The following is a 121,896-nucleotide window of genomic DNA, read 5'->3' on the forward strand; positions in this document are numbered from 1 at the left end:
CAGGGACCCTAATAATAGCAGCTATGGTAGCTGACCTTTTAGAAACAAGACACATACAATTCCCTGGGCTACTTCCCCACAGCAGCCCCCACTTCCTCAAGCTCCACTTCCCCCTTACCTCAGGGCCTCCTTCCTTGTGCCTGATATGGTGTGTACTGCTCAGTCTCTCCAACAGCGCAACTTCCTCCCACAGCTCCTGACATGCACACCTCCCTGACTAACTGGGAGGCTTTTAACTAGTTTCAGCCAGCCCCTGATTGGCTTCAGGTGTCCCAATCAACCTAGCTGTCTCCACTGCTTTCTGGAAGGATCTTAATTGGCCCCAGCTGTCTTGATTAACCTGGAGCAACTGCCATTTGGTTACCATGGTACCAGGGATTTGTTTAGCCTGGGGCTAACATACCTGTTCCTCACTACTTTACTATAGCCATCTGGCCTGGCCCCATCACAGCAGTTATCTAGGGGACAGATTCGATTTGATTCAATTCGATTCGATTCGGCTCGGCTCGGCTCGGCTCGGCTCTGCTCTCTTCCCTGGTCTGCCCTAAGTGAGCTGCTCCCCTGCCTTTTAACTCCTCTTCCAGTTGGTGCATTTCCTACAGGTGTGGCAGGGTGGGGCTGGCTGGGCCCAGAGCAGTTCCTTAACCCCTTGTTACCCAGTGTGGGGATTGTACACCCCATCACACCATGGCAGAAGGGGATACGTGAGGTCCCCTAGAACAGTGGTTCTCAACCAGCGGTATGCGTAACCCAGGGGTACTCAGAGGTCTTCCAGCATCAACTCATCTAGATATTTGCCTAGTTTTACAACAGGCTACATAAAAAGCACTAGTTACGTCAGTACAAACTAAAATTCCATACAGACAATGACTTGTTTATGCTGCTGTATAAAATGTAAGTACAATATTTATATTCCAATTGCTTTATTTATTAATTATATGGTAAAAATGAGAAAGTAAGCATTTTTTCAGTAACAGTGTGCTGTGACACTTTTTGTATTTTTATGTCTGACTTGTAAGTAAGTAGTTTTTAAGTGAGGTGAAACTTGGGGGTACGCAAGACAAATCCGACTCCTGAAGGGGTACAGTAGTCTGGAAAGGTTGAGAGTCACTGCCCTAGAATAACTGTGGAGACAGATTCCATTTGTAACACTGTCATCAAGAGGCAGTAAGGTCCCTGCTTGTTCATGGAGGTGAAGTTCTGATCTTTGAAAAAAACCTGACATAAGAACATAACATAAGAACATAAGAATGGCCCTACTGGGTCAGACCAAAGGTCCATCCAGCCTAGTATCCTGTCTACCGACAGTGGCCAGTGCCAGGTGCCCCAGAGGAAATTAACAGAACAGGTAATCATTCCCAATCGCTCATTCCCAGCTTCTGGCAAACAGAGGCTAGGGACACCATTCCTGCCCATCCTGGCTAATAGCCATTGATGGACCTATCCTCCATGAATTTATCTAGTTCTTTTTTGAACCCTGTTATGGTCTTGGCCTTCACAACATCCTCTGGCAAGGAGTTCCACAGGTTGACTGTGCGTTGTGTGAAGAAATACTTCCTTTTATTTGTTTTAAACCTGCTGCCTATTAATTTCATTTGATGACCCCTAGTTCTTGTGTTATGAGAAGTAGTAAACAACACTTCCTTATCTACTTTCTCTACACCAGTCATGATTTTATAGACTTCAATCATATCTCTCCTTAGTCGTCTCTTTTCCAAGCTGGAAAGTCCCAGTCTTATTAATCTCTCCTCATACGGAAGCTGTTCCATCCCCCTAATCATTTTTGTTGCCCTTTTCTGAACCTTTTCCAATTCCAATTTTTTGAAATGGGGTGACCACATCTGCACACAGTATTCAAGATGTGGGCGTACCATGGATTTATATAGAGGCAACATGATATTTTCTGTTCACCATGCACCTTGCCAGTACATCCCACATTGGTGCCCCTGTACCCGCCTCTGTGGTTGACCAAAGCCTGCATAATGATGGAGTATTAGCCTTTATAGTTTGTACTCATTTGCTCCTTTTGGAGAAAAAGTTATGGGTACGTAAGTCCCATCAATAACCCCAGTGCAGTTTTGAAAGCCCAGTCTCTCAAAGCTGGCACTTATTTCAGTAGCATTGTTTATGCCCACCACTTTCGGGTAAACCACAGTCCTGACCTCCTTGCAAACTTCCAATACCTGAACCCCCACAGTTGACTTGCCAACAACATACTGGTTTGCCATGGACTGGTAGCAGTCTGGAATAGCCAGCTTCCAGATGGCTATAGCAACCTGCTTATGGACTGGTATGGCTTCCCTCATGTGTGTCCTGGTGCTGAAAGGTCAGTGCATAGTGCTCACACAGGTCCAGGAACATCTGCTTCTTCAGGCAAAAGTTCTGGAGCATCTGTTGGTCATCCCAGGTCCACAGAACAATGTGATCCCACCAGTCTGTGCTTGTGGCCCTGCTCCAGGAGCTGCTACCTATGGAGAGTCTGCAGCACTGGCAGCAGGCATCCGCTGCATCAACTGGGCTGTGGATGCCATGGCTGTACTCTCCTCTCAGAGCTGCCTTCAACAGGACAAATACCGAAATCTCCACCAGCACCTCGCAGATGCTCTGTCTGAATCCTGAAATAGCAAGGAACCTGTGACCAGTGCTGGAGCCACGGTGCTGACTCCTGTTGCAGGGAATATGCAAAATGGCTCAGCTGGATGTGTTGGTGGGCTAAGAGCACTTCAGGCAAGTGCCATGGGAGGGACAGACAAGTTCTCCCACAATACATCACAAATCAAGCTCTGGAGCTAGTAAGGGTGCTAAGAATCCTGGGATACGCTCCCCAGAAGCCAAAGCTTCTGACACGTCTGCATACTACAGTATGGATGTGCTAGCACAGGTATGAGGCGTCCATAGCAATACATTGTGCGTACTCACAGGTGAACCTTACAAAGAACAGGTTTGGAAGTGTGGGTCACATGGACTCAGGTTTACTACACAGTGTAGACAGACCCTGGGGGCAAGGTTAGAGGGCTGGTTCCACCACAGGCTATGCTGAATTCCTGAGAGGCGAGCACATTTCTGGGATTGCTCAGGAGCTGTGATCAGCTGGTAGGGCTGCTTGGAAGCTCTTTGGGGCAGGGTCTGTCTCTTTGTTCTGTGTGCATCTAATGCTCAGCACAATGGGGCCCTGAGCCTGTCTGGGCCTCCTTGGCTTACCACATGATTAATAATTGCAAGTTGCTTCACCAGCTCCCAAAGGGGCTGGGTGTGTGAGTGAAATGCTAGCAGTGGAGTGAGAGGGGTGATGTAAGAATCCAGCCAGGAAGCCAAGAGGGCAGTTGTTGTGGGATTAATGGTTAGGATAATGCAGAGACCCTCATTTTTATTCTATATTGTGAGGGGCCAGTTGTGGGTCTGTTTGTCCCTGTGGTCTGGCTAAGCTCCCTTGCCAAGCAAAGGCGCTTTGCACAGAAAATTTCTGCTGTTGGTCTGTCCCTGTCCTGCCGGGTGGCTGCTGGCACAGAGGGTGTGCCTGGCACACTAGTCAGAGCAAGTTAATATGAGAGCACCAACAGGGCCGGCTTTAAGGCGATTCAGCCGATTCCCCGGAATCGGGCCCTGCGCCCCTAAGAGGGCTCCGCAACGTCCCGAAGGAGCTGCCGCCGGAGTCCTGCCACTGTCGGCGGCGGCAACTCAATCGTTGCCGCTGTCTTTGGCGGCATTTTGGCGGCGGGTCCTTCCTCCTCGGCAGCGATTGAGCTGCTGCCGAAGACAGCGGTGGGACTTCGGCAGCATCTCCTTTGAATCGGGCCCCGCGGTGCCTAAAGCCGGCCCTGAGCACCAACAGCAGCAAAACAGCAGGAGTACTGGCCAAGCTCAGAGCCCCTATTCCCACTGAAGCCTATTCATGTGAGTACCTACGCACTGATGTGTGTCAGAAAATCTACAGCTGACCCTAAATGGACTGATTGGCTCCGAACTAAACCACGGGTGGAATTAGTGGAATGGAACTAGCCAAATCCCCAAATGAAATGAGCAGAGGCTAAACCTGCTGCCAGGTAGCCACTGGTGCAGAGTCCCAGAACGTGATTTGCACCTTTTCTGACCACCCCTCTGCCTCGCTCTCGGAGCAAGCAATGGCCACCATTCAGGACGGCAGGAGCAGAGATGTGGCCGATGGGCCCATCCCCCGTCCCAGGCAGAGCCTATGATTTTCTTTTAGAAGCAGGTTTTCCCACAGAGCTCAGCATGTCGGGGTCGAGTGGACGGTGGGTCTCCGACACTTCTGAAAATCTGGTCCTTATAATCTTGAGTGAGACAAAAACTGGGCAGAACCAGTTCTTGGCTAGTGAGCCCCAGAATCCACTCGCCGGGGAAAAGCTTGGACCCATGCTCAGGACCTCGCACCATCTCAGTGAAAGCTCAGCCAGGGAACTTTCTAGGCTGGGCCTGGGTATGTCCCCTGGCTGCGGCCAGAGAAGGCTTTGGCAGGTACCATGGCTTAACTGGCTAAAGCACTTGTCTAGTAAACAGAAAATCATGGGTTCAACTCCCAGTGGTGCCTTGTTGTGGCTTCTGTCTCCTCTGCTCACATTTTTGGGGGGAGGGATAGCTCAGTGGTTTGAGCATTGGCCTGCTAAACCCAGGGTTGTGAGTTCAATCCTTGAGAGGGCCACTTAGGGATCTGGGGTAAAAATCTGTCTGGGGATTGGTCCTGCTTTGAGCAGGGGGTTGGACTAGATGACCTCCTGAGGTCCCTTCCAACCCTAATCTTCTATGATTCTATGAAGGCTTAGGGACACCGCCTTTGGATAGGGAAATATAATGGGATACAAGCAGTTTCTCCTCACTTATTCCAGCTTCAGACATGGCTAACGCTCTTGTAATGTACGTGCCCTATCTGGAAACTATTTCAATACGAAATAGGGACTCAGGAAGCTGCCGTGTGGCCAGCCAGAACTCCTCCGTCCGCATGCAGTGGGGAAAGCAGAGCTGGAGGCAGCATCACCCGGAACAGCAGGAGATTTCCACAGAGCTTTGGAAGGGAGATTTGTATTTGATCAGGAGCAGAGGGCTGGCTCAGTGTGTGCAGCCAGGGACTATTTACATTGTCAGATACAGAGCTGGGGCAATCTCCTGTCACTGTCCCCAGTAACTCCTGTCTCTCTGGTCTTCCTGCTGTGATGCCAGAACACCTGGTGGTTTCTTTTCAGAGTGATCAAAGTGGCAGCACCCAAGGATTACAGACCTGCCCAGATCATAGCACTGCAGCTTTCAGGTATTCTAAACACAGCTTTATAATTCCCTTGTGTAACTTACATGTTCGTATAAAGCATTGGTTGCACTCAGGTTCTGCACCAATTTAATTGCATAGTAGCAAAAGCATGCCAGTGAAATAGGGGCAAAACGTCTGTGCAGACAAGGCCTAAGCGAGTTCCTGGCAGCTGTCTAAGGCAGTAGTAATAATCATGGCCGTGTCCTCTTAAAGCAAAGCAAGTTGAGAGGGGCAGAATGGAGAGAGGACCCAGGATCTCCTCAAAAGCAAAGTCCAGTTTCAAGGCAGAAAGGATGCTGGAGTCAAGGTGAATTTGGCAGAACTGGAAATAAGGAGGTGGAACCCTGTGGGAGCCCTCTCCTCACTGCTGGGCTGAGTGCCAACCCCAGCGCCAGCCTTAGCTGAAGGAATTAGAACCCCAATGATTGACGCGTGTCTCTCTAAGGCTAGGTCTACACTACAGCGGGAGGTCGACCTAAGATACGCAACTTCAGCTACGTGAATAACGTAGCTGAAGTGGTGTATTTTAGGTCGACTTACCTGGCTGTGAGGACGGCGGCAAGTCGACCGCTGCCGCGCCGTCGTCGACTCCGCTGCCGCCTCTTGCTGCAGTGGATTTCCGGAGTCGACGGCAGAGTGATCAGGGATCGATTTTATCGCGTCGTCACTAGACGTGATAAGTCGATCCCCGATAGACCGATTGCTACCCACCGATCCGGCGGGTAGTGAAGACGTGCCCTTAGTTACTCTTCTGCTTACACCACCTGAAGAAACACTGCAGCAGGTCCAGCTTAGGACTGGTTGTCTCCTCAATACGTTTCTCCCTGCTGTGTCCACGGGAACTCGCTTCCTCAGACTTCCCCAGTTCTCTGAGCTGTGGCCACAATTGCAGTCTGCCCCAGGAGACATGTGCAAAGCACCTAGGTCAGTGCCTAACTCTCACTAAGCACTTCTCTGCATCTTTAGGTGCCTAAATACCTTAAGGAGTCAACCGTGTGTCATTCAGGCCCTCTGTTGGGTTTTGCCTCAGCCTTCAATAAGGATGATGACATAGCCCATGCAGGCAAAAGTAGGCTGGATGATTGGAATGAGTGTATAGAAATGGAAATTACCACATCAAAGGTGGAAGCAAAGCTCAAAGAGATGTATGCACTCAAGTCAGGGTCACCGGATAATCTCCATCCCAGAACACTGAAAGAACTGGCACATGAGATTGATTAAAATTCCTTGCTACAGGATTTACAATCTATCAAATTAGGAATGGTAATGTGGGCAGAGAATAGCAAAGGTAGTACCTATATATAAGACAGGGGGAAAATGTGATCCAGGCAACTACAGTCTGATCTCAGTAGTATGCAAGGATTTTGAGCAAATTGTGGATGAAAGACCAATTAAAGACATGGAGGTACATGGAAAATGGGAGAAAATGCAACATGGCTTTATCAAAGGTAGATTGTGCCAGACTAACATGAGCTCTTGCTTTGATAAGATAACTGATTCTCTAGATAATGGAAGTACAGTAGATCTAATATAGCTGGACTTCATTAAAACGTTCAACAAGGTACCAAATGGGAAATTATTAATTACACTGAAGAAAATGGGAATTGGGACAGGAACTGTATGGAGGGTAAGGAGCAGGCTGAGAAAGAGAGGGCACTGAGATGTGCTGAAAGGTAAATTACCAGGCCAGAAGGAGGTTGCCAGTGGAGTTCCTCAGGGGCTGGTCTTGGGATCAAGCTTACTTAATCTTTTCAGTAATGGCACAAAAGTAGGAATGTGCCTTGATGCTCTAGCTGGGGATTTCCTGTCTGAACACTCTGAACCTCACCCAGATTTGTCTCCAGGCAGGTGACCTCTCTGGCTCCCCAGCCAGGCAGCGCCTCAAGGAGCTCTTCCTTGGCACCCTCATACGGGGAGTGTTGTGAGACTCAAGCAGTGTGGCTGATTGGTTCTGTGTATAGTGTGGGCAAAGCCCAGTCCCTCACAGCCTTCCTGCCAGCATTTCCCTTCCCACTCTCACGCTGCTCCGTGTGGAGACGCACAGGTAGGCCCAGATTCTCCAAAGGGCTCCGGGGCATCCAGAGACTTTGGACAATACCTGACACCTTCTAGTCCAAAAACTAAGCCTGTTCACCAAGGTGAAACACACCCTCCACCCGCACCAAAGCCATGCCCCCTGCATTTCAGAAGACCGAACCAGCTGTGTCCTGCCAATTTCGTATAACGTAGCCCCCCAATCTCTCCCTCCTACTAATCCCCCCCATCTCATCAAACTAATGCAATCACCCAGTGGGTGTTGGAATTTAACTGCCAGAAGGCTGTACCTACAGAGACTGATGTGAACCAGGAGGCCCCAGTGTCCAGGCCAATGCCCAAGAGAGAGGCCAAACTCAGCTGAAGGGGAGGGTGTTGGGATTCCTGCAAGGGTGCTCTTCCTCAGCCCTGCCTGGGGGCTCCATCTATCATGCCAGTCTCCACCTGGTCGATATGAGATGTCTGATAAATGTGTCCCCCGCCTCATCATCCCATTCCCTTTCTGGCTGCTGGGAGGGAGAAGGAGCATTTCCTCTCTGCTCCAGCTCTCGCCCCACAGTCTCCTGGCCTCTGAGGCTGGGTGGAGGGTCTTTGCTAAGGTACTCCTCCCTCAGTATCGGTTTTTGAGCTTGGCTCCTCAGAGACTAGCTCCACTGCCTCCACTGCTGCTCAGAGCCCTCCACACCAGCACCTGAGTCCTGTCTGCTTGCTCTGAACAGCAGCAGTGAAACCAGACATGACTCTGGTCAATGTCCAGTCTGCTGCAGTGTGGAAAGCTGAGTCCCCGAGGAGGCACTAGGTGAGCTGTTGGCAAGCTCAGGCAGACGTCTCTGTGCCACTCACACTCAGTTGCCATTTGCTGGCTTTCTTCACAGCACAAAGGGCTACAAAGGAAAGACTGTAGCCAAGAATGTAACAAAGCTGAGTGCCTCCAGATGCGGACGCCATTCAGATAGAAGAGCTTCCTTCCCCTCACGCAGCCCCAAGGGCAGCGGATGCTGTATGCTCCGTGCTCTGCCTTCGTCAGTTTAGCTGAAGCTGCTGCAGAATTTCCACCAGAGGTCACAGAAATGAGGAACCTCGTCCTAGAGTCTGGGCCCAGTTTACTGACCAGGGCTTCCCCCGCGATCCCTTCCTCATGGACATGCCAGCACTCAGCTATCCCTCCCCTTTATTCCAGCCCATGTCCAAGGCATTGCAGCAATTCTGCACACCCAGGTGGGCTGCACCCACAGGCTGGGCCTGGGAGCCTCTCCTGTGCCAGCAGTTACAGCCGCTTAGTGCGAATGGCATTGTCTGCTGCCCCCTGCCAAGGCTCTGGCTGATAGGGGATCTGCCTGTGTGCTCAGTGGCAGTAGGGGACAGCTATTGAAAATGCCAGGCTGGGGCAGAGGAGTCGCTGGGGCAGGGGAACCTTGGGACAACAAACACAGAAAGCATCCTGCCAACCCCAGAGGGCCCGAAGCAGAAAGTCCAGGCAGCCTGCCAGAGGTGCACTGAGGAGCTAAGCTTCAGGGCTGAGACACCGCTGTGTCAGGCACTTTAGAAATACCTCAGCCCCACCTGACTCATTTATTTCCACCACCTGTTGTGTCTTGTCACTAACCCAGATTGTGAGATCCTTGGAGCCGACAGAGAGAGAACGTCCCTGCTTATGTGCATGCAGCACCAGGGCAGTGAGGCCTGAGCCCTGGCAGAGGTCTCTCACTTGGCTGTGCTGTAAATGTGACTATCACTCAGATTTCCAAAGGGCAGGTGAATGCATTCCCTGCTCCCCAGGCTCCCTTCCAGCAGGGAGCTCACACTGGCCATCTCTGGCTGGGCAAGCCCACCACAAGTCCATGGCAGGAAATGTACAGCAGAACTACATGGCCACAGAGCCATGCTGCTGGTCTACAAGACAACTGGGTGCCTAACTGGCGACACAATTGCATTGTGCACCTGCATGTTGATGTGCCAGACCAGTAAAGCTATTGTGAATACTGACTCGGGCCATGGGCCTGGGGAGAAGGGGGTAGACATCCCTCCAGTCTGTGGGACCTCTCAGGGTAAGTCTACAACCCTGCGGCTGGCCTTGGTCAGCTGACTCAGGTTTGTGGGGTGTGGGTGCTGGGGCTGAAAAATTGCCGTGTGGACATTTGGGCTCAGGCTAATGGGCAGTTTAATTGTGCTGGAGGCATTTGGGCTCGGGTTAGAGCCCGGGCTCTAGGACCCTTTGAGGGGGGAGGGCCCCAGACCTACACAGCAATTTCTAGCGCCATAGTACGCGCCCGACTCAGCTAATCCAGGCTAGTTGCGGCTGTGCTGTGACTTTTATAGCCATGTAGACAAATCCTGAGTGGCACAAGTGGCAAAACTGCAGCCTTTTTCTTTTTGCTGGGTTGGGGTGTTTGATTTAGTGCATGTGCAGAGGTGTGTGTGTGTTTCAGGGCAGGGGTAGGGTTGCCATGCACCCGGTTTTCGACGGGAACGCCTGGTTGAAAAGGGACCCTGGCGTGACAGCGCAGCAGGACTAAGGCAGGCTCCCTGCCTGCCCTGGCTCCGCATGGCTCCCGGAAGCGGCTGGCATGTCCCCTCTCCAACTGATAGGCTCAGGGGCAGCCAGCGAGCTTCGCGCACTGCCCCCGCCCCGAGCGCCGGCTCCCCAGCTCCCATTGGCCGGGAACTGCGGACACCTCTGCCTAGGAGCCGGAGGGGGGACATGCCACCGCTTCCGGAAGCCACCTGAGGTAAGTGCTCCCTGGAACCCATGCCCCACACCCTTTCCCACGCCCCAACCCCCTGCCCCAGCCCTGAGCTCCCTCCTGCACCCAAACTCCCTCCCAGAGCCCGTGCCCTGTACCCCAAACTCCTGCCCCAGCCCTGAGCCCCCTCCTGCACGCCAAACTCCTCATCGCTGGCCCTGCCCCAGAGCCTGCACTCATAGCCGGAGTCCTCATCCCCTCCCGTACCCCAACCCTCTGCCCCAGCCTGAAGCTCCCACACTCCAAACCCCTCATTTCTGGTCCCACCCCAGAGCCCACACCCCCAGCCAGAGCCCTCACCCCCTCCCACACCCTAACCTCCTGCCCCACCCCAGAGCCCCCTTCCACACTGCAAACCCCTCAGTCCCAGACCATAGCCCCCTCCTACACCCCAAACCTCTCATCCCCGGCCCCACCCCAGAGCCCGCACCCCCAGCCCTCACCCCCTCCGGCACCCCAACCCCCTGCCCCAGCCAGGTGAAAATGAGCGAGTGAGCGAGGGTGGGGGATAGTAAGCAATGGAGGGAGGGGGATGGAGTGAGCAGGGGTGGGGCCTCGGGAAAGGAGCGAGACAGGGGGCGGAGTAAGGGTGTTTGGGCAATCAAGAAGTTGGCAACCCTAGGCAGTGGTTGTCCACTGTCCAGTCTCTACCTCAGGTGTTTGTACAGCTCCTGCTCCCATGTAGCTGAGTGTCCCACAGTATTTCTGGGGTTAGGCCTCACCCCACCTGCAAGGCAAGGCAGGGCAGGGCAGGGCTGTTAGCCACACTTTACAGATGGGAGCTCAGGCCCAGAAAGCCATAAGTCTTGTCTCTAGGGAACCTTTGCCCAGTAATACTGATCTAATTATACAGGCCTGGCTATCCCAGAGACACCCCCCCACCATGAGGGCAGGCTAAGTCTGATGTCAGAGTGTCTTCTTTCGGTGTGGGTACCCCCTTCCTCAGTGACATAAACTAAGGCCTCTTATACCAGCGTAAGCATGACCACACAGGAGTTATAACAGCATGGCCTAATTGGCTTAAAGTCACCCAGTAAAGTCTCGCCCCTAGCCAGGATCTGAGTGACTGGTGGCGTCTGGGTCAGGGCAGGGAAAGAAACCCAAAGGAGGCGTGCAGCCTCATCAATGGGCCATTTTCCCCCCTCTGCCCACTGTCAGTAACTGTCGTGTGTCACTCTGCCCTGAAGGACAGCTATAGAAGAAGGGGGCAGGGGTGAGGGACTATTCCAGAAGAGGGGGGCAGAAGAGAGCCCAGGGGAAGAGGTGTGGGACTAGCAGGCTAGTGGCAGTGTTGCTACGAGGTGCTGTGGGATGCGGCCAAAGCACGGGGGCCAGGGAAGCTAGGGCAGGGATAGATGAGCAGGAACAGAGTGAGCAATGGGTCAGCACTAACTGTAAAAAAGAAGAGAAAGGCATGAATTGGGAAGAGGTTTGAGCTGCCTGTCAGTTTTGGAAAGAACGGGAGTTGACATGGCAGAGTTTTAGTCTGAAACTGAAGACAAATTGCTGCTTCCTGCTACTGTTGGGCATGGAGCTCAGCTCACAGGGCATGGGGGTTTGTAAGTTACATGCATCAGGTTTCAAGGCCTGATGTAATAACAAACACACCTTACTCACATCTGAGTCACTGACAAACATGCACTCAGATAACAGGGACATTATTCTTAGAGAGAAACGCTGGAGTTCTACCTCCCAGGGCAAGTGAGAGAGAAAGACTGAAACATCTGCCTCCAGACATCCCCGGCACCTGGGGGGTGGCTTCGGGTGTGAAAACGTTCCACTCTGCTGCTGTGACAGCCCAGGGATGCGTGCACGCACACACACACACACACACACACGCACACATACACTTTGGTGCTTCCAAGGGGGCAGGAGTTGCAGAGGGTTTCATTTGACAATCAACCCCCACGCTGATAAATGCTGCTCCTTTTCTCTTTGTTGGCAAAGGCCTGTGAACAATAGGGAGGAGGAGCTCTTCGCACAGAGGTGGGCAAACTACAGCCCACGGACCATATCCGGCCCACGGGACCATCCTGCCCAGCCCTTGAGCTCCCAGCCAGGGAGGCTAGCCCCCAGCCCCTCCCCTGCTGTCCCCCCTCCCCATGCCCCGGCCTAGCCACCCCGGAGGACCCAGCAAGGCTGTGAGGGGAGGGAGTCATTTCAGGCAGCATGTGGAAAAATACAGGGAATGGCACAGAGGAGCCTCCAGGGGTCACCAGAGAAACATGGGTGGCTGGGAGGGGCCGGCACCTTGGCTTGCTGCAGGCGGGAGTCTGGGCCTGGGGTAACCTCTGCTGAAGCTGCCAGGTGGTGGCTGTGGCGGGGGAGGGGGAACGCATTGTCTGACTCCAGAATCACATCCACCCCCACCACCCAGGCCTGCTTTCCTCGGCCTAAGCCAGGTGCAGAACAAAAGGAAACGGATGATTTAGTTATTGCTCCCGCACAGAAGGTTTGAAGGTCAGTTGTTCAGAGCAGGCTCCATTGTACAGCCAAGCACTGCAGCAGAGCTGGAGCTGCAATCTGCACAGCAGGGGCCATTACAGTCCGGCTGCCTTCGTGCGGAGAGATGAAAGGCTTTTTCTAATGTAATAACTGACGGCCTCTTCAGTGCCGTTTGAACTGTTTACAGACCGAGTTAACGATTACAGGCAATGTGTATCTTGGCTGGCTGCCCAAAATTCCTACCCACCCGTCAGATACTATCAAAGAGCCCTTCACTGCCTGCTTGGAGCCCTTCCAAAGCACCGCACAGAGATGCCGACACAAAAGGAGGAGTGTTCAGTGGGCACTCGGAGGCCCAAGCTAAAAAGTTACAGTGTCAGCTCTGGCCGGGGCCGGGGGTCTGAGCCTGGCTGCCTGAATCACTGGCTCAGGACAGATGGAAACACCTGTGAGGTCACCTCCCCAAGTCAGCCAGCAGGGCCTCGTCCGACAGGCCATTACCTAGAGCTGCCCACCCTGGGCTCCGACCACTTACTGGAGGAGAAGCTCTCAGTGACAGGGTTTCCCGCGCATTCAGCCTAAGCTTCCCCTTTCTCAGTGTAAACTCACTGCTCCCACGCCTACCCTCTGTTACCAGCCTCAGGAATTCCTCTCCCCTCTGGAGCTGACCCATTCGCAAGCAGTGTCCTGCCCCTGCAATTGGACTGCTGTGCATTGTCCAGCTACACTGGCAAGGCTGCTGCATTAGCAGAAGTGGTTACACAGCTTAAAGCCATTCCTGCCTAACACGTTTTCATCACCCTTACGCCTGGTTGTGTGGCCAGGCCTATGGGTAGGGCCCTATCAAATTCACAGTCCATTTTGGTCAATTTCACTGTCAATCTGAAATTTCACAATGTTGTAATTGTAGAGGTCCAGGTCCCAAAAAGAGTTGTGTGAGGGTTGAAAGGTTATGGGGGGGGGGAGGTTTGTGATACTGCTACCCTTACTTCTTCACTGCTGCTGGAGGCGGTGCTGACTTCAAAATTGGGTGGCCAGAGAGCAGCAGCTGCTGGCCGGGAGCCCAGCTCTGAAGGCAGAGCCACTGCCAGCAATAGTGCAGAAGCAAGGGTGGCATGGTATTGTATTGACACTTTTACTTCTGCGCTGCTGCTGGCGGGGCGCTGCCTACGGAGCTGGGCGCCCACCCCCAACAGCTGCCACTCTCTGGCCACCCAGCTCTGAAGGCCGAGCCAAAGTAAGGGTGGCAATACTGTGACCCCCCCTGCAACTCTCTTTTGGGTCAGGACCCCCAATTTGAGAAACTCTGGTCTCCCCCAGGAAAGTGGTATAGTATAGGGTAAAAGCACACAAAAGACCAGATTTCACGGCGGGAGACCAGATTTCACAGTCTGTGACGCGTTTTTCATGGCCGTGAATTTGGTAGGGCCCTACCTATGGGAGATTAGGCAAAACTGTCTCCATCATTACTTGCATCTACAAACTAGTTTAGTCTGGGTTAAAAACCAGGCCCTCGGTCTCTGGGGCAAACTCTGGAAATATTCTGCTGAATTGCAGGGATGGAAGCAAGGACCTGACACAGCTGAATAACACAAAGCCACATTTAGGCAATGCTGAGGCCACACAGTGAACAGCACAGGAAACACCAATGCCAAACCTAAGATTGAACGTTTAAACATAGGGCCCATTCCTTCACCCACTGAAAACCGTGGGAGTTTTGCCACTTACTCTGATGAGAGGTATCAGCCCCTTGTGCTTAGGCATTACTGCACACAGCCAGGAGCACTGACAAGTACTCATATACGAATGTTGGATACAATGCTTCTCCAACTTAGATACAAACATGTAGCATCTTGTAATGCCATTGTGTCACTCCCTGTACTCCAGCTAAACTCACAGAAGACACAATGCAAACCCCTAGAGTCCTCGTGCTACCCCAGTGCAACCCCCTAGAGTCTTCATGCCACCCGGGTGCAAACCCCTAGAGTCTTCGTGCCACCCTGGTACAAAGCCCTAGAGTCTTCGTGCCACCCCGGTGCAAACCCCTAGAGTGCCTCCCTGATGCAATAAAGTCCTTGTGCCGCCCCAGTGCAACCCCTTAGAGTCTTCGTGCCACCCTGGTGCAAATGAGCCCTTGTGCTGCCCCAGTGCAAACCCCTACAGTCAGTTGTGCCACCCTGGTGCAAACCCCTAGAGTGCTCATGCTGCTCCAGTGCAAATGCCTAGAGTTGGCCATGCTCCCCTGGTGCAAACCTCTAGTGTAGACACACGGCTCCAGTGTAAATGGCGCTTGCAATGGTGTGGTTTACTCTGGTCAATTATTTATGTAATTTGTACAGCGCATGGTCTCCACTGGGGTCTACACCAGTGGAACTACATCAGTGCAGCTACACTGGCGGGAATTCCTCTGATCTAGACAAGCCCTCACTCCAGTGCACTTGACTCTGGCATGAAACTTGGGCAAGCCGCAGAGTACGAGTTAGAGTTCATGCTGGGGCAGCATGTCTCCACTAGGGATTTGTACTAGTGCAGCTATGTCTCTACCTAAAACTCCGATGCAGCTATGCCTTTAGGGATGCAAGTATCCAGATCTGAACCCACAGTTCATCCCTAGGAACAGAAAATGTGGGTGCATATTTTACCTGCACAAACTAAGTGTGACAGATATGTCAATTTCCTGCAATATCAATGAAAAACCTTATTGAATTAGGTTTAAGTATCCTTGGAATCCATTGTATTAAATGCAAAAGTTCTGTATTATTGAGGGCCGGGATTGTATGTAACCTCTCTAGAGGGGAGATAGGATATAAATCCTGGGACATATTATAAACCTCAAATGACTACACTGAACAATGTGCCAGACACAATGGACTTTTGGGATAAACAGTGTCAAGCGGTTTGCCCCTAGGGTGAAGTGAATGCAAATTCTCCACATCTGGTTATGCAAAAACCCAGCCTTTTGAAATTACATCATGAGGGGAGAACCACTGTCTGCTGATCAACTGTTCATGGAGTCTCAACACTAAAGGCTTGAGCAATATCAAGGAAAGACTAACCTATGCATGGGATGTTGTTCTAAGCGAAGGATGTTATGAATTTGCAACCACAGAACTAACCCCTAGGTGGGGTTAGAAGGGCTAACTCCTACAAGAGCCCTGATTGGAGTTGGGGAATGATCTCTGGTGAGCTTATCAACATGCAGGTAAGTTCTTTTATTCTTTTCTCTGTAATGCTGTCACTATAAGAATAAATGTGCTTGCTAAGATAGAGCTGTATGGTAACTTGTGACTGCTGCCAATTACAGCTGTTCTTAGTCTTCCGAGAGAGAACAAAGTGCAGATGCTGGCCTGAATAGGCAGTCTGGCTTGCTGGGAATATCACAGTGTAGGCAGGTAACTGCATCCTGGGAAAAAACCCAGTCAGAAGAGAGTGAGAAACATAGGTCCCTACCCAAGAGCGGTGACAGCTGAGGAGCCAGAAGCCTAGTGGGATTCCCTTGGCCGACCACCAAGGGGAAATACAGGTGCAGTTGCCTTGAGCTGTGAGACTGAGCAAAAGGTGTTGGTTCCCAGGACACAGGCATTGCAGATTGCAAGAAATGCATTCTGGGATAAGGGCTGTCGGGCACATGCTGCCCTTGCTGTCCAGGTACCATGGCCCATACCGGCTGGAGTCAGGCTCCGACGGCTGAGATTTCTGAGCAGGCACAGGAACAAGTCAATCGAACATTGTTTGGCTTTTCTGATGCATTTGTTTTTCCTGGGAAGGGAATGAGAGGGGAGATGGCTGAAATGGCCCATAGGAAGGAGTGGATGTCTTGCTGGATATAGGGAGATAGAAATGTGGATGCAAAGGGCATTTCACTGTCATTTGACTCAATACAACTATTTGAGATATAAAATCAGTTCCTCCTATACTAACCAGCCAAGCCCTGAGTTCAGGCCCTCGGGGTTCTGCGTTTCCCTCACTGCGGTGGATGACATCATTGACACCTAAGAAGCTGAAGGAATGAAGGGAATGCAGGTCCTGGCTCCCTTAGGTGTTGAGCTCATCAGCTACAGCAGGAGACACAAAGAACCAGGGGCCTGGGCTCCAGTCCGGCTCAGCAGCCGCCTTTCACGCCCGTCACTGCTTTGAAGGCCGTGTCCTCACACAAAGTTGCACCAATTTAAATAAAAGTGTTTTTGTTACCGGCTGCAACTCCTGTGACGGTGGACAGGGTGGGTAAGGGAGTCTCTTTTACTGGACCAACTTTCTGTTAGTGAAAGAGACGAGCTTTCAAGCTACACAGAGCTCTTCTTCGGGGCTGGGAAAGGTACTCTGAGTGTCACAGCTAAATACCAGGTGGAACAGATTGTTCAGCATAGGTAATTAACACATATTCTAAGAGACCATTCAAGATGAATATCCCGTTAACATCGCTCCAGTCATGGGACCAAAAAGGGGGTTTAGTGGGTTACAGATTGTTGTAATAAACCATAATCTAGTGTCTTTATTCTGACCATGATTTTTAGTGTCTAGCCAAATTATGAATTTAAGCTCATCTTTTGAAGGTGTTGTGCAGGTTTTCTTTGAGAATGAGGACTGAGAAGTCAGATATAGAGTGGTAATTTTGTGGGAAAGTGTTTGCCCATGGGTGATAGGGTGTTTTTGTCTTTTATCATTTTTCTGAGAGTTCATTCAAGAGTGTAGTGATTGTCTGGTTTCACCCACGTAATTGTTTTTGGAGCATTTAGTGCACTGGATGTTTAGTGCACATGCTGTGATGTGTAGGACCCACGGATCTTGAAAGATGTGTCGGACTGGGTATTGATCCTCACAGCAGTGGAGATATGTCTGCAGGTTTGCATCTGTTGCATCTGGTGCCACTTTGAGTGGTGGATCAGGGTCTGTGGGGAGCTTGCTTCTCATGAGTTCGGTGAGGTTGGGGGGGGGCATTTGAAGGCCAGGAGAGGGGGGTTGGGGAGATTACTTTCAGGATGTGGTCCCCAATGAGTATGGTTTGTAATTGTTTAATGATACCCCGTATGGGTCCCAGGGTGGGGTAGTAGGTCACAAATAGGGGCGTGCAGTTTTTTTCCTGTATTGAAGCAATTATCTCAGAGTATTTGGGTGGCCTGTTCCATGATGCAGTTTACTTCTCTGGTGGAGTGTCCTTATTCGTTGAATGAGATTTTAAGTGTGTTAAGGTGTATATACCAGACTTTCTCCTCAGAGCATATTCTATGGTATCTGAGTGCCTGGCTGTAGATAATAGATGTCTCGGTGTGTTTGGGGTGGTTACTGGATCTGTGAAGGTAAGTGTGACGATCTGTGGGTTTCTTGTATATAGTTGTCTGTAGGGTTCCATTGTTGAAGCTGATTGTGGTGTCCATGAAGTTGATGCTGGTACAGGAATTTTTGTAGAATGAGTTTGACGGATGAGTGGTGATTGTTGAAGTTGTGGTGGAAATCTAGGAGGGAGTTATGGTTGTCTATCCAGAAGATGAAAATATCATCAATGTATCTCAGGTATATCATTGGTTTCCTGGTTCATTTGCCCAGAAATTCTTCTTCAAGGTGGCCCATGAAGAGGATGGAGTATTGGGAGGCATTCTATTATCTATGGCTGTTCTTATGGCTTGGATAAAATGTTTATTATTAAATGTAAAATTGTTGTGGGTTAGGAGGAAATGGATGAATTTGGTGATATATTTGGGGTGGATATCTGAGTGTTGTCCACTGTCTGGTAGATATTTCATGCAGGCAGCAATTCCATCATTGTGAGGGATGTTGGAATATAGGGAAGTGACATCCATGGTGGCAAGGATGGTGTTCTGAGGGAGGTTGTTTTTGCAGCAGAGTTACTGGAAGAAGCCGCTTGTGTGGTGGCAGAAGCTGGCCCTTTGTGTGGTGAGTGGTTTGAAAATGGTTTCTATGAGTTCCGATATTCCTTCAGTAAGAGTGCCATGACTAGATACGATGGGTTTACCTGGGTTCCCTTGTTTGTATATCTCAGGAAGCATGTAGAAGATCCCTGGGGAGGGTTCATGGAGGATGAGGATGTAGAGTTTCTCTTGCAGTCATTTGGGGAAGGATTTGACAATATCCTTAAACTCCTGGGTGAATTGCGGTGTGGGGTGTTCTTTGAGTTCTTTATAGTAGGTGACGTTGGATAGTTATCAGTTGGCCTAATTGACATAGTTATCACAGTTGAGAACTACGATGGCATCCCCTTTGTCTGCTGTTTTGATCACTATCTGGTGGTTGGATTTCAGAGACTGTATAACTGTGCTCTCGGCGGTGGAGAGATTGTGCTGGATGTGATGTTTGTTAAGGATTTAGAACATAAGAACGGCCATACTGGGTCAGACCAAAGGTCCATCCAGCCCAGTATCCTGTCTACCGCTGGTGGCCAAAGCCAGGAGCCCCAGAGGGAGTGAACCTAACAGGTAATGATCAAGTGATCTCTCTCCTGCTATCCATCTCCACCCTCTGACAAACAGAGGCTAGGGACACCATTCCTTACCCATCCTGGCTAATAGCCATTAATGGACTTAGCCTCCATGAATTTATCTAGTTCTCTTTTAAACCCTGTTATAGTCCTAGCCTTCACAATCTCCTCAGGCAAGGAGTTCCATAGGTTGACTGTGCGCTGTGTGAAGAAGAACTTCCTTTTATTTATTTTAAACCTGCTGCCCATTAATTTCATTTGGTGGCCCCTAGTTCTTATATTATGGGAACAAGTAAATAACCTTTCCTTATTCACTTTCTCCACACCACTCATGATTTATATACCTCTATCATATCCCCCCTTAGTCTCCTCTTTTCCAAGCTGAAAAATCCTAGCCTCTTTAATCTCTCCTCATATGGGACCCGTTCCAAACCCCTAATCATTTTAGTTGCCCTTCTCTGAACTTTTTCTAATGCCAGTATATCTTTTTTGAGATGAGGAGACCACATCTGAACGCAGTATTCAAGATGTGGGCGTACCATGGATTTATATAAGGGCAATAATATATTCTCCATCTTATTCTCTATCCCTTTTTTAATGATTCCTAACATCCTGTTTGCTTTTTTGACCGCCGCTGCACACTGCGTGGACGTCTTCAGAGAACTATCCACGATGACTCCAAGATCTCTTTCCTGATTAGTTGTAGCTAAATTAGCCCCCATCATATTGTATGTTAGTTGTGGTTATTTTTTTTCCAATGTGCATTACTTTACATTTATCCACATAAAATTTTATTTGCCATTTTGTTGCCCAATCACTTAATTTTGTGAGATCTTTTTGAAGTTCTTCACAGTCTGCTTTGGTCTTAACTATCTTGAGCAGTTTAGTATCGTCTGCAAACTTTGCCACCTCACTGTTTACCCCTTTCTCCAGATCATTTATGAACAAGTTGAATAGGATTGGTCCTAGGACTGACCCTTGGGGAACACCACTAGTTACCCCTCTCCATTCTGAAAATTTACCATTTATTCCTATCCTTTGTTCCCTGTCTTTTAACCAGTTCTCAATCCATGAAAGGATCTTCCCTCTTATCCCATGACAACTTAATTTACATAAGAGCCTTTGGTGAGGGACCTTGTCAAAGGCTTTCTGGAAATCTAAGTACACTATGTCCACTGGAACCCCTTGTCCACATGTTTGTTGACCCCTTCAAAGAACTCTAATAGATTAGTAAGACATGATTTCCCTTTACAGAAACCATGTTGACTTTTGCCCAACAAGTTATGTTCTTCTATGTGTCTGACAATTTTATTCTTTACTATTGTTTCAACTAATTTGCCTGGTACTGACGTTAGATTTACCAGTCTGTAATTGCCGGGATCACCTCTAGAGCCCTTTTTAAATAGTGGTGTTACATTAGCTATCTTCCAGTCAATAGGTACAGAAGCCAATTTAAAGGACAGGTTACAAACCATAGTTAATAGTTCCGCAATTTCACATTTGAGTTCTTTCAGAACTCTTGGGTGAATGCCATCTGGTCCCGGTGACTTGTTACTGTTAAGTTTATCAATTAATTCCAAAACCTCCTCTAGTGACACTTCAGTCTGTGACAATTCCTCAGATTTGTCACCTACAAAGGATGGCTTAGGTTGGGGAATCTCCCTAACATCCTCAGCCGTGAAGACTGAAGCAAAGAATTCATTTAGTTTCTCTGCAATGACTTTATTGTCTTTAAGTGCTCCTTTTGTATCCTGATCGTCCAGGGGCCCCACTGGTTGTTTAATCTATCACTATAAGGCAGGTTTTCTAATCCTTTCATCATTCTTGTGGCTCTCCTCTGAACCCTTTTCAATTTATCAACATCCTTCATGAATTATGGACACCAGAACTGGACACCATATTCCAGAAGCAGTCATGTCAGTGCCAAATACAGAGGTAAAATAACCTCTCTACTACTGCTTGACATTCCTCTATGCATCCAAGGGTCGCATTAGCTCTTTTGGCCACATTGTTGCACTGGGAGCTCATGTTCAGCTTATTATCCACCATGACCTCCAAATATTTTTCAGTCGCTGCTTCCCAGGATAGAGTCCCCCATCCTGTAAATATGGCGGACATTCTTTGTTTCAGGATGTATACATTTATATTTAGCCATATTAAAATGCACATTGTTTGCTTGCACCCAGCTTACCAAGCGATCCAGATTGCTTTGAATCAATTACCTGTCCTCTTCATTACTTACCACTCTCCCAGTGTTTGTCATCTGCAAACCTTACTAGTGAAGATTTTGTTTTCTTCCAGGTGATTAATAAAAATGTTAAAAAGCACAGGGCCAAGAACCAATCTCTGTGGGGCCCATTAGAAACATACTGGTTCAATGATGATTCTCAATTTATAATTACATTTTTAGATCTATCAGCACAACATCTGCACAATCCACTGTGAGCAGCGTCCCATTTTGGCTTCTCCAGTGGGTGAAGCTTGGCTTGTGGGTGGTGCTTGGAAGAGCATCATCACTTTTTCTTATTCCATTTGAGCCCTGTCTAGAGTACATGGCTGAGTCTCCCCAGGGAACGGATGCTGCAGCTGTAAGAGGCCCCACTGCTGGTTGCTATCTTCATCTGAAATTCTTTCTTGTGGCCCAGTTCAGCAGCTTGTGATGCTCCACAGAGGGTCTCCTGCTGAACAGGAAACATTGCTGAGCTTGTTTGTGTTGTACCTAGGCCCTTCCAACATCATCAGAGTCTATGGTTGTGCCTAGGAGCCTGTGCTGGTTAGAGATTCCCACCCATCCCCAATCCTATGGAAAGGTGCAGAGCTCAGTTCACACGCAAGGGACATCTGCGATGTCTGACTTTCCAGCCATTTCCTGGAAAATGGTATCAAAAGCAACATCCAGTCAATGAAATACCTACGGAAAAGTCTGTTGTCACCTGTTTGATACTGTTATCCACAAACACTAGGAAGGGAACGTTTTCATCCCAATTCAGCTGGCTTACCCTATCAACCGTTCCCCAAAAGGAGCCTCATCTAATGTGCATTTACTCCGCTCAGCACACCATGCTCTGGGTTTACCCCACGCAGTCAAGACCAGCTTAGCTGTGTAGCTAAGGCCTGGTGCCTCAGAGCACTGCTGCCAGTTTCCATTCTGTTGTCAGAAATTGGTGCAGCACTTGGGAATGCAGGGATAAATCATTAACAACCACTTATTGTTCACAGGTATTTCTGGCAATAGACCATTGAGGTCAACTTGGACAAACTGTTACGGTTTAGTGGGGGTGGCTTTTTCCCCAGAGGAGCATTCAGATTCTTGTCTGGTACCTTAAAAATAACAGTCTGGAAGCATGCTGCCCTACCCAGTCCAATATACGTGAACTGGTGTCACAGCCAGTTCTCCCCTCCCCAGGCTCTGTATACTTTCTTCCCTAGACTGTGATCTCTCTGGGGAAAGGACTGTTTTCTTATAGGTCTGTAAAGTGCCCAGCAAACTTTGGGCACCAACTACACATTAAACAATCATAATAAAGTGCACCCCCAGCAGTGGAAGTAAAGTGAAAGCACAAATATCTTCCTCCCTGTCTACCCAGAAAAACATTCATTTGCCAACTGCATCATTACATGGATCACTTAAATCACCGACAGCACTAGCGGGCTGGCTGTACTGTCCAGAGTGATTGTTTCTCAGGATGTGGGCCCCTGCAGAGTCACCAGCGCTCATTTGTTCCATCCATTCATCCCAAACACACAGCCCATTTCCTAGTGGTACAGCTGCAATGCAACGCAATGTGCCTGCATCTGTGTGTGCCGTGCTGGATTTATGAATTCATATTCTGATAGGTTAAGCAGCCATCTCTACAGGCACCCAGTTGGTGACTCTCTGAGAGCCAGAGCAATGCTTGGTACTCTCTGTATACCAATAAATAGCATTGATAGTGTTTTAAGAGTTTCTGCACTGCCAGACATTCTAGTGCTGTGGCTGAGTATTTATTCTTGTTGGCATTTAATTTCCTGCTTCTACATTCAATTGTCCACCTACCTCTGATGGGTTTCAGAGTAGCAGCCGTGTTAGTCTGTATCCGCAAAAATAACAGGAGTACTTGTGGCACCTTAGAGACTAACAAATTTATTAGAGCATAAGCTTTCGTGGGCTACAACCCACTTCTTCGGATGCTGTCTCATTGTTATAAATCGAACACCAAATGGCACTTCCAGAACATCACATGTGGCGACCCCTTGGATTTATGAATGGGGTCATTTTACAACTACACGAGTACGCAATTCTGACTTGACACCTCAAAGGCGTATTCTGCTCATTGTACAGAAAGTCCCCAAGTAGAAGGACAAACACGGAGACCGGTCTTTCTGCAAAATTCAGCTGCTTACAAATCATCCAAGTGTCTCAGATGGCAGCATTATCAGCCAGCTCACCAATTTCCTCTGTTTGGGATTCTGGGTCCAGCTTTCTGCTAGAAAAAATGTCATTTACTGCCGCTTGGCTTTTGAAGCCAGCTTTCCTGAGAAGAGTAAGGTCCTTTTCAAACTTGCCTGCTGCTTGGGACACTTATGGAAGCCAACAAAATCAGCCACGTAAATCCAACTCTTAAATAAAAGAACCCACTCATCTCGCACAAGTGCTGGCTGCATCATCAGAGAGCTAATGGAAGCCATTTGTAGCCCAAACGCAAGTGAAAGCTGCCTTGCAACAGTCCGACTGTGGGATCTGGAGCTGTCATGGCACCACATCCCAATGGTGATAGGAGGCACTACTGGCTAGATCCAGCCAGCACTGAAGTCAATGGAGAGACTCCACTGGATCAGGCCCACAGTGTTCCAGTTCTGCTGGGGAAGCAGGAAAGTCTCTTAGTAGTGATTTAGTTTAGTCAGTGCCTAGGTGCCATCACCTGGCACTATAACTGAGGGGTGAGGGGGCTTCCACATTGTCCTCCATCATCTCGAGCACTTTCTGTATCAGGGTGTTTGTATGACTGGTACTTTGTACTGTCCAATTTGTCTCGCTGGAGTGGCTCTGGCTTCATGCTAAGGCGATGTTGGACTCTAGTTGACTTATGGCCAAAAAATTCTGAATTTGAGGAGCAAAGTCTTGTGTTGCCACCTACCGTTCCCTCAGCTGCACCTGGAGAAACATACCTTCCAGAGGCAGCGAGAGCGTTTGGGTGAGCACCACTTACAGCCACAATCACAGCTCCAATCTGTAGCAACAACTGCACTCTCTGTCCGAGTCCCAAATTCTCCTCTGGGACCTGGCATATTGTTGTTTAAAGGGCCCTGGGATGCTGGAAGTTATATTTAACTGCCTCCTAGAAATGCAAACAAGTGGATGGCAGCTGCCTGCCTTAAGGGAGGGGGCTGAGGCCTTGGCTAATAATAATGGCTGTAAAGTGCATGAAAATAGTAATAGCTGGGATTAGAACTCAGTCTCCTAGCCTGAGGCTATGGTGTGTAGAACAAGGCTGTTACACACACACACACACACACACACACACACACACACACACTATAGCCCTGGTCTCCATTTCTGACGCAGGTGGAGCCCGCTGTACAGACCAGAGCATGTCCCACCCCTGTGAGAGGCTGGGCAGGGCTTACATCCATGGCTGCCAGGCCACAAAAGGCAAACCCTGCCTTAAAACTCTGCCAGAATCCCTTAGTCATGGCTGCGGGTGGAAGATTGCTGTAATGTCTCCATTTAAGAAGGCAGCCAGGAGTCCTGTGATCACTCACATCCACGTACTGCAGCGATGCAAGTACTGCCTGTGTTGCACAGCAAGGCCCACAGCAGTTTCTCCAGAGCGTGTTCTTCCAGCCCTCTGATCTCAGGCAGCTATGCTCCTTCCTGCAGATCAGAGTTCATGTGCTGCTCAGGATATGCTGCTTCCGCACCTTTGTCTGTGGGTAGCAGCCAATCCTCTGGGGCAAGCTCCCTCCATTGGATTCAGCTTGCTGAGCTTTTGCCCCAGGAGCACTAACCCGTGCTGCTCTAATGAGGAGCTGTGTGCTTGACATCGCCCGAGTGACATTGGGGGCTAGTCCAAGGACATTCCATACTAATAAAACTGTCAGCCTGCAGCAGGATTACCAGCATCACCATGCAATGGGATGGCCCATACAAAGGAATGTCCAGCAGAGACACCCCCCAGCCTACTGAGAACAGATGGAACAAGGGGTATATACCCAGTCCAGGAAGGTGAGGGCTCCCGCCTCCTGTCTCCATAGGGACCTTCCCTTTCTTGCCTCCTTGTCTGGTTGTTGCTGTTTTCTGTGTTGACGGTGATGGGTTTGCAGGGCTTTGAGGGCCCTAGTGATGGAGCCCTGCACAGATGCCATCCATGCCGGAGTGTTAGTGCTTTGCCTTTCATGCCTTCTCCACATTCCATTCTAGGACCCACATATTTCTCCAGTCCCTTTAAACTCCGTTTATACCCCAGGACTGGGGATGAACAGCAGTTGGTTAGAAAACAATTTCTTGTATTAATAAAAAATTCCTTGCAGGGCGTGAACAGCAGGAGAAAGAAAGGACTTTTCTGAGCGGCAAGCTAGTTGGAAACCCCCTGGGGGAAAGAATCTGATCCCTTGTCTTTGAAAGGAGCAGGCCTGTCCGTACAGGCTGCTGGAGCAGCAGGCCTGGGAGAGCTGTGTGTGTGCATGGCTGACGGCAACAGCACATCAGCCTCTTGCCTTTTCCTTGCCAATGGAGACCTCGCAGGATGTACAGGATTTATTAACATGCCGTTTCGAATCCAAGCACATCAAATGGCCCCATTTCCATAGCCCACAGAGAACTATCCCCACCCCCAAGCTCTCAGGCGTGCTCCTGACAAACCCCGCCCCCCCACTGCACACACCTGTCCCACACAGCTTTTCCTGCCAGCCCCCAAGAGCACTGCAGCCCTGAGCATGACCCCAAGGAGAAACCTGCCCCCTGCAGCACCACACTTGTCCAGCCAATATCTTGCCCTACATCCTCCCATAGCTGCCTGGCATGCCTGCTCCTCAGCCTGTTGGGTTCAACTTGGCACAACTATGCTGACCAGGGAACCCCTCAGACCAGCTAAAGAGAGGGAAGCAGGATACCACATCGCATGGCCACTCTGGGAGACCTCACAAGCTAAACAGTGATGGGCAAGGTCAACGCTTTTATAGCCCTTCGAGCAACCTACAGGCAGTGATGCTGGTGATCCACTAGTTAACACATTTCTCTTTGAGCCAGTCTTGAACCTAGGCCCCAGAAACATGATAGGGGCACTAAGCTGTATGAGCCATCACCAGAAACATTCCAACTCCCCAGACCTACCTATTCCTCACCTAGATCTTCCATCTCCCTCACATACTCCTAAAATTGAGAACTGAAAAATCAAAATCAGTTGATAAGACTTTATTTGCAACTTTATCACTTGCAACCTTCTTCCCATGGAAGATCCTTCCAAATGAATGCCAAACCACACAGAACAAGAACATTAGAATGATGTTTCTGCTCAAATAATCAGCAATGAAAAAAATGTTTTCATTAGGCTTCAGAATCAACACACCGAGAACAGTGCTGTTCACACACCTTTCAGAGCTCGTTTCAGTTTGCAGATTCAGACTGCACTAATTCAGCTCACATTCAGAAGGTTTTCATCACAACCAGAAAGGCTAGAAACAAGTGTTTTAAATGAAAGCATACGTCACAGAAAATATTAGACTAAAAAAAATAATCCAACAGCAAAACAAATCTTTTGAGTGCATGGAAATTCTGCATGTGAGGATTGAGTGTCCTGAGTTATGGATAACTGTAGCATGACATGCATTCCAGACCCTGTATGCCCCCTTCAGTCTTATGCACTAAATGGAAGTCCCCAAAATGGGCTCCCTTTAAATCAGCCCCCGCCCTTCACCGATAAGTTCTGCGATCTCCTGCCTCGCTGTGCCATAATAGCACATACTCCCTGGGCCCAACCTTCCCCATTGTTCTGCTAGTCTCAGTTCCTACCTGCCAGTAAGAAGCAAATGCAGATCCAGGGGGCTGCTTTCTTAGGTTAGATGCTGTTTCTGGATCATAGCAGTGGGTGCAAGCATGTGCTATGCCTCTTGGAGGTGCAGCCCAGGGGCTTTAAGCCATCTTTGTCCCCCCCGCCCCCGATTCTGGGTTATTCCAGAAGTTGGTGTGGCCCCCAGTGGAAACTGGGGAGCTCTGCAGGGGTTTCTAAGTGACAGCAGATGATCCCTGGCTGTCTGTTGTTACAGCACTGCCTGAAATCTCCGTAGTGCCATGTACCGTGTCTCCACCCACCCCTATACAGCTCTCCCTACGCCAAAGCATGTTATGCAGTTCCTGCACCGGGGCATTCTCCCCCACCAACTAAGGGGATTTTATGGTCCCTTTATGGTGCCACTGCACAGCATACAGGGCCAGGCCAGGGGGAGGGAACCCCTTCCCTTGCCATCTGTGTACCTGAGCAACCTCTTTGGTGAGGCATGCTTGGCTGTATTCATCAGCCCACAGTTCTCCAAGTAATTATTGAATTCTCCCTATATCCCAGTTTCAAGCATGCCGAGACCTGGCCCAGGAGTTCTTTGCTTTTGCCCACAGCCCAGGGGGCTGAAGCAGATTGCACTGGAACATCTTTGTTTTCCACCCCTTACATCCTAACCCAGAGCGCCACCCCCAGACTCTTTGTTTTAATGGTATCTCACTGGCACTGCAGATACGGCCGGCACACAGTACAAGTCCTGCACCTCTTCATCACGTTTTCTATCCATGCTGTGTAGCTCATCCTCATCTGACTGAGAATCCTCTTGCCATGTGTCTGTTTTGTCCACTAGACCATAATTTTTGTCACTCATTATGACTTCATCATGGGCCCAGTTCTCTCTGGCAGCACAAAGCAGCCATAGAGGCACCATATCCAGTTTTATCAGGTGATACAGATGCTTCTATGCCAATCCTCTCCTGGCCAAGGAAAAATCAGGGTGTCACAGTGCCCCTGCACTCAAGTGATCATTACCACAACAGCCCCTTTCACCTTTGGTCGCTGGTGTATACAGCAAATCAGGGCAGCTTCAAGCTATTCTACTTCCTGCCAGGAACCAGCACAGCAGCCGGATGGCCCAGGATTGGGGCAGGATGCAAAGGACATCGTTATGCTCCTCCTCCCAAACTATACGGAATGCTTTGCAGTTGCAGCTGAGGAGCAGTCCCCAGTTCTTGCTTGTTCCCTTCACTCCTGGAATTTAGGTTCAGACCCTTCAGTACATTAATACTTTTCAGCTTCTCTTTCAGAACTCCAGCTGCTGCCTTGCTTTGTAGGTTGGACCTACACAACAGCCTATTTGTGTCTGTGTCTGTGTGTGTAGATTGGAGGCAGGTGGGTTCAGCTGAAGCAGTTCAGGACTTTGAGGGAGCGAAGCAGGATATGTAAGGGATTGGCTCAGCACTGTTAAGGACTGTAGAGAGGAAGGGGACATGCAAAGAGAGCACAGAAAAGGCCTGATTAGAGCATGACAGAAACTGGGACTAAAGTGCAGGGCCTGGAGAAGCATGGAGGAGAAGCGATGTTTTGGAGAATAGGCGCAAGACTCCGGAGAGTTTCCCTGAGGAAGGATTGAGTAAGAGTCAGAGCTCATGGTATCTAGGGCTCAGGAACGTGGTTGCTGGTGTGAAAGGACAGCAAGGGGAAACTGGGTAGATGGCATGCTGTTTGCATGTGAAATTCAACCATAACAAAAACAAGAGGAAACATGTTGCTGCTTAATACTTTTATTAACATTTGCAGAGATTAAGAGCTAGAGACATCTGATCAGCATCTTATTCTATACCAGCATACCTGATTCTAACCCTGCCTCTATGCCTGGCCCTGGGCTAGTCACTGACGTCAACATTTTTCAATCCACATTAGATAGTCAAAGGCAATGCAGAACACCCACAGCTCCCACTGCTTGCTCAGCACTTCTGAAAATCAAACCACTCTTTTAGATTCCAAATGTAGATCTAAGTGCTTGACTTTACGCTGTAAATTTTTTGTGCTTCAAATTCTGCACCTGTAAAATGGGCATAACACCTACAAGCCTATCACACAGACATGCTGTGAAAATTAATCAGCCAGCTTGCTCACTTGACTTTGCCAATGTTGGGCAGGATTAGGGCTTATATAAAAGCTAGCTGGTTGAAGTCTGTTCAGATAAGAGTGAGATGATACTGCTGGGTATGGGGAAACAATGGGAGGAAAGAGCAGAGGTGTTATCTACCCTGTTCACTGAGGCTCAGCCTCCCTTTTGTTACTCAAATTTGCAATTTACGGTATGTCTACATTGCATTTAAAAATCCACGGCTGGCCTGTGCCAGCTGACTTGGAAAAGGGACTTAAGCTAATGGGCTGTTTAATTGGGGTGTAGACATTCAGGCTCTGGCTGGACCCCGGGCTCTGGGACCCTGTGAGGATGGAGGGTCCCCCCACGCCTTAGCCTAAGCCCAGTGAGCCTAAGTCAGCTGGCACAGGGCAGCTGCAGGTGTCTAACTGCAGTGTAGACATACTCCTAGAGGTCTCATCTGATCCTAGGCTGCTTCTGAATTGCAGCAGTGGCCAAAAGTATTTGTATGTGTTGAGCTACAAGCTTTCCTGACATCCGCAGATCCCACCATGGTTAGCCAAGCATTTGCTGGATCACTGCAAAGTGTTCTACTTAGACTTACAACTGAAATCTTTAAGTTGATGGAGAATGTGATCATGTACTTGCTTAGCAGTGCTTATCACAGACAGCACATTACAGCTTAGCTCCAGGGATAGCACTGGCTTTCAATTTGTTTCAATGTATTATTCAAGGTGTTGGGCTTTACCTGTAAATCCCTTTATGGTTTGAGCCCTGCCTATTCTCAAGACCTACCCCTCTTTTCATGTTGTTCCTCAATAGTTGAGATGAGGCAGGAGCACTCAGAAGACAATGCCTAGATTTAATCTTCTGGCGCCTGGGTTTTTCTAGGAGAGGGGCTTTTAGAATTCACTCAGTTCCCACCGCTGAGTCTGATCTTGATGACCTTCCAGACACACTGCAAGGTCTATGTTAGAGGGCTGAGTTGGGAGACCCTGAGGGTACGTCTACACTACCCGCCGGATCGGTGGGTAGCAATCGATCTATCGGGGATCGATTTATCGCGTGTAGTGTAGACGCGATAAATCGATCCCCGATCGCTCTCCCGTCGACTGCTGAACTCCAGCAGTGCGAGAGGCGGAAGCAAAGTCGACGGGGGAGCGGCGGCCATCGATCCAGCGCCGTGAGGACTCGAAGTAAGTAATTTTAATTCGATCTAAGATACGTCGACTTCAGCTACGCTATTCTCGTACCTGAAGTTGCGTATCTTAGATCGATCCCACTCCCTAGTGTAGACCAGGCCTGAGTCTTTTTTCCATTTGGTGGATTGTGAAGTTTTTCATGTCTTGCTTGTAGTATTAATTTGATTAGCATTTTTTGTTGTTTTTTTTTAACACCACTTTTTGGTGTGGATGTACAAAATAAATGAAAAAAACAAACACGCTGGGAATCAGTTACTAGGGAAGACAATCTTTGCAAAGGATCAAGAAACATACAGCTTTATTTCTAGCAAAGGACTGAAGGGAATGGTGGAAGAAACTGTGAAATAGGAAGATAAACCAAAACAGGTCAGTCTGCAGACAAAGCCTATGGTTACAAATGAAGGATCTCTCTTGTTGGGCTTCTCTACAAATTTACTTGAAATTCTGTTGAACAATTTTCTGAACTCAGTGCGTCTTGGCATAAGCAACACTATTAAATACCAAAATCTAAAAATGAAGGCAAGAATCATTCCCATGAGGAAGAAGTGTTCAAGGAGACTCTCCAGGCAGAAATCAGGGTTAGACTGCAGCAGCTAAATGAATGGGCCTCTTTTTTTCCTGGTGGCTGGCATCTTGTGCTCCACAATCTAAGATTTCTTTGTTTTAAATTAGGGACTGGTCTACACTAAAGCTGTAAGTTGACCTAAGTTACACTACTTCAGTTACATAAGTTCTGTAACTGAAGTCAACATAATTTAGGTCAATTTACAGCAGTGTCTACACTGCGTTATGTCGATGGGAGACGCTCTCCCGCCGACTTACCTTCCGCCTCTTAGGGTACGTCTATACTTACCCGTTGGTTCGGCGGCAAGCAATCGATCTTCTGGGATCGATTTATCGCGTCTTGTCTAGACGCGATAAATCGATCATGGAAGTGCTCGCCGTCGACGCCGGTAATCGTGCTCCGCGAGAGGAGTAGGCAGAGTCGACGGGGGAGCCTGCCTGCTGCGTGTGGACCCACGGTAAGTACCTTTAAGTTCGAACTAAGATACTTCGACTTCAGCTACATTATTCACGTAGCTGAAGTTGCGTATCTTAGTTCAAACTGGGGGCTTAGTGTGGACCAGCCCTTAGGGAGGTGGAGTACAGACATCGACAGTAGAGCGCTCTGCCATCGACTTAGCTTGTCTTCACCAGACCTGCTAAATCAACACGGCTGCATCGATCACAGCAGTGCCGATTTAGCCAGAAAATAGACAAACCCTAAGTCTCCTTAGGGATTGCCATCAAAACACTGCACATGTGCTATGAATGTAACCAATATAGTGATATCTCCTGCAGTCTTCAGACAGCCTGAAATAATAGCTCTGACACCTATCAAGTGTCCCTATTCATTTCAAGGGATGATAATGCTAAAGTCTAATGATGATAATTCAGAAGGACAGTACTGTTAACTCTTCCATTCCTGATCAAAGCAAGAAAGAAAGGACAAGGAAGATGATATGATGAGGCTCTCTCAGGAGCTGAATCTCACTCTGACATTTCAAGTAGGAGTTTGTTTTATGGGCAGTACTCTAGGAAAGTCTACTTCTTTTCTCCCCAGTTTGAACACAGCAGAAATGGACAGGCTTCTCTAGAGCTGGGTGAACCATTCATAAGAACGGCCATACTGGGTCAGAGCAAAGGTCCATCTAGCCCAATATCCTGTCTTCCTACAGTGGCCAATGCCAGGTGCCCCAGAGGGAATGAACAGAACAAGTAAGCCTCAAGTGATCCATCCCTTGTCACCCATTCCCAGCTTCTGGCAAACTGAGACGAGGGACACCATCCCTGCCCATCCTGACTAATAGCCATTGATGGACCTATCCTCCATGAACTTATCTAGTTCTTTTTTGAACCCTGTTATAATCTTGGCCTTCACAACATCCTCTCGCACAGAGTTCCACAGGTTGACATTGTGCATTGTGTGAAAAAATACTTCCTTTTGTTTGCTTTAAACCTGCTGCCTATTAATTTCATTTGGTGACCCCTAGTTCTTGTGTTATGAGAAGGAGTAAATAACACTTCCTTATTGACTTTCTCCACAGCAGTCATGATTTTAGAAACCTCTATCATATCCCCCCCCCTTAGTCGTCTCTTTTCCAAGCTGAAAAGTCCCAGTCTTATTAATCTCTCCCCATATGGCAGCTGTTCCATACCCCTAATCATTTCTGTTGCCCTTTTCTGAACCTTTTCCAGTTCCAATGTATCTTTTTTGAGATGGAGTGGCCACATCTGCATGCAGTATTCAAAATGTGGGTGTACCACAGATTTATATAGAGGCAATATGATATTTTATGTCTTATTATCTATCCCCTTTCTTAATGATTCCCAAGATTCTGTTTGTTTTTTTGACGGCCGCTGCACCTTGAGTGGATGTTTTCAGAGAACTATCCACAATGAATCCAAGATCTTTCTTGAGTGGTAACAGCTAATTTAGACCCCATCGTTTTATATGTATAGTTGGGATTATGTTTTCCAGTGTGCATTACTTTGCATTTATCAACACTGAAGTTCATCTGCCATTTTGTTGCCCAGTCACCTTGTTTTGAGAGATCCTTTTGTAGCTCTTCGCAGTCTTCCTGGGACTTAACTATCTTGAGTAGTTTTGTATCATCTGCAAATTTTGCCACCTCACTGTCCCTTTTTCCAGATCATTTATGAATATGTTAAATAGGACTGAACCCAGTACAGACCCCTGGTCAACACCACTATTTCTCTCTCTCCATTCTGCAAACTGACCATTTATTCCTACCCTTTGTTTCCTATCTTTTAACCAGTTACCAATCCATGAGGGGACCTTCCCTCTTATCCCATGACAGCTTACTTTGCTTAAGAGCCTTTAGCGAGGGAACTTGTCAAAGGCTTTCTGAAAATCTAAGTACATTGTATCCACTGGATCCCCCTTGTCCACATGCTTGTTGACCCCCTCAAAGAATTCTAGTAGATTGGTGAGGCATGATTTCCCTTTACAAAAAACATAGAATCATAGAATATCAGGGTTAGAAGGGACCTCAGGAGGTCATCTAGTCCAACCCCCTGCTCAAAGCAGGACCAATCCCCAACTAAATCATCCCAGACAGGGCTTTGTCAAGCCTGACCTTAAAAACCTCTAAGGAACGAGATTCCACCACCTCCCTAGGTAACCCATTCCAGTGCTTCACCACCCTCCTAGTGAAAAAGTTTTTCCTAATATCCAACCTAAACCTCTCCCACTGCAACTTGAGACCATTACTCCTTGTTCTGTTGACTCTTCCCCAACAAATTATGTTCATCTGTGTGTCTCACAATTTTGTTTTTTACTATAGTTTCAACCAGTTTGCCAGGTGCTTAAGTCAGGTTTACCGGCCTATAATTGCCGGGATCACCTCTGGAGCCTTTTTTAAAAATTGGCATTACATTAGCTATCCTCCAGTTATTTGGTACAGAAAGTGATTTAAATGATTGGTTACAGACTACAGTCCGTAGTTCTGCAATTTCACATTTGGGTTCCTTCAGAACTCTTGGGTGAATACCATCTGGTCCTTGTGACTTATTACTGTTTAGTTTATCAATTTTTTCCAAAACCTCCTCTAATGACACCTCAATCTGGGACAGTTCCTCAGATTTATCGTCCTTGAGTGCTCCTTTAGTATCTCGATCGTCCAGAGGCCCCACTGGTTGTTTACGTCCTGCTTCTGATGTACTTAAAAAAATTTTGCTATTACTTTTTGAGACTTTGGCTAGCTGTTCTTCAAATTCTTTTTTGGTACACTTCATTTGCTAGAGTTGATGCTCCTTTCTATTTTCCTCACCAGGCTTTAACTTCCACTTTTTAAAGGATGCCTTTTTGCCTCTCACTGCTTCTTTTACTTTGCTGTTTAGTCATGGTGGCACTTCTCTGGTTCTCTTACTATGTTTTTAAATTTGGGGTATACATTTAAGTTGAGCTTCTATTATGGTGTCTTGAAAAAGTTTCCATGCAGCTTTCAGGGATTTCACTTTTTGCGCCGTACCTTTTAATTTCTGTTTAACTAAATTCCTCATTTTTGTGTAGTCCCCCTTTCTGAAATTAAATGCTACAGTGTTGGGCTGCTGTGGTGTTTTCCCCACCACAGGGATGTTAAATTTAATTATATTATGGTCACTATTACCAAGCGGTCCAGCTATATTCACCTCTTGGACCAGATCCTGTGCTGCACTTAGGACTAAATCAAGAATTGCCTCTCCTCCTGTTGGTTCCAGGCCTAGCTGCTCCAAGAAGCAGTAATTTAAGGTGTCAAGAAATCATGGTATCATGAAATTTAAGAGATCATGGATCTCAATGTGTCAGATGGGTATTTGCACAATGTACTGCAAAATGTGAATATACCACGTCCTCCACATCACAGCATACATGGTAGAAGGACAAGGACGATTCTGCTGACACAGCCATTGTTTCCTACGAGCAACTAGGGAGCAATTGCTCTCAAGGGATGGCCCAGGTGCTTCAGGCACAACAAGATGAACAGCTGTTCAGAATCTGATTGTGAATATTCACAGACCAGCTTCGGTCTTCTCAGCAGAATATAATCATTAAAATGGAAAACGGAGATGCTGTAGTCTACAATCACCAAACTAAATGTAGAAGCCAATGAAATGGGGATGTTTAGATCTGTAGATCTACCACTACCAGAGAAAAACTCCCTAAAAATTTAATATAACCATTATTATCAGTTCTCAAAGAAAGTAAATCACTGCTGATACAGTCAGCAGATAACACGGATGGGTGAAGTGATAAAAATTGATGACAGGGCACAGATCCTTAGCAATCTCTGGTAAACTGGATGTGACGGGTTGAATCACAGAAACCCTCTGGGAGCTGCCACCCAATGTGCCCAGACTACTTCCACCCCTGCTTTCCCTGCCAGCTCAGCACTCCAGCACCCTGTCTTGCTGAGCCAGACACTCCCGTCTGCTCCAACAAAGACCCAGGGTCTGAATTACTTGCCCCAAAGCTGCAGGTTTACCTGAAAGCAGCTAACAGAAGTGTTCCTGTCTTTAACACTCAGATGCCCAACTCCCAATGGGGTCTAAACCCAAATAAATCAGTTTTACTCTGTATAAAGCTTATACAGGGTAAACTCATAAATTGTTTGCCCTCTATAACACTGATAGATATGCACAGTTGTTTGTTCCCCCAGGTATTAATACATACTCTGAGTTAATTAATAAGTAAAAAGTGATTTTATTAAATACAGAAAGCAGGATTTAAGTGGCTCCAAGTAGTAACAGACAGAACAAAGTAAGTCACCAAGCAAAATAAAATAAAATGCGCAAATCTATGTCTAATCAAACTGAATACAGATAATCTCACCCTCAGAGATGCTTCAGTAATTTTTTCCCTCAGACTGGACACCTTCCAAGCCTGGGCACAATTCTTTCCCCTGGTACAGATCTTGTTCCAGCTCAGGTGGTAGCTAGGGGATTCTTTATGATGGCTCCTCCACTCTGTTTTGTTCCACTCATTTATATATCTTTTGCATAAGGTGGGAATCCTTTGTCCCTCTGGGTTTCCACCCCCCTCACTGGAAAAGCACCAGGTTAAAGATGGATTCCAGTTCATGTGACATGATCACATGTCACTGTAAGACCCTCCCCCCCCCAAGCCTTCATTCCTCCCAGCCTGACTCACAAGAAGGCTTGCCTGTAAACAGAGCCATCCAGTCAATTGTCCTGGTTGATGGGAGCCATTAAGACTTCAAACCACCATTAATGGCCCACACTTTGCATAATTACAATAGGCCCTCAGAGTTATATTTCATATTTCTAGTTTCAGATACAAGAGTGATACCTTTATACAAATAGGATGACCACACTCAGTAGACAATAAGCTTTGTAATGATACCTTACAAGAGACCTTTTGCATGAAGCATATTCCAGTTACATTATATTCACTCATTATCAAATTTTTATAAAATCATATAGACTGCAACGTCACTCCCTTCCCCTGTGTTTACTGCCAGAGACTTGGACACTGACCATGGCGGAGGCAGTATACCTAAAATTCAGTTTTGGGCTCCCCTATGGGGAAGACACTCCTGTGTCCCCCAAAAAGGAAAGAGACCCTGATCCAGCTGTAGGCTTACAGCTACCAGCTATGACAGACCTTTCACTGGCCAGCAAAATCTCCCCCCTTTCACTCAGGTTGGGTTTGCTTCCAGCTAGAGTCCTTGGGGTTTGTTCCCACCGCAGTAGTCACCAGGACCCCAACTTCCAGCTCCAGGATACATGTCTCTGTGCACTCTTCCACTCCATTACAGCCAGTTCATGCATCTGGGTCTTAATTGCTTTGTCTCTTAAGTCCAGGCTGGTGGGCAGCCTTTTCTTTTTCCAGGGCAGCCTTTTCCTGGGTAAATTGTACATCAATTTCCATTGGTCTTCCCTTGAGACCATCACTTGATGAGCTGGGATACCACAGAGAACCCCCTTCTGCCAGAACAGGCACCCTTCCACTCATTATCAAATTTTTATAAAATCATATAGACTGCAACGTCACATTGGACACAAACAAACATGCATTTTAGTATGGCCAAATGGAAAGTCATATATATAGGAACAAAGAATGTAGGCCACACATTTGTATAACTGTAGTGCAGGGGTCGGCAACGTTTGGCACGCGGCTCGCCAGGGCAAGCATCCTGGCGGGCCGAGCCAGTTTATTTACCTGCTGACGTGGCAGGTTTGGCCGATCACGGCCCCCACTGGCCACGGTTTGCTGTCCCGGGCCAGTAGGGGCAGCGGGAAGCGGCGCGGGTGAGGGATGTGCTGGCCATGGCTTCCCACCGCCCCCATTGGCCCGGGACGGCGAACCGCGGCCAGTGGGGGCCGCGATCGGCTGAACCTGCTGCGTCAGCAGGTAAATAAACTGGCCTGGCCCGCCAGGGTGCTTACCCTGGCGAGCCGCGTGCCAAACATTGCCGACCCCTGCTGTAGTGCATAGTAGGACCTCCAGTCATGGACCACGACCTCATTGTGCTAGGCACTATACAAACATGGAACAAAACCAGTATCTGCCCCAAAGAACTTCCAATCCAATATAAAGCAAGAGATAACAGAGGGATACAGACAGACCAATTGGGGAGTACAAGGAAACAGTGAGACTCTATTGGTCAGCATGACAGGTCAGTGCTTTCTCTACAATGGGGAATTTTTTTCTTGGAAAGAAGTGAATATGAAAAGGATTTGGGGTCATGGTGGATAAACAACTGAATATGCACTCCCAGTGTGATACAATGGCCAAAAGGACTAATGTGACCCTTTGATGTAACAACGGGAGACTATCAAGTAGGATGAGAATATAGGACATATGAACTCTACATGGCACCATTATTAGAATATTGTGTTCAATGCTTGTGTCCACACTTCAGAAAGGATGTGGAAAAACAGAGAGAATTCAGAGAAAAGCCACAAGAACTGAGGACTGGATTGTATTAATTGTAAATCAGGAATGTCAGAATAATCTCTTGGCCTACAGTAGACTCTAAATCTTTACCAAATGATAAATGAATGAAGCTTTTTCATTTAAACAAGTCTGTAGCCATTTCCCTTGTGAAAAGTCTTCAAAACAGAAAATGATTGTTTGTATGATTAGTCATGCCATTTTTCCTTTAAAAAAAATCCTTTCAGGAGCTGGCATTTGCCAAGGTGACGACTGACTTTATGGTCCACAGATGATCAGAGAATTTTTTAAAATTTGCCTTAAGGTCTGGTAGACTTTTATAATGGGACAGAATGGGGCAAGGATTGGACCTTCCCACCTTGATACACACACACTACCACCAAATTCATGCATGATCCCTCTTGATTCCCTCTCAAATCTGGGTTAATGCACTCATGTCTGCAGAATTCATAAACCACACAAGGACTCCTGTGGCAGTTCTATGTTCCACATTGGCTCTACTGGACTTTCTAAGCCCTGCATAGACTTTGCAATCTCTCTGCCCCCAATTCACAAAAACTCCATTACCAAACATACATACACAACTTCACTGATCACACAACTGCATGTCCCATCCACCCAAATCCATGGTAATACACTTACTCCTGCACGGTTTATAAATTTGGAAATGCACAATTCAAATTCCCCAAAGTGTAACTCTGCTTCTGACAGACATTAATCTGCTTTCCCTTGTGGGTGCACTGGGTGGCATGGTCACACATACAGAGTAAAAATTGCTTCAGGGACTTTCTCACATTTTCTAGCCTTGGATTTCTTTTCGCTTAACTGAATATTTCCAGAGTTGCCAATGTTTGTTTCTTTAGAATGCCACTTTTCTTTTATGTTTTGTTCATAGATACAAAGTTTTTAAGGCCCAAAGAGCCATTATGATAATCTATTCTAAACTCCTGTGTAACACAGAGAATTTTACCATTTGATTTTTGCGTTAAGCCTGCAACGTCTGGTTGAAGTACAACACATCTTTTAGAAAGACAGCCAAATTTGATTTAAAGATTTCAAATGATGGAGAATCCACCACATCCAGAACTAAATTGTTCCAATGGTTAATCATCCTCGTTGTTTAAAACGTGCACTTTATTTCTAATCTGAATTTGTCTAGCTTCAGCTTCCTGCCATCATTCTGCCTTTGTTTGCTAGATTAAAGAGCCCTCTCCTATCAGAAATCTTTTCCTTGTGTAAATTCTTGCAGATCAAGTCACTTAACCATCTCTTTCTTAAACTAAATAGATTGTGCTTCTTTAGTCTCACTATTGCAGATTTTCCAGACTGGAAATGGTTCAGAAAAGAGCTACAATGATTCAGTTTTTCAACATTCTTTTTAAAGTGTTGATATCAGAACCGGACACAGTATCCAGTAACGGCCTCATTTAATGCCATTTATAGTGGTAATAACACCTCCCTACTTTTTGCCTGATATTCCCCTGCTTATACATGCAAAGATCATGATGGTTCTTTGAGCTACCATACTGCATTAGGAATTCACAGTCACTTGATTATCCACCAGGATACCTAAGTGTTTTTAAGTCACTACTTTCCAAAATACATATCCATCATGTGTTTCCTGCATGCTATTGACATACATTTATAATTTTAATTACCTTAAACTCATAGACTTTAAGGTCAGAAGGGACCATTATGATCATCTAGTCTGACCTCCCGCATGATGCAGGCCACAAAAGCTGACCCACCCACTCCTGGAATAATTCTTTCCCTTGACTCAGTTGTTGAAGTCCCCAGATCGTGATTAAGCACAATTCTGTCTGGAAATTAAAGTCACTCATTTGTGCATGGACATGGAAATGCAGCTCTTTTGTGGTTTCCTAAACTCTACATAGTTCTCAAACAGCAAATTATACATTTTGGATGTGGGATTGGTTTTGGTTGGCTGATAAAAGTGAGACCACAGAATACAGCCACAGATGAAGAATTTAAACATAATACTGGGCTAATCTGGGTACAGAAAATGCAAAGTAGAATTTTAAATGAATGAGAAAATTCTGGACACTTACACAGTAGGGAATATTTGGTGTTTTTTCTGGAAAGGCTGACAAGTAATTCAAGGCCAACCTGCCAGAGCATTCAGAAAGTTACATTCTGTCTTCCGTCACTCTCCCCCCATTTCCTGTTTCCCTAAGATTTGTGACTCATGTTAAGTTCTACAGGGGCAGAGAAAGTCCAAGTTCACTCTACTCCGATAAGATTGAGGGGTTCAGTAGTACTGTATAGATCAGTGGTTCTCAACCTATTTACCATCGTGGCCCACATATGCAGCTCTCTATGTGTTATGTGGGCCGCATCCATATATACTACCTGTACATTACAAAAAAAATAAGGTTTAGTATTTGTTATACGATAGCAATGTGATTCAAATCGACATAGTACCTTTCATTTCAACACTGGCAAATGTCTACCAAAAGCATTTTAAATTAGCAAAATAAGTAAAAACATTAACTGTTAAAATGAATTAATTTACAGTAAGGGTGGCATGGCATGGTGTATTGCCACCTTCACGTCCATGCTGCTGCTGGTGGCACAGCTGAGCTAAGCACCCAGAGAGCGCAGCTATGGAGCCTGCCTGCAAAGATGGGGTTCCCCCCCCAGCCAGGCGCTGTTCCGCATGCACCCAGGCCCTCCCACCCCGGGACTGCCCCCCAGCCTCTCCCTAGACTGCCACCCAGCCAGGGAATACCCCCCATCACCCAACCCCCCCAGGACAGTCCCCCAGCATCCAGACCACCCCCCAACATTGGGCTGGCACACAGGATGCCCTGCAGAGACAGGATGACAGAACAAGAAGCAATGGTCTCAAGTTGCAGCAGGGGAGGTCTAGGTTGGATATTAGGAAACACTATTTCACTAGGAGGGTGGTAAAACACTGGAATGGGTTCCCTAGGGGCAGGGATAGCTCAGTGGTTTGAGCATTGGCCTGCTAAACCCAGGGTTGTGAGTTCAATCCTTGAAGGCGCCATTTAGGGATCTGTGGGAAAAAATTCATCTGGGGATTGGTCCTGCTTTGAGCAAAGGGTTGGACTAGATGATCTTCTGAGGTCCCTTCCAACCCTATGATTCTATGATGTCCTGTCCAGGGCAGAAAGCCCCTCCCCCAGGACTGCCCTCTCCATCACTCAACAGGGTGGTGGTGATGGTGATTCAGTACCCTGGCTTCCTGCCAAGGCCACTGGGCCCGATCCTGCGGGGGGTGGGGAGGGTGCTGGGTCTGGGTCCAATCCTGCACCTCCCCGCCAACTCTGCACCCACGACAGGTGTCCACCCCACCCTAGTTATGGCCCTGAGGATCTCACATGAGTTGCAGCTGTGTGTTGATTAGGCCACAAGTGGCCCGCGGGCTGAGAACCAATGGTGTAGATCAGTGGTCCCCAACCTTTTTCATCTGGCGGTGGCCAGACGAGCCACGGAGGACTGTGGCGGCGGACGAGCATCCACCGAAATGCCGCCGACAAGCGGCGACGTCAATAGGCGTCGCCACTGAAATACCGCCAAGCAGCGTCATCCAGAGGCATCGCTGCCGAAATGCCCCCAAAAATCAGCAGCATTTAGGCGGCGACATCTCTGGATGACGCTGCTTGTTGGCGGCATTTCGGCGGATGCTCGTCCGCCAGCCAGTACGCGGGCGCACCTAGGCGCCCCGGCGGGCGCCATGACACCCACAGGCACTGCGTTGGGGACCCCTGGTGTAGATATTACCAACAATGTTTAGTATTATTACTTCCATAGAATTACTATTATTTGCTGAGCATGGTGTGTTCAGTGCTGCACTGTACCACAGAGAGAACATGGTTCCTACTTCCTGAAGCTTAAAATCTATTTTAAAAACTCCAAAATATATACAATGATGCACACACAAAATGCCAGGTGACTGGACAATGGATTTACAGGTGTGCATTTTAAGGAAGAGTTTAAAAGAGGAGAGCATAGAAGCCTGAAATATACATATAAGCAAGTTTCAGGGTATTTTTTGCTGTCTTGGTCAAATGTAAGCCGAATGATAAGTGAGATGTGAGATCACTTAATAAAGATTATTTAATATTGCCTTGACATTTGATGTAGTATTAGTTTATTTGCTTTTCCTCCCTCTTCTCTTCTCCAGACTTAGACAAATAGGCAGACTGAAGCAATAAGGTATATACATACACTTCATCATTTCCATCTTCAGCAAATGACTGATAAAAGGTTAGTTATCTCTTATTTCTTTGAGTGATTTCCCAAAGAGATCTTACGATTAATTTTTAGGCATGAATTTCTGATTCAGGTTTAGTCCAAGAATTATAGGGATCACCTTAAATGATGGTTATTTGGTTTTCTTCCAGATCCTTAAGATATCTGATAAGAATAGGGCTGGCCTGTTGGGATCAACATCTGTCCCTATTCCTAGTTCAAACCCCCATAAAGCAATGTAAGTGAGCTACAGATGGTTGTGCACAACACCACGCTAAGTAAAGGACCGATGCTATCTACTCACCATACTATTAACAGATTTCCTTCTCTATCTTACCATATAGCAGTCTTCCAAAATCCTTATTCAGTCCCAGTACTCATCATCCCTACACTGCTCCATTATTTGGTTATTTTGCTCTTTATAGGAAAAGATGAAGCACAGACTGTAGCAGTAACACAGTCCTAAGAACAATTTGCAACTTGTAGCACAAACAGCCAAAGCTCTTTCTACAAGTGTCAGACTGCCCTGCCTCTTGCCCCAGTGACTGAAGGCTGTAAATTTCGATTCCAGTATCTAAGGGGATATGTTTACTTCATACATCTGATCTCTTACTTGCCTATCATTATTCTTCTTCTTCCTTTACAGAAAATGGATAGCCTGAGAAAGGCCAGATCCCAGATGAGAAAGGTCCCTCCCCTACCTTTGATGCCTCAATGGATTTCAATTGGGACAAGAGAATTCTAAAACTTGAATTTTAATGTTCATGTATAGCTCCCAATTTCTTGGGAAGCATTGTTATGCTCTAACAGACAAAAAATTCTTTGTGTTAAAGATTTTACGTGAACAAAAGTTATTTAATGGGTTTCTGCCATGCTTATGTCTATCTTCCCAAACCAGAATACAAGACTGGTGTGATTTTGCACGGGCCCTTAGTCTATTTTTCCACATGTGGATTTGATTGGATAGTGGAGGATTGAGGTAAATAGGAGGGGACTCGAACACTTGGAATGAAGGAATTCACTCTCATATCTGGGGGAACAGAAGACCCCAAATTGCCTTCTCTATCACTGATTACTTCACATACTTCTCTTATCCAAACTAAATAATACTACAGTTAACTCGAAGTCTGTCTCTGTCTAAATATTTAAGTTGTTCCCTCCAGTGTACAATTTCGTACACTTTTCAACACTGATTGATCTGTCTTTGTATTGGCTTCGTAACCAACCTACCTAGGTCCTCCTAGATTTTCTCATGTGTTAGCTCTCCCTCCCCTTCTTTCCCTCCCACAGTAATGCCCATGAAGCAGCTAGTTTATATGCGTGACTAAAGATCTTGTGAGACTGCAGTTATCAAGCTATTTCAGAAGCAGAGCATCTCTGCTACATGGTGGTTTCATGTTATTTTGAAGCAGGAAGTAACATATTTTGTGAGACCTACAGAAAACTTAAAACCCAAAACATTTTATTTTAGATCTAGTGATGAAAAGTGCTTTATGAGTTCAATGAGTAATGAGAATAGCAGGACAAACTCTGCTCTCACTTATATTGGTGCTACTTCATGGAAGTCAATGTGAATTACATAGGTGACCCAAAGAGGAGAAAATGGCTCAACATAAGCAGTTACAGTACATTGGGGTGATAATTAAAAGAGCTATGAATTGTTATGCTTCAGAGCAAAAGCAGATTAAAACCTCAGATCACCTCGGTGAAATGAGTATGAAATTTCCCATCCTAATATTCATTACACTAGCAATACATTGGCAAGTTCATTATGTTTATTCAAGATTCAATGTTTTTCTAAAATATATGCTCTAGGAATTATTTTGGGAAAGTTCTATGGCCTGATGTACAGGAGGCCAGGTTCTCTGGCTGGTGTTATACATGAGATAAGACTAGATGATCACAGTGGTCCCTTCTGGCCTTGGAATTGATGAATCTTATGGTGGTTTTTGCCTTTACTTGCAGCCTACTGCTGCAGCCAGAAATACTAGACTGGGAGGACTATTGGTCCATTGTGGTATCATGATTACTTTTACTAATTAGACTGTAAGCAATGATGTGTTCAGTGCTTAGAGCACAATGTGGCCCCAATCCTGACTGAGCCCTGTAGGTACTACCCTAATATAAATGATGTTTCTTCCCCCTTCTCATCTCACAAATCCAGCTCCTTCCTATCCTTTCTTCGCAGCTTCATAGTCACACTTAGCTCCTTCCCTTCAACACTCATCACTTTTGCTCAGCCCTGTTCAGTTATTTACCTGCAACACTTTCTTGTTCCTTCGAACGTTGTTCATGAATGGCTGTAAAAGCATCAATATCACTATTTGCACACAAGCACCTCACACTGAAAACATCCCCCCACTTCAATCCTCTTGTTCAGAGATAATCCTGACTTCCATGAACTAAGTTTGGAGTCTGAGAGTAAAAGTGGTTTTTTTATCCAAGTCCATAATGACATGAATGGGCTCATTCCTTTCCAACAATTTTAGGACAGGAATTCCTACTGCCATCCCAGCTGCCTATTTTCTGATAGCTCACTTCCTTATCACCTTTCCAGGACTAGAACAGGCTTTAGTTCACATACAATTCATCAAAAGTACTTGGAGCAGTAAGAATTTTGTAATGAATTTAGCCATTACAAAATCCTCACTTCTCACCCCTGTATGGCGCCCTTCTGAGCCCACCAGGAAAGTGATGTTTGGGGCATGACCTCGAAGAAGAGTTTAAGACAAAACAAACATGTCAGTTTGGTAAAAAAACCTCATTAAAATATGTACTTTGGTGCTCAGAATTCTTGACTCGGACCAATGCACAAAGGAAAGTGTGGGATCCTTAACATCGCCTCTTGAGACAAACTTGCATTTTTACTGCGTGATTTGTTTCTCATGTAACTGGAGACAGTGTGTGGTCTACACCCTTGCTGTATCTACAGTCCGATACTTACATTCTGGGTTGCAGACGCAAAAATATCAGATGATTCCTGACTTGCACTTAATTTGTGACTCACAAATGCATTAGAGTCTATCTGAAGTTGACTTCCAATCTGCTGCTGATACACACACCTTGGGACTTTTCGCATCAATCCCTGCTGGAAATAATTTCACACCCCTCTCTAGGGATTAGGACTTTGTTACAGATCAACTACCAGAAAAAGTAATCTATTAGGACATTTGGGATTGTGATGCTATCTAAACCCTTACAGTCTGGGGGATTCCTTAAAATGCAATGCTAGTCTATCTACTGTTTTGCTTTTAAAAATCTCAATTGATTCTAGGCTATTGTATAGTTATACCAAGTTTCATGGTAGTGAATACTACAGTTAAGGCTGCAACATAATTAATTATACATCTCTACTTTCATTCACACATCACTTTCTCCTTTTTGGGTTGATATTTTTTGTTTCAACCCAAAGGAAAGGGATTTTTCAGGAAAGTTTGAAGAAAATCTTATAGACACTTTTGAGTCATAAAAGTGGGTAAACTAAATATATATTATTTATTTATAAACAGCACACTTACAAATAATTTTGTATAAAAGTATACTCAGCTGACTTTACAACTTCAAACTTTGCAGGTGGCTGGATCTTAAATAGTTTCTTTGCTACTTTGGAAAACTTGAATAACTAAAAATTATAACTGATAAATTATACTTAATTCAAAATTGGCTTTGGTACATACTGTTTATGAAATTTCTACCAAATTTTCAGTAACAGTCATCAGCACATAGGAATTGCCACAATGGATCAGACCCATGGTCCATCTAGTCCAATATCCTGTCTCTGACAGTGGCCAGCCTCAGATGTTTCAGAGGAAGGTGCAAGAAACCCCACAAGAGGCAGATGAAAGATAATCTGTCCCCTTGCAGGGCTCATCCCAATTCCTAATAGAGATTGGCTGAAACCCTGAAGCAGGAGGTTTTATATAATTTCCAATCTTTTTTAGCATTATCATAACAACTCTGGAAATTATTGTTATCCAGATAAATATCCCAACCCATTTTGAAGCTTGTTAAATTACTGGCTTCAGTGACATCATGTGGCAAAGAGTTCCACAGCTTAATTACATGTTGCGAGAAAAAGTATTTCCTTTAATCAGTTTTGAATTTATAACCTTTCAGTTTCATTGAATGTCTCCTTGTTCATGTTATAGGACAGAAAGAACAAAGACTCCTGATTTATCTTTGTGATACATATGGCAATTTCTTGTTATATCCTTGGGAGATGTTATTGAATTAAGTTTTAGTATTGTTGGGGTCCATTGTATTAAATAAATGTATTATTGTGGGCACACAATAAGGGACCTGCACAGTCTGACAACCTCTGGTTAGGAAAGAGAGAGATGTGGGTCTTTGCCCAAGAGAGATGATGGCTGAGGAGCTGGGAGCCTGGAGTGGATGCCCTGAGGGACCATGGTAGGAGAAATACAAGTGCAGTTCCTCTGAACTATAACAATCTTCTCTAAACTATTCATTATTTTACATACTTTTATCACGGCCCCTTTCTCTCCTTTCTAAAGATGATCCAATCATATCGCAGTTTTTAAAAGTCTCTTATAGGAGGTTCAGGAAAAGGCAATTATTCTGCAATGTCCTTTCTGAGAGTGCTGCATATAGTATTTTAGGTGTGACCACATCATTATTTATATAATGGCATTATACTGTCTTTTGTATTTTCCATCCCATTCCTTGTTTGCTTTTTTGACCATAATTGCATATTGAGTAAAAATTTTCATTGAGTTGGTCACAGTGATACTCAGATCCTTTTCCTGAGATGATAACTAATTTAGAACCCTGTAAGGTGTAGGAATAGTTCAAATTTTCCCCCTGCAATGTGCATTACTTTGCATTTATCAAAATAGAATTTTTGGGTGCTTAAAATGTTTCAGTGGCATTGCTGTTGTGCTTCAGTGTAGAGAATACCTATGCCAACAGGAGGGGTTCTCCCACTGGCATAGGTAATCCACCTCCCCAAGAGGCAATAGGCTAGGTTGACCTAGCACTGTCTACATTGGGACTTAGGTCAATTTAACAATGCCGCTCCGGTGTGTGGATTTTTCACACTCCTGATCCACATAGTGAAACTGACCTAATTTTCTAATGTAGACCAGGACTAATCTACCATTATTTTGTCCATTCACCTACCTTGGTTAGGGCTAGGTCTACACTTACAAGTTATACTGGGATAGCTACGTCAATCAGGGATGTGAAAAACCACACCCTTGACTGACACAGCTATGGTGACAAAACCCCCAGTGTAGACACAACTATTGATGGAAGTGCCTCTGTTGACGTAGCTAATGTCATTCAGGGAGGTGTTGTCCCTACACTGACAGAAAAACATCTGTTGGTGTTGGCTGCATTTACACTAGGGGGCTATGCTGGTGTAGATTCCACAATATAGACATAGCCTAGGTCTCTCTAAAGTGCCTCACAGTCCTTTCTAGTTTTGACTAACCTAAATAAGCTTATGTCATCCTGCATAGTTCACTCCTGTTTTCAGATTAATATATCAAACACCCGATCTAGTGCAGAACCTGGAAGCACACCACTTTAGCCATGATGAAAATTAACTATTTAATTCTACTCTTTGCTTTTTGTCCCATTGCCATTTTTTTTTATCTACCCCATGACTACTTAGTTTCTTTAGTAGCCTCTTGTTAAAAACTTTTGACAAAGGGCTTTGGAAGTCTAAATAAATGTCAACCAGTTCTCCTTTATCCACTACTTTATCAACACATTCAAAGAATTCTAATAGATTAGTGGGATATCATTTTCCTTTGCAGAAACCATAATGATTAGTCCCTATCATACCATAATCTTCCAGGCGTTTTATTATTATTATTTATTATTCTATTTTTAAATTATCATTTCAACCAATTTACCATGTGCAGATGTAATGCTTATTGGTCAGTAATTCTCCCAATCAGCCTTAAAGTCTTTTTAAAATACAGGTAAAGCATTTTTCATCCTGCAATAGTCCAGTACAATAGCTGTTTTTAACAAGTTCTTATTTTTGCTAAAAGCTCAACCACTTCATACTCTTTCATAACTCTTGGATCCATCATCTGGGCTTTGTTCAATCATCATTTCGTTCCAGCACCTCTCTCAATCTCTGGTAGTACCTCTTTTTAATACCAAAAAAAGAGCAGGTATCTCCCCCAAATCTTCTGCAGTGAAGACTGATGCAAAGAAATCATTTAGTTTCTGAGCAATTTTGTTATCATTAATTGCTCCCTTCAACTTCTGATGATCCAGCAGACAGAAATTCTTTTGCAGTTTTCCTGTTTCTGATATAGTTAAAAAATGTCTTGTTGCATTTTTTATCTAGTGCTTTGAGCAATTTGTTCTTTGAAATTCATCTCAGTCCTCTGAACTTCCCTCTTACATATTGCTTACTGTAATTTATGTTCCTGCATATTGGCATAACTAGGGTTACTGTTATAAATTTTGAAAAATCTCTTTGGCTCAGGTAACCTCTTGAACCTTGTCAACAGAAGGTGAGACTACACAGGAAAAAAAGCCCCGCAGCAGTGAGTCTCAGAGCCCAGGTCAATGGACTCAGGCTCGCAGGGCTAAACATAGCAGTGTAGATGTTCAGGCTCAGGATGGAGCCTGGGTTCTAAAACTCAAACCTCTACACTGCTATTTTAGGCCCCACAGCACAAGACCCATGAGCTAAGACCCAGGCTCTAAGACGACTCACTGCTGTGGATTTTTTTTTTCTGCATAGATGTACCCACCGTCTTATTTACTTCCTGGTTCTCCTTTTTGTTCAGCCTTCTGTGATTCTACTTTTAGTTTAAGTAGCATCCATGTCACATCCAAGGACTTTTTTCTTTACCTTTTTCCTTCAAGGTCTTTTTGACTAGACTTTATTGAAGTCTCTCTTTCTAAAGTTTAGTGTCACCGTGTCCTTTTTTGATACTTTGCTTAGGATGTTGAACCTATAACTATTAGTGGCTCAACTACTGTTAATTCTTGAATTAGATCTTGTATGTTACTTACTTTAGACTATGGCCATGTCTACAATAGCGAGTTTACAGAGGCACAGCTGTACCAATGCAGCTGTGCCGCTGTAAGATCACTTGTAGCCATTCTATGCCGATGGAAGAGAGCTCTCCTGTCGACATAATTAAACCACCTACATCGAGTGGCATTGGCAGGAGAGGGTCTCCTGCCAACATAGCGCTGTCCACACTGGTGCATCAGCTGGTGTAAGTTATGTTGCTCAGAGGGGTGTTTTTTTCACATCCCTGAATGATGTAAATTATACTGACAAAAGTGCTCGTGTAGACATAGCCTAAGCTCCTCTTGTGTGCTCTAGATAGACCTAGTTGTTCCAAGAAGCAATCAACATTTAAAAGTGTCAAGAAATTGTTTCTTTGAACTTCATTCCATTGTACCATTTGACCTCTTTATACGTGGGTAGTTGAAGTCACCCATTATTATCATTTTGTTAGACTTTGCTGCCTCTTTGATTTCTCTCAACATTGTGCACTCCATATCCTTTTGTTGATCCAGAGATCAACCATATAGTCCTACTAATATATTTACATTTTTAGCGCTTGGGATTTGTATCCATATACATTTAACTGAGTTCACTCAGACCTATCATCTCCCAAATGCACTATGAACTCCAATACTGGGAACCCTCTCCATTTCTAAATTTTGTAATCTGGGGGTAATGTTGGATTCTGTTAATCTGTGGGTAACTTGTTACACTGGTTAATTAATCTCACTGTTAAATTTGACCTTACTTGTAATCTGAATTGATCTAGTTTCAGCTTCCAGCCATTGGATCTTATTTAGTATCGCTAACCCTAGGTGTTCAAAAATCATGAGTCAGACCCCAAATCATGTCATTGACTTAAAATTAAGTTTTTTTAATAAAAAGTTTTGAGTTTTTTTCTTTGCCTTCTGAGCCTTTAGGATGTTTTGCTTTATGTTTTCAGGTTTTTCTCTGCAACCATCAGAACTAGAAGCATATTTTACTTCTTTTTTTAAAGAACTGAGTTTCTCATGTTATCTCCTGATTCTAGCAACTGTGATTTTAAGAAAAACACCAAATATTGTGAGACTTGTAGTCAAATCACAAGAGTTGCCAACACTGACGTCTTTGTCTGCTAAATTACAAGAGCTCTCAACTATCAGAAATCTTCCCATGTTGGTTTCTACAGATTATGATCAATCACCTCTTAACTGTCTCTTGGATAAAGTTATAGATATAATTTGAGTTTCTTAAAGGTCTCTCTATCTGACAGTTTTTCAGACCTTGAATCACTCTCTCTCTCTCTCTCTTTTTTTTTTTTACCCTTTCTAATCTATCAACATTCTTTTTAAAATGTGGACACCAGAACTGGATACAGAATTCTTAATACTGATCTCATTAATATCATATACAAAGGCAATACCATGTTTCTACTTCTACATGAGTTTGAACAATTATACATCCCAAAAAGAAATTATAATGAATGTTTAATTTTTAATTCTGAACCCCATGCACATATGCTTTTCAATACAGTCTTTAATTACGTGATCACATATTTCTCAAATAAGTTTCATTATCCCTAAATCTCTAATGGAAGAAGGCAGAGTCAATCTGGAGTATGGCTCTATCCCCTTTTTTCTGGGAAATCTGATATTTCTATCTTTTCAAACCCTACAAGTGAAAATAAATGATTTACCCAACATGTAATGGAGATTGGGGCATGGATGAAAAAGCTAACTGGCTGAGACTCAAGTCAGCACAGAGACAGATAATAATTACAAAATAGAGAAAAAGAGAAGTAGTGATAGAAACATTATTAGTAACCACAACTGAGGCAGTTCATCTGCCAAACATTTCTAAGGTTTGAAATTGGGGGCCATTTTGGATCTCAGATGCTTCTGGATCTCCAATTAGCAGCAAAGGTCAAAAGTGCTTTTTATAATGTGCTTATCTAGAAGGTTGTGTCCTTTCCTTTTTAATGTAGGGTTACTTCCTGCAATTATCCAAACTTGTTCATGTCAAAGATAGATTACAGCAACGTGCTTTACATGGGGCTGCACCTTCACACTGTTTGAAAATTGCAGCTAGTGCAGAATGCTGCTGCCCACTTACTAAGCAATGTTTCATGCTGAGAGCATATTATTTCCATTTGAAGTATAAGGTGTTGGTTTTCACCTATAATGTCTTAAGTGGTCCTGTGTATTTGAGAGATTATTCTCTCTTTGTGACATATTACCTCTGGAGTGCCAGAGCTAACTGGCCCCTGGTTTAGACTGGAGGGGGCTGATGGCAGGGACTTCTCAGTGAGGGATCCTTTGCTTTGGAATTATCTCCATACCCTATACTCTCCCTAGTCACAGGAGCCTGGATTTGGTGACCTTTGGGACATGCTGCAAAATTCAGTGTTTTCCCAGGCTTTTTCTGGTATAAACAGAAAGGATGATGGAGGGTGGGGGGGAAATAGGACTGAGTTTGGTCTGGATTTGGGAGGGTTTTATTTATGAAGCCATATTTATAAAGTCTGTTTGCTGCATTAGAATTAATGTTGATTTTTAAACATTTTTAATGCACCTAAAGAATATGATATATACATTGAAAATAAAAAATATATTCTGATAGTGATATTTACATGTTTGGTGACACTAAATTCTTTTATATAATAAACTGGCTCTGTAATAGTAATTATTTTGGTCAATCTAAGTGTACCCTAGATAAAGAATTTTCTTTTAACGTATGAGGCCTAATTTTGCAGCCCTTGGCCCCTTATACATGAATAATCCTACAGAAGTGAAAGGCAATACCCATGGAAGAAAGGGCTGTAGGATATGCCCATAAGTGATTAACATTTTACTACATTAATTTTGAAGCTGATTCTTGTATCATTGTATTAACAATTTATATTTTCCAATTTTTTAATTTTCAGCATGTAGCTCTCTAGTTAACTTCATTTATCCACAAAAGGCTGTTATATAGCCTTTAGCTTTATTAGTAGAACTAAAAATCTTCACAAAGGACTGTTCAGACATTTTTCTCTTCAGTGGTAACACTGATAGTTTATGTACAGTTGTGTTTAGGACGACTGACTGGTTGTACATTACTGATTTTGAAATGTAACCATGTCATCACAACTTTAGATCTAAACTTGGAGGTTAAAAAAAAAAAAAAAGCTTTTCTCATTAGCTGATGGAAATATAATGTTGTGTTTTGTATCTAAATCATATACAAGGACTTGAACCTGTAGATACTTGCACACATGCTTAACTTTATTCACGAGTAGTCCCACTGATGCCAAGGTTAAGCACATGCAGGACAGGGATGTTATTAATACAAGGACAGTAAGATATTCCAGTATACCATAATTAAGATGTATTATTTCCCTGTTTAAATGTAAACCCATATATAGGCCATCCTATTAGTTGCTCTTACAACAAGCTACAACTGTGTATCTAGATTTCAACTCTTCCAATGGGATCCACGTGCACACAGGGGCCTTACACATGGAACCTACAGCAGGATCTGACCTAATTTTTTTTAAATGGCACTGTATTGTATTACCTGAGTATCAGTAGGTTATAACATAAATAAAGATGATATTATACATACACACAAGGGGTCAGTATGTATAATATCTAAGCTTTTCTGGCCATTGTGCCTGGCGTGGTATAAACATCCTTTAAACGAAGATAGTCTCTGACCCCATAAATTTAATCGTAGGCCCTAATCCTGAAACCAGTTACACGTGCATGGACCTTTGCAAACAGGTGGAATACCACTGACTTCAGTGGGACTCTGAGATTGGGAAATGTCCACCTGTACAAAGCTAGTTACAGAATCAGGGCCTAAAATCAGATACTGAACTGTATTGTGTGTATGTTTACATACATTAGATACATTAAATAAGATTAGTGAGAGTTTCTCCAACCTTTTTATTTTGTGGACATTTTTATTCTCTCATTGATTTAACACTCCAATCTACCAATGTTTAGTTCTCAAAATAGTTCCTTCTATGGTGTCTTAGAATGGGTTCAGCTTCCTTCTTATAGTAAAAGGATAACAATTTGAAAAACTGTATTAGGTTAAAATGTTCAAACTTCCATGCACTACGGGATATCCTCTTTTTTTTAAAAAACCCTATCAATATTCTATATTTTGTGGGTGAACATCTGAAGACCTGTATGCTCAAATGCAGCACTTACATACTGCACTGCTGTAGATTTTGGTATGGCATGAATATTGACTTCATGGGTGTTGCTTGAGGACAGAACTGGTCCTCAAGTATATTTGTCGAGGATACTTTTCATAATGGGAATATGGTTTAATATAATAATACTTTGCTCTGCTCTAGCACTTTCATTCCGAGTTCAAATTGCTTTACAAACCTGAATTAAGCTTCAAAATGCCTCAGTGCCTCTATCTTGTATTACTGTCCATTTCCGATTTGTTAGCAGAGGACCATATATTGCAAGACTGGCTCAAAGATCTTTCTGTTCTCCTATTGTTATATACAATTTACGGTTTTAGTTACTGAAGAGTCAGTGTCACATTTGGAAAGTCACCACAGGGAACTGCTTTTCAGAATTAAATACGACTTCAGAATTGAAATTAATAAAAACTATCTGTCTTCATGAGCTTTGTAGTATCTGGTTCTTGAACAGGGAGCTCAGTTGTGTGTGAGAAAGGCACACAAGGCAAGTCACTGACAGACAAGATGGCACATGAAGGTACTCCAGTAGCGCACTATGCTCTGCTACAATTAACCGAACTCTACAGATACATTATGTGAGCAATCGGCCTGCTCACTGACCAGCACACCTGTGCTTCTGTCACAGCCTCTGCTGCTATAATCTGTTCAGAGGCTCTCCTCTCTCTTTGGATCAAGATGTTAGAAACAGATATTGATTACACTTACAACAGGTACTGACGCTGTGGGAACCTGTGAATTGAGGATAATTTGCCTCCTTAGCTGAGCCAACACTCAGATCCTGGATCAATAATTATGGAGGGCAGAATCCACCTGTATCCCTCGGCTCCATTAGAAATATAGAAGTAAGGGGAGAAGTAGGGGAATCTCTCAGGATTTCAACAGAAAGCCCATCCTCTTTGAGTGGTGTTTGCCCAATATGGAAAGTGGCTCACCAGACTTTGCATTGTATCACCAACTATGATAGAAAGTAATAAACCCCATAGGAGCAACTGAACATGTCCATACATTCAGCATTAGTACACTAGCAGCTTTAGTATACAACTGCAGTTGATGACAGGACGAAAAAACAGTTATAAAAGAAATTATCTTAAGAGACACAGTGTGAAAGGTTAAAGAGCAGTAGGATACTATACTATACTACAAAGCAAACAGGTGGGCAGCTCAGAGAGAAAAAACACATAGTTCCTCTGGTTACAAATGTACACTTGGGAAATAAAAACAATTCCACTGCACTAGGAGCAGTAAGGGGGTGGGGATGGGGGTGGGGGGAGGATACGGCACTAGGAGCATAAGGCCAATGGAATGGGGTAGAATAAAGTTTCTCTTACCTGCAGCAATTTTCCTTCTGCTGGAGTAACCTCAGCAACATTAGCAAACACCCCTTCCAATGTGATTGGCTCCACTTTTAAGGGGATCACCCTAATAATAGCCTTCTGTGCTGCTGACCTCTCTGACTCCGCTGCCAGTGCCAGCCCAGTATGGCCAAGTCCGACCTGCAGTGTAGCCATTAGCAGCCAAGGCCAGAGGACAGCCAGCTGCAGCTGGGGGCCAGCACTCATGCTACCAGCTGCAGCAGTGCACTTCGGCCACACATATCGCTCAGGAATGCGTCCTCACCCCACCAGCAGGTTCCAACAGTTGACAGAGCTGGTTAAGTATAGAGCTTTTGTGTGTTTCCAGTCAGTGGGGCAGATGGGAAGGAGAGGAGAGGGGCTCAGGAACCTACAGCCCCTTCCTCCTGGCACTCCTTATAGGGTTCCTCTTCTGTTTCTCACCATAATGGTTTCTCTTCCTTGGTGCCACGTGCCCAAAGGCCTGTGGGGCCTTAACAAAATTAAAAACAAAACACCAACAATCTAAATCAGACGTTTCTCCTTCTCCTCCAATGGATAAATCCAGAAAGATCAATATAAACTGAACAAACGGGCATTAAAAAAACCCAGCCAGGACATACAACAACACTATGTAGCATTTCAGTCCTGCCTGAGCTAATCACAGAGCGAGTCTCTGCCATGCAAGAAGTGTCTCTATAGCTCCTGCCCTTTCAGGATTACATTTCAGGATGATCAGCAGGTCGAACACATCAATCTTAGATGCACTTGGCCTTTTCTCCAGCTAGTTATCTTCTCCACATATCTCATTCCCAAGAGCATAAGCTCTTCCGATTTAATGTTAATTTCAAGTATCAGTGTCTTCCATCAACTCCACATATTAAAGAATAATGTTGGAGGAGAGCGGATATTCCCCTTCGATAATTACAGCAGTATTTTTAAAGTTCAGTATAAATAATAAGTGTTTGCTATTGGGCTGTCCTCCAAATTTATTTGATCCCTGACATCCCTGTTCTGTTAGAAATGCCTCGCTCACTTGGGCTCAGGGATCAAGATTTATTCTCCTGGTTCAGCACAAGGATAGGAAATCACTAGTAATCTGTGTTTGGAGTCTGTTTTAAAGCACATATCTTCTGATCTTCAGTTCCCAAAATTCATTAGATGAACAAGAGGCTTCTCAACCTATTTTCAAATTCCCAGGAGGTAAAAACGCCCCCAAAACATTTTAAAAGTTTAGGCACAGGCTTTGAGCAAAAAGTTACCAACATGTCCTTGTTTTATGCTATTCCTGTGCACGCTCAGGAACTGCTGTAATTGCTTTCAAGCACATGTTAATACAATGGTAAATAAAAGCAACACACACACAAAAAATCCATATGGGCTACCCAAAGGTCACACAAAAAGTACTGAAGAGTCTTCATAATTGTAGAGAGGGGATAGAGAAATTCAGCAACTAAAATGACTTGGGACACTGATCATTCTCCTGAGAAGGGAGATATGGATTTTTAAGAGAGATCTGCAAACCTGCTGAGTAGTCTGCCTGCAGGAATCTCCAGGGGCTGAAACAGATGGAAATGTTTCTATAAATCCTGGACAAAACCAACTTTTAACAGCTTAGAAAAAACTGTCTGTTATTTTACTAACCTGTAACTTAGAAAAAAATAATTCTCTCTCCCTCTCTCACACACACACACACACACACGCACGCATGCACAAAATGCAGGTAGATAGGAATGGAATTCCACAGCCCGAAAGACAATCCAACAAGATCAAAGGTAGAAATTTACTCCAGGCTGAAAGTTCCTGGGCCAGGCATGGCTGAAAGTTAAGTGTCCAAATGCAATCGAAAAAGCTTAGAATGAATCCAAAAGCATTTCTGAATACTCCATTCAAATAAAAGAGTCTCTCTTCTCGTTACAGCACATACAATGATCAGCTCGAAATGTGCGGCGCGAGAAAGAAAACAAAGTTTGGAAATATCAGCAACAATCCAGCAGCAAACCTAGGCAGACTGCTATCAGTATTAAAGTAGGCAACAAATCCCAGAAGCAAGGACTCTGAATCCTGAGGTGGACTTGGAAAGTTATGTAGATGTCGTGGAAGAGCTTTCCTTCCAGAAAAGCACTTCTGGATCGACTCCCTGGAGGAGGAAGCCTGTGGTTTGCAGTTTGTGTTCCTCAGCTCTCTGCCTCCCTCCCCTGGGACTGCAAGCTTTCTCTCTACCTGCTGACACAAAGTGAGGGTGGAGCAGCCATAGGCAACAACCCCACCCCCTTGATGTCTGGTTCTCAATGCTCCTGGACTCCCTCTCCTGATCCACAGCTAAATTGCATTCAACACATCCCTTACTAACTTACTAACCGATTAAGCTATCACATATAAATCAGGGTCATTGACTGGTCCTTCAAACTGACATTAAAGCAAAGTCTGTGCCCAACATAGCAAAGATAAAAATAAATAATAAAATAAATTAAAATGCTAAGTCAGATCAATAAACAAATGAAGTAGGGAATTTATCAGTGTGATGGCAGGCTCTTTCCCAGCCTTCCCGTGACACTCTGAATGGCATCAAGCCAGTATCTGAAGCAACTCCCCTCAGTAGAATGTACTGATTTATTGCAGCCTTATGTCTTCGGCCCTGGGAAGGACTCCGTCCATTTCACGCACAGCTTTTCTTCAGCTCTTGCTAATTTAGATTCAGTAGCCCTTTTCTAGTTGCTACTGCAAGAACGTTTCAGGTCAGGCTGATGTCAGAGGTCTGGAATTCAACTGTTATTCTCCTCTGACATCACTGGGAGGTGAATAATACTATAGGTCAGACCTATAACCTCAAAGTTAGGTTGCAAGTGGAAGTTTGTAACTAGGCATGTGATGGATCTGTGTTGACAAGGAATCTCAAAGACATATAAAAAAACCCCCAAGTATATGCCATACAGAAAATATGCTATCCTATCCATCCAGCCTCTCATTAAGCTAGTTAGGAGAGAATCACTATAAAACATGGTGCTTATGAAAAAGGAATTGCATTCAAAAACATGACCGATTAATGACCCTTTGGGTACACATGGAGCCAAATTCATCCCTGGTGAACTCCACAGAAGTCAATGGAGTTACACAAGGGGGAGATCTGGTAGACTATACTTTTAAGAAGCCTATCAGTGTGGCAATGATGTTTTTAATTTATAAAGGCGCTATCAGGAACTATTGGTTAAAATATTTATTTTAAAATATCCACATTTTAAAGTTTAACACACATATTGAGAATATAAATGCAACATCTATTTCACTTTAACAACTTTGGTTGCAGATTACTGCAACCATGATCTGTATGTGCTGCTGTAATTTTACATCTCAGTGAGATCACACTCCACACTGTTCCCATTAACAAGAAAATAGTAAAACAATGTGCCTGGTTGGAGCAGTCACACTTTATTATTTACTGACTGAAATACATCCATGCTAAAAGTGCCGAAATAATGAGATGTCCAGTCTGCCCAGTTACCTGAGACTTGTTTGTTTTGTGCAATATTATACGGATTTCTTTACACAGTGAGTGTCCTTTCTCTTCTGCCCTCTCACAATGTGCCTGGGAGTTAATTAAGGATAAGGAAAGCTACAGCTGATAATACTGTGTATGTAAAGTATGGCAGGAGATCCAGCTCCATGGCCTTTTTTAATTCAGAAAGGTAATAAATACTAGGATTTCGTAATTAATCATTAAAACAATAGAACCTTAAACCATGCCAAGACTCCTTGACTCATCTCTCCAAAAGAACATCACATCTTTTGGTGTAGACAGGACTGAGAAAGTTAAGACAGGAAGCTTCCTTACTTCATATGTAATAGCTCCAGTCTGGCAATGCAGAATTCCAGTGATCCCTATGACTTCATACTCACTTAGTAGTCAGGGCAGCTGAACTAGACAGGACTCTCCTCCAAACCTGTCATCATTCCCTTAATGGCAGAAACTGCTAGAGGGTAATGAGGCTCTCCTCTATTCCAACAGCATCCTCTGCATTAGTCCCAAGCCCTGCCAGCCTGGGGTGCAACAAACCAAACTCAGATTTCAGTGTTCCTGCTGTATTGCTGAACTCCTTTTCCCTTTAACTATTTGAATGCACAAAGTCCATTTTTTTACTATTGGGTTTCCACATATTCTAATTTGACCGTATGGCCTGAGAAGATGCAACCCCCTAAAATATTCAAGGCCTCTGAAAACGTACTGTATGCATACGACGAAAGATGTAAAATGGCAGCTCTGAGGAAGGTCAGTATAGTAGTGTTCCTGCTAGTGTGCCATGACCCAAGAGCATCCCCCAGCTTCCAACTTTCTAGTCTGGAGCCTTGGTAGGGATTTAAAAGGTCTGAACTTGGTTCATCCTACCATCCAGAGTTTTTCTGCGAGGTACTGAACATAGCTGTAAGCTGTAGAAAGGCCATAATTCGGTTTCTGACAAATAGCAGGCCTATTCGCTCTGTTTCTTCCTTGTCCATTTTCCCAATTATATTGGACTGAGTCTCACTGACTATAAAGATACATGAACAGGCAGGAAACAATTAGAGTTACATTTTTCAATGCTGCCTCATTCACATATATTATCCTAACACAACAAATATTGCACATGCATCCTTTATCCCTCTGTCAGTATTTCAACATTAATAAATATTAATACAAATACATAGCTGTTAAAAACCTTAACTCTACTGTCAATATAAATACAATTATATTAAACAAGTGTCTTGTGAAGACCTACTTAAAATAAGCAATACAGTAAACAAAGAGATGACTTACCATTATAGATATCACTAGAATCAAATGAAATTATTAAAACAGAAGAATGTTTCATTTATGTAAAAGATCCAGCGGCTGTTGTGTGTGGTGGATGCTCAGTGGTCGGACACACTTGCTGATGAAACAGAGCACTGTGCTTGGAAGGAAGAGCATTTCCTGAGTAATCACTTAGAAAATTAGCTCACTTTTCCCAGAGATGCTCTCCTGGAATCCCTGACTCACTCAGACCTGGAATCTTGTGACCTCCCAATGTTTTTGTTTCTCATACAATTCCCTTTAAAGGGCCGGCGTAACTCCAAGGAGATGCACTGGGGCTGTGCTGACTATACTCCCCAACAAAGTGAAGTAGAGAGATTCCAAATACAACACGAGAAACAGCTTGCTCCCCAGTAAGAAAGTCTTGCAGAGGCTTTTAAGGTTTCCTGTTTACGGAGAGTCCAAGCTTTTTGTTTCTAAGCAATTTTAGGCAGGTAAACAATTATTGCATATTGAACACTCTGGCCGCTAGATGTTTTACAACCTGTCAAAGTAGAAAATGTAACAAAAGAGATGCAGTAAACAATGAAGTGACTAGTTCCCCATACAACTCACAACAAAAGCAAAAGGAAAGAGATTTTTTTTAACAGTTGAAAAGTTCCAAAGTGCATATTGTGTGCAAATCACTGCCTCTGCGGTCTGATATGGAGAACCCAGTTGGCAGTTACTGCACATTTTCACATGCTTGTCACCCACTTCTCACTCTCTTAATTCTTCTTTTGGAAAGTGCTCCTGTTTGCAAGCTACATCCACCAGTAGATGGAGATCTAGGAGGAAAAAAAGGAGCGGTTATACAGTACACATGAGTGCTTCTCACCTAACTACATCTAGGGCAGGGTTCTCAAGTCTCTTCTCATCTACTTTCTGGGAGCTGGTATAAAATGTAGCCCACAGCCAGCCTAAACCTCAAGAGTTTGCTGGCCATTGTCTAGGAATGCCAAGTGCTCAGACTTTGGGCACCTGCACCTTTCTAAACAATTTTTATCTGACATATACCTATCTAGACTGAGGTGAAATATTTCACTGCTGATTGTTAGTTTATTTGTGCTGCTGCTTGCCAGAATATTAGCCCTTAGGCATCTGCTGTTTCCTGCTCTCTCCTACAATACAAATGAAGTGTCCACAACCATCCTGTACACAGAGGTCAGTTAGGAAAAGCATAAGCAGTGTTCAAAATCAACCATTTACTGTCCTCAAATGAAGATAACTTTGGAAAAACATGGACCAATGTTCCTCTCTGAAACTTACATTGCTTAAGCAGAGTGAAGATATTCTGGATGTATCCACAGGGCGAGATTAAGGCATAGGCTCTGTAAATGCCTAGGGCCCCAGCTCCTGGAGTCATGTGATTAAAAAATGAAAGATGAATTTCTGATGTAAAGAGTTTCCTAGCCCTCAAAGTAGGGAAAAAAAACTTGAAACTATGATTCAAGTGTATTGATGCAGTGAAGTCAACAGATAAGACAGTTACTTACCTGTACTGTAATTGTTGTTCTTTAAGATGAGGGTGCAGAAATGTTTTCCACTCAGGTGTGCATGCGAAAGGGCATTAAAGTCAAAGAACATCCTTAGCAGTATCTGTAGGGGTGGCACGCATGCTCTGGTCCTGAGCTACTCCCCAGGCTATTTAAGGGCAGCGCCACGCTGACCCCCCCTCGGTTCCTCCACACCATACATCAAGAATGTAGACTCCAATGCTGAGGGGCCGGAGAGTGGGTCATGGAATACCCATTGCCATGGATCCACAGGATCAGTGCTATGCCCTCAACTTTGGCACAGTCATTTGGAGGAACCCCTTTGATGTGCCCAACTCACAAGGGGTCCCAAGCTTCCTTCAGGGTAGGCCACGCAGCCTCACCACCTCCTGAGACTGAACCTCTGAGCTTTAGCACTCCTGCTTCACACAGTGAGCTCTGCTCAGCAAGTCCAACTCAGATAGATTCCTGGTAGAAACTTGTACTCTCTCAGGAATTAATGCACCTCACCAAGCATTTACAGTGACACTCAAGCAGTATTTTCCAAACAGTAGGGCTTATTAAGTCAACTGGAATACAGCATAGAAAACCCTTAGGTCAACACAGAGAAATAAAGGTTAAAGCATTCTGGTTAGCCCAGAGTCCTAGCCAAGCTGTAGTAAAACTCAATTTTCAGATTCTGTCTGTCTTTCTCAGGAAATGTCTATATGTACAGCGCATCTGGTGAAGACACTCTCCAGCATAGAGCATCTTCACCAGGTGCGCTGCAGCTGTATCGGTACAGCTGTGCCCACTCGAGCGCTGTACAGAGCACTATGCACACAAGCGCTTATGTGAGTGTAATGTATGTTGCTCAGGACTCGGGAGGGTGGTTTATTCACAACCCCGAGCAACATAAATTATGCTAACACAGGCTGTAGATATAGCCTCAGTCTGACCTCCTTAATCAGTTCTCAGATGCCAACACTTTATCCTCCACTTCACACCTTCCAGTTCTTTGTCCTCGAGCTGGGGTCTTTCCTCAGCATCCCTGTTTAGAGGCAGAGAAATCCCTCTTTCTCTGGGTCATTGGTTGCTATGGATCAATGGCCTGGTGATTGGGTTTTCCACTGTCTCCTCAGCCAGTCCTTTTTAATAACCTATTCAGGCTCAGAAAGCTAGATCACTGACACTCACACACACAACACACACACACCCCCCTATGTCTCTTAGCCTGCCCTCAGAGCAAATGTGGTCCTTTTTCCCCCACTGGGTCACGTAAAATATAAGGGAAACTGACGCACACACAGAGGATTCATAAAAATATTACAGAAAATTCCCACTCTATCACACACAGCTGCTCCCACATCTCGAAGAACAATTGTTACAATACAATTGTAAGTAACCGTTTTTTCTTTTTCAAGTGGTTGCAGATGTATTCCACTGAGGTGGCTCACAAACAGTATCAGAAGGAGATGGGCTCGGAGTCTACTTAAGAAGTGCCTGCAACACTGTCTTCCCAAAATTCATATCTGATCTGGATGCAGTCGTAATAGCATAATGTTTGGTAAAAGTATGTATGGAAGACCAAGTAGCAGCCCTGCATATGTCCAATATTGTAATATCGCTGAGAAATGTGATTGATGCTATTTCGGACCTCTACAAATGAGTTCTTAACCTGTGCAGAGGTGAAATCCAAGCTACCACATAAGCCGTTGTAATACAGGATGTTATCCACCAGGAAATCATCTGCACCGAGAACACTTGACCCTTCATACAATCCACAAAAGAAACAAAAAGATGAATGGAATGGCTTACTTCTTTCCAAGTAAAATGCATTGTCTCACATCCAAGGAATGAAGACATTGTTCGTCAGCACTCGAATGAGGTTTGGGAAAAATACAGGTAAGTGACTAGTCTGGTTAAGATGAAATTGTGATGCCACCTTACACAAAAACTCAGGATGAAGTCTCAAAGCAATCTTGTCCATGAAAAACTGGGTATATGGAGGATTTGCCATTAGGGCCTGCAGCTCACTAACTTTTCTCACAGAAGTTATGGCCACATGAAACGCTTTATTTTGGCATAGTAGAGACATAGAACAAGTTGCCAAGGGCTCCAATGGAGGTACCATGAGTAGGGTCCTTCCATATTAACAGCTGTGAAAAACGTATCACAGACTGTGAAATCTGGTCTTTTGTGTACTTTTACCCTATATTATACAGATTTCACAAGGGAGACCAGTGTTTCTTAAACTGGGGGTCCCAACCCAAAAGAGGGTTGTGGGGAGGGGTCAAGGTTACTGAAGGGGGGAGCGTGGTATTGCTACCTTTACTTCTGTGGTGCCTTCAGAGCTGGGTGGCTGGAGAGCACCAGTTGCTGGCCAGCTGCCCAGCTCTGAAGGTAGTGATGTAGCCTGCAGCAGCGCAGAAGTAAAGGTGGCAATATCCTGCCATGACACCCTTATTTCTACACTGCTGCTGGCAGTTGCGCTGCCTTTAGAACTGGGCTCCCAGCCAGCAGCCACAGAGCTTCCTGCAGCTGGGGGAGGTTCCTGGAGGTGGATCTGACCCAGCCCGGAGTACAGTAGGAGCTTTCAGCCACTGTGCCCTGAGCCATGCCCCTCCCCGAGCCCAGTGCCCAGGGGTTAAAGAGGCCTTGGGCTAGCTGTGTGGGTGGGGGAGATGACCATGGAAAAACCCCCCTTCCTCCCCCACAACATCACCCACCTGTAAGGCCAGCCCTGTCCCCCCCCAAAAGTGAAGCTCCCTCCATACTATGCCACCCTCACTTCTGTGCTGCTGCTGGAGGCGGCGAGAGAGCAGTGGCTGCTGGCCGGGCACCTAGCTCTGAAGGCAGCTCCGCCACCAGCAACAGCGCAAAAGTAAGGGAGGCAATATCGCAAACTCCCCTCCCCATTACACCCTTTTGGGTTGGGACCCCCATGATTACAACACTATAAAATTTCAGATTTAAGTATCTGAAATCATGACATTTATGATTTTTAAAATCCTATGACTATGAACTTGACCAAAATGGACCATGAATTTGGTAGGGCCCTGGCCAACACAGAGTTACGGTCCCACTGAGAATCACTTCCTTCACTGGTGGAAAGAGACAAGTGAGCCTTTTCAGAAATCTGACTACCAAAGAGTTCAAGAAGATTGATTTCCCCTTGAACTGGAGGATGTAAGACCAAAACTGAGTGACAAACCAGATGACTGGAGGTATAACAATGTTCTGAACACATGACTGCATTGCTGAGTCCCCCAGACGAGGGACCAGATGGAAAAACGATTCCATTTTGCCACATAGGGAGTCCTAATAGAGGGCTTTCTACTGCTCAGCAGAACTTGTCAAACAGCTTTGGAACAGGGCTTCTCTTCCTTGTCTAACCACACAGCATCCATGCTGGGAAGTGTAGACTGTTCAGCGCAGGGTGTGAAATCTGACCATGGTATGAAATCAATAGATCGGGACAAGGAAGAGGAATGGATGGAAGAACAGAAAGACTGAGGAGATTGGAAAACCAACACTGTCTCAGCCAAACTGATGCAATGAGAATCAGTCTGGCATGATCCATCCTTAGCCTGAGGACTACCTAAGGAACGAGCAGGACTGGGAGTAAAGTATACATCTGAGCTGATCCTCAACTCAGATGAAATGCGTCTGTCATGGAATCCAGACTGAGATCCATTTGAGAGCAAAACTGACGGCACTTTTTGTTGTCCTTCGTTGCAAACAGGTTAACAGCAGGAATACACCATTCTCCGAATATGCACCTCAGCACACTGCTCTTCAGAGATCACTCGTGATTCTGAGAGAAATTCCTGCTGAGATGATCAGCCACGTGATTCTGGGCACTTGGTAAATGAACAGCTGTGAGAATGAAGTTCTCTTCAGTGCAGAATTGGCAGAACTTTACTGCCTCCTGGCAAAGCTGATAGGACTGGTCTCCCCTGTTTGTTCACATAATACATTGCTGTAGTGTTGTCGGTGAGTATGTGAACCACTATGCCCCTGATCTGTGCTCAACATTCCTTGTGTGCATTGTAAACAGCCCGAAGCTCCAGAATGCTTATATGAAGAGATGCTTCCTGCTCCAACCACAAACCTTGTAACTTCAATTCCCTCAAATGTGTTCCCCAACTTATTGTGGAAACATCTGTGACTATGGTTCTGTCTGGAAGAGGTTCAGCAAAGGGAACACCCTAGCATACATTGCTCTGAATTGTCCAGCACTGGAGGGAGTCCAGAATTGCTGGAGGCACTCGGACCAGCCCGTCGAATACCTGACAGACCAACCGACAAGGCTTGAAGAGGGTGAAGGTACAATCTTGCATGCTGGAGCATGTAACTGCATGTGGCCATATGACCTAACAACGTCAAGAACACTTGAATTATAATAGAAGGATGAGAGTGGAGAGCCAGACATGGATGGTGAATTGTCTAGAATCGCTCATTCGGTAGGAATGTCCTTGAACTCATAGAATCTAGTAGAATGAATGAAGATTGCACCAAGAATCATGGCAGATGAACACCAATATAGAAGGGGAGAAGTAATTGAAGCCCCAACTATTGTGGACCAAACGATCTGGTTGGAAGGAATGCAAATAAACGTAAATGCACAACAACTGGAGTGTGTGCCATATGCCTTACCTCTATTACAAGTGTGGCGACAACAATGGGACTATACGAAATAAAAGAGGTATAGGGGAATATATTGTAGGTGGCATTGGTGCTGGAGCTGGAGTTTTAAAATCATTTGATATTGAGATGTTACAAGGGAAAATGGCAGCCTTGGGTAAGATTTTGGGGGTTATACAGACACATGTAACACAAAATGTTGGTGAATTATCAAAGCAAGGAATAAGAAGTGTGGAGCTCCAATTGAAACAAGCCCAAGCCTTGGAAACGTCTCTAAATGTAAATCTGTTTGGTGTGTCTGAAATTAACAATAAAACTGTACTAGCAATATGATGTGTAGAGATGCAAACTTATGGGATACAATATATAGAGAGAATGGTAAATCTGTTAAGTAATGGGCAATGGCCTTTTGAATCGAATCAACAAATTGCAGGATGAAAGGAACATATGGAGTTTAATTGGAATCAAGCCACTCTGAGGGGAGAGTGGAAAGGCAGAATGCTGTTACACAACACAGGGAATCAGAGAAAAGCACCAATGGCCTGGGTGTTGCCAAAAATTATTAATGGAGAATTATGGCAAATAGAAATAAGTGGGACCCACCTGGTTCAAGAAGAAGGGGGTTATAAATTAGTAGAATTAACAAAACATTGTGAGGAGTGGGAGAGAAATAAATGGGTGTGCCCACAGCTAACTTGGTCCCTAGAGGGATGTCATCTGAACCATTCAAGCGGACACTGTACCATGCAAAATGTAGCCTCTAATGGCACAAGAGTGTTTGATTTAGGCAATGGGTGTATTTGTGTGGCAACCACTGAAAAACGTGTATTTTGGAGAAGTATGAGGAAAAAAAGGCCAATTGAGTCATGTAAATGTAATGTAACAATGTCATTATTGATGGAATTATTTACCAAGGTCCTCTATTTTTAAAAAAGGAAATTGTTTGGATACCAAAAGATGCGGACTGGTCCTTTGATTTGGGGATACACTGGGAACAATGGGAAAATTTGATTGATGAAAATGAAAAAAATCAGGCAATATGCAAAAGATGTATCTAAATCTGCTCAGCTGGGAAAATAAACATTCTGGTCCACAATGGTCAAATATTAAAATTGGGGAAAGAAGGAGAACAATTGACAGTCCATCACTGGTATGATGTTTTTAAAGGATGGTCTCCCAGTGCTACAGCTCTTCTAAATTGAATGCTACATCCTCTTATCATATTATTTGCATTGATGAGTTTGTTAACCTTCATTATGCTATGTCTATACTGCCGAATAAGAAAGTGACAAGAAGTTCTGGAGCAAATAATATATAAAATTGAATTGCTTGCAAAATTATAAAGTGATACAATAATTAATGGTATTAATCATGTATCAAAGGGAGGAAATGTTGGGATATGTACATATATATATAGATATATATATCCATGTAATATGTTATAGGCCATGGAGGCCTAGTGTGGATGACATGAACTAGTGTGTTTTGACATGAGTACATATGTTGCATGTTGGCAACATATGTACTCACAAAGCAAAAAGCTTAAGGTTTCAAGCGGTCAAGGACTATTGTACAAAACAACTGTTATGTCCTGGGAAATATATGGAGAATCAGCAGATAAGGAAACACCACCAGCTGGACTGCTATAAAAAATGTATAAGAATTGGAGGAAATAGCATGCCTCGGATCCTGGCGGCCTGCCTGGAACTGAGTTGTGGGTGAAAGGCCCAAACAACAGAGACAAAAAACTAATGATGTCATGAAGTAGATTATAAACGGAGGCTTCCTACATTTGCAGTTTGGAATCTATCAACAACCAGAGCCCTGTTTGGATATAGATGTGGTCTTTCTGCCGGCTTCCCACATCTTGTGATCTGATCTGGTTGAACCTCGACTGGCCATCAGGACTTCATTCTCATCTGCGGACTCTGGTGTAATATATTTGGGGTAAGAATGTGGATTGAATGAGGTTTATTTTGTAAGCAATAAAGAGTACTTAGAGTATTATATACCAACACTGTGTCCGGTATCTGCCTCCCCATCCCGTAAGGAGGCCCCTATTGTGGGTCTAACAGTTTCTTCTGCTATGCCTTCAGCACCATCTGGCTTGGCTGCAGAATCAGAGAACCACAGGGTTAGAAGGGACAATGAGGGTTATCTAGTCTAACCCCCTGCCAAGATGCAGGATTTGTTGAGTCTCAAAGACTTTAAGGTCAGAAGAGACCATCATGATCATCCGAACAACCTCACCCACCCACTCCTATAATAAACCCCTAGTCATCTGGATTAGTTACTAAGGTCCTCAAATCATGATTTAAAGACTTCAAGTTACAGAGAAGCCACCATTTACACTAGTTCAAACCTGCAAGTGACCCATACCCCATGCTGCAGAGGAAGGCCAAAAAACCCCAGGGTCTCTGCCAATCTGATCTGGAGGAAAAACTATCCAAGACAGATGGCTCTCCAGCATCTTTTGGAAAACTTCCATTGAAGGAGCTTCTACAAGTTTGTTCCATCGTCCTACTGTTCTTACAGTTAGGAAGTTATTCCTGAGATTTAATCTAAATTTGCTATGCTGTAGTTAGAATCCATTGCCTCTTGTCCTGCCCTCTGTGGCAAGAGAGAATTTTTCTCCATCTTTTTTATGGCAGCCTTTCAAGTATTTGAAGATCGCTATCATATTCCCCCACTCCTTTAATCTCCTCTTTTCCAAACTAAACATACCCAGTTCCTTTAGCCTTTGTTTATATGGCTTGCATTCCATTCCTTTGATTATCTTTGTTGCTTGCCTCTGGATCCTTTCCAGTTTCTCTACAGCCTTTCTATACATTGGTGAACAAAACTGGACACAGTACTCCAGCTGAGGCCTAACCAGCACAGAGTAGAGCGGTACCTCCCGTGACTTGCATGCTATGACTCCCTAAAAGTCTCAGTCAATGGCACATTATTGAGGGAGGTGATGAAAACTATGTGGGTTCAAGTCAAATGTTCAGGAGGATCTCTGTTAGCACATAGCAGGCATGTATACAGTCCAAAACCCACTTAGCCACTGTGAAGGCATTGGTTGTCCCGTTATCTATTTCACAAATAGAGCCTCACCAAGACTATTAGCTGTAAGTGATGTAGTCCTGTCCATGTAAACAGACACTGCTCTAAGCACACCTAGTGTTTGGAGTTTTATTTTGGCTATGGAAGAAAGGGGTTTGGGGGGAAAAAACAGGAGGATGAATAGACTGGCTAATGTGAAAGTCTGAGACAACCCTGAGAAGGAACTCTATGTGGGTATGTCTACCCTGCAATTATACACCCGTGGCTGGCTCAGGCTTGTGGGGTTCGGGCTAAGGGGCTGTTTAATTGTGGTGTAGACCTTTGGGCGTGAGCTGCAGCCTTAACTCTGGGACCCTCCAACCTCCCATGGTCCTAGAGCCCAAGAGTCAGCCTGAGCCCAAATATCTACAACGCAATTAAACAGCCCGCTAGCCTGAGCCCTGAGAGCTCACGTCAGCTGGCATGGGCCAGCCGCAGCTTTTTAACTGCAGTGTAGACATACCCAGAGAGGCCAGAGGGTGACCTTGACCTTGTGAAAAATAATATAAGGGGGGCACCAACGGAGAGAGGGGGAGTCTATCTTTGTGGAGACATAACAGAGGCTATGTCTACATGGCAATGTAAGCCCATACTTAAGCTTGGGCTCAAGCCTAACCCCCCTTGCATCTACACTGCTATTGCGCTAACCCAGGGTTCAGACCCAGGGTCCCAGGGCCTGAGCACAAGTCAAGCTGGAACCAATGGTTAAAGCCCTACTGCTTTGCAGTGTAGATGCAGCCCCACTTAAAACATGTCCTGGGAGTCCGCCAGAAGTATCCTACAATTCCATGGGACAACTTCCTTAGTTCTCTCTATCCCAACAATCTCTAATCAACTGTATTGAAAAGAGAAGCCATCCCCCCTTAGCATATGGCAGCAGCTCAAGTCAGCGTTAACCTGTTTTCTGATCCCTGAGCTGCAAGTGCACTATTCAGAGAGCCTCCTGGATTTGTAATGGAGACTGATCAGAGCAAGCCCTTTTTAAAGCCTGTTGCTTCCTGGTCATGGGAACACAGCCAAATTTTGGTGAATCTCTGGTGCGAGGCCAGTACAACTGAAGGCTTCGGCAAACACACCAGGAATGACTATACATACCAGCAGATAGCTAAAAAGCTGGCAGCTTTGCAAATTTTCTGGAAAGGTGATCAATGAAGGGAGCATACTAAGAGGCTGAAGAACAAGCAACAGAAGACCAGGGAAAAGAACTACACCTCAGGCAACGACATGCCCATTTTATCAGGAGTTTGACCAGGAGCTGGCCATTGTGCTCAGCACAGAGCCAACTGTCCTTCATGACAATCTGATCAGCCAGGATGGTGCCCTGCTGCCCCCTGAATCCAGCATGGAGACTGATGGGAGCCAGCAGCAGGCCCTGAATGAGGTGCATGAAATGACTATTTATGAAACCAGTCCCAGAGCAGGCTGTGGATCAGGATAAACAGCAAATTTAGGTCCCTACTTGGAAGAGCTGTTTGAGCCCCTTCCCCTCCTCTTACCCTCCTTCTTCCCCCTCCCCTCCTAGGAGGAACAGTCTGCTGCTGAGCCTGAGGCAAACCCAGTGGAGTCAGAAGTCGCCCCAGAGCCGGGTAAGTTTATGACTCCAATTTACAGTTTATTATTACAGTAATGGGAGGGATTTCTGCTCTAAGAAGCAACGCTAAAGTTATGATAAGCCCTGGCTACTAGCATGTGTCTGCTAATGGTGGACTGTATCAGAGCACCTTGATGTCCCCCCCACAAACCACATCTCCTGACCACATGGAGTTCAAAATGGCAACTGGAAATTTCAAACATTCATAACAGCTGTAAAAGGTCTTTTCACTGTGAAGTCACAGATGTTTGCTAGTCACTCATGTTTTCCTTTCAATAGTAAGGACTTGAAATGTGCCGTTCTGTAACCATTCTTGTTTGGTCTATGGAGCTGCCTGGAAATGGTGAATTCAGTGTGTATGTTTGGGGAACGGTTTTCTATTTCCAAATCTAGTCCATTTCAGTTTCAGGTAGTCCATGCCATCTGTGGTTCACAAAATCATTTCTCTCAAGAATAAGTAGAGTGTCAGTTTTTGCCCAGAATTGATTATTTTAATCTGCCAAAAGCACATTAAACCATTCTAAACCTACCGAGAATGTAATTAAACCTTCTTTTGCCAGGGCCTCTGAAATCAGGGTATGATTTCATAAGCCAAGGCAAAAGGGAATACTCGGGGTCCCTCAGAATAATGGAGAAAGTAACTCCATTTATGTCAATGTCATTTAGTGGGAATAGTGTCCCAGCCTGTCCATGAATGTAGACTCCTGAGAAGCAAAAAACTCTGGCATTGTGAACTTTTCCAGTACAGCCCACGTTGACGCTCGTAAATTGGCCTCTGTGGTCTAAAAGGGCCCACATAACAATGAAGTAGTAGCCTTTGTGGTTTATGTACTCATGTTCTCCTTGAGGAGGGCAAATTATGGGTCCATGAGTCCCATCAATTGCCCCGGAGCAGTAAGGAAACCCTATTCTCTCAGCCAGCAATTACCTCTGGAATATCTTTACTGCCCGCCACACACAGGGTAAACCACACACCTGATTGCCTCAGATACCTCCACCACCACTTTACCCACAGTTGACTTTCCAACTCTAAACTGGTTGACAAAGAATCTGTAGCAGTTCGGGGTAGCCAGCTTCCAGATGGTTACGGCAACACACTTCCGGACCAGCAACGGTGACCTCAGTTGTCTCTCTACACTAGAGGGTGGGAGCAAGCTGTTCACAAAGCTCCAGAAATGTAGCTTTCTTCATGCAAAAGTTCTGGACCCACTGTTGGTCAACCCAGATCTACAGGACAATGTGACCCACCAGTCTGTGCTTCTACATAGGAGGCATCAGCGGCTATGCCAATTGTACTGAGCAGCATCTGCCAGTGCGAGTCTGCCATGCCAGGGTACTCCTCCTCCTTCTCCATCAGGAAATCCATCAGATATCTTGGGTGGGACAGAAAACACCACTGAAATGTCCACCAGCACCTCACAGATGCTCTGCCAGTTTCCTGACACGAGTGAAAGCACAAGCAAGAGAAGTTCTTCAAAAGGTGCCTCCATGTTTGCTGGCTCCAGTAGCTGGGAGCGCACCGACCAAAATGACTGCTCGACAGACTGTATTGGCAGACTGTTCAAACTTCCTGTAGTCTGCAGGGTAGGCAGTACAGTTTTCTCACAGTGCATCATGATCACAGGGGTAGAGTGGCCACATTTTGGGAAGGAGCTAAGGACTTTGGGATATGGTTGATTTGTCTCAGGTCTGTGCGCTGCAGTATGGATGCCAGAGCCCCCAAGTTTGAGCACGAGTTAGAAAAGTCTTAATGTAGGATTAAAAAACAGTGTAGGCGCTCAAGCCCATGGTTCCCTAACACGGGTCAGCTGACTCAAATCCCACTAACCCTGGGTTTACACTGCAGCACAAGAGAGAGAGCTGGTGGCCACGGGCTCAAAGGGAGGGCCCATCAATCAGTTAGCACTACATTGAGATCCAAAGAGGAGGTGTTCTTTGATTGGAAGAAAGGCATGGGCAAGTTCTTTGAGAAATATTGTCACAGTAGGGTAAGAAAATATGTGGGCCTGTACCAGAGGCTATTCACTGCTTGAGAGAGAATGAGTGATCCAAAATACTGTGGATTGTCGCTTGCAGAGGAGCGTAATTTTGTCATGCAAAAACAAATAAAGAATATTTTCCATTTGGCTCGATAATTCCTTGTTTGCCTATTAATCATCCCATGTAAGTGAAACATTGCCCTAAAGTGCAGATTGAGTGGGGAGCCTCTGGGTGGAGACTGTGGATCCCCATGAACTGTCCGCACTTGAAACAAACAGCCTAGTAGACTTTCAGAAAGTTTTGGTTCTGTTCAGATAAAAGGCTAATGCCCATCTGACAACTAACATATGGAAGGTAGCATCCTGCCAAGTCTGATGTAGTTTTGAGGGAAACAATTGGGATATGGATGGTCTTGTTTATATGAAATTGAGAAGACACCTTGGGTCAGAACTTGGTATGTAGTCACAATAATACTTTGTCCTTTAAAACACTGTAAAAGGCGGCGGCGGGGGAGAATCTGCTACTAAAGCCTCCAATTCTCCAACCCTCCAAGCAGAAGTTATGGCTACCAAGAAAACTGTTTCAATAGCTAGAAGCAGCAGCAAACATGTAGCTAATGGTTCAAAGGAGTGTTTCATAAGGCAATTAAGAATGAGGTTCAAGTCCCATAGTGGATCAGGTTCTCTAATCCGTGGAAAGAGGTTCATCGGCCCTTTCAGAAACCTTACGGTCTCGGGGGTAAGAAAAAACTGAAAAACCTTCTACCAGTGAATGAAAGGTACAGCGCCACCAAGAGGACCTTGAGAGAACTCTTAAGGAGACCAGATCTTTTCAATTCCAACAGGTAAACTAAAACTGGGGGAAGAGGAGAGTGAACAGGAGAAACTTGATGGGAATACCAGTGGTGAAGTCTCTTCCATTTCTGAAGTATTTCATGTAAATGTCTTTCTACTATGTAACAATATTTGTTGCACCTCTGTTGAACAGAAAATCTCTATCCCCAAGAAGCATCAAGGAGTCACACCTGAAGTCGCAGAATTTCTAATCCGGGATAAAGTAACAAACCAGTCTCCTGAGACAACAGGTAACGTCTCAGCAGTGGACAAGAAGTGAATCAAATCAGGTCAGGATACCAAACTTGTCTTGGCCATGTGCAATCAAAATGACTATGGATTTATGCTTCTTTATCTTGTTCAAAACTTTGAAGAGCAATGGTGTTGGTGGATACTTGTAAAGTAGGCTCTTTGCCCAGGAAATAAGGAAAACATCTCCTAGTGAGTGAGGGATCTAAACCCCTTCTGGAAATCCTCAAGGTAAGAATATGGTGTTGAGGACTCATAAGTCCCCATTTGTAATTATAGGAGATGTACCTGCTGAGGTCATCGCTGTGGTATTCTGTATAACAGGGAGGTAAGAAACTGAGATCACTATTTGGTTGGCCATGCACCAATTCCAGCAGTTTACTGCTCCATCACAAGTGAGAGGGAACACACCCTGCCCGATGATTGATGTAAAACATGCAGGCCACATGGCCTGTCACGATCTTGATGGATTTGACTTTGATCAGAGAAAGAAGGTGAATACAAGCACTTCTCACTGCTCTCAACTCTAGAAGGTTGATATGAAGAAGCCTCTCTTGGGATGACTATTTGTCCTGGATTGTGTTTGACCTCAGATACACCCCCTATCCCAAGAAGGATGGGTCTGATGGTATGACAATGGTGGGAGGATCTTAAATTGCAGGAGTCCTGAAAAGATCTGCTGTATTGGTGTCAAAGTGGATTTCTCAAGATTGAGTTGGAGGTCTAAACTGTGGAATAGTGACCTTGTCACTTGTACTGCTGACAATACCTCTTGATAAGAGGGACTTCTGAGCAACCAATTGTTGAGATAAGGGATGACGATTATCCCCATAAGACATAGGTGGGCAGCTACAATTACCATGATCTTTAAGAATACCCTTAGGGCAGAGGTGAGGCCAAAAGAGACGGTGCAATACTGGTAGTGGTCGTGGTTGACTATAAAAGTGAAGAAATCTCTTGTGAGAGGGATGAATCATGACATGAAAATAAACATCTTGAAGGTTGAGAGTCAGAAACTAATCCCCAGAATCAATGGAGGGAATTATAGCTGCAAGAGTCCCCATATTTGTTACATCTGAGATCTAATATTGGCCTCCATCCCCTGTTCTTTTTGGAAACCAGAAAGTAGTTGGACTAAATCCCCTTTTCCCCTGAGCTATACTGGAATGGGTTCTGTAGCTCCTAAGCATAGAAGAGAGGCAACCTCCTGTCTAAGCAATTGATCATGAGATGGGTCCCCGAAAAGGGATGGAGAAGCAGTGGTAGGAGGAAGGGATGGAAGAGAAGGGGATGGAGTAACTGGACCTTATGACCTCCAAAACCCACTTGTTGGATGCTATAGCCTGACATGCAGGTTGAAATTGGGAGAGATGGTATCCAAATGGGGGGTGAGAGAGGATGGAATAGTGCAGTCATCCCTGTGGAGTGGGTGGGTCAGACTCTCAACCAAGTCATCAAAATTGGATGGCTGGGATGAAGTAGCTGTGGCAGTAGCTGGCTTCTTGGAATATTTTGGTCTCTTGGCTGGAGGTTCAGGAGGTCTACAGAAAGTAGAAAAGTGAGCTGGGAGAGCTCTCTGGGCTGTATGACACCTGCTATTTTTTTTTTTATTCACAGGTGTATAGATCCCAAGTGTTGCCCTCAAATCCTTCAAACTGTGATGGGAATTGTCAGTAGAATTCAAAAATAAAACTTGTGACTGTCAAAAGGAAAGTCCTCTACAATAGGGGGAGGGATAGCTCAGTGGTTTGAGCATTGGCCTGCTAAACCCAGGGTTGTGAGTTCAATCCTTGAGGGGGCCACTTAGGGATCTGGGGCAAAAACAGTACTTGGTCCTGCTAGTGAAGGCAGGGGGCTGGAGTCGATGATCTTTCGAGGTCCCTTCCAGTTCTATGAGATAGGTATAGCTCCTTATATTTTTTCAATAGATTGTACCTCCTAAGGTATCTGGACAGCTGGAGCCAAGATGGTCATCACATCATGATTGCAGTAGAAATGGACTGGGATGCAGTCTTAGCTGAGTCTAAGGAGGCCTGTAAATGTGTCTTGGCCAAGAGCAGACCTTGATGGCCTTCACAGTGCTCCTTTTGTGCACAATGTACCTTTTGTGACCAAAAAGATCAAGACGCTTCTGGTCCTTGGTATACAGTGTCTTTGGTGTTGTACTGCCTCCCATGTTTATTAACTGCAGAACCAAGGAATTCTATTTAAGATGTGAGAATAAAAATTCGGACTCCTTGACCAGGACATAGTATTTCTGTTGGCACACTTGCATGTAGGGAGTGCTGTTGTAGTAGTTCACTAGATCATCTTGGCTGGCTCTAAAAGTGCCTCATTAATTGGAAGTGCCATAAGTCTTGAAGCTGAGGCATGTAAAATCTCCATGAGTTTATGATGGGAGTCCTGGATTTCCTCAAGAGGAATATGAAGTGTATCCAGGACTCGCTTCATCAGCTCATGGAACTATCACCATAGAAGGTGGTGGAGGCATTACAGCCTCATCTGGTGATGATGATGAAATATTTGTGTGAGGTGTTACTTTCCTTGTCAGTACTTGCCTTCTGTTCTTTAAAGGTCTACTACAGCAGTTCTGATTAGTGAGGAGGGAGCGAGAGCACAGGAGAATGAGACTGCCTATGCTCCCTATGAGAGGGACTCAGAGCCCTTAAAAATTGTTGGTGGTATAGGGCCCATGGATTGCAGTAAGACCATTGAGGAGGACCATAGGGCATAGGAGGAGATAGCTACCATTGGTCATCTCAGCTGTTTGAAGGTGGAGGTCGCCTAGCCTCCCTTCTCTCCATGTGCGAAGGAGAGTAATGTGTCTTAGAATAAATAAAACTCTTGAACAGAAAGCTGAGTCCGAATCAGAGTCCTCTTCCACATAGATGATACCTATTCTCCCTGGACGGCGGAAGTCAGAAAAGTAGAGGGTCTCAATGAAAAATGAGTAATTGTTGACCCAGAAGACCTTGGTACCGAGAAGTGTACAGTACGAGTAGTCAGTAGAGACTCTGGTTCACTGGAGACAAAGAAGTCCATTGAGTATCTGAATTCCTGTGGTACTGGGGGTATGTTGGAGGTCAGTATTGGTACTGAGGTAGGTACCTGTCTAGTCTGAATTGAAGGATGAACATGCCCAGGCACCAACTCAGATGTAATAGTCCCAAGAGTACCAAAGAGTCTGATGGCACTGATCTCCTGTTTGCATGGACATGACCAATGGAAGCAGGAGGATGACTTTGGGGTCAGGTCCTCCTTGGTAGAAGCATGACTTTTAGAAGCCGCCTTAGACATATTCACAGTACCAGAAACACTCAGAGCCTCAATAGCACTCCTCTTGGGGTTTCTGGTGACCAAGGTTTCTTTGAAGGAGATCTAACGCTCCTGCTCCCCTTGGTTGGTTATCCATCAATCTATAATGTGAGGCTCTCGGTACCGTTAGCATGGATGAAGATGCCTCAGCCCCCAGGGCTTTCAGTGACTGGTATCTTGAGGTGGCCAGAGTAGCAGCTGTCTTCTCCCTTGCAGGTCTCAGTGACTGAGATCCTAAGGTAGAAGGAATAGCAGAAAACTCCTTGAAGCTCTCAGTGACCAGGATCCTGAGGTAGACAGGGCATACAGGGGTGTCCTCAAAGCACTGGTTTTAAGGATTTCTCTAATCTCCCTGTTCTTACGAGATCTGATTTTAAATGAAGTACAGATCTTCCACTTTGAGAGAATATGGGTATCCCGCAAACACTTCAGACTCTGAGAGCATCTGTCAATAACTGGGATCGCCTTCCATCAGGAAAGACAATATTTAAAGACTCGAGATCTTGGCATAACCCAGAAAATAAAAGTCCAAAATGACTAACTGGAGAAACACAAGTACAAGAAAACAGACAAACACCCAAAGAAACTATCTACAACTATATACTAACTAACCTAACACTTTATAGGTACGGCTTGCCTGAGTCATTAAACACACAGGAAAGGCCTCATTCTTTGGAAGATAGGATAGGGAGGTAAATGAATCTTCAGGCTGAAAACAGGACGTTTGTGCTAAATAAAGTAAGTAAATAGGTCTGTAGGCTAAACAGACAGAATATCTGAGCCATCTAAAATAAGAGGGAGAACACCAAGGGAATCATTTACTACCAACAAGATAACAATGGACAAGATTGGTTAGAAATCTAGAGATGAGGTAAAGAGTACATTGAGTGTGGACAATACGTGGACAGAGCATGTTGCACAGGGATTGGTTCCTGCAAAATAACCAATCCAATCCAAAAATGTGTGATTCAATTCATAGTAAATGCAAAGAGATGTGTCATGTATATAAAGGGAGAGGGTTTCTGTGTAACTTTAGAGCAGTGATGTATCACAGAATCATAGACTATCAGGGTTGGAAGAGACCTCAGGAGGTCATCTAGTCCAACCCCCTGCTCAAAGCAGGACCAATCCCCAACTAAATCATCCCAGCCAGGGCTTTGTCAAGCCTGACCTTAAAAACCTCCAAGGAAGAAGATTCCACCACCTCCCTAGGTAACTCATTCCAGTGCTTCACTACACTCCTAGTGAAAAAGTTTTTCCTAATATCCAAACTAAACCACCACTGCAGCTTGAGACTATTACTCCTTGTTCTATCATCTGGTACCACTGAGAACAGTCTAGATCCATCCTGTTTGGAACCCCCTTTCAGGTACATGAAAACAGTTATCAAATCCCCCCTCATTCTTCTCTTCTGCAGACTAAATAATCCCAGTTCCCTCAGCCTCTCCTCATAAGTCATGTGCTCCAGCCCCCTAATCATTTTTGTTGCCCTCTGCTGGACTCTTTCCAATTTTTCCACATCCTTCTTGTAGTGAGGGGCCCAAAACTGGACACAGTACTCCAGATGAGGCCTCACCAATGCCGAATAGAGGGGAATGATCACGTCCCTCGATCTGCTGGCAATGCTCCTACTTATACAGCCCAAAATGCCATTAGCCTTCTTGGCAACAAGGGCACACTGTCGACTCACATCCAGCTTCTCATCCACCATAACCCCTAGGTCCTTTTCGCAGAACTGCTGCCTAGCCACTCAGTCCCTAGTCTGTAGCGGTGCATGGGATTCTTCCTTCCTAAGTGCAGGAATCTGCACTTGTCCTTGTTGAACCTCATCAGATTTTTTGGCCCAATCGTCTAATTTGTCTAGGTCTCTCTGTATCCTATCCCTACCCTCCAGCGTATCTACCCCTTCTCCCAGTTTAGTGTCATCTGCATCCACACCGCCTACATTTGAGTCTAATCAACTAAGCGTAGCATTGCTGTATGCCAAATAAAGATATGTGAGTGTCAAAGTCTGGAGTAAACTGATTTCTTGGGAAACAGAGTGGAAAGAAGTCTCAGGGGGAATCCCAACACACTAAAGCACTCTGTAAAAGCAGGTACGTTTGACGCTCTGTCTCAGGCCGAAGAGAAGGAACTGAGAGCTGTTCACCTCTGCAGTCCTATACATCCTTGCTATTGGGCACGAGATGTTTAGAGCACATGTATGGGCCGAATGGGCGCTATTACCGAAAAATTTCTGATCACAGGCGCAAAACAGTGGGACAGGGGTGCATGCACACCTGAAGAGGAGCACCCATAGGGAAGAAGAATCAGAAATTAAAGGCAAATGTTTGAGTCCCAATTGCAAGGACATTTGACCTTCTCCGACTGTCTTTGGACCGTGGGTTCATCGAACTAGTGCAAAAGCTGATTAATGCAGATGATACCTACAGCTGAGTATCAGACAGTAGTGTGTTACCACTCCCAAGTACAGTTTCAAGGAGATGCCATGATCTAGCTGAATAGGAAAGAACAAATTTATCAGATGACATACCGAAAAATGTGATTGTGGTGGGTATGACAACTGATATGTGAGAGGTAAGTGGGTGAGATAATATCTGTTATTGGATCAACTTTTGTTGGTGGAAGAGACAACCTTTCGAGCTTCACAGAGCTCTTCTTCAGGTCTGGAAAAAGTAACCATAGTATCACAGGAGGGGTAGGAGGGCGGGACATGAGCAACACATCTTGAAGAACAACAGTTACAAAAAGTTAGCTCATGTCGATTCCATTCTAGGTGACTCACAAGCAGTATCCTTGCAGGTGGGCTAGGAGTTCACAGCCTAGCGGCTTGTAGTATTGCTGTACCAAAACCAGCATCATCCTGGTCTGCTGGGTAAGTGCGTAATGGGATGTGAATGTGTGGACAGACAACCAGGTGACCGCCCTACAGATGTCCTGGATAGGCAAATGGGCTAGGAAAGCTGTCGAAGAGGCTTGCGCCCTGGTTGAATAGGTGGTTACAATTGCTGGAGATGGCACCTTTGCCTGACTGTAGCAGGGTGTAGCCCGAAGATATTATGTCGAGCACCCAATGCTCCGAGGTCAACCACAATCAGTCTGACCGGAAGGGGTGCAGGCGGTTGAGGAAAGAGCGGGGTGGTGGGGAGGGGTGGATCCTGGGAAGTAACTGGGGTGCCATCCTCGGGAGCATCTTCAAAATGCCTGCTTCTGGAAGAACCAGGCTGAGCAGAGGAACAGGAAGATGAAGGTTGACACCATTTAAATCCTTTAATCTCTGTCCTTCTTCCTGTAGGAGCTGGACAGGGGGACACCCCAGGACCTCGACAGAGGGGGAGACATACATGCCTGAGTCTGCCGACTGATCCTCATCAGTGACCGGTAAGGAGAGGGCAAGGACCAGTGCCTGCCCAAAGAGTGGTAACGGGGAGCCGGAGACCGGTGCTGTGACCGGGAACGATCCTGCACCAGAGGGATCAACTCCTGGGAGAACGCCTAGGTGATGGTGATCTGCACCGTGGCGAACTCTGGCGGAAGGCCCGATGGTACCATGGGTATAGGGATCTGCCATGGGACTCAAGTGTCACTGGCCTTGAAGGTGGAGACCTGGGCATCAGGGACCTGTGTCTTCTAACTGGGGACTGAGGCAGCAGTGCCAAGGTAACCGAGGCCATGGTGACGGGGACTGACAGCTGTGGTCCGGGGGTTGGGAATGCTCCACTGCTTTAGGGGGCGGTCCGATAACCAGCTTGCCCAGAGATGCCGGGGCCTTGGGCGGGTCCGTTGCCTGACTTGGGGTCTGCGGTGCCAGTTGCCCTACTTGCTCTTTGGCCGTTAGGCCCACTTCAGGCACAGATGACACTACGAGGGGCCAGGACTCCCTGCCACTCCCAGGATTAGGAGACGGGTCCCTGGCTGGGCTAGGGGGTCCGACTGCAGAGGTACCCCCAAGCAGCTCTGGCGTGGGCACGTGGCCTGACACAGGTCCTTTGCCCGAAGCCCCCTTCTTCTGCGATGCTGGCAGGCCTGTCAACTTTGACCGCTTCTTAGGCACCGGTGAAGGGGAATGGTGACGGGTGTATTCCGATGCTGGTGGTGCGCTGCGTGCCGATGCTGAGGTGCCGGGCGTGGAGTGCAATTGAGAAGGCTCCGAGGTAGGATAAAGTACAGTATCCATGAGGAGGGCCCTCAAGGGGATATCACGCTCCTTCTGAGTTCGAGGGTGAAAGGTATTGCAGATCCTGCACTTATCCTTTCTGTGGGACTCCCCCAAACACTTTAAAAATGGTTACTTTTTGTAACTGTTGTTCTTCGAGATGTGTTGTTCATGTCCATTCCAAGCAGGTGTGTGCACGCCTCGCGTGCACGCCAGCCGGAAGATTTTCCCTTAGCAGCGTCCGTAGGGTTGGCCTTGGCGCCCCCTGGAGTGGTGCCTCCATGGTGCCCTATATAGGGGCCAGCCAACCCTCCATCCCCTCAGTTCCTTCTTGCCGGCACTCCGACAGAGGGGTAGGAGGGTGGGTATTGGAAAGGACATGAACACCACATCTCGAAGAACAAGTTACAAAAAGGTAAGTAACTGTTTTTCCTTCTTCGAGTGATTGTTCATGTCCATTCCAAGGAGGTGACTCACAAGCCTTAGTTTAGGCGGTGGGGTCGGAGTTCACTGCGGATTGGAGCACTGTGCGGCCGAAGGCTGCATCGTCTCTGGCCTGGTGCATGATGGCATAGAGCGACGTGAAGGTGCGGATTGAAGACCACGTGGCAGCTCTGCATATTTCCTATGTCGGGACCTGAGCCAGGAACGCCGCGGAGGAGGCCTGTGCCCTTGTGGAGTGGGCCGTGATCGGCAGGGCACGCACCTTAGCCCAACCGTAGCATTCTCGGATGCAGGCCGTGATCCATGAGGAGATACACTGTGATGAGACAGGGAGTCCCTTCATCCTGTTGGCCACAGCAACAAAGAGTTGGGTTGATTTCCTGAACAGTTTGGTTCTTTCAATATAGAATGCCAGGGCCCTGCGAACGTCCAGGGAATGCAGCCTACGCTCCGTGCCGGAGGAGTGTGGCTTAGGATAGAACACAGGGAGAAAAATGTCTTGACCCATGTGGAATTGGGAGACCACCTTCGGAAGGAACGCCGGGTGTGGCCTGAGTTGGACTTTGTCTTTGTGGAAGACAGCGTATGGAGGCTCGGACGTCAGTGCTCTGAGTTCCGACACCCTCCTGGTTGAGGTGATAGCCACTAGGAATGCGACCTTATATGAGAGATATAACAGACAGCACGTAGCCAGGGGCTTGAAGGGGGGCCCTGTGAGGGCGGAAAGGACCAAATTGAGGTCCCAAGCTGGGGCTGGTTGTTGAGTATGTGGGAACAGTCTGTCCAGGCCCTTGAGGAAGCGACAAACCAATGGGTTCGCGAAAACTGAACCACCTTCCACTCCTGGGTGGAACGCTGAGATGGCCGCCAAGTGGACCCGAACCAAAGAGAGGGAAAGTCCTAGCTGTCTCAAATGAAGCAAGTAATCCAGAATGAGAGGGATCGGGGCGAGCAATGGAGCCTGACCCTGCTGTTTGGCCCAGATGGAGAAGCGTTTCCACTTGGCCGTGTATGTGGCCCTGGTGGAGGATTTTCTGCTACCGAGGAGGACTTGCCTGACCTGCTGTGAGCATTGCATCTCCATGGGGTTTAGCCATGGAGCATCCAGGCTGTGAGGTGGTGCGACTCCAGGTTCGGTGGCGGAGATGGCCTGATCCTGTGTGATCAAGTCTGGGAGCAGGGACAGCAAGAGGGGCGCCCATGTGGACATGTGCAGCAGCAACATGTACCAGTGTTGGCGCGGCCACGCCGACGCTATCAGGATGACATGAGTGTGATCCCTGTGGATCTTGAGGAGTACCCTGTGAACCATGGGAATAGGAGGGAAGGCGTAAAGCAGGCCGCCTTCCCACGAGAGGAGGAAGGCATCCGTTAGAGACCCTGGATTGCGCTCCATGAGGGAGCAGAAACATTGACACTTCCTGTTGTCCCTCAAGGCAAACAGGTCTATCTGGGGATAGCCCCAGAGACGGAAGATTGAGCGTGCTACATCTCAGCGAAGGGACCACTCGTGACCATGGAACGAGCGGCTGAGGGCGTCCGCCAGTCCATTCTACACCCCCGGGAGGTAGGATGCCATCAGGTGAATTGCGTTCTGTACGCAAAAATCCCATAACGCGAGGGCTTCCCGGCACAGGGGAGAGGAGCGTGCACCCCCCGTCTGTTGATATAGAACATCGCCGAGGTATTGTCCGTGAGGACTGCAACACACCTGCCCGCCAGGCGAGATTTGAAGGTTAGGCAGGCTAAACACACTGCCCGTAGCTCCCTGACGTTGATGTGCAGGGAGAGGTCCGCTGGGGACCAAAGGCTTTGGGTCCTGAGGTTCCCCAGATGCATCCTCCACCTCAGATCCGACGTGTCTGTTACCAAGGATAGGGATGGCTGGGGGCTGGCAAAGGGTACTCCCACGCAGACCTCCCGCGGGTCGAGCCACCAGTGGAGGGAATCTAGCACCGTTCGGGGAAGCATCACCACAGAGTCCAGCGCGTCCCTGGCTGGTCGGTACACAGTCACTAACTAGGACTGGAGAGGGCGCAGCCTGGCATGGCTCACCACATAGGTGCACGCAGCCATATGGCCCATCAACTTGAGGCAGTTTCTCGCTGTGGTGTCGGGCAACGTTGGAGACCGAGAATGATGTTGGACATGGCCCGGAACCTGGCCTCTGGTAGGTACACTCTGGCTTGTGTCGAGTCCAGAACTGCCCCTATAAATTCTATCCTCTGGATGGGAGACAGGGTGGACTTGGCCTCGTTCAGCAGGAGGCCAAGCTCGAGGAAGGTCCGTCTGATGAAGACCACCTGAGCCTCCACCTGTGCCTCGGTGCGGCCCTTGATGAGCCAATTGTCCAGGTAGGGGAACACCTGAATTCCATGCTTGCGCAGGAAGGCTGCCACGACTGCCATGCATTTTGTGAAGACCCTCAGGGCCACTGACAGGCTGAAAGGCAGGACTGTGAACTGGAGACGGGCATTGCCCACGATGAATCTGAGGTAACGCCTGTGCTGGGGAACTACTGCAATATGAAAATATGCGTCCTTCAAGTCCAGGGTGGCGTACCAGTCCCCTGGATCCATGGAGGGAATGATGGAGGACAGGGAGACCATACGGAACTTGAGCTTCTTTACAAACTTGTTCAGATGCCGCAAGTCCAGAATGGGTCTGAGGCCCCCTTTTGCCTTCAGTATTAGGAAATACTGGGAGTAGAAACCCCTGCCCCTGAGTTCCTGAGGAACTTCCTCCACTGCCCCTGCTACGAGGAGGGACTGCACTTCCTGAATTCGAAGTTGCTCATGAGAGGGGTCCCTGAAGAGGGACGGGGAGGGGGGCTGGTGGGGCGGGAGGGAGGAGAACTGGATAGAATATCCCCTCTCTACCGTGCAAAGCACCCAACTGTCCGATGTGATTCGGGACCAGGCACGATAGAAGGGGGACAGACGTGACGAAAAGGTAGGGTTGGTAGGATCCAGAGTCCTGACCGGTAGGTCGTCCCCAACCGCACCATCAAATTTGGGGCCGCGGCTGGCCGGACGACTGGCCAGAGGGCTGTTGTTGCCTCCTTCTGCCATTTCTGCTCCGCCTACGTGAGGCGTCTGTGCAGTTCTGGGGCTGGTAAGGTCGCGGGGCCAGCTGCGGCCTGAATTGCCTGCGTTGGGTGGCTGAGGTGTGCAAGCCCTGCGAGCATAGGGTAGCCCTTGAGTCCTTTAGGCTATGGAGCCTCTTGTCCGTCTTTTCAGAGAAGAGCATGGGTCCCTCGAAAGGGAGGTCCTGGATGGTCTGCTGGACCTCATGTGGAAGGCCTGAGACCTGAAGCCAGGCTCCCCGTCGCATAACCAGACCTGTTGACAGTGTGCGGGAGGCTGTGTCCGCCGCATCCAGGGCTGCTTGGAGGGATGCCCGGGAAATTAACTTCCCCTCCTCTACTATAGCCGAAAACTCTGTTCGCGATTCCTGGGGAAGGAGTTCAGCGAACGTGGACAATGCTGAGCATGTGTTGTGTCCATAACCGGCTCACTATAGCCTGTTGGTTGGCTATACGTAATTGCAGACCCCCTGTTGAGTACACCTTTCTGCCAAATAGGTCCAACTTTTTGGCCTCCCTGTTCTTCGGTGTAGACCCTTGGAACCCCTGACGCTCCCTTTGGTTGGCCGCATCCACAACCAAAGAGTCCGGGTGAGGGTTGGCATACAGGTGCCCATGGCCCTTGGAGGGCACAAAGTAGTGCCTCTCTGTCTTTTTGGCCGTGGGGGCCAACGAAGCACACCCACATGTGACACAAAAGCTGCAGACAGGTTCTTAACTGTGTTGCAGCCTGTCTTTTAAGCTGTTGTATGGTGTCTGTTATAGAGCAGAACCTCTGATGAAGTAGGCATGCTCTCACCAGTTTTGAATCTAACACTGCCACTTTGAATTTGATGCATTGTGTGAGATACCATGGATTTGTCCTTGTGACCCTTACAGCCAAGAGAGGCAAAGAGGTCTGGAGGTGTGTGATCTGTTGAGGGGTTGAGCCCTGTATAAGCCAGTTATCCAGAAAAGTGTATACCTGGATTCCTGGTTGATGGGCAGTGTGGTATCGCATGAGGGGCAGATCTTAAACCCTGGGCACTTGCTTTCAGCTATTTTAGGCTGCATACAGGAGGCATAGCAGGAGCAAGGAAACATATCAATGCTCTGGATCTTACTAAAGCTACAATAAAGAACTCAAATTTTTAATCTATTGGTTATAAAAAACCCTAACTACTGGAATAACAATAGGCCTACTAATCTAAGTGGAGACGGATACTGTAGAGTTGTCTCGCAACCAATGGCGGAAAGAAGAAACAGAGACACCAGAGGGTGCCTGGCCCCACCTCCTATACCTTCAGCTACAAAGGTTGCAAGGGCTCCCAGGGAACAGGCACAGCCCAACAGGCACTGCTATTTCAAAAGTATACAATCTTGTGCACAATATTAGAGCAGGCACACAAAGAGGAATCTGCGTGGGCAATCACTCAAAGAGCAAAATTTACAAGGAAAATTTCCATTTCTGCACAATCAGATATTCAAATCTCAGCAGTGTGAACTGATGTAAAAGGCCTTAGAGATAGTGGACAGAAGTATACTCTAACTATGAGACCTTGGTGCCCTCATACAACATCAACAGAAGCAAAAGTCTAAAGGCTTTGAAAGAAGTAGCCACTAATTTTGGGGGTCCAAACTGAAACCAGATTTTCCAAAGTGTTGAATTCCCATGCCTCCAACTGAAGTCAAATGGCACTGCAGGCCCAAGGTTTCTCATGTTGGACATCTAAAAATCAATGGCCACTTTTGAAAGTGTCAGCTTTAGTAACCAACGTGAAGCAGCTGGTAAACAATGGCAGGCATAACTAAGTTGCTGCTAGACAAAGTTCCAAAGCCTGCCCCAAAAGAGGCCATGCCTTTGAGGGACTGAGGTTAAATTAATTTAATTAATTAATTTAATGGAGATATCCTATCTCCTAGAACTGGAAGGGACCCTGAAAGGTCATCAAGTCCAGCCCCCTGCCTTCACTAGCAGGACCAAGTACTGATTTTGCCCCAGACCCCTAGGTGGCCCCCTCAAGGATTGAACTCATAACCTTGGGTTTAGTAGGCCAATGCTCAAACCACTGAGCTATCCCTCCCCACAATGATATAATGGTAAAAAAGAGTGTGGTTGTGGAAGCACTATCTACACCAGGGTTCTCTCTAGTAAATCACTGATAGTGCAGGTGAGAATATTTTTTTTTTTTTTTTGTAAAACTCCCTCTTGTAGACATGCTTTTTGAGACTCAGGGCAGGGAGTGGTGCTATTTGCATCTTGTACAACTCTGAATACAATGCTAACACTTACTACTACCAAAATTAAATAAAAGCTCCAGGGATGTTTCCAATAGAAGAAAAAACCTCACTCCAATAGGCAATGAAAGATGAAAAATAGGATAAAAGAACCTTGAAAATTTAAGAAAATGTACAAATGAAATTATATTACAGCTATGGCATGTAGGAACAGCTACAATTTAGGTGTTTAATTAAGTGTTTCCATTCTAAAATGCCATTTTTAGTGGCTTTAAACTGTCAAAAATCTCACTTTTGGAGCTGAAATCTTCCAGGTTTCCTCTCTGCCTGAGAGAGCATATCTGAAAAATTTGAACAAGAACAGTTCAGCCATTTAAAAATATACACAGAGTGAAAAGAATAGTTTTGTCATTTGTCATGAATCCACACAATTTGTGCTATTTCCTAGCTTTTAAACAGTTTCTTGGAAGAACCGCATCATAGAGGCAGACCCCCAATAAGTCCCACTCTTCCTTCAGGGTAGGCCCTGGAGACTTACTGCCTGCTAGTCTGAGGCCAGGTCTACACTATAAAGCTTACATTGATATAAATACGTTGCGCAGGGGTGTGAAAAATCCAGACTCCTGAGCGACGTAGTTATACCGACTGTGAGGGAGCAGAGAAACTGCCACCTGGCACAGCAGGGGTTAAAGAAAACCTTTGGGTTCAGCTAGTCTCTCCCCACTATACCTGCAGGCAATGCCAAGCCTGGATGGGGGGAAAAAGAAAGGAGCCTGGCTCGGTTGGGGGCTGACTTGTGAGGAGGCAGGAGCTGTCTGTTTGCCTGACCGAAGAGACTGATGAGCAACCTGCCAGCCAGCACAACCACTGGAGGCAAGTAAGCCTTCCCTTGCCAAGGGAGCCTGCAGATAAGCCCCAACTGCAGGGCCACTGGACTAGGGGGGCCATGTCCCAAACTAAAGAGACTTTAGTAGACCAGGGAAACTGATCTTGACCTGCCCCTCCCAGCTGGGAAGGAGACCCATCTCCCCTGTTTACGGGTTGAACTACACAAGGCCCTGGGCTGGGACACAGTGGAGAAGGGAGAGTCTGGGTCCCCCCCCATCTGACCAATGATCTAGTCACTAGGCCACCTGACCACCAAAGGCCCTATCACAGCGACCTAACCCCCGCATAGACAGCACTATGTTGACGGGAGGGCTTCTCCCGTTAACATAGCTACCATCTCTCATGGAGGTGAAATACTATAGCAACGCAGCTGCACCGGTGCAGCTATGCCACTCCAGCACTCCTGTTTCACTCCATGAACTCTGCCCAGTGAGTCCAATTGAACTAGACTCCTGGTAAAGACTTGGCCACTCTTCAGGGACTAACAACAGAAAAAAACCCTTGGTGAAGTTTGAAGACTTACTCCTCTCAGAGCTCCTGCTGGGATTGTAGGGGGGTGATCTCTGGTAAGCTTATTAGCATGCATGTAGGATCTTTTATTCTTTTATTGCTTTTAACGTTTTCTCTGTAATGCTTTCACTTTAACAATAAATGTGCTTGTTTAGAAACAGCTGTGTGGTAACTTATAACTGCTAGCTATCATGCTGTTCATAGCCTTTGAAGAGAAAGCTAAGTGCAGATAGTTGCCTGTTAAGGCAGTTTGGTTTACTGGGGAAAATCACAGTGTAGGCAAGGAAGTGTGTAGCTAGAAAAGCCCCAATCAGGAGGGAGAGCAATGCGGGTCTCTACCCAAGAGAGGTGACTGCTGAGAAGGCAGGAGCCTAGAGCTGGTGCCTGTGGTATACTATGAGGGGAATATACAGGTGCAGTTGCAGGGAATAAGGACAACCCGGAGAATTACAGACCAGTTAGTTTAATTTCAGTACCTGGAAAGATAATGGAGCAAATTTGCAGACACTTAGGGCTTGTCTATACTGGCACTTTACAGCACTGCAACTTTCTCGCTCAGCTGTATGAAAAAACACCCCCCTGAGCGCTGCAAGTTTCAGTGCTGTAAAGTGCCAGTGTAGACAGTGCACAAGCGCTAGGAGCCGCGATCCCAGGGCTGGTAGCTATTCCCCTCGTGGAGGTGGTTTTTTTATAGCGCTAGGAGAGCTCTCTCCCAGTGCTATGCCGCGACTACACAAGCCACGTTAAAGCGCTGCTGCGGCAATAATAAGGTGATAAGTAACCGCATGGATTTGTCAAGAACAAATCAAGTAAAATCAGCCTAATAGCTTTCTTTGACAGGGTAACAAGCTTTGTGGAGGGGGAGGGAAGTGGTAGAGGTGGTATATTTTGACTTTAGTAAGGCTTTTGATACTGTCAAGCATGATCAAACTAGGGAAATACAACCTAGATGGAGCTAATATAAGATGGGTGCATAACTAGCTGGAAAACCATACCCAGATAGTAGTTATCAGTGGTTCACAGTCAAGCTGGAAGGGCATATCGAGCGGGGTCCAGCAGGGATCAGTTTTGGGTTCTGTTCAATATCTTCATCAAAGATTTAGATAATGGCACAGAGAGTACACTCAAAGTTTGCGGACGATACCAAGCTGGGAGGGGTTGCAAGTGCTTTGGAGGATAGGATTAAAATTCAAAATGATCTGGACAAATAGGAGAAATGGTCTGAAGTAAATAGGATGAAATTCAATAAGGACAAATGCAAAGTACTCCACTGAGGAAGGAACACTCAGTTGCACACGTACAAAATGGGAAATGACAGTCTAGGAAGGAGTACGGCAGAAAGAGATCTGGGGGACATAGTGGATCACAAGCTAAATATGTGTCAACAGTGTAACACTGTTGCCAGAAAAAGCAAACATCATTCTGGGATGTATTAGCAGGAGTGTTGTAAGCAAGACATGAGAAGTAATTCTTCTGCTCTACTCCGCGCTGATATGGCCTCAACTGCAATACTGTGTCCAGTTCTGGGCACCACATTTCAGGAACGATGTGGACAAGGAGAAAATCCTGAGAAAAGCAACAAAAATAATTAAAGGTCTAGAAAACATGATCTATGAGGGAAGATTGAAAAAATTGGGTTTGTTTAGTCTGGAGAAGAGAAGACTGAGGGGGGACATGATAGCAGTTTTCAAGTACATAAAAGGTTGTTACAAGGAAGAGGGAGAAAAATTGTTCTCTTTAACCTCTGAAGATAGGAGAAGCAGCATTGGGCTTAAATTGCAGCAAGGACAGTTTAGGTTGGACCCTAGGAAAAATCTCCTAACTGTCTGTGTACTTAAACACTGGAATAAATTACTTAAGGATGTTGTGGAATCTTTGTCAGTGTAGATTTTTAAGAGCAGATTAGACAAACACCTTTCAGGGATGGTCTAGATCAGGGGTTCCCAAACCTGATTCGCGGCTTGTTCAGGGTAAGCCCCTGGCGGGCCGCGAGACGCTTTGTTTATCTGTTTACACTTTGTTCCCAGTCAATAGGAGCTGCGGGAAGCAGTGGCCAGGGGCTTACCCTGAACAAGCCGCGAACCAAGTTTGGGAACCCCTGGTCTAGATAATACATAGTCCTGCCTTGAGTGCAGGGGACTGGACTAGATCTCTCAAGGTCCATTCCAGTCCTACACTTCTATGGTTCTATGGTCTGTGACAGAAAACAAGAAAATTCCATTTTTGTTATAAAGGCTGTTTAAAAAATAACCTGATCTAGTGAATTTAAGGTTGCAAGCACATAGGGACAGATTTTCAAAGATGTGTCTAAAAATAAAGATAGGTGCCCAGTGGGATTTTCCAAGGTGCCTAAGCAGGTGCCTATCTCCCACTGAAATACCTCTAAAAATCTGGTCCACAGTGTTCGAAATGTAGACTGACTTTCAAAAATTTTAGAATTAAAAACAAACAAACATTTCAAACCTAGGAAATTCAGAGTTAATGTTGCACTTTTCCAACAAGCTACACTCAGATAACAACCACTCTCTTAATTCTGTCCCAGTACAAAAAACAGAAGTGAAGTCTCATACTTGCACAAATTAATACCAACATTCTTTTCCACAATGGTCATCAGCAAGCATCTTTTAGTGGTTCTAATGCTACAGTAAAAATTAAAAACTTTTTTTTTTTTAAAGTTACCACAGAGAATGACATCTATTGCAAATTCAGTTTCCATTCACAATTCTAAAATAGTAAGGGTAATATTTTCAAAAGTGCCTTGATGATTTAGGAACCTAAATCATAAGAATGGCCACACCGGGTCAGACTAATGGTCCATCTAGACCAGTATCCTGTCTTCTGACAGTATCTAGAACCAGATGCTTCAGAGGGAATGAACCGAACAGGGCAAATTTATCAAGGGATGTCCAGTCCCAGCTTCTGGTAATCAGCGCTTTAAGAATATAAGAATGGCCATACTGGGTCAGATCTGTGGTCTGTCTATCCCAGTATCCTGTCTTTTGACAGTGGCAAATGATGGGTGCTTCAGAAGGAACAAACAGAACAGGCAATCATTGAGTGATCCATCCCGTTGTCCCTCCCAGCTTCTGGCGGTCAGAACCTGGGGACACCCAGAGCATGGGGTTGCATCCCTGACCATCTTGGCTAACAAAATCCCCTGGCAATGAGTTCCACAGGCTGACTGTCCGTTGTTTGAAGTACTTCCTTTTGTTTGTTTCAAACCTGCTGTCTATTAATTTCATGGGGTAATCCCTGGTTCTTGTTATGTGAAGGAGTAAATAACACTTCCTTATTCATGTATCAGGGGGGTAGCCGTGTTAGTCTGAATCTGTAAAAAGCAACAGAGGGTCCTGTGGCACCTTTAAGACTAACAGAAGTATTGGGAGCATAAGCTTTCGTGGGTAAGAACCTCACTTCTTCAGATGCAAGTAATGGAAATCTCCAGAGGCAGGTATAAATCAGTATGGAGATAACGAGGTTAGTTCAATCAGTCCCTCACTAGACGGTGAGTGCCACTATAGGACTGTACTGGGGAATGGCGGAGCTGATGCTCGCACTCTAACGTCAGTGCTGTGTTGGCTGACATCAAGTCCCGCACTGCAGACAGAGGAAGTACTCTTCTTAGGCTCTGGAGCCCCAGAGTGCTCCAGATGCTCGCATTTCTTACTCAGAAAGCCCACGGAAGGAGATTTCTGTTTCTTCCATAGTCAGAACAAATAAGATGCAAGGCACTACCAATAGAGTTGTGCATGAACTCCCCTGCACCGACCTAGTGAGCTCCAGTGCTAGTTGAAGTGCAGTGCAGTGTCCATTAGGTCAATGATTCTTGACCCTCAGGGGTCCATCAATATAATCAAGGGGGTCTGCGAACTGATTGGTCCCTCTCAAAGATGATGCATAGGGGGCACGCAGGGTCACGTGCCCCCCCAGATTTCTGCCTTCCAAAGGGACCCATCCAGAGGGGCTACTGCAGACTCTACCCCACAGGGCAGTGGGTGGAGAAGGCCTCAGACCACCTTTCACTGGGAGCAGAGAGGAGGCAGCGGCTCCCCCTGGCAGCCACGCTCATCATGTGTCCGTGCAGGGAAGGAGAAAGCAGGAGGGAGGCTGACTGTGGGCTGAGCCCCCTCTCTCCCTGCTACATGGGGCTGCTTCTCCTTCCCTGCTGCTGGAGTCCCAGCACTTCTCTATACCTGCTTTGCAGACTGCCCGCGGAGGTGAGCTGGGGGTGGAGGTGGCACGCCCTCCCTAAGCCTGGCCACACAGAGCTCACCCAGCCCCCACCCCCAAATGTTCCTCTGCAGTGCCCTCTGGTCCCTCCTCACGCACCTACTCGGGTACCCCTCCCAGTACACACACACACACACACCCAAATATCACCTAGCAATGCTATAATGTATTAGTATCAGGTAAGCTGTCAATATTTTAATTATCTATGCTTTTTGTTGATCTGTTCAAATAATTTCTCTACAGTAATATGTGTAATAACTATTAAAGTAACATGAAAAACAAATTATGGGCAACAAAATAATGAGGAGGAAGTTGGGGATCCGCAGATTTGTCTATTTAAAATTAGGTTAAAAAAAAAAAAAAAAAAAAGGTTGAGAACCACTGCATTAGGTAATCCCTGAGGCACATGTCCCTCAACTTCTGTGTCCTTTTCTTAAAACCTCTGGAAATAGAACACCCATCTCTAATGTGACATGCTCCTAAACAACGAGAATGAGGGTCACTAATGGACATCAACACCCAACACTCTAAGCAATATTTAAATCCAGGGGACTTTGGCATAAGCACTCCCAGTACCAAACAGAGCCCAAAAAATAAACAAACCACATAAAAAGTAGGAAAATAAAGAGAGAAAAAAAGAGAGTGTCCTTCTGAACTAAAAATTATAAGAGCATCAATAACTCTATACTAGGGCTGTCGAGTAATCGCAGTTAACTCACACGATTAACTCAAAAAAAAATCGTGATTAATCGCAGTTTTAATTGCATTGTTCAATAGAATACCAAATGAAATTTATTAATTTTTTTTAATTTTTTCTACATTTTCAAATATATTGATTTCAATTACAACACAGAATACGAAGTGTACATTGGTCACTTGATATTATTTTTATTACAAATATTTGCATTGTAAAAATGATAAACAAAAGAAACAGAATTTTTCAATTCACCTCATATAAGTACTCTAGTACAATTTCTTTATCGTAAAAGTGCAACTTACAAATGTAGATTTTTTTTGTTACATAACTGCACTCAAAAACAAAACAATGCAAAACTTTAGAGCCTACAAGTCCACTCAGTCATACTTCTCGTTCAGCCAATCGCTAAGACAAACAAGTTTGTTTACATTTACGGGAGATAATGCTGCCCTCTTCTTATTTACAGTGTCACCAGAAAGTGAGAACAGGCATTTGCATGGCACTTTTGTAACCAGCATTGCGAGGTATTTATGTGCCAGATATAATAAACATTCGTATGCCCCTTCATGCTTCGGCCACCATTCCAAAGGACATGCTTCCATGCTGATGACGCTCGTTAAAAAAATGTGTTAATTAAATTTGTGACTGAACTCCTTGGAGGAGAACTGTATGTCTCTGGCTCAATTTTACCCGCATTCTGCCATATATTTCATGTTATAGTAGTCTCGGATGATGACTCAGCATGTTGTTCATTTTAAGAACACTTTCGCTGCAGATTTGACAAAACGCAAAGAAAGTACCAATGTGAGATTTCTAAAGATAGCTACAGCACTCAACCCAAGGTTTAAGAATCTGAAGTGCCTTCCAAAATCTGAGAGGGATGAGGTGTGGAGCATGCTTTCAGAAGTCTTAAAAAAGCAACACTCCGATGCGGAAACTACAGAACCCAAACCACCAAAAAAGAAAATCAACCTTCTGCTGGTGGCAACTGACTCAGATGATGAAAATGAACGTGAGTCGGTCCACACCACTTTGGATTGTTATCAAGCAGAACCTGTCATCAGCATGGACACATGTCCTCTGGAATAGTGGCTGAAGCATGAAGGGACATATGAATCTTTAGCGCATCTGGCATGTAAATATCTTGCAACGCCAGCAACATGTCATGGAGTGTGGGGGGACACCAGGCCCTGCACCCCCGGCTTCCTGCGATTCACCATGACTCTCAGCCAGCCAGTAAAGCAGAAGGTTTATTTAGACGACAGAAACACAGTCCAAGACAGGTCTTGCAGGCACAGACAACAGGATCCCCTCCAGTTAGGTCCATCTTGGGGTCCCAGGGCACCACAGCCCCCTTGGGAGGTCAGAGCCCTGTCTGCCTCCCAGCCATTTCACCAGCCAGCCCCTGAAACTCTCCCTTCAGCGACCCCTCCCACAGCCTTTGTTCAGTTTCCCGGGCAAAGGTGTCACCTGGCCTTTAACCCCTTCCTGGGTTCTCATGTTACATGCTCAGGTATCTTCCCTCAAGGCCAGTCTCCCATCCCCCAATGCAGACCGTCCTAGCCCACCTCCCCTGCCTTCCCAGCCAACACTCCCCACTCAGCATTTAAAGACCACATTAAGAACAGTCCCAGTTCGTCACACAACGGTGCCATGAGAACACGTGTTCTCACTTTCAGGTGACATTGTGAACAAGAAGCGAGCAGCATTATCTCCTGCAAATGTAAACAAACTTGTTTGTCTGAGAGACTGGCTGAACAAGAAATAGGACTGAGTGGACTTGTAGGTGCTAAAGTTTTATACTGTTTTATTTCTGAATGCATTTTTATTTTTTTGTACATATTCTACATTTGTACGTTCAACTTTCATCATAAAGAGATTGCACTACAGTACTTGTCTTAGATGAATTGAAAAATACTACACCTCTACCCTGATATAACGCTGTCCTCGGGAGCCAAAAAATCTTACCGCATTATAGGTGAAACCGCGTTATATTGAACTTACTTTGATCTGCCGGAGCGCGCAGCCCCGCCCACCTGGAGCGCTGCTTTACCGCGTTATATCCAAATTCGTGTTATATCAGGTCGCGTTATATCGGGGTAGAGGTGTATTTCTTTTGGTTTTTTTACAGTGCAAATATTTGTAATAAAAAATAAATATAAAGTGAGCACTGTACACTTTGTACACTGTACACATTCTGTTTTGTAATTGAAATCAATATTTGAAAATGTAGAAAACATCCAAAAATATTTAAATAAATGGTATTCTGTTATTGTTTAACAATGCAATTAATCGCGCAACTAATTTTTTTAATCACTTGACAGCCCTACTCTATACACTACCAAAATTCTAAAAGGGTAAACTGTATGCAAAGGCACAGTGAACGCTCCACTCTGACTACCAGCCACAGACAGTAAGAAGAAACTGAGGGAAGGGCAGGGCAGCTACACTCTTTATATCACAGCTCAAGCAGGAGGAAACACAGGGCTGATAACACTAGGAAAAACTCTCCAGCATCAATGCACTGCTCGTGCACATACCTGGAGCAGAGCACACATATGCAAGCACTTAAACTGTAAATTTTTGGGGTTTACATTAAACAAAAAAACCAAACCAATTCTGAATATCCTTGAAAGGCATTAAAATTACTGATAATTTCACTTTTTAAAAGTTTGTGTGATAATTTGCATGAAATTAAGATGGAATAATTAGCTCAATCTCAACAAGAAACATTCTAAAAAAGTCACTTGAAAGTACACATTGAAACTATTTAGGGCTTGTTTACAGATAAAAATTGTTCTGAATTAACCGAATCAGCGTAGTTTGACTATACCATATTGCTAAAGCAGTATAACCCACCTAGTATGAACAAGTTATACCAGTATAAAGTGCTTCTGGTACAGTTTATTCCTGTATGGAAAGAGAAATAAGCTATACTGGTATAAGGCACCTTTATACTGTGGTAACTTCAGTGGTTGTACTGGTATAATTATTTCAGTTAAAAAAAATAGTATACAATTAACCAAAATATACTGCTATAACTTTCAAGTGTAGACCAACCCTTACACTGTTCATCATTCTCTTGGTCTGGACTACACGGCTCCTTAGTCACCAGTCACAGTAAACGCTGGAAAAGCTATGGGCCCAATTCTTACCAGGAGACTTGCCCTTCTGTGAACTGCTTCTTCTCTCTCTGCAACTGGTTTGTATGGATGAAGCTGTGTCTTTGACAGATTTGCTCACAGGTTCCACATCTGAAATAAGGAATCCTACCTGCTCCGAAGACACAACTGTCTCCGATGGACTGGTTTGACACTTAATACTGGGATCCACCTTTAAAAAAAAGAAATCAAAACCCACTCAATACTTTCTGTAATCACTTTAGGGGATTTAATGCAGATAAATATCTCTTTCTCTCATGGAATGTCCACTTCAAGGGACATTCCACAAACAGAAAACACTACTTGGAGCTTAGATGCCATAAAAGAAAACTGGTCTGAATTTTGATAAGGTATAAACTGTGTAAAATAAATGTAAGAATAAAAGCTCTCTTTTTTTAAAATTGGTATTTCTGAGCATCTTGCTGATTTGTAATATCACTTATGACTTCAGCAATTTGAGCTCCATCCTAATATAATATTTAACAAACAAACAAACAAAATCTTCCAGGTGAGATTTTTAAACTAGTGCTAAAAAGGTGTAACTGCATACTCCAATGACTAGTAAGGCATCTAACTAGCCACTTACATGCACAACTGCCACAATTTTATGTGCATTTTAGGAATCGCTCTAAGTCTAATATTTAATCAGTGATATTTCACACAGTAACATTCTTCTGTTTAAATAAATATTACAAAATAAAAACGAGTTTTCAGATTTTTTCATTGTATCAGCATATACTCATATATCAAATGATGTTACCATTCAGCAAGATAGTTGTCAGCTGCAGTCTCAAAGTGCCAGAATTTGTCCAATCTATTAACACATTAAAATAAACTGGGATGAGAGCATATGCAATAAGGGGACAGGATGTCTGGCCAAAACTGTTTGTTGATATTTAGTGTGACAGACCCAGACCAGTGGGGTACAGGAATCTGGTAGAGGGCAAATATACTGGTAACTGGATGAGTAATTTTCTGTTCCCTGAGTGACCAGAGCAGGGGCTGCACTAGAGTAATCAGGAACCTGCTAAAACCAATTAAGACAGGCAGGATAATTACGACACCTGGAGCCAATTAAGAAACTGCTAGAATCAATTAGGACAGGCTAGCTAATGAGGGCACCTGAGTTTAAAAAGGACCTCACTTCAGTTTGTGGTGTGCATGTGAGGAGCTGGGAGCAAGAGGAGCTGAGAGTGAGAAGACATATTGCTGGAAGACTGAGGAATACAAGCATTATCAAACACCAGGAGAAAGGTCCTGTGGTGAGGATAAAGAAGGTGTTGGAAGGAGGCTATGTCTCCTGGGAGTTGTAGCTGTTGCGCAGCTGTACCAGGAGGCACTCTAGACAGCCGCAGTCCACAGGGCCCTGGGCTGGAACCTGGAGTAGAGGGTGGGCCCGGGTTTCCCCCAAACTTCCCAACTCCTGATCAGACTCAGGAGGAATTGACCTGGACTGTGGCTTCTACCAGAGGGGAAGGTCTCTGGGCTGTTTCCTGACCCACATGGTGAATCTGTGAGGTGAGAAAATCTGCCAATAAGTGCAGGACCCACCAAGGTAGAGGAGGAACTTTGTCACATTAGGTATATCTTTGTGTTGAGAACACTCATGAAAAATTTCAGCTTGGGGGGGAAAAATTTTTTTCTGAAGGTTAATAACTACCAAAACTAGAGGGGTTGTTTCTTTAACAACAATTATAACACTTAATGTAATCCTAAAATGGCCTTGAACCTATAGGGTCCAGAGTGACTGAGACAAATTGGAGGACTGGGCCAAAAGAAATCTGATGAGGTCAAGTGCAGAGTCCTGCACGTAGGATGAAATAATCCCATGCACCGCTACAGGCTGGGGACTGACTGGCTAAGCAGCAGTTCTGCAGAAAAGGACCTTGGGATTACAGTATACGAGAAGCTGGATATGAGTCAGCAGTGTGCCCTTGCTGTCAAGAAGGCTAATGGCATTTTGGGCTGCATTAGTAGGAGCACTGCCAGCAGATCGAGGGAAGTGATTATTCCCCTCTATTTGGCACTGGTGAGGCTACACCTGGAGTATTGCGTCCAGTTTTGGGCCCCTCACTATAGAAAGGATGTGGACAAATTGAAGAGTCCAGCAGAGGGCAATGAAAATGATTAGGGGGCTGGGCCACATGACTTACGAGAAGAGGTTGAGAGAACTGGGCTTGTTTAGCCTGCAGAAGAGAAGAGTGAGGGGGGATTTGATAGCAGCCTTCAACTACCTGAAGGGGGGTTCCAAAGAGGATGGAGCTCGGCTGTTCTCAGTGGTGGCAGATAATAGAACAAGGAGCAATGGTCTCAAGTTGCAGTGGGGGAGGTCTAGGTTGGATATTAGGAAAAACTATTTCACTAGGAGGGTGGTGAAGCACTGGAATGGATTACCTAGGGAGGTGGTGGAATCTCCATCCTTAGAGGTTTTTAAGGCCCGGCTTGACAAAGCCCTGGCTGGGATGATTTAGTTGGGGTTGGTCCTGCTTTGAGCAGGGAGTTGGACTAGATGACCTCCTCAGGTCTCTTCCAACCCTAATCTTCTATGATTCTATAAATGCTGCAAAGATGGGAATAGATGTTGCTCTGCAGTGCAAGCATAAACAGAAGCAGATGCATGGTCCAAGTAATTAAATGTAGAACTAGTCAGATATAGGCTTTTCCCCCTGCTAAAAATTTTGCATAAACTTTTAAAGACAATTGCTTCAGCAAACTTTTCCATGGAAAGTAAGATTCTGAGGAAAATCTGAAATCCAAAATATTTTGATTTGGAAGTGCTGCCGTGCTCCCATTCTCCTCCAAGGGCTGGGCTCCCTGGTCGGACATATCACATAATACACCTCTCCTCTCCTGGTGAAGGGGGGCAGCAGTACCAGGGGAGTTTAGTCATAGTGCATCATGGGAGATGTAGCTGAGCTGGGAAGCTCAGCCCATAGAGGAGAATGGGGACTTCCATGAGATAGCACAGTAGGATACCTGTATCAAAATGTTTCTGTTTTTTTGTGAAATAATCTAAGTTTTCCATGGAAAGTAGACAGTTTTTTTTTAAACACAAAAAATTCCATTTAATCAAAAACTCAATTTCCTATCAAAAACAGTTTAGATTAAAGCTTTTGACCAGCCATGGTTAAATGCTAGGTATGAATCTTTGCTTTGACTGTTAGCCCCCTAAGCACTCATCCCTTTCTCTCCAGTGTAATGTGTAAAAGATGGAAGTAGACCGAGTGGGCATGTCTGGGAAGACCTGGATTTAGTCACAATGTCATGATAAACTGGTGTTTAACCCTATATCTCACATTTGAGGCCGCACTTCTATGCGGAAATAACTTGGTAGCCATACTCCCGCGCTCTCATTAATACAGAATACATGTCCCCTGCACATCCTGTCCTGCTCATCTTTTTTACTTTGTATGTCTAGAAAGAACAATCAAATCAAGTATTACAATACACAAGGTTCAGAGAAATCTTTCCTCAATGAAACACAAAAATTGAATTAAATAGCGTGCATAAATTAAGAATACTAACCATCTCTCCAATTAATTGCTCAGTGTTTTGGAATAACACTAAGGTTTTGTGCAGGGCTGGATTAACCTTTTGTGGGCCCAGCGCCAAACGTATTTGTGGGCCCCCATGGAGGCAATGGAGCATGGCGTGGGGAGATCAGTTTTTGGAGCGAGGGGCCAGCCAGAGGCAATGGGGCATGGCAGGGGCAGCCCTGCTCCGCCCAATGCGAGGACACTATTTACAAACCAGCAGTTGCCAGATGCATAGTAGCCTGCCTGGCCCTGTGCTGCCAGCATGCCCCAACACATACACCTTCCCCACCCCCTCACAGCCCAGCCCCTCCCCCAATCCTCCGAGACCCACTTCCCCACACCCTGCCTCCCGGCCGCACTCACCAGCCTGCTGGGAGGCAATTGTGTCTGCCAGGCTGAGCTGGCAGTGTAGCCAGAGTCAGTCCCAGGGCTGGAAATCGCTCTGGCCCCTTGGGAGCGGCGTGATCAACCAGCCCAGGACCTGCCCTCGCCAGGGTCCCTCAAGATGCACTTGCCTGGAGGGGCCTAGCCAAGCCCTCCACACTGTCTCCCCCTCCACCTGGCTGAGATTGGCCAGGCTTCTGCCACAGTCCCAGGCAGCTCAGTTCCGGGGAGATAGGTGGGGCCCCTCAGGTGGTGGGAAGCAGAGTGTGCCCGGAGCCGGAAGTGCACTGGGCTCCAGCCAGGGGGCTGAGAGGAGCATGGGGGTGGGACCAGGGAGTGGAGAGGAGCCCTCAGCCAGCTGGCAGGAAGGCCAAGAGAAGCAAGTGGTGGGCAGGGGGAGCCAGTGGGGTCTCGGGGCACAGTGCAAGCAGAGCAGACCGGGGCCCCGTCTGAGCATGGGCCCAGCTCCATGGAGCCACTGTAAACCCGGCACTGCGTTTGTGTACAGGACCTTCCTTTTAGTGACACGGCCGTGCTGCCACAGCCGTGCTGCCACAGCCGTGCTGCCAAAAGGTGTGCAGTATAGCTGCTGTTTGTCGGCAGGAGAAAGATCTCCTGCTGACAAAAAAACATTCCGCCCCCTCCCCCCCTCGAGCAGCTGCGGCTTTGTCGGCAGGAGAGCATTCCTGCCGACAAAGCGCTGTTCACACTGGCGCTTTTATCAGTAAAAGTTTTGTCGTTCGGGGAGGTGGGGGGTTAAGTCAATGGGAGAGTTTCTCCCGTCGACCCAGCACTGTCTAGACAAGACAGTAAGTCGACCTAAGGTACGGCGACTCCAGCTACGTTATTCATGCAGCTGGAGTTGCGTAACTTAGGTCAACTTAACCCCGTAGTGTAGACTTAAGTGACATAAGACATAGTAAATACTAAGGGTCAGATCACCCTGGAGTGATGCGGATTTACATTAGCTGGGAATCTGACCCTAGAAGTCCAATCCAGCCAACCCTTTAGTTTCTTACAGTTTTATGTAAGTTACTTCAATGGGACTACTCACACAAGAAGTTTGTAGGACCAGGCCCTCACTGTGGTATAGTGTAGTTATCACAGCAGAATATCCTGTAGTACAGGAACACACATTGCAGTGTTCCTTTACCCCATACCTGCTGTGGACTGAATGGCAGTCCCTCCTGAAGAAACACCACTGAAGACTGAGCTGAAGCATGGCTCATCTGTTCTTTCAGTTTTGCATGTTCTTCCTGTGTGGCTGCAGGTTCCTGCACCATTTGTGCAGCAGTATTCTCTACAGGCTTGGTGGTGTGGATAGTATAAATAAATTCAGAAGACTGTGGCAGAGAACAGGCTATTGCTTGATCTGTTCCCACCATAAATGTAATATCAGAACCTACAGGTGTAAGAGGCTCCAGCTGGCTGGCATGACTTGAGGAAGGTGCATCATTATTCCCAGAATTAACTATCAATTGCTGGCCTGCATTAGGCTGTGGGGTTGGACACTGGTTCTCCACAGGTTCCACTTTCACCATCTCTAGCTTGGGGGATGAATGCATCTCATCTACAATCTGAAAGACAGCCTCTAGGTTTACTTCGGTCTTCTTGTTTTCATCAGCTGCATTGCATGGCCAGTTAGATGGCAAAAATTCAACTGGGTATGACGACTGCATTGGAGGATTCTGGGAAAACAAAATGCAGTGGACTGCAATCAGAAAAATATTACTACAATATTAGATATATTTAAAGTTTCTTAGGTTCATCAGTTCCAAGGCCAGAGGGGACAACAGAGCTTCCCCAAAATAATTCCTAGAGCACATCTTTAGAATAACATCCAATATTGATTTAAAAATTGTCAGTGATGGAGAAACAACCATGACCCTTGGTAAGTTGTTCCAATGCTTAATTACTTTTGCTGTTAAAAATTTACACTTTATATCCAGTCTGAATAGGTCTAGCTTCAAGACATTAGATCATGTTATATCTTTCTTTGCTAGAGTGAAGAGCCCATTATCAAATATTTGCTCCCCATGTAGGTACTTATAGACTAATCAAGTCATCCCTTCACCCTCTCCTTGTTAAGCTAAATAGGTTGAGCTCCTTGACTCTGTCACTATAATAAGCCATGTTTTCTAATCCTTAAACCATTCTCCGGCTCTTATCTGAACCATCACCAAATATTCTTCTTGAATTGTGAACAACAAAACTGGACACAGTTCTCTACCAGCAATCTCACCAGTGCCAGATTCAGAGGTAAAATAACTCTCTACTCCTACCTGAGATTTCCCTGTTTACACATTCAAGGAAACCATTAGCCCTTTTAGCTGCAGCACCAAACTAGGAGCTCATGTTCAACTGATTATCCACCTCAACCCCCAAATCTTTTTTAGTCGGTCCCCAGTCTGTAGTAGGATTCTTCCTTCCTAAGTGCAGGACTCTGCACTTGTCCTTCTTGAACCTTATCAAATTTCTTTTGGCCCAATCCTCCAATTTGTCTAGGTCACTCTGGACCCTATCCCTACCCTCCAGCGATCTACCTCTCCCATCAGCTTCATGTCATCTGCGAACTTGCTGATGGTGCAATTCATCCCATCATCCAAATCATTAATAAAGATGTTGAACAAAACCGGCCACAGGACCGACCCCTCAGGCACTCCACTTGATAATGGCTGCCAACTAGACATCAAGCCATTGATCACTACCCATTGAGCCCGGCAATCTAGCCAGCTTTCTATCCACCTTATAGTCCATTCATCCAATCCATACTTCTTTAACTTGCTGGCAAGAATACTGTGGGAGACCGTATCAAAAGCTTTGCTAAAGTCAAGATATACCACATCCACCGCTTTCCCCATATCCACAGAGCCAGTTATCTCATCATAGAAGGCAATCAGGTTGGTCAGGCATGACTTGCCCTTGGTGAAACCACGTTGACTGTTCCTTATCAACTTCCTCTCCACCAAGTGCTTCAAAATGGATTCCTTAAGGACCTACTCCATGATTTTGCTGGGGACTGAAGTAAGGCTGTAGTTCCCCAGGTTCTCTTTCTTCACTTTTTTTAAATATGGGCACTAGATTTGCCTTTTTCCAATCATCTGGGACCTCCCCCCTGATGGCCATGAATTTTCAAAGAGAATGGGCCAATGGCTCTGCAATCACATCAGCCAATTCCCTCAGCACCCTTAGATACATTAGATCTGGACCCATGGACTTGTGCATGTCCAGCTTTTCTAAATAGTCCTTAATCTGTTCTTTCATCACTGAGGGCTGCTCACCTCCTCCCCATACTGTGTTGCCCAGTGCAGCAGTCTGGGAGCTGACCTTGTCTGTGAAGACTGAGGCAAAAAAAGCATTGAGTACTTCAGCTTTTTCCACATCATGTGTCACTAGGTTGCCTCCCCCATTCAGTAAGGGTCCCACACTTTCCCTGACCACCTTCTTGTTGCTAACATACCTGTAGAAACCCTTCTTGTTACCCTTCACATCCCTTGCTAGCTGCAACTCCAACTGTGCCTTGGCCTTCCTGATTACACCCCTGCATGCTCGAGCAATATTTTTGTACTCCTCTCTAGTCATCTGTCCAAATTTCCACTTCTTGTAAGCTTCCTTTTTGAGTTTAAGCTCACTGAAGATTTCTCTGTTAAGCCAAGCTGGTCGCCTGCCATATTTGCTATTTTTTCTGCACTTCGGGATATTTGGTCCTGCGCCCTCAATAAGGATTCTTTAAAATACAGCCAGCTCTGCTGGACTCCTTTCCCCCTCATATTAGCCTCCCAGGGGATCCTGCCCATCAGTTCCCTAAGGGAGTCAAAGTCTGCTTTTCTGAAGTCCAGGGTCCGTATTTTGCTACTCTCCTTTCTTCCTTTTGTCAGGATCCTGAACTCAACCATCTCATGGTCACTGCTGCCTAGGTTGCCACCCACTTCTACTTCCCCTACCAATTCTTCCCTGTTTGTAAGCAGCAGGTCAAGAGGAGCACGGCCCCTAGTTGGTTCCTCCAGCACTTGTACCATGAAGTTGTCCCCAACTCTCTCCAAAAACTTCCTGGATTGTCTGTACATTGCTGTATTGCTCTCCCAGCATGTCAGGGTGATTGAAGTCCCCCATTAGAACCAGGGCCTGTGTTCTGGAAACTTCAGTTAGTTGTCCAAAGAAAGCCTCGTCTACGTCGTCCTTCTGATCCAGTGGTCTACAGCACACGCCCACCACGACATCACCCTTGTTGCTCTCTCCTCTAAACTTAACCCAAAGACTCTCAACAGGCTTTTCTCCAGTTTCATACGGGAGCTCTGAGCAATCATACCGCTCTTACATACAATGCAACTCCTCCACCTTTTCTCCCATACCTGTCCTTCCTGAACAGTTTATATCCATCCATGACAGTGCTCCAGTTATGTGAACTGCCCCATAAAGTTTCTGTTATTCCAATCACATCATAGTTCCTTGATCGTGCCAGGACTTCCAATTCTTCCTGCTTGTTTCCCAGGCTTCTTACATTCGTGTACATGCACCTAAGATAACTAGCCAATTGCCCTACTTTCTCAGTAGGGATCAGGAGGCTTCCCATCTTGTACCCTCGTCTTTGTGTTTCCTCCCGGTATCCCATTTACCTCTTGGCTTAGGTCACCATCCCCCGGCAAACCTAGTTTAAAGCCCTCCTCACTAGGTTAGCCAGCTTGCCTGCAAAGATGCTCTTCCCTCTCTTCATTAGGTGGATCCCATCTCTTCCTAGCAATCCTTCTTCCCGGAACAACATCCCATGGTCAAAGAATCCAAAGCCATATCTTTTATTACATTAAACCTAGGAATTTTGTTTGCCCCCAAATAAATAAGGATTTTCTTGTAGAAGTGTTTTCAGTAAAAATGTAATCCTAGGGAGAAGGATCATTTTCACCATTGTGATTCTACCAGTCCAGGATATCATCATCCTGACCCATGTTATCATTTTTTTTAGAAAGTATTTACAATAGTTGTTGTTTTTCATTCTGTACATTTTCCTAATGGGGTCCATATTGCATTCAAAGGACTTTTGAGATTTTCCCACCTAACAGAATTTAATATTTTAAAGCTATTTTGGGGTATCTTGGTTTAATTCAAGTGCTAGATGCCATCCTCACTAATACACAAATTAACAACTGATGTAACCTGGACCTACAGTCTTCCTACTTATCCTTGTCACCCTTTTCCCCTCCGGAAGTGTAAAGGTCCACTCTGAAAAGCTGTAGAACCAAGATCTCAGATCTTTGAATCCTTGTGGTCAGTGAACTCTAAGGTCTTGCTCTGGAAAGAATGCATCATACTTACAATTTAGGCTTGACGAACAATGGGGTAAGCTAAAGTTCTCTTACTCTCTATCCGCCCTAAAGCCAAAAGCGATCAGTATGGGACGAAATAGCTTCTTTCTTTTAAATTTTAGAATGGCCCAAAGATTTAGTCACCATAAGTCTAGCTGGAGGTGTCAGATACTTTTTTCAAGCACCAGTCATTGTTCTTGGTCTTTTGAAGACTTTTACAACCCTGTTTCAGCATCAGTGGAAAAATACAAAGGAGAGCATAGGCTCTTATATTTTTGAAAAAGACTTCTAACACATAAAATGAGAGAAACTTGATCCAGCATTCCAGGCATAATATAACCTCAGAAAAAACAAGGTATCATCTTGCACAAGTGATATGCAGGACAGGAAATATTGGACGAACAGTGTCAAACCTTGAGGACTGAAGTTGTCTTCATCACATTCTGTAAGTTTTTTGGAAACGGGTACTTGAGCACAGATAGGAGATACAAAATTCCACATAGCATCATTATACACAAAGTGTGAACAGAATATTAGGATATCATTATTAAAAAGACCCTTATTGTTATTTTAAAAAACTTAAGTGTGTGTGTGTCTGTGCCAAACAGATCCTTCTATTCAGCTAAATCCAAGATTTTTCACTAGACCACTGAAAGGCATATGTCCAATTTATGGACTACCACTGTACCAAATTTCAAGTTTCTACTTTCTCTATGAGATGGTAGAAGTAGTAGTTTTTTGTTGTTTTTTAAGGGGAAAAAAACACACCATACAACCAACAATTTTTGTCCTTCACTTCCTTCTAAAGAAGGAAATAAAAACCAAGAACCAGTAAAACTGTTTTTGCTTAAACGCCACAGGAATATTCTCCTCCAGGTAGAGAAAAACACTTTTCAGGCTGAAATTTTCTAGGTAAGTCAGACAAAGCTGTAAGAGATTGAAAACAGGCCTTTTGGAATGGAGATGCGCAGGCAATCATAATTCTATCTGTCACTAGGCCCAACAGGCCAGATTTCAAAGTATTTAGGCGCCTAAAGATGCAGATAGGTACCTAGTGGGATTTTCAAAAACACCTAAACTGGTTAGGTGCATAACCTGCTTAATCACTTTTAAAAAAATCCCAGTAGGCACCTGAATACCTTTGGAAAACCTGGCCCCCACAGCTATAATACCACCATGTGTACATAAACATTAGCAGTAGCTGGTAGTAACTCCTATATTTAGGGTGCATAACACTATCCATTATAAAAGAATCCTTGTAGACTTTTCAGGGTGGATTTGATTTAAATTAAATTGATTTTAATCATGATTTAAATCACTAGTCAGGAAGACTTGATTTAATCATGGATTTCTACATAAGTGTATTCTTGTTGGTTAACCTTAATACATATTCTTCACAACTCAGAGATAGATGTAGGTTTCATTTTTATAAGGTACACACTATACATTTTTAAAGTGATTTATTTTGAAAAAACTTTTCAGATTAGTTTTACAGCTATATCAGAAAATTAATGGATTGTTTGGTTATTTCATTTACCAAAGGTAACTGAAGCAGACATTTATGAAGTCATTGGGAGGTGAATTATCTCCAATTCAACAGGTTAATCAATAATATTTGGAGGATTTTCTTGCCATGCTGTATTAGGAGGAGAACATCACCAGACAGACATTTAAAATGTTTTATTTAACTAAAACAACAACGTTATGTATTCTGGATTTTTTTCATCAACAGGAAACATATTTTAACAAAACAAGCATATGAATTGTTGAATTTAGTTAAACATTCAAGTTTTTTTTTAAATCAGGTTTGTTTTTGTTAAAGTTGTTTAACTAAAATAGTTAAATGAAATATTCTTTTTAAAAAACAAATTAAATCGACTGTCAGCCAGGTCAACATGAGAAACTTAAAATATTGGCTTCTGCAGCTAACTCAGTCGCCTTCACCTTCTTTTTCCTGTTTGTTCATAATCTGGAAAAGAAAAACAAACTTGCTTGCTTTTTCAGGTCCCAAATGATCTCAATTTTTTAATGAATTAGTCCAAAGGAAGAAAATATTCTTTCTACACCGGCAGAAGAAGCTACTGCTGTTAAGTGAGATTATCACTTCAACAGTCTCTGAATCCAAGAGTTTCAGTGACTTCCACCAGTTCACTGATGTGACTTTCTTTAAAACAACAGCAGCAAACATGTATTTCTTGAATGGTTCACCCTTAGCTCTGAAGTTTATTATGGTTGGCATTATGGAGGATGATTGCTGGATGTCCATGTCATAGCCAACACCTCTTCAGCAGTTAAGGTTTGACCCTGGTACTGAGTATTGAAAATATTTGCAAGAAAATGACCTGGAGCCAGTGCTTGTCCCATTAGTTTTTTTTTATGCTTGTAATTTAACTGTCATTGCATATTTCTCTTTTTAAGATCTCACTCAGTTCCTTCCAAATTTCAACAGCATCAGCAATAAAACAGCTATTTCCCTGCATTTCGTTCAAGGCTATAGAAATAGGCTTTAGGGTACTCAGCATGTGTTCAACATTTCTCTTAAGCCCAATGTTGAGAACTTTGGCTGTGACAGTGCCATCTATTTTTTCACGATTTTGTTCGCAAACTCATCAGATTAGGCCAATTCTTGATAGTGCTCAAAACACTGAGTTCCATTGCATGTCTTGTGGGAGAGTTAGCTTGGTTCCTCCCACTTTTTTCAGAGCAGCTGCTGCAAAGTGGTTGTTACGGAAGTATTTTACAATTTCAACAACATTGGCCTTTATTTCTGGAACACTGAAGTCTTTGGCTAGGAGGTGCATCAAATGAGTACTGCAACTGTATGTTATTAGCTTGGGACTCTCTTCTAAATTTCTTCTCATCTTGGATACATTTGCAGCATTGTCTGTGACCAAGCTACATACTAGACATTTGAATTTTTTTTCAGTTTGTTATAGTTTTACTGCTACTTCTTGTAAGTATTCTGTTGTGTGTGAGCATTTCCTGATGTATCAATTGTTTCTGTAAGGAAGACATTCCCTTCTTCTGTTGTCACACAAGCACATACAACAGGATCATTGTGGACATTGCTCCACCCATCAAGACTCAGGTTAACAATTTTACCCTGTAGACCTTTTGCACACTGCTCAATTTCTCTTTCATACACTTTATCCAGCAATTTGCCAGTGACATCTGCTCTGTTGGGTGAACTATATCGTGGTCTTAATGACTGAACCATGTTAATGAAGTGTGGGTTCTCAATCATACGGAAAGGAGAGTTTGTTGCATAAACAAACCGGGCAAATTTTTTCATCAATTACCTCTTTTTTGTAATCTGCTGGTTCTTATCACAAACTTATCTATGGTTGTTTCTTCATGATGGAGATTTTTTCTTCTTTTTGCTCCAGGTGATAGCCACAGTATATGTGACATACATGATGTGACAAACACTATCATTGGCAGATAACTCTGAAACTATAGAAAATGGTGATCTTGAAGGTGGCTAGTCTTCAGAATCCTCTATGTTGAGGATGGAGTCTCCTAAACAAAATAAGTGAATGCAGTTATTTAATTATTACCATACTGCTCATTTAGTATTACTCATTGCATTCACTGACACTCACTACTACTTTAAAGGTGAAATTGTAAAAGGAAGATCTGCCTATTTCAGCTATTTATTTTTTTATCACAACTGCATCTAAAATGATAGTACCATAGAGTAACAACTATATTTTTTTGCTCAAACATGAGAATTCAAGAATAGTCCAGAAGGAAGACAGGCAGTCTTAAGAAAGAAGTATGAAATAAAAAAGTTTACCAACCTGAAGATCCTGCATTTTCAGACATGTTCCTTTCATCATCTTCAACACAGCTTCCTCCTGAGAAGGAACACTTCTCATGATGTTGTTTCATTCAGGCTACCAGACCTTGCATTTCTTTGTTGCACTGTTTGCATATTGCATGCATGCCTGTCTTACCCACAGGTAGAGGAACTTCATTACAATATTCCCAAACTGGGTCTCTTTTACGGCCTGCTGCTATTATAGGTTTTCCCCCTCCCCCATTCGACCACAGCTGGCACAGGAAATAAAGTCCCTACTGTTCTGAATCCATTCATTCTTTATTTATTTAAAAAAAACTTGAGATCACTGGCAACGGTGACTAGTAAATGGAAGCCCGGGTGTACAAAGGGTTTCATAACAGGGTGGAATTGGGGAGGAGGGAAGGACAAGGCCACATTGCTTATTGTAGCCACACTACAAATCAAAGCTGTTTGAATGACAGCCTTCTGTTACTTGGGCCATCCCCTGGAGTTGAGTGGCAGGATGCCCAGAGCATCCCTTCCCGCCCCCCGCACGTTCTTGGGCGTCTGAGTGAGGAGGATATGGAACTCGGTGAGGAGGGCAGGCGGTTACACAATGGCTGCAGCGGGGGTCTGTAATCCAGTTGCCTTTCCTGCAGCTCCTCCAGACGCCTCATCATGTCCATTTGCTCTCCCATTAGCCTCAGCATCTCTTCCTGCGTGTTACAATCACACTCACTGTATGCTTTCCTGGCCTCTGCCACTGAATGCCTCCATGCATTCAGCTGTGCCCTATCAGTGCGGGAGGATTGCATGAGCTCTGAAAACATGTCAGCGTGAGTGCGTTTTTTTCGCCTTCTAATCTGCGATAACCTCAGGGAAGGAGTTGATGCAGGGAGCATAGAAACATTAGCAGCTGCAGGGGGGAAAAAAGGGAGAGTAGACTTTACAGAAAATACGTTTCTGAGAACAAAAGGGAGACTCTTTCACAGTGAATCAAGCAATTCACAGCAGACAGCACATGTGTTTTTAGGTACAAGGTCGCATTTTGCCTTTTATATTGAGCGCCTGCTGGTATCGTGACACATCACACACAGCTGGGCAACAGAATTCAGTTTGCAAGCAGCCATGGTAAGCAAAAGGGTACGCGGGGTTAGCTTCTTCTGTGTTCATAACATATGGGAATGATTTCAAACTGCAGAACCCTCCTTTCCCATAGAAGCCAATGCCGGTTGTGTTTGCCATTTAAAGGAGGGACTCCGGTTTTGGGGTGGATGTGCAGCACACCCCTCCCCCCAGTGTAGTTATTCTCCAGGATGATCCCTTTTAGCCAAGCGCCAAAAGCCCAGCATGCCCGGGGTCTAATGTGTCGGGGATCACTAAACAGAGGGGATTACTGTTCTCTTACAAAACTTCCCCTATTTCAACCAGGTGACCATGAATGATATCACTCTCCTGAGGCTGACCCAGAAAGATAAAGACCGAATGTTACATGAATGCGACCAAAACCCAGGACCATTCGCTGCTATGCTTTGTGCTGCAATGATTCCAGACCATTTGCTACTGGCTTGGCGTGGTACCGTGGAGGACGAAATAAGGCAGCTCTCCCCAGAAACCTTCTGGAGGTACTCTGAAAGCCTTTGCAGGAGAGCTTCATGGAGATGTCCCTGGAGGATTCCCGCTCCATCCCCAGACACGTAAACAGACTTTTCCATTCAGCTGTACTGTCTGCGAATGCATCCCAATTGTTTAGAGCAAATCAAACATTAAACACAATTGCTTTTAACACCTGTAGTGTCATTACAAATGTGCACTCACCAGAGGTGCCTTCTCCGCCATCAGGGTCCGGGAACAATAGGTCCTGGGAGGGTATTGGCTACAGGGTGAGGAAAAGGTCCTGGCTGCCGGGAGAACGGATTCTCTGCTTGCCTGCTATGCATTCTCCTCCTCCTCCTCATCCACAAAATCTTCCTCCGTGTTACCTGAGGCTGCCAACTTGCAGGTGTCCACGGAGAGTGTTGGGGTACTGGTAGGGTCCTCCCCTAGAATGGCATGCAGCTGATCATAGAATCAGCATGTCTGGGGCTCTGACCTGGAGTGACTGTTTGCCTCCTTTGTCTTTTGGTAGGCTTGCCTGAGCTCCTAAATTTTCACACGGCACTGCTGTTCATCCCTGGTGTAGCCTCTCTCCACCATACCCTGTGTGATTTTGGCATAAATATCAGCATTTCTTCTGCTGGATCGAAGTTCTGCCTGCACAGATTCTTCTCCCCATACAGCAATCAGATCCAGTGTCTCCTGTTCACTCCATGCTGGAGCTCATTTGCGATTCTGGGACTGCATGGTCACCTGTTCTGCTGAGCTCGCACGCTGACCAAACAGGAAATGAAATTAAAAAGTTCCCGGTGCTTTTCCTATGTATCTGGCTAGTGCATCAGAGTTGAAAGTGCTGTCCAGAGCCATCACATTGGAGCACTCTGGGATAGCTCCCAGAGGCCAATACCATCGAACTGCACAGCGCTGCATCTCCACTACCCCAAATTCAACCCAGAAAGGTCGATTTTAGCGCTACTCCCCTCGTCAGGGAGGAGTACAGCAGTCGATTTTAAGAGATCTTTAGGTCGGCGGAACGGGGTTGGTTGTGTAGACGCATTCATTACAAAAATCCACCTAACGCGGCTAAATTTGACCTAACCTCATAGTGTAGACCTGGCCTACTTCTATATTGCTACCCATGATGTGATTAGCCAGTGCCTCTTTATACTCCTCCACCACTACATTAATCAGACCACAATTTGGCCATAAATTTCTGTAAGACCATCATGGGTATCATAGGCTGGGGGAGGCGCCTCTCCACGGCCGCGGCAGCTCCGGCTGGGTCAGGCCAGGCCAGGCGAGAGGCGCCTCTCCACGGCTGCAGCAGCTCCGGCCGGGCTGGGGAAGGGGCACGGCCCTTGATAGCCTGCAGCCGCGTGGCTTAGAGAGAAGTTAGGTCACATGGCTTCCTCTTGTTTCAACTTAGTGCACTCACCTGGAAATAGCTGCAGTGTGTGTAGGTTGAGGCTGTAGGACTGCCACAGCCACTAAGAGGATCTAGGTGAGCCGTAGGTGAGCAGCACTGTAACACAGCTGGAAAGAATCCAAACAGAAAAGTTATCAAATTTCTAGAACCTCTGTTCAGTGTAAAGAGTTCTACGTCCTACCCTGACAAAACATTTCAATATTGGCACTGCCAGCTCACTTCCAGAAATCTAGTATTACCTCCATAAGGGATTTAAAATATACAAGATTCACTTATATTATCTTAATAATAATGCTTATTCTATGTATTTAGGCTATCCAGAATCTATTGCTTTGGGTCTATGTCTGATGTGTGTCTCCTGAGAAGTCAATCACATGTGGGCAATGGACTATACCTTTAGGAAAAGTTAAGATGCTTAAGAAATCAGTAATGAATAATCATTATAGCTTTTAAGCAATTAGGAATACACAAAGTGAAGGACTGTCTTAAAACAGGCTTAGAAATACACTTGAGGCATTTAACAGAAGGCCTGAATAGTTAGCATGAGTGGTTGACACAAAGGTCATAAGATTTAGCAATATGTATCATGTTATAAACACAAACCACAATAACAAGAATCTGGGCTTAAAATAGCATATTATGTACTTTCTGGGTACACCTGGAAATTACATTGACATGTTGAAACCATTGTTAAATGTATTGATGCAAATTGGCCATACAAGAGGCAAGAACCCTAAAATTGGTCCCTGGAATACCAAACATGGGCAGAGGGCTGACACTTAATAAATTATGGTCCCAGACACACGTGAGTGTAAGGGAAAGGTATATTCCCAATTTAGCTGGGAAGGTTGGACTGTGGAAAGCTTAATACCAACCCCAGGGAAGATGGACTCCTTCTTCCTTTCCTCGTCGCAGACATGGGACTGAGTAAAGAGCCCCTTTCTCTTTCTTTCTCTCCCTCTCTGCTACTCTTCACAAACCTGACTGGTAGGAGAGTGCCACTCCAAAACAAGGACACAGAATTAACTGTGGACCTTCTGGGATGGTCTGAGCCAATGAACAGATGGGACAGGACAGGAAACAAGCCCAGGAAGATGTAGAGAGAGAACAAAGAAAGAGCTGAGAAGCAGCAGCTCTGAGCTGGGGCAGAGAGACACCAGGGCGCAGTGTCTGAATGAGGAGCTGCTTGAGAGCCAGCTGCTGCACTGGTGCTTGCAACTCTTATAGATGCACAGCCTGGAGCTGACAATTCAGCTGAGACTATACAGCAAGTCTGTATATACCAGTCTGAGCTGAACAATGTATACAAGCACCAGAGTGCACAGACAGGTTGGAGTGACCCAAGTGGGGAGGGGGGGAGGAGAAAGAGAGGGTTGCATTGGCATGGGGCAGAGAGTCTGTGTGTGTCTAGCCAAGTGTGTGTGGGGAGGGGGTGCAGGGGGGGTTATGTGCTACATGCTGTATCAGGGCAAGGAAGTCTGCATAACTCCTGCTAGAAATCCATACTTCAGTCTACTCCTGGCTTTGCCTGGGTTAGATAAAAGTGTTTTTCTATTGTTACCGTGGTGCTTGATCCAGGGATTAACTCTGACCTCCCCTAAGAGGGAGGTTTGGGGTTTGTTTAGAGGTGCATGGCTGGAACCTGGGATCACTTCCCCAACCCTGGGAATCCCCCACCTGACACAGGTGTTCCAGATTAGTTCAGTTCGAATTGGGGGGTTAGTGTAGACCAGGCCTAAGTCTTGTTTAATATGTATACATTAAAGTGCATTGCAGAAAAATAATTTGTTGATTTAAAATATCTTGATGAAAGGCAAATGCTAGACCCTTATCATACCTGTTGGGTAGTAGGTTTGGGAGTACTGTGCTGAAGGTGTGTAGTTGCTATATTTCTGGGAAGAAGTGGCCATTGTCTGCGGTCCTTGTTGTATGTGCATAGACGTGGCACTGGGTTGGAGAGTGTACGTGACCTCTGTTGGAAACCTCTGGAGTACAGGAAATGGAACCCCTTTGTCTGAAAATGTTGGGGAAGTCTCCACCTGCCCTGGAAGCATCCCAAGGGAGTTCTGCCATGTTCTGGGAGGGATTGGAGTCCGATCTGAACCTTTCGATGATAAAGTGCTGTGGTCGTGGGATGAAGCAGATATATAGGAGTAAGGAGATAAACTGTCTCGCCGAAAAGACCGATGAAACTGTCCTATTGTCAGTGCTCCTGCATTAAAAAGAAAATGTTTACTAGAATTACATGGTTATGAAATAAATAAAGGATCATAAAATATACTGTTCAATCCACACACAGATTGTATTTCACCATATGAAGATAAAGTAATATCTGGCTCTTAATGTTGCCAATGCAGCATTTCAATCCCTTGTTAAATAAATAAATAAATAAAAATCTTTCAGTAGCCAGTTCTCAGCCCCACAATGTGGAAAGTAGTTTTTTTGCACAGTAAGTCAGCAAACCAAATCTGAGTTACTTAGAATCTGCATTTTGGTAAGCCATATGGTATAGCAGACAAGCATGAAGTAATATGTCAGACAAGATGGAGTACAAGATTCCTAGGATGAGATTTTCAAAGCCACCTAAAAGAAGCCATTGGAAACTGGGTGTCCAAATCCTCTAGGCGGCTTTGACAATCTTACCTTAATTGCTTTATCACAAACTTTCTGATGGAAAGGACAGAGAAAAATCGAAAGAGTTAATAATAAACTCTAAACACTGGGCTTTAGATAATACAACACTCTGCTTCCATGTCTGACATCCCAGGTCTCTCGGTACCAGCCTTTTGCTCTCTGCAAGTAAGTTTTGGAAGCACAATCAGCACTGTAGAAAGGGAGAGCTGCAAACCACAACCTCTACTAACCAATCTAAGGAATTGATAGGAGGTGGTGATAGTGATACGTATTAAACATGACATGCAAAAGAGGAGATACTTATTTTATAACAGGCAGAGCTGGCAGCAATGCGACTACAGCTATGGTTGTCCAACGTTTCCCACTACAAAACCTTGTTTTCCTTTTTTTAAAAGCTTTGCTAAATTTAACCATTTAGGTAGAAATTTTCAATGGTGGGAGTCTGCCCCAGGCTGAATTTTTTGTAGAAAGTTTCCACAAAAACAGTTACATAAGAACAGCCATACAGGGCAGACCAAAGGTCTATCTAGCCAAGTATCCGGTCTTCTGACGATGGCCAATGCCAGGTGCCCCAGAGGGAATGAACAGAACAAGTAATCATCAAGTGATCCATCCCGTCGCCCATTCCCAGCTTCTGGCAAACAGAGGCTAGGGACACCATCCCTGTCTATCCCAGCTAATATCAATTGATGGACCTATCCGCCATGAACTTATCAGTTCTTTTTTGAACCCTGTTATAGTCTTGGCCTTCACAACATCCTCTGGCAAGGAGTTCCACAGGTTGACTGGGCATTGTGTGTGTGGGGGAAAAGCCTTCCTTTTGTTTGTTTCAAACCTGCTGTCTATTAGTTTCATTTGGTGACCCCTAGTTCTTGTGTTATGAGGAGTAAATAACACTTCCTTATTTACTTTCTCCACACCAGTCATGATTTTATAAACCTCTATCATATCCCTCCTTAGTCATCTCTTTTCCAAGCTGAAAAGTTCCAGTTTTATTAATCTCTCCTCATATAGCAGCTGTTCCATACCCCTAATCATTTTTGTTGCCCTTTTCTGAACCTTTTCCAATTCTAATATATCTTTTTTGAGATGGGGCGACCACATCTGCATGCAGTATTCAAGATGTGGGCGTACCATGGATTTATATAGAGGCAATATGATATTTTCTGTCTTATTATCTATCCCCTTTTTAATGATTCCCAACATTCTTTGTTAACTGCCGCTGCACACTGAGTGCATGTTTTCAGAGAATTATTCACAATGACTCCAAGATCTCTTTCTTGAGCGGTAACAGCTAATTCAGATCCCATCATTTTATATGTATAGTTGGGATTATGTTTTCCAATGTGCATTACTTTGCAGCATTGAATTTCATCTGCCATTTTGTTGCCCAGTCACCCAGTTTTGAGAGATCCTTTTGTAGCTCTTCGTAGTCTGCCTGGGACTTAACTATTTTAAGTAGTTTTGTATCATCTACAAATTTTGTCACCTCACTGTTTACCCCTTTTTTCAGATCATTTATGAATATGTGGCATAGGACTGGGCCCAATACAGACTCCTGTTGAACACCAATATTTACCTCTCTCCATTCTGAAAAATGACCATTTATTCCTACCTTTTGTTTCCTATCTTTTAACCAGTTACCAATCCATAAGAGGACCTTCCCTGTTATCCCATGACAGCTTACCTTACGTAAGAGCCTTTGGCGAGGGACCTTGTCAAAGGCTTTCTGAAAATCTAAACACACTATATCCATTGAATCCTTCTCCACATGCTTGTTGACCCCCTCAAAGAATTCTAGTAGATTGGTGAGGCATGATTTCCCTTTACAAAAACCATGTTGACTCTTCCCTAACAAATTAGGTTCATCTAAATGTCTGACAATTTTGATCTTTACCATAGTTTAAACCAGTTTGCCTGGTACTGAAGTCAGGCTTACCGGCCTCTAATTATTTGGATCACCTCTGGAGCCCTTTTTAAAAACTGGTGTCACTTTAGCTATCCTTCAGTCATTTGGTACAGAAGCTGATTTAAATGATAGGTTACAAACTACAGCTAGTAGTTCTGCAGTTTCACATTTGAGTTCCTTCACAACTCTTGGGTGAATACCATCTGGTCCTGGTGACTCATTACTATCTAGTTTATCAATTTGTTCCAAAACCTCCTCTAAGTCATTTACAAAAATGAGGACAGGAGGAAATGTACTAAGAATCTTAATTCAAGCAAAGCAAGTTTTTTGTTTAGAGCTTCTAGCGTGCCCAGGCTTTAATTTAGGAACTTGAAATTTGTTCAGGTGGAGGAATACCTTGAGGTAAGACAGGTGTTTTTTGTTGCCCCTATGAATATCCACCCAGACTTGTAGAATTATAAGACTCTGAAAAAACAGCTTGGAAAAAATATTTTAGTAGTAAGGATAGAAAAGAATGGGAGGATTTTAGCGATTGTCTGTGCCCTTTTATTATTTCTTTATGATGTACACAGAAAACCCAAGTAGTATTTATCCTGCTTATTTATTACCGGGGGGGGGGGGGGAATCAAGATTATCCAGCTTTGTCTTCCCTGTTTTTTCTGGAGGTGCTCTTGGAGAATCAGAGATGTGCAGTGGGAACTCTCTCAGTCCTTAGTTGAAAGGACAAGAGCACTCAACCCAGAAGTCATGGGCTTGATGCAGGAATTATGATGTGAAATTCCATGATGTATTATAGAGGAGGTCAGATTAGATGATTACAATGGTTCCTTCTATCTTTTAAATCTTTAACAAAGATCTTTTATGTTAAACAAAACAAAAATTAAACAAGAAGTTTGATTTAGGAGTTCCTTCCCTTCTCAAGTTTTACCTCCTGGGTATCTAAGGTGTTGTAATCCTAACAGTTTTCCAGTTGTCCATTGAGTCTTCCAGAAAACTGAAGAAGTTTTCAATTTATATTGTAAACCAAACCAAACAAAAAACTTCAACCAAAAGAAGTTCAAGCCTTCTTTGCACATCAAAACCACCCATTTTTTTCACCTTTGCCAGTCATCTTTGGGGGGGTGGAAAAAGCAAGAATTGGGGAGCTCTTCAAAACTTCACTTGAACAGCGAATAACTCCCTTTAGAAGATCTGAGGAAAATAAGATTTCTGATTCCTATTTGCTGACTGATTTCAAATCATATGTATGCCATTTAACCTCCACCTAACTCATTCATTCCTCTCAAGAAAATTATTTAGCTTTTATTTCTCCTTAAGAGATTTTGCAGAATTATTACTCCAGCATCTGTGTTCCTTAGCACAAAATGGCCATCACACTTCTAGCTACCATTCAGACCAACTCATGGAAGACAAGAGGTTGTACATGTGTACCTGGAACTTAGCAAGCATGACACACAATGCGTAAGAAAGAACAGAATCCAGATCCATCTGTGAAAGCTCTGCAGGGATAACAGTATAAAAACTTATTTTACTCCCTGATCCTGTAGATCCGTCTACATACGAGTAACTTTATGTACATGAGAAATGATCCTGAACCCAACGTCATATGCATAAAGCTACTCATGCTTATGGATATGATAAGGATTTTAGTCTGTAGACAGGTGTTTGAATACACAGAAACACCAATTGATAAAGTACAATTTTTATTTTCAGCACAGAAACACACTGGAGAAGGCTAAAACTGTTCAGATTGCCCAATCCACTATTCCCTCAAAACCACCACCGCTCTTTGCACAGGTTCTCCCAACTTCATGTAACTAACTAGCGGTCTAAACAACCATTCAGATGAGGGAGGCCAAACGCGTGTTGCTACCATCAGGCCGACTGCCCCAGTGTAAATATCTTGACCCACCTGGCCCTCCCCATGTTCCCCGTTGCTGAGCTGACACTCTCCATGCACCACCCCCAGCCTCACCGGGCTTCTCGGCCTTGGCGGGCCCCGGCGGCGACACGAGCGGGTCCCCGTGCAGCGAGGTGCTGAGCAGCCGCTGGAAGCGGTTGGGCGGGCGGCTGGTCACCTCCAGGCCGGCCGCGAGCTTGGCCTTGTTGGCACTGGTGAGTCGCTTGAGGTGGACGAGCAGGTCGGGGCGGTCGCGGCGGAAGTGCGGGCTGTGGAAGTGGTGCAGGGGCCCGGAGGAGCCGCCGCCCGCGGGCCCGGGCGCGGCCGAGGAGCCGCCCGGCGGGCCCAGCACCACCTTGCGGAAGCCGTACAGGTTGAGCTGCCGGATGAAGCTAGTGAAGTTGGTGGTCTTGAAGAGCTCGGCCGAGGCGGCCGCGCCCCCGTCGCCCCCCGGCCCCGCCCCAAGGCCCGGCCCGGCGCCCAGCAACTCGGCCTCGAAGAGCGGCTGGTCGATGAGCAGCCCCTCGCCGCGGGTGTCCCAGCGGATGGAGCGGAACCGCGGGCTGTTCACCAGGCGCCACAGCTTGGCCGGGAAGTTGTTGGGGTTGATGGGGGCGACCAGCAGAGGCTCCTCCATGGCTGGCAGGGGCCGAGGGGCGCGTCACGCCCAACCAACCGCCGCCGCGCGAGCTCAGCGGCCAACCGTGGCGGCCGCCAATCAGCGCCGGCCGCGAGGCCCAGCAGCCCTCGGCACGCGCCGGCCTCGCGCCTCGGCTGCCAGCGCCGGCCCCCAGCGCGCCACTCGCCGGGCTGTGCGCCGGGCCGCGGCAGCGCCCAGGGTGCTCTCGGAGCCCCGCCACACGCACAGGGAAAGGTATGGAGGAGCCAGAGGACGGGGAAGCGAGAGCGGAGGTGGGGGGCAGGGCGGCTGGGGTTGATGGGGAGGCAGCGCTGACGGCTCTGACCAGGTAGTTTGAGAGCTGGGGACTGGGTGGATTGGTTGGTTGCGGGGGGGGCTTGGTGGATTTGAGGTGCTGCTGGGGCATCCCCTGCTCGGGGCCGTGGGGTTTGGGTGCTGGGTTGGAGTGTGGCTGGGTGCTGTAGGGACTAAGGGCACCCCAGCTTTCAGTCCCCCACAACTGTGGGGCCAAAATTGCTGTAGTATCAGCACCCTGCTTCTTGCCAGGGCACAACCTGAGTTGCACGTAGCAGTTGACATAAAAGGCAATAAGAAGAGGTTCTGAAATAGGGTAGGAGCAAGAGAAGGCTGGAGGAAGGTGTAGGCCCACTACCTAGTGGGCAAAGAGCTAACAGAACAACACCAAGATGGGTAAACCTTTTAATGCTGATTTTACTTCTGATTTGCTAAAAGAGTTAATTGCGATGAGACGCTTAACACAGTTATTAACAACAAGGGGGAGAGAACAGGTTAAAGAATATTTAGATAGTTAGATGCATTGTACTCAACCAGCCCGCACAAAATTCATCCTGAGATATTTAAGGAGCAGCTGAATCAGTCTTGGAGGTATTAGTGATTATCTTCAAGACATAAAAGAGGATGGGGGAGGTCCCAGGAGACGGACAAACATAGTACCTGCCTTTAAAAAGGGGAACAAAGAGGACCCAGAGAATTATAAACCAGTCAGCCTAACTTTGAGACCTTGAAAAGTACTGGAACAAATTATTAAGGAAAAATAAAATTGTAAGTACTTAGCAAATAATAGTGATAAACAGTAGCTAACACGAATTTGTCAAGAACAAATCATGCTAATTCAAAAATTTCTTTTTTTACAGGGTTACTGGCCTAGTGCAGTGGTTTTCAAACTCTTTTTCTGGGGAAGAAAATTGTTGATGCCCACAGCCCAGTATAGCTGGGATGAGGAGTTTCGGGTGTGGGAGGGGCTCAGGGTTGGGATGGGGGCTGTGGGGTGGGGCTGGGAATGAGGGGCTCAGGGTGTGGGAGAGAGCTCTGGGCTGGTGCAGGGGGATGGGGTCAGGACTCTGTTCTGGGGGTGCAGGCGCTGGGCTGGGGCTGAGGGGTTTGGGGTGCAGGAGGGGCTCAGGGTTTGGAGGGCTCAGGGCTGGGGCAGGGGGTTGGGGTGCAGGAAGGGGTCAGGGCTCTGGGCTGTGGGTACAGGCTATGGGGTGGGGCCATGGGGTGGGACTGGGGATGAGCGGTTTGGGGGGCAGGAAGTTATTTTGGGGGGCTCAGGGCTGGGGCAGGGGGTTGGGGTGTGTGAGGGGGGCGGGGCTCTGGCTGGAGGTGCAGGTTCTGGGGTTGGGATGGGGATAAGGGATTTGGGGTATATGAAGGGGTTCCAGGTTTGAGGTAGACTCAGGGCTCTGGCTGGGGATGCATGCTCTGGGGTGAGGCTGGGGATAAGCGGTTTGGCGTACAGGAAGGAGTTTCAGGGCTGGGGCAGGGGATTGGGGCATTAACTTACCTCTGGTGGCTCCCGGTCAGTGGTGCAGAGGCAGGCTTCCTGCCTGTCCTGGCACCGCGGACTGCGCTGTGCCCTGGAAGTGGCCAACAGCAGGTCCAGCTCCTAGGCAGAGGCACGCGACTCTAGCCCGCAGGCACAGACACCCGCCTCCCCCAGTTCCCATTGGCCAATGGAAGTGCTGAGCCAGTGCTCGGGGCGGGGGGTAGCGCACGTAGTCCCGTGGCCCCCCTGCCTAGAAGACGGACCCACTACTGGCCGCTTCTGGGGTGCAGTTCAGTGTCGAAACAGGAAGGCACTAGCCTGCCTTAGCTGGGCAGCACCGCCGACGGGACTTCTAACGTCCCGGTCGGCGGTGCTGACCAGAGCAACCCAGTGCCTGACATGCCACCGCGACACAAAGTTTGAAAAACACTGGCCTAGTGGATGGAAGGGAGCAGTAGACATAGTATATCTTGATTTTAGTAAAGCTCTTGACACAGTCCCACACAACATTCTGTTAAGCAAACTCGAGTAATGTGGACTAGATAAAAATATTGTTAAGTGGGGGCACTACTGGTTGAAAAACCATACTCAAAGAGTAGTTATCAATTGTTTGCTGTCAAACTGGGAGGATGTATCTAGTAGGGGTTGTTCTGGTTCCACTACAATTTAATATTTTCATTAATGATTTGGATAATGGTGTGAACAGTATGCTTATAAAATACGTGGATGACACGAAACGGAGGGGTTGCACGCAGTTTGGAGGACATCACTGATGAAGTTTGCAGATGACGACAACTGGGGGAATTCTTTGCCAAAAAATTAAATTCTGTGTGCAATATTTTATTTTTTTACAAAATAACACAATATAATTGCTAGTTTCAATTATTTTGGTAATTTATTTCAAAATACTGTCAGCAAATATGTCTGTATCAATACAGACAAGAAAAAAGATTCCCCCAGGAGTAGAGAGTTAAAGAAATCGCTATGACCACCCAGTTCCTGTTTCTCTGTTATGCCTTTGTTAGGCACCTCCGTCTCGGTGTGTCACACATGCCAGCTGGGCACATCTTGAGGGAAAAATCTGCACCTCTGGTCTCTTAGTTGATTCTCGTTTTTTTTGCCCTGCCCCCGTAGGGTTACTATACAGAGGTTCCTAATAGGGGACACCGCTGGCGAGAGGGAGCTGGAGGGGAGGGATGCAATTGAAGGGGTG

The 121,896-nt window shown here is 45.4% G+C and overlaps 2 protein-coding genes across 2 annotated transcripts in view; both read right to left on the minus strand.

Annotated features, from left to right (window-relative positions):
- The window catches only part of RNF43 (ring finger protein 43), a 117,450-nt gene extending 61,404 nt beyond the window's left edge, over window positions 1-56,046 (minus strand). The window contains exon 1 of the mRNA XM_026658527.2: window positions 54,417-56,046. Within this exon, the coding sequence (XP_026514312.1) occupies window positions 54,417-54,647 (231 nt within the window). The 5' untranslated portion in view covers window positions 54,648-56,046. The remainder of the gene's footprint in view (window positions 1-54,416) is intronic.
- Window positions 56,047-59,946: 3,900 nt separating this feature from the next.
- On the minus strand, window positions 59,947-118,894 carry HSF5 (heat shock transcription factor 5). The gene is made up of 6 exons (XM_024217163.2): window positions 118,333-118,894; window positions 113,652-114,026; window positions 111,824-111,921; window positions 100,872-101,399; window positions 95,786-95,963; window positions 59,947-60,014 (listed from the first exon to the last, which is right to left on the minus strand). Exons 1-6 carry the CDS (start codon window positions 118,892-118,894, stop codon window positions 59,947-59,949), a joined length of 1,809 nt encoding a protein of 602 aa, XP_024072931.2.
- Window positions 118,895-121,896: the final 3,002 nt, after the last annotated feature.

Source organism: Terrapene carolina, unplaced genomic scaffold, assembly GCF_002925995.2.
Source record: "Terrapene carolina triunguis isolate 2854851 unplaced genomic scaffold, T_m_triunguis-2.0 Scaffold454, whole genome shotgun sequence".
Classification (NCBI taxonomy): Eukaryota; Metazoa; Chordata; order Testudines; family Emydidae; genus Terrapene; species Terrapene triunguis.

What these genes read in the sequence shown, in the direction of transcription:
- HSF5 (XM_024217163.2), bottom strand. Translation starts at nt 118,894, where the DNA reads ATGGAGGAGCCTCTGCTGGTCGCCCCCATCAACCCCAACAACTTCCCG. An exon ending in CACACTGCAGCTATTTCCAG is followed by an intron (nt 101,400 to 111,823) that starts GTGAGTGCACTA and finishes TTGTTTTCCCAG; the next exon opens with AATCCTCCAATGCAGTCGTC. An exon ending in TGCCATTCAGTCCACAGCAG is followed by an intron (nt 95,964 to 100,871) that starts GTATGGGGTAAA and finishes TTTTTTTTAAAG; the next exon opens with GTGGATCCCAGTATTAAGTG.